At 44.6% G+C, this 144,179-nt stretch overlaps 3 protein-coding genes across 8 annotated transcripts in view; 1 reads left to right on the forward strand and 2 right to left on the reverse strand.

Moving 5' to 3' along the window:
* The window catches only part of phax (phosphorylated adaptor for RNA export), an 11,435-nt gene extending 2,864 nt beyond the window's left edge, over positions 1-8,571 (forward strand). The window contains exons 2-3 of one of the 2 annotated variants that reach the window (XR_004328844.1): positions 2,441-3,938; positions 8,566-8,571. Coding sequence is in view for 1 of the 2 variants with exons in the window: in XM_032507701.1 (XP_032363592.1) it covers positions 2,448-3,683 (1,236 nt within the window). In the remaining variant the exon portion in view is untranslated. Of the gene's footprint in view, positions 1-2,440; positions 4,060-8,565 lie in introns of those variants that run through there. The other variant, XM_032507701.1, reaches the window with a different exon arrangement.
* A 43,005-nt stretch (positions 8,572-51,576) lies between these two features.
* On the reverse strand, positions 51,577-115,075 carry kcnc2 (potassium voltage-gated channel, Shaw-related subfamily, member 2). 5 transcript variants are annotated; one of them, XR_004328843.1, is made up of 5 exons: positions 114,091-115,073; positions 57,894-58,821; positions 57,117-57,287; positions 52,996-54,012; positions 51,577-52,087 (listed from the first exon to the last, which is right to left on the reverse strand). XR_004328843.1 is itself a non-coding variant. In XM_032507698.1 (5 exons), exons 1-4 carry the CDS (start codon positions 114,643-114,645, stop codon positions 53,039-53,041), a joined length of 1,716 nt encoding a protein of 571 aa, XP_032363589.1. In that variant the 5' UTR covers positions 114,646-115,075; the 3' UTR covers positions 51,577-52,087; positions 52,996-53,038. The 5 variants fall into 5 exon arrangements, 4 of the variants coding, with proteins under 4 accessions (XP_032363589.1, XP_032363590.1, XP_032363588.1 ...); XM_032507698.1 differs by having other exon boundaries at positions 52,996-53,100; positions 114,091-115,075; XM_032507699.1 differs by lacking the exon at positions 52,996-54,012 and having other exon boundaries at positions 114,091-115,075.
* Positions 115,076-126,381: 11,306 nt separating this feature from the next.
* Positions 126,382-144,081, reverse strand: ccdc107 (coiled-coil domain containing 107). The gene is made up of 8 exons (XM_032507700.1): positions 143,992-144,081; positions 143,915-143,945; positions 138,530-138,747; positions 137,868-137,937; positions 137,657-137,747; positions 132,751-132,860; positions 127,569-128,126; positions 126,382-127,535 (listed from the first exon to the last, which is right to left on the reverse strand). Exons 1-7 carry the CDS (start codon positions 144,079-144,081, stop codon positions 127,750-127,752), a joined length of 987 nt encoding a protein of 328 aa, XP_032363591.1. The 3' UTR covers positions 126,382-127,535; positions 127,569-127,749.
* Between the last annotated feature and the right edge of the window lie 98 nt (positions 144,082-144,179).

Consider the following 144,179-nt stretch of genomic DNA (forward strand, 5'->3'; position numbering starts at 1 on the left):
CAGTCAGTAGCAGCCAGTCAGTAGCAGCCAGTCAGTAGCAGCAGTCAGTAACCAGTCAGTAGCAGCAGTCAGTAACCAGTCAGTAGCAGCCAGTCAGTAGCAGCAGTCAGTAGCAGCCGGTCAGTAGCAGCCAGTCAGTAACCAGTCAGTAGCAGCCGGTCAGTAGCACCCAGTCAGTAGCAGCCAGTCAGTAGCAGCCAGTCAGTCAGCCAGTCAGTAGCAGCAATCAGTAGCAGCCGGTCAGTAGCAGCCGGTCAGTAGCAAGTAGCAGCCGGTCAGTAACCAGTCAGTAGCAGCCGGTCAGTAGCAGCCGGTCAGTAGCAGCAGTCAGTAGCAGCCGGTCAGTAGCAGCAGTCAGTAGCAGCCAGTCAGTAGCAGCCGGTCAGTAACCAGTCAGTAGCAGCAGTCAGTAGCAGCAGTCAGTAGCAGCAGTCAGTAACCAGTCAGTAGCAGCAGTCAGTAGCAGCAGTCAGTATGCAGCAGTCAGTAACCAGTCAGTAGCAGCAGTCAGTAGCAGCCAGTCAGTAGCAGCAGTCAGTAGCAGCAGTCAGTAACCAGTCAGTAGCAGCCGGTCAGTAACCAGTCAGTAGCAGCAGTCAGTAGCAGCAGTCAGTAGCAGCAGTCAGTAACCAGTCAGTAGCAGCAGTCAGTAGCAGCCAGTCAGTAGCAGCAGTCAGTAGCAGCAGTCAGTAACCAGTCAGTAGCAGCCGGTCAGTAGCAGCCAGTCAGTAACCAGTCAGTAGCAGCCAGTCAGTAACCAGTCAGTAGCAGCCAGTCAGTAGCAGCCAGTCAGTAGCAGCCGGTCAGTAGCAGCAGTCAGTAACCAGTCAGTAGAAGCCAGTCAGTAACCAGTCAGTAGCAGCAGTCAGTAGCAGCCAGTCAGTAACCAGTCAGTAGCAGCCGGTCAGTAGCAGCCGGTCAGTAACCAGTCAGTAGCAGCAGTCAGTAGCAGCCAGTCAGTAACCAGTCAGTAGCAGCCAGTCAGTAACCAGTCAGTAGCAGCAGTCAGTAGCAGCCAGTCAGTAACCAGTCAGTAGCATCCAGTCAGTAGCAGCAGTCAGTAGCAGCAGTCAGTAACCAGTCAGTAGCAGCAGTCAGTAGCAGCCAGTCAGTAACCAGTCAGTAACCAGTCAGTAGCAGCCGGTCAGTAACCAGTCAGTAGCAGCAGTCAGTAGCAGCCAGTCAGTAACCAGTCAGTAGCAGCAGTCAGTAGCAGCAGTCAGTAACCAGTCAGTAGCAGCAGTCAGTAGCACCAGTCAGTAACCAGTCAGTAGCAGCCAGTCAGTAGCAGCAGTCAGTAACCAGTCAGTAGCAGCAGTCAGTAGCAGCAGTCAGTAGCAGCCGGTCAGTAGCAGCAGTCAGTAACCAGTCAGTAGCAGCCAGTCAGTAACCAGTCAGTAGCAGCAGTCAGTAGCAGCCAGTCAGTAACCAGTCAGTAGCAGCCAGTCAGTAGCAGCCAGTCAGTAGCAGCCGGTCAGTAGCAGCAGTCAGTAACCAGTCAGTAGCAGCAGTCAGTAGCAGCCAGTCGGTAACCAGTCAGTAGCAGCAGTCAGTAGCAGCCAGTCAGTAACCAGTCAGTAGCAGCCGGTCAGTAACCAGTCAGTAGCAGCAGTCAGTAGCAGCCAGTCAGTAACCAGTCAGTAGCAGCAGTCAGTAGCAGCCAGTCAGTAACCAGTCAGTAGCAGCAGTCAGTAGCAGCCAGTCAGTAACCAGTCAGTAGCAGCAGTCAGTAGCAGCCAGTCAGTAGCAGCAGTCAGTAGCAGCAGTCAGTAACCAGTCAGTAGCAGCAGTCAGTAACCAGTCCGTAGCAGCCAGTCAGTAGCAGCAGTCAGTAGCAGCCGGTCAGTAGCAGCAGTCAGTAACCAGTCAGTAGCAGCCAGTCAGTAACCAGTCAGTAGCAGCAGTCAGTAGCAGCAGTCAGTAGCAGCAGTCAGTAGCACCAGTCAGTAGCAGCCAGTCAGTAGCAGCCGGTCAGTAGCAGCCAGTCAGTAGCAGCCAGTCAGTAGCAGCCAGTCAGTAGCAGCCGGTCAGTAAGCAGTCAGTAGCAGCAGTCAGTAGCAGCCAGTCAGTAACCAGTCAGTAGCAGCCAGTCAGTAACCAGTCAGTAGCAGCCGGTCAGTAGCAGCAGTCAGTAACCAGTTAGTAGCAGCCAGTCAGTAACCAGTCAGTAGCAGCAGTCAGTAGCAGCCAGTCAGTAATCAGTCAGTAGCAGCCAGTCAGTAGCAGCAGTCAGTAACCAGTCAGTAGCAGCAGTCAGTAGCAGCCAGCCAGTAGCAGCCAGTCAGTAACCAGTCAGTAGCAGCAGTCAGTAGCAGCCAGTCAGTAACCAGTCAGTAGCAGCAGTCAGTAGCAGCCAGTCAGTAACCAGTCAGTAGCAGCCGGTCAGTAGCAGCCAGTCAGTAACAGCCAGTCAGTAGCCAGTTTCTTCTGTGTCTTCCAGACGAGACATGGCGCATGGCGGAGACCTGATGGACGGGGACCTGGAAGATGGAGAGATCTCCGGCTCCAACTCGGAGTCTGAGATGGGAACCGCCACCCCCGCAGCACCTGCTCGACCCCGGGTCCCCCCAGCGTTCAGCCAGTCCTTCCGCAGCAGACCCGCCCCCCAGCAGTCTTCCGCCGGCTACCGGAGCCCCGGGAGGACGGTGGAGTCCAGCGACAGCGACCCGGACTCGTCGGACGAGGAGGCGGCGGTTTGGCGCAAGAAACGCCAGAAAGTCTGCGACGCTCCCCGACCGCCCGCCCGCGCCGCCCGGGCGGAGCCGCCTCGCGTGCCCGCCTCCGGCGTGATGGGGGGCCGCAAGGTGAACAACATCTGGGGCTCTGTGGTCCAGGAGCAGTGCCAGGACGCCGTAGCCGCGGAGCTGGGCGTCTTCGGCATGGACGGGGAGGTCAGCATGTCCAGCAGAAATGTGGAGACCTACAACTTTGTCCTGGCGCGTAAGATGATGGAGAAGGAGAGGGAGGAGGCCAATCAGGCGAAGAACGAGGGAGAAGTGAGCATGCTGGACGCCCAGCTGGAGGACTACATGAACGAGCGGAGGTCCCAGGAGGGGGCCGGAGGGGACGCCAAGAGGAAGAGGCCCGCTAAGGACAGACTGGGCCCCAGGGCGGAGATGGACATCAAGGGCCGCTTTGAGATCACAGAGGACGACCCCGAGGACAAGGTGACGGATGAGATAGCGTTCAGGCTGCAGGAGCCCAAGAAAGACCTGATAGAGCGCGTGGTCGCGGTCATCGGCAAGAAGAAGGCCATAGAACTGCTCGGAGAGACCGCCACGCTGGAGGAGAGCGGCGGCGTGTACACGGTGGACGGCAGCAGGAGACGGACGCCGGGCGGCGTGTACCTCAACCTGCTGAAGAACACGCCCAGCATCAGCAAGGCCCAGGTCAGGAAGATCTTCTTCGAGGAGCAACAGAAGGACTTCAAGACCAAGAAGGCCGCCCAGAAGAGGAGGCGCCACGCGGTGGCCAAGAAGATGAAGCAGGCCATCGGCACGCTGGACCTGCAGGAGCACGACGACGTCTCCAGGGAGACCTTCGCCAGCGACACCAACGAGGCCTTGGAGTCCCTGGAGGAGCCCGCGGAGGAGGAGGAGGAAGAGGAGGGTCAGGAGGAACCGGCTGTGGGCATCGAGGAGACCCCTGTGGTGTACAACTCCGCAGACCTGGAGGTCTTCTGAGCTCTGGGGAGGTCTGAACCAGGACGTTCAGGATTCAAATTAGACACAACACTGAAAGCACTGTCCAAGTTCTGTCTCCAGAGGACAGTGAACGTCCTTCTTGTGTTTCATCTCTAAAAGGAGAGCTTCTGTTAACAGGAATGTTGGGTTTTGATTGGTTCAGCATGTATGTAGATTTCAACATGTTTGCCTTTTATATCAAATTCTTAATTGTCAAAAACTCACCTGAGTTGTTGAAGCGTATCAGAAATAACAGTAACTGTTGTTGACTTTGTTTGGTATCATTCCCCCTAGGATGTAATGAGGTGTTAATTAAATTAACTTGTGACTGGACTATAAATAAAGGTGATTCGGATAAAATCACTTAAAACTGTAATTGGATTGCTTACTGCGTTGTTTTTTAAATTTTGCTCACTATAAGAAAAATATGATCTAAGGCTAATTTTCAGCATTGTGATAGAGATTCAGTCCCTGATTACAGAAAACCCAGTTTTTTTTTTTTTTTTTTTTTACATAAGAGCTAGAAAAACTTCAATGCAGTAGTTGGGCCAGCTGTTGTAGTGCGGACGTTTGTCCACTAGATGTCACTATTTCCCACTGATGTTCATAAAGTTGTAATCCTATAACAGGATACGGACAGTACAGGTTTTACACAATACACAAAGTGGACTGTAATATGGAAAAATACACAGACTCAGGATTTAAGCCGATAACAAAATAAAGGGTCTATGGATGGCACTAGAATGAGACTGGGTATCCGTGCAAAACAGGATCCACCATGGCAGCAGGCGGCGTACTGGTGCGGCGAAGACACCATGTCTCGGCTGTCTCTACGAAGGCTGTGGACTGGGTTTGGCGGAGGAACTGGGACACCAAGTGGGACTGGGAAATGGATGCCGGAACGAGAAGTTGCCTTTAGTTTAATGACAAGTTTAAATTGGCCGTGAGTACCAACCCGACCCAGTTCTACCTAGGTCCCCGGTATTGGGGTAGAGGAGAAACTAAAGGCCTACTGGAGCGGTTTAGGGATTTAGGTGAATCAGCCCTTTAACACTTAACATAAGTCATTCTTATTTTTGAAGGCAGAATGATGGAGATGCGTTTATTAACTGGAGTAACTACTGGAGTTTTTAGGTATGACTCCAGACACTTATCAGTGGTTGTTGTGTTCAAAAGGGGGGCGGAGAACGGCAGATCTGCAGATAAGTGTTGCTCATCGTCTCCATCTTCTCTGGTTTTCCATTTCCCAGACTCCATGCGTAGGGGGCTAGCAGAGGGCTGGGAACCGTAGACCACAAGGCTGAGGTGTTCTGTGATCCAGCAAGGACTCAAATACGGGATTAATGGGACCAGGTGTTTGGTCCTTGAGGGCCTTCTAAAAACACTACAGGGGTCCCGTAAACCACATAAGAGCATTTCATTGGATTTCAATTATTGGAAGGGTAGCAATTAAAAAAAAAAAACCACAAGGTATTATTTTAACCCTCGTGTTGTCTTCCCGTCAAATTTGAAAATCGACACTTGCTTTTTATTGATTTTTTTGGTAACTTTTTCTTGTGTTTTTGTCCCTTTTATCAACTCTTTTTTTCAGTGTTTGTCAATTTTTTGTGTTTGTTTTTTGTTTGTTACTTTTGGGATGTATGGTCAATAAACCTCATTTATAGGAAATTATCCCTAATGTTTGAGTTAGAAAAGCAGCAATTAGGAATTATTGAGACTAAAATTAAAGGAATGGATGTTGATGATAATCACAGACTGGAATATGTCAACTTTTACTCAACACTATTTCAACAACACTTCACTTTGTTTTACAATGCTATAAAATAATAAGACCCAAAATTAAAAAAGAAAAACTTGGCAAAGAGCGGTGGAATCATTCATGTTATTTTGGGGAATTAAAAAGAACACTGGTATAGGACAACATGAGGACAACATGAGGGCAACATGAGGACAACATGAGGACAACATGAGGACAACATGAAGACAACATGAAGACAACATGAGGACAACATGAGGACAACATGAGGACAACATGAAGACAACATGAGAACGACATGAGGACAACATGAAGACAACATGAGGACAACATGAGGACAACATGAGGGCAACATGAGGACAACATGAGGACAACATGAGGACAACATGGGGACAACATGAAGACAACATGAGGACAACATGAGGACACACATGAGGACAACATGAGGGACAACATGAGAACGACATGAGGACAACATGAAGACAACACATGAGGACACATGAGGCAACATGAAGACAACATGAGGGCAACATGAGGACCACATGAGGGCAACATGAGGACAACATGGGGACAACATGAGGACAACATGGGACAACATGAGGACACATGAGGACCAACATGAGGACAACATGAGGCAACATGAGGACAACATGAAGAAAACATGAGGAAAACATGAAGACAACATGAGGAAAACATGAGGCAACATGAAGACAACATGAGGACACATGAGACAACATGAGGACAACATGACAACCTGAGGACAACATGAGACAACATGAGGGCAACATGAAGACACATGAGGAAACATGATGGCAACATGAAGACAACATGAGGACAACATGAGGACAACATGAGGACAACGGGACACACATGAGGAGACATGGGACAACATGAAGACATGAGGACAACATGAAGACAACATGAAGACAACATGAGAACAACATGAGACACATGAAGACATGAGGCAGCATGAGAACAACATGAGGACAACATGAAGACATGAGGACAACATGAAGACAACATCAGGACAACATGAGGACAACATGGGACAACATGAAGACAACATAGAACAATGAGAACACATGAAGACAACATGAGGACAACATGAGACATGAGGACAACATGAGGACAACATGAGGACAACATGAGGACAACATGGGACACATGAGGACAACATGGGACAACATGAGGACAACATGAGGGCAACATGAAGACAACATGAAGACAACATGAGGACAACATGAGGACAACATGAGGACAACATGAGGGCAACATGAGACAACAGAGGGCACATGAAGACAACATGAGAAAACATGAGGGCAACATGAGGACACATGAGGACAACATGGGACAACATGAGGACAACATGAGGACAACATGAGGACACATGAGGGCACATGAAGACAACATGAGGCAACATGAGGACAACATGGGGACAACATGAGGACAACATGGGGACAACATGAGGACAACATGAGGACAACATGAGGGCAACATGAAGACAACATGAGGGCAACATGAAGACAACATGAGGAAACATGAGGGCAACATGAAGACACATGAGGACAACATGAGGACAACATGGGAACAACGAGGATGACATGGGACAACATGAAGACATGAGGACAACATGAAACACAATGAGGGCAACATGAGGACACATGAGGGCAACATGAGGAACAACATGGGACAACATGACACCATGGGACAACATGAGGACAACTGAGACAACATGAGGGCAACATGAAGACAACATGAGGACAACATAGGGCAACATGAGGACAACATGAGGGCAACATGAGGACAACATGGGGACAACATGGGGACAACATGAAGACAACATGAGGACAACATGAGGGCAACGGAAGACACATGAGGGCAACATGAAGACAAATGAGGAAAACATGAGGGCAACATGAAGACAACATGAGGACAACATGAGGACACATGAGGACAACATGGGGACAACATGATGATGACATGGGGGACCACATGAAGACATGAGGACAACATGAAAAACATGAAGACAACATGAGACAACATGGACAACTGAAGACATGAGGACAACATGAAGACAACATCAGGACAACATGAGGACAACATGGGGACAACATGAAGACAACATGAGAACAACATGAGAACACATGAAGACAACATGAGGACAACATGAAGACATGAGGACAACATAAGACAACATGAGGACAACATGAGGACAACATGGGGACAACATGGGACAACATGGGGACAACATGAGGCAACATGAGGGCAACATGAGGGCAACATGAAGACAACATGAGGGCAACATGAAGCCAACATGAGGAAACATGAGGGCAACATGAGGCAACATGAGGGCAACATGAGGACAACATGGACAACATGAGGACAACATGGGACAACATGAGGACAACATGAGGACAACATGAGGCAACATGAAGACAACATGAGGACAACATGAGGACAACATGGGAACAACATGAGATGACATGGGGACAACATGAGACATGAGGACACATGAAGACAACCATGAGGGCAACATGGGACAACATGAGGGCAACATGAGACAACATGGGGACAACATGAGGACAACATGGGACAACATGAGGCCAACTGAGGACAACATGAGGGCAACATGAAACAACATGAGGACAACATGAGGGCAACATGAGGACAACATGAGGACAACATGAGGACAACATGAGGACAACATGAGGGTTAAACTGCATGAATGTATTATTATTTTTTGGCCACTTTTGGGGCAGACAAACAACTTAATGTATCGCCTTCCGAGTAGTTGCAGCTCACCTGTCAGCAGACAGGGACACACGTGTCCTCACCCAGAAGACACAGAGCAACAGCAGCATGTCTCTGGAGTCATGTTCAGTCGTCACCTAGTCTGGCGTTTAGGACCTCCCCCCACAGCGCTGCCGAGGGAGGTCTGGCACCAGGAGCACCCACTCCTGGAAAGGAGAAGAAAACATGTCTTTAAACCAGTCACAATGGTCCAACGTGTCCTTTCCTTTATTAGGTGCTGGACACATGGCGTCCAACGGGCCTATCAGAACTTTTTGTTGTTATGAACCCTAAAGAACGAGGTGTAACGTGCTAAAACGGTCCGTAGAGATCCAGGTGATGGTGTCAGGTACCCTTCACATTAACACACCTCCATGTGTAGTCATGCTCCAGTATTTGCTTTTCAGATCATATGTCTTTATTTGAGCTAAACAGACCTCCGTGACAAATGTCCCCCACTAATGCTGCTACGTCTGAATCAAAGTTAGAGTAGAGGGGGACACAGTCCGAGCCTTTGGTGGGGGGGTCTGTCAGCTGCAGCGCCTCCACATGGCTGCCACATGAAAGGCCCGGTGGTCTGGCAGCAACACGTCTAATAATCTCAGCATTTAGGGCTGTTTTCACGTTTGCCGGTGGACATGTCTTGGTGGGTGGACATGTCTTGGTGGACATGTCTTCGCCGATGAGCTAGGCGAGCTGATTAAGGTTCGGAGATCAGGACTTCAAACTAGACCTGTATTGTTTGCTTTAATGATTATTTGGACCATCAAAGCAGGATTATCAGAGAAATACGAGGATTTTGACTTATGTTCTGCCTGGTCTCGTTCATGTGGAATTGCTGCATGCAGTCTCCGGTATCAGGACCTCTGTCTCTGTCACCTGGCAACAACACTGTTGCCAGGATACAACACGCCGTTTCTTATTTCCGTTGGATCAAACGGGACCCGGGTTGAAAGACGTGCGTCTTTGGACAGGAAGGGGGGGGGGGGGGGGTGCAGCATGATTCAGCATTCAGAGAGGTTGTCAACGAATGTAATGGCCGTGTGTGATGTGTGTGTGTGTGTGTGTGTGTGTTTGCAGAGGACATCATTTTGACAGGCGCCGCATCTCTTTGAGCTCTTTTGAGATGCGCTCACAACCGTCGAGCTGTGTCGCGGACGAACGGCTCGCCGCAAATGAGAAAAATCAGAGGACGCTCTTCAAAGACTTCCTGCTTCCTCTGACGATCACACACACACACACACACAGACAGACGTGAAACGCAGTCTAAGTTTATCGGTGCTCCTGCTGACCCGTCAGCGCTAATTTTGGAGACGCGAGAACGTCCCCGCCACAGTCAGACAACAGCTCGTCCTTTTCAACGTGCCTGTTCTTCTCGCAGGGACATGTCTTCTCTGGGCAGTGGCAACGGGGCCGGGGGAACAGCAGCAGAGGTGCGTTAGATGACATCATCAGGACGACTGAGAAGAGGCGGTGACTCATCACTATCACGGAGACCGAGGTGACCTCGTTGGGAGGAGGAGAGACGATGGATCACCTTCCCAAAGCGTGTCAGCTCTGGGGACGATGTCACGCTGGTCCACGAGACTCTTTCTTCTTATAGCGGAACATTTTGCACACGGCTTATGCACAGCTAGTCTCGCATTGCCAGACCCCCCTCCACAGCGCTGCGGAGGAGGGTCTGGTTAGTCCACACACAGAGATCTGAGGACCAGGTAACCATAGTCCTCAGATTGGACAGATAGTCTAGCTAGCTGTCTGGATTTACCCTGCAGAGATCTGAGGACCAGGTAACCATAGTCCTCAGATTGGCAGATAGTCTAGCTAGCTGTCTGGATTTACCCTGCAGAGATCTGAGGACCAGGTAACCATAGTCCCTCAGATTGGACAGATAGTCTAGCTAGCTGTCTGGATTTACCCTGCAGAGACCTGAGGACCAGGTAACCATAGTCCTCAGATGGACAGATAGTCTAGCTAGCTGTCTGGATTTACCCTGCAGAGACCTGAGGACCAGGTAAACCAGAGTCCTCAGTTGGACAGATAGTCTAGCTAGCTGTCTGGATTTACCCTGCAGAGACCTGAGGACCAGGTAACCATAGTCCTCAGATTGGACAGATAGTCTAGCTAGCTGTCTGGATTTACCTGCAGAGACCTGAGGACCAGGTAACCATAGTCCTCAGATTGACAGATAGTCTAGCTAGCTGTCGGATTTACCCTGCAGAGATCTGAGGACCAGGTAACCATAGTCCTCAGATTGGACAGATAGTCTAGCTAGCTGTCTGGATTTACCCTGCAGAAGATCTGAGGACCAGGTAACCATAGTCCTCAGATTGGACAGATATCTAGCTAGCTGTCTGGATTTACCCTGCAGAGACCTGAGGACCAGGTAACCATAGTCCTCAGATTGGACAGATAGTCTAGCTATCTGTCTGGATTTACCCTGCAGAGACCTGAGGACCAGGTAACCAGAGTCCTCAGGTTGGACAGATAGTCTAGCTAGCTGTCTGGATTTACCCTGCGAGACCTGAGGACCAGGTAACCATAGTCCTCAGATTGGACAGATAGTCTAGCTAGCTGTCTGGATTTACCCTGCAGAGACCTGAGGACCAGGAACCATAGTCCTCAGATTGGACAGATAGTCTAGCTAGCTGTCTGGATTACCCTGCAGAGATCTGAGGACCAGGTAACCATAGTCCTCAGATTGGACAGATAGTCTAGCTAGCTGTCTGGATTTACCCTGCAAGAGACCTGAGGACCAGGTAACCATAGTCCTCAGATTGGACAGAGTCTAGCTAGCTGTCTGGATTTACCCTGCAGAGACCTGAGGACCAGGTAACCATAGTCCTCAGATTGGACAGATAGTCTAGCTAGCTGTCTGGATTTACCCTGCAGAGACCTGAGGACCAGGTAACCAGAGTCCTCAGGTTGGACAGATAGTCTAGCTAGCTGTCTGGATTTACCCTGCAGAGATCTGAGGACCAGGTAACCATAGTCCTCAGATTGGACAGATAGTCTAGCTAGCTGTCTGGATTTACCCTGCAGAGACCTGAGGACCAGGTAACCATAGTCCTCAGATTGGACAGATAGTCTAGCTAGCTGTCTGGATTTACCCTGCAGAGATCTGAGGACCAGGTAACCATAGTCCTCAGATTGGACAGATAGTCTAGCTAGCTGTCTGGATTTACCCTGCAGAGACCTGAGGACCAGGTAACCATAGTCCTCAGATTGGACAGATAGTCTAGCTAGCTGTCTGGATTTACCCTGCAGAGATATAATAATAATAATAATGTCATTTCATTTCTGACAATATTACACAAGCTGAAATCATAATAGATCCTTCAAAAAGTGTTGTGTAATAATAATAATAAACTGCAGTATTCAGAGGAAGTTGGAGATGTATATATATATATATATATATATATATATATATATATATATATATATATATAGTCTATGGTTACAAGCCACAACACAACAGCTGTTTTCAACAAAAAGCTCTGATAAACCCGTCGTTCACTGCCACACAGACGAAGGCAGTGACATGTTTGGCAGTTTAGGAGGAAGATCTTGTCCTCAGGACTCGGTGGAGACCAAAACCGAGCTAAAATAGAGTCAATGTGGGATTCATTGCCCCCCTAGTGGCTAGAATAACAAAAAATATACTGGATTTTCTTGTATATGTTGCTGCTCTCATTGTTTCTTACCAGTCTGCTGGATATAACCGAAGATAATTCTACACATGTTCTGGACAGAGTCGATATTGAAATCCAAATGTGACAAATATAGACTTTGCGTGCGTGTCTTTTAGTTGTATTTGGTACAGTTGGGATAGCGATGGGAATGAAACGGCTTGTGTAGCTACAGCTGAAGCCAAATCTTCATCTCTACATTTATGGATAAGAAGAAGAAGAAGATAATAGATTTGATGTCCACTGCATCTGCATCGTCCCTTTAGAAGGGAAGAGTCAGCGGAAGAATAAAGCACCGAGCCTTCGTCTGAACGCAGCTCCGATGCCACCGGTCCCCCATCAAACAGCACCTGGATGGACTCTAAGTGGCGTCTCTTAAAGCCCTCCCGTGGTGTTCCTCAGGGCTTGACGTGGGTGGCCTTTAAGACATTTTTTCCCCACGTGTGGCGCAAAGTGCAGCAAATCCATCTCATAAAACAACGATGTTGAGTCGGATTGTTACTGTCGTAGGCTGATCACAAGCAAGCCTGGGTCCTAGCTCAGTTTCATGTCAAAGACCTCCCAAACGGACTGAAATTAGACCACACCACCCCCCATTTGACAAGATTTAGGTTCAGGCTCCTCCATCTGAGAGGAGTTTTGATTTTACATAGTTATCACAGAAAGTGTATGAATCCAAATACCAAAATAGTCCTATATTCGGTCATTGGGTTACTTATGGATGGTATTCTAGTGAAAATAAGTGTTCTCAAGGACCCCCTGGGGTTCCCAGGTCCCCCTTTGGGAACCACTGTCCTAACTCCTTACTGGTTCTGTATTTGATGTTATCAGCTCTTCTTCAGTACTAAATCACTGATCTCTACAGGTAGCAGAACTATTGTTGGTGGACCTGGTCAATGCTAAGGTATTTACCGATGGTTCCACAAATGGGCCCTTTAAGGGACCCCCCCCCCCACCGCCCCATCCTTGGACTGCTTTCTTGGGTCTGAATGGAGGTTTATTGGAAGTTTAAAAAAGAACTTCTTAACTAACAGAAAACACACAGTGACTAAGTAATATTATATCAATGTAATATTATATAGTATACAGTCAGACCCATTAATGCGATAAATCACGCATGCTAGCCAATGTTTTGTTTCAGCTAGCATTAGCATTAGCTAGTTTACCTTTGTTTGAATAACTGTGTAATGTCAGTTGTAGATATGAAGGTGTGGGGGGGGGTTTGAGGGGGGAAGGAGAGCGTGACTTCTGGGTCCACATTTGAGTTTTTGGGTTGATAAAGTACCTTTCTAACAGTATCCACTATGTTTAAGTGTTTAGAAATCATATGAGCACATTTGTACGGTCTCCCAGCTGACCTGTCCCTTTGCAGGTCCCTCTCTGCTAAATGTTTGGGCTTGGACCGGGGGGGGGGGCGGTGTCCTCCAACTGGATGGCGAGCTCATTAATCTGCTGGGTGACTTCTCCACCCTCCGTCATTCCTCCATGGCCCTCACATGATGGTGCCTCTATGATCTCAGCGGTGTGTGATGATGGCTCGGACTCCCGGACTACGGGGGCTTCTGGGTCCCACCGTGGCCCTGGGATGCTCCAGGCTCTGCACACGTCTCACATTTGTCTCCCACGTCAGGGAGAATCTGGGTCGCTGATAAAGCCCCACTATGAGACGGCATGGAGAAGAAAAGTTCTGGCTGGAGTTGACGTGACCTATAAAATGCTGTCTGCTTTTTCAGTATATTTCTGGTTTCTATGGTGGAAAAATGTATGTTTGGAGTTAACCCCCCCAGCCAATGAGAAGATGGATATTCTTTCTGTTTTCTGTGGCCTCGCCTGGTTCCAGACATCTGAATCTTTGGTCTTGTTCAGGCTAGGTATAATATCTCAAAAGTATATAGGCTAGACAGAGGACGACGGGGGGAAAAGATGATGGTTCAGCGTGTCCGAGGGCTGCCATTGGCCAGCAGCTTGTCGGAACACTGAGATTTCCAGTTGTACATGAACATCCCATTACACTCACTGAACGTGCAGCTTGAGCGCGCGTTCGTCGTGATTCAATGACAACGAATTGGAACGCATCAGAACTTCTTTCTTCTTCTTCTGGTTATAGGCGGACCCCCGACCAAGGGTGTATTATACGTAGAAATATGCAAATATGAGTCCTCTTTATGACAGATGGAGTTAGGAGATGGCTTCATAGCCACATCCCAAACAGTGGGCGGCAGAGTGATCGGTTCTCAGTCCACAGTGGGAGTCTCCCATGAGCCCTCGGGATTGGGTTTGATCTCGTAGACTACTAACCTTTTGTAGTCGGTAACTCTACCATTTCAGTTGAAGGCTCATTTCCCTTTGAGTGGGACAGTTTATCGCTGATCCAGGGAACAGTACTTCATCATGGTCTTCATCAGCGTATGAAGTCTGCGTTCACCGATGAAGGCCATGAGATGAAATGTGAACCACAGACTTGCATTTTGTTCAACTCTTCTTTTGAATTGCATTTGACTGAATAGCTATGATTACAGCTCTGGGAAACTCATGTCATTACTTCTTAATCTAATCTTAACAAAGTTATTATGTAACCTAGATTGAACATTTTACGTAGTTTTTTTGGGGGGTTTTGGTAAAGCCAGTTGTCCAAAACCTTTAGTTCTGCCATTGGAACATCTAACTCATATGAATGATATCAATAATTCCTGGTAGTAAATGACGATAAGGTTTAGGAAAATACATCCAACTAAGCTCAAAAACAATTCCTCTTTCACTTTAACGCAGTAGAAATGAGTTGGAATGCAGAAGTAAATATATGTATTTTCCTAAACCTTAACGTCAGACAACAAGACCAATATTGGAAGATTCTGGAAAACCCCAGATTACATCCCCAATCCCCCATTTTGAGAAACTGCTCCATATTAATCCCAGCGAGTGCACCGTGCATCCACGTGTCCAACGCCATCAAGGAACCATTTTTCATATGAATCGCTCCTAATTCTTCTGTTTAACATCAATTGGCCCATTGAATCCGAGCCAGCGGGCTGACACCGGCGGGAGATTAATAAGCTCCAGGTCGGGAGTGGAGAGGTCCCCCCCCCCCCCCCCGCTCCGGTGCAGCTGCAGGTCGGCCCAAAGATGGACGCCACAGCTCTCAAACTACACCGCCCAGGTCAGAATGCATTTGCAGAAAGTCTCTTAAACGCGTTTTTAAAGGCTGAGTAGTGAGTAGCTGACATCATGTAGAGCAGTCCAGTGTAATGTGACACAGAGTAGAACCATCCCATAATTAGTAGTGTGCTCATCACATAACCCGCCCATTTACTGGGATGACATTTGCATATGTCCATAATGGACCCGTCCCGACGCACGTGAAGTGAAACGTTGAATAAAATGCATCTACATGACTAGTTTGTTATGAAGCGGAAGCCTCTTTTTGGCTCACGTTCAAACCGTGTCTATCTAAAATCTGCATTTATGAATGGGTGTCTTTATGGTCGCGTGGGTGCTTTTAATATCTTATTACCGACGTTTATGCTGCACGCTCCACGTGTTCCCAGCACTCATGTTTAGAGCAACATATCTATAATGCATCCTGAAGCAAACAAAGTCTGGAAGCCTTTTGCTTATAAGGAGCCATGTGCCAAACATTCATCTAATCCACACTTTATAATAACCATCATTAATAGATGGTCAATTTAGTTAATTCATCTTTAGCACATTGTCATTTGACCCCTTGTGTTGTCTTCCCGTCATCAATGGTCACTTTTGTTTTCCAACATCATCGTGGCTTTTTCCGACATTTGTGTCACTTTTTTCAATGTTGTCGGCGCATTTGTTTTGGGGGCGTTTATGGTGTGTTTTTTTTTCCAACGTTTTTTGATATTTTTTTAATGTTAATTTTTTTTTGTGACAAAGAAACAAGAAAATGAACTGAAAACGGGTCGATTTCACCCAAGGACAACACGAGGGTTAACTGTTGGCAAACACTTAAATTCTAATTAATAGTGTTTACTAATTATTAATGGTGCTGGTAATTAACAGTTGATTGTTGCACGTGTTATATCCCTCATATACCATATTAGGCACGGAGTAGTGATTACAACGGGTTTGTTAACCTTTAAGAAACCATTTTTAAACCATCGATAATCATGATTTAGATAGATGGTTAATACTCATACCCTGTCTCTAAGGGAGACCCAGCCCCCCTCCTGAGGAAACCCATGTCGGCCGCTTGTACCCTGGATCCGGTTCCTTGGGTCCTGACCCAGCCTTCAGGACCACAGGGGAGGGTCGGAACCAGAACTGACCGGTAGGATCGAGGGCTTTCTGGCCCAGTTCTCTTTTTGGTTCCAAATCTTTGGGTTTTCGCAGCGGCCCCCCGTGCTTCCGGGCCCTTGTTGTGTCGCAGCGAGCAGCGCTCTAAAGTGTGGCTTCATTTTATTTTGAAAAACTGTCTTATCACCATTACTTCAAAATAAAACAAGCATGGGACACGTTTTAACTGCACCTCTCAAACGAGAACCGACAGGAGCCGGAAAGGAAGAACTGGGATCAGAACTGTCAAAATCTACATGAGGACCAACGCTAGTTGCGTGGTGCATGTCAACCGTGACCCCCCCCCCCCCCCCCCCCCACCGATGATGTGAGACGAAAAAGACCCACGTGGAGATGAGAGTGACGGGGTGGCGCTGCAGCAACGTGATGGACGAGCCCCCATTGAACCTGCTTCGGTAACGTAGCTCCCGTAGACGTGAAAAAGCAGAATGGAAAATCCAAAGTGACTGGGATTTGTAAAGTAACACACTACTGGCTTTTTATAGAAAAGGGACCGCCTTCGGTCGGCATGGTAACTGCCAGCTGTAATTGCCCCCCCCCCATTTCTGTTGGTGTGAACCGAGGCATTTGTCCCTTCGCTGTCTTGCGCGTGCGGTTCTGGATAATCGAGGTGTTGACAGAGAGGGGAACGAATTTTGACTTGGGCTACACAAGAGGCTCATCAACACACACACACACACACACGCGCACACACACACACACACACACACACACACAGCTTGTCGGATGGCATCAGCTTCATCTTCCTGTATAGTCGTTTTTAGTCACACAACCTCAGTGTCCCACAGACCCAGATCTGATATTTTCTAACCAGCACGGGCACCATAAAGCAGCCTTTTTTGTCAAAAATTCATTAAAAGTCATAAAAAGTCACAGTATGTCAAAATATTCATAAAAGTCATGGTTTAGCATGACAAAAAAATCATGAAAGTCATGGTTTAGCATGACAAAAAAATCATGAAAGTCATGGTTTAGCATGACAAAAAAATCATGAAAGTCATGGTTTAGCATGACGAAAAAATCATGAAAGTCATGGTTTAGCACGACAAAAAAATCATGAAAGTCATGGTTTAGCACGACAAAAAAATCATGAAAGTCATGGTTTAGCATGACAAAAAAATCATGAAAGTCATGGTTTAGCATGACAAAAAAATCATGAAAGTCATGGTTTAGCACGACAAAAAAATCATGAAAGTCATAGTTTAGCATGACGAAAAAAATCATGAAAGTCATAGTTTAGCATGACAAAAAATAAGTCATAGTATAATATGTCGTTACTCTGGGCCACATCTGGGAAATCCTCACGGTGAAGCGAGTGACCCACACAGATTTTTTTAAAAGTCTTTCCACCTGAGACAGCTGTTGTACTTCTGGCTCCATGGAGGACAACGGGACACAGAGAACGGGACGCAAGACAAAGTGGGATTCGATCGGTAACCAAAGTGGAGTGTGATGGAGACGAGAGGGAGGGAGGGAGGGAGAAGCAGATGCGGTGTCTTCTGTTGTTGCCACGCCGCTGTCAGGGTGCATCGGTACCAGACGTGGATTGCAACAGGGAGTGGTTACGAATACAAAGTGTCAACGGAGCATTTTGTCACACTTCATTTCCATTGCATGTGATTTAAAGAGCCCATATTATGACCCAAAAAAAAATCCAGAATGCTTTGACAAATATTTGATTATTGCACTAGTCCACATAGCGATTTCTAAAAATGTGATTGATTGTGCAGCCCTAGTCCCTACCAACACTTAAAGTGACCTGACACATCTTAAAAACCTATAAAAACCTATAGAATACAATGCCATGCCATTCTGACAAGAATCCCACCAGACATGACGTTTCCTGCTATGGATCATCGACCTCAAACAGCACTCCACAAGTCGAAGTTCACGCTGTATCACATGGAAATGAACTGCTCAAAAAGCATAAAACACCGTGCATAACATGTGACAAGCAACCCCGGCAAACAAGATTCCACACAGGGTGTCATCGTGGATAAAAGAGACGGTCGTGTGTAATGTAAATGTGATGCTTGCCAGCCAACGTTGTGCCAGATGGCTTCCTCCTGAAGCATAGCTTAGCCATATGCCAATCCCCAGTAATGACTCCCATCAGGTTAGCGGGGGGGGGGGGTTAGACGCCCACCCGGCGGCGTCAACCACTACACTCCCTGCATCACAATACAGATCTAAGACCCACTGGGGGGACGGATACCACACTATACCTATACCACAATATCTGGATGATTGACCTAGGGCTGCTCAATAATGGGAAAATTCAGAATCCATTTTAAAATCCAATTATTTGACAAGATAACGTTAACTTTTGCGAAATGTCCCTTAAAAGTTTCCCATTTGAACTTTTTTTTGAATTCCCCCTTTCGGAACAAAAACAGATAATGTGCAAAATAACGGTTTTCTTTTTCGATTTATTGCACAGCCCTATTACGACATGGATTATGCTATTTGTAAAACTGAAATAATAATTGAAATGCAAGATTTCTAGAAATGAGAATAAAGTATAAAAATACATGCAGGTTGTCAGACGAGGTTAGTAATATGTCTTCCTATAAGATATATATTTTCTTGATTCCAATTCTTTGAGGGGGCAGGGTGAAAACAAATCCTGAGTCTTGACTTTGCCCTTTAATCTGACTGATCGGATGAGGTCAAACGTCTGAGTGTCTCATTCGTCAGTCCTAGCAGGAGACAAGGACAGACATTTGGTCCTCGTGTCCTCTACCAAATCTGCCAGAAGCTGATTGGCTTCCAAACAGGTTGCATGGGACAATGAATGGGAGGATGAGGGGAAGGATGAGGGGAAGGATGAGGGGAAGGATGAGTGGAAGGATGAGTGGAAGGATGAGGGGAAGGATGAGGGGAAGGATGAGGGGAAGGATGAGTGGAAGGATGACTGGGAGGATGAGGGGAAGGATGAGTGGAAGGATGAGGGGAAGGATGAGGGGAAGGATGAGTGGAAGGATGAGTGGAAGGATGAGTGGAAGGATGAGTGGGAGGATGAGGGGAAGGATGAGTGGAAGGATGAGGGGAAGGATGAGGGGAAGGATGAGTGGAAGGATGAGTGGAAGGATGAGGGGAAGGATGAGTGGAAGGATGAGTGGGAGGATGAGGGGAAGGATGAGTGGAAGGATGAGGGGAAGGATGAGTGGAAGGATGACAGGGAGGATGACTGGGAGGATGAGGGGAAGGATGAGTGGAAGGATGACTGGGAGGATGAGGGGAAGGATGAGTGGAAGGATGAGGGGAAGGATGAGGGGAAGGATGAGTGGAAGGATGAGTGGAAGGATGAGGGGAAGGATGAGTGGAAGGATGAGTGGGAGGATGAGGGGGAGGATGAGGGGAAGGATGAGGGGAAGGATGAGGGGGAGGATGAGGGGAAGGATGAGTGGGAGGATGAGTGGAAGGATGAGTGGGAGGATGAGGAGAAGGATGAGTGGAAAGATGAGTGGGAGGATGAGTGGGAGGATGAGGGGGAGGATAACTGGGAGGATGAGGGGAAGGATGACTGGGAGGATGAGGGGAAGGATGAGGGGAAGGATGAGGGGAAGGATGAGTGGAAGGATGAGTGGAAGGATGACAGGGAGGATGAGGGGAAGGATGAGTGGAAGGATGAGTGGAAGGATGAGTGGAAGGATGACTGGGAGGATGAGGGGAAGGATGACTGGAAGGATGAGTGGAAGGATGACTGGGAGGATGAGGGGAAGGATGAGTGGAAGGATGACTGGGAGGATGAGGGGAAGGATGAGTGGGAGGATGAGGGGAAGGATGAGGGGAAGGATGAGTGGAAGGATGAGTGGAAGGATGAGGGGAAGGATGAGGGGAAGGATGAGTGGAAGGATGAGGGGAAGGATGAGTGGAAGGATGAGTGGAAGGATGAGTGGGAGGATAAGGGGAAGGATGACTGGGAGGATGAGGGGGAGGATAACTGGGAGGATGAGGGGAAGGATGACTGGGAGGATGAGGGGAAGGATGACTGGGAGGATGAGGGGAAGGATGAGGGGAAGGATGAGTGGAAGGATGAGGGGAAGGATGAGTGGAAGGATGACTGGGAGGATGAGGGGGAGGATAACTGGGAGGATGAGGGGAAGGATGACTGGGAGGATGAGGGGAAGGATGACTGGGAGGATGAGGGGAAGGATGAGTGGAAGGATGAGTGGAAGGATGAGGGGAAGGATGAGTGGAAGGATGACGGGAGGATGAGGGGGAGGATAACTGGGAGGATGAGGGGAAGGATGACTGGGAGGATGAGGGGAAGGATGAGGGGAAGGATGAGTGGAAGGATGAGTGGAAGGATGAGGGGAAGGATGAGGGGAAGGATGACTGGGAGGATGAGGGGAAGGATGAGGGGAAGGATGAGGGGAAGGATGAGTGGAAGGATGAGTGGAAGGATGAGGGGAAGGATGAGGGGAAGGATGACTGGGAGGATGAGGGGAAGGATGAGGGGAAGGATGACAGGGAGGATGAGGGGAAGGATGACGGGGAGGATGAGGGGAAGGATGACTGGGAGGATGAGGGGAAGGATGACTGGGAGGATGAGGGGAAGGATGAGGGGAAGGATGAGGGGAAGGATGAGTGGGAGGATGAGGGGAAGGATGACTGGGAGGATGAGGGGAAGGATGAGTGGAAGGATGAGTGGAAGGATGAGGGGAAGGATGAGGGGAAGGATGACTGGGAGGATGAGGGGAAGGATGAGGGGAAGGATGAGGGGAAGGATGACTGGGAGGATGAGGGGAAGGATGAGGGGAAGGATGACAGGGAGGATGAGGGGAAGGATGACTGGGAGGATGAGGGGAAGGATGACTGGGAGGATGAGGGGAAGGATGAGTGGGAGGATGAGGGGAAGGATGAGTGGAAGGATGAGTGGAGGATGAGGAGAAGGATGAGTGGAAAGATGAGTGGGAGGATGAGTGGGAGGATGAGGGGGAGGATAACTGGGAGGATGAGGGGAAGGATGAGGGGAAGGATGAGGGGAAGGATGACTGGGAGGATGAGGGGAAGGATGAGGGGAAGGATGAGGGGAAGGATGAGTGGAAGGATGAGTGGAAGGATGACAGGGAGGATGAGGGGAAGGATGAGTGGAAGGATGAGTGGAAGGATGAGTGGAAGGATGACTGGGAGGATGAGGGGAAGGATGACTGGAAGGATGAGTGGAAGGATGACTGGGAGGATGAGGGGAAGGATGAGTGGAAGGATGACTGGGAGGATGAGGGGAAGGATGACTGGGAGGATGAGGGGAAGGATGAGGGGAGGATGAGTGGAAGGATGAGTGGAAGGATGAGGGGAAGGATGAGGGGAAGGATGAGTGGAAGGATGAGGGGAAGGATGAGTGGAAGGATGAGTGGAAGGATGAGTGGGAGGATAAGGGGAAGGATGACTGGGAGGATGAGGGGGAGGATAACTGGGAGGATGAGGGGAAGGATGACTGGGAGGATGAGGGGAAGGATGACTGGGAGGATGAGGGGAAGGATGAGGGGAAGGATGAGTGGAAGGATGAGGGGAAGGATGAGTGGAAGGATGACTGGGAGGATGAGGGGGAGGATAACTGGGAGGATGAGGGGAAGGATGACTGGGAGGATGAGGGGAAGGATGACTGGGAGGATGAGGGGAAGGATGAGTGGAAGGATGAGTGGAAGGATGAGGGGAAGGATGAGTGGAAGGATGACTGGGAGGATGAGGGGGAGGATAACTGGGAGGATGAGGGGAAGGATGACTGGGAGGATGAGGGGAAGGATGAGGGGAAGGATGAGTGGAAGGATGAGTGGAAGGATGAGGGGAAGGATGAGGGGAAGGATGACTGGGAGGATGAGGGGAAGGATGAGGGGAAGGATGAGGGGAAGGATGAGTGGAAGGATGAGTGGAAGGATGAGGGGAAGGATGAGGGGAAGGATGACTGGGAGGATGAGGGGAAGGATGAGGGGAAGGATGACAGGGAGGATGAGGGGAAGGATGACGGGGAGGATGAGGGGAAGGATGACTGGGAGGATGAGGGGAAGGATGACTGGGAGGATGAGGGGAAGGATGAGGGGAAGGATGAGGGGAAGGATGACTGGGAGGATGAGGGGAAGGATGACTGGGAGGATGAGGGGAAGGATGAGTGGAAGGATGAGTGGAAGGATGAGGGGAAGGATGAGGGGAAGGATGATGGGAGGATGAGGGGAAGGATGAGGGGAAGGATGAGGGAAGGATGACTGGGAGGATGAGGGGAAGGATGAGGGGAAGGATGACAGGGAGGATGAGGGGAAGGATGACTGGGAGGATGAGGGGAAGGATGACTGGGAGGATGAGGGGAAGGATGACTGGGAGGATGAGGGGAAGGATGAGGGGAAGGATGAGTGGGAGGATGACTGGGAGGATGAGTGGAAGGATGAGTGGAAGGATGACTGGGAGGATGAGGGGGAGGATGACTGGGAGGATGAGGGGAAGGATGAGGGGAAGGATGAGTGGAAGGATGAGTGGAAGGATGAGTGGAAGGATGACTGGGAGGATGAGGGGAAGGATGACTGGGAGGATGAGGGGAAGGATGAGGGGAAGGATGAGTGGAAGGATGAGGGGAAGGACTTCCATTCAGCAGCTCAGCGGAGATGAAGAGACATTTTCTATGGCTGAAGATCTGCTGAACGCTCCAAGGACACATCATTGTGCTGTGAGAGAAAATCGCAGCACCTTCAACTAAAGGCTAACAACTCAAATTCAATAAGTCACGTCGCCATGGAGCCAAAGAGAATCACTTCTTTTCTTTTTTTTATATTCAAGATGTACAATAGCTCGACTTGTCCTTGTGCCAGATTAGCAGTTTGAGTAGAAAAGAACTCCGAACTCTTGCGTGTTGTTTTGTGATGAGACTGTTGACTGAATGTATAACCTCAAGAATAAACTAATTTCTGCTGAGTCATTTAATGTACTGCATGTTGTGTGTTATTTATTACCATAATATTACTGAAGGATGACGATAGACTAGTTAGTTGTAGGAGTGTGTACTGCATCTCCATGATATCCATCCATCCATCCATCTTCGACCGCTTATCCGGTATCGGGTCTCGGGGGCAGCAGCTCCAGCAGGGGACCCCAAACTTCCCTTTCCCGAGCCACATCAACCAGCTCCGACTGGGGGATCCCGAGGCGTTCCCAGGCCAGGTTGGAGATATAATCTCTCCACCTAGTCCTAGGTCTTCCCCGGGGCCTCCTCCCAGCTGGACGTGCCTGGAACACCTCCCTAGGGGGCGCCCAGGAGGCATCCTTACCAGATGCCCGAACCACCTCAACTGGCTCATTTCGACGCGAAGGAGCAGCGGCTCTACTCCGAGCTCCTCTCGGATGATCGGCTTCTCACCCGATCTCTAAGGGAGACGCCAGCCACCCTCCTGAGGAAACCCATTTCGGCCGCTTGTACCCTGGATCTCGTTCTCCATGATATCATACATTTAAATGCATGGTCCTTGATTGGATTAAATACAATTCAGACATGTTTATAATGATCCGATACACTGGGATTTAAAGCTGTTTTTATGCACCTGTGGTTAGGATTTGACACTTCATCTACTTAATAAGTGTGCTACAAAATAAATCAATTACTTCCTCAATTTGTATTTTAAATTCTGCATCAATGGAAATTGTCAACTGCATCAACAGTTAACACGGGCTGTAATACACTAGATAACACGCAAGTTTAACCACAGAGTCATTTGTGTTTCTTTGGGTTAATTAGGTGAAACGCGCCGGTGTAGATGACCAACAATGCATCTTTCCGTCATCAACTTCGGCCGAAACTACAGCCATTGTTGCTTTGTGCATGTTTTAAACTCCCAGACACGTCAGGAAACCAAACATCATGGTGTCTAGGTTCATAACCTCATCCAGAGTCCTTCTCCAGGAACTGGGTCTGGATAAACGCCGCTTCCAGTGCTACTTGACGCCCAGTTTGATGACCCGTTGTTTGATGACCCGTTGTTTGATGACCCGTTGTTTGATGACCGTTTGATGACCCGTTGTTTGATGACCTGTTGTTTGATGACCCGTTGTTTGATGACCCGTTGTTTGATGACCCGTTGTTTGATGACCCGTTGTTTGATGACCGTTGTTTGATGACCGTTGTTTGATGACGTGTTGTTTGATGACCTGTTGTTTGATGACCCGTTGTTTGATGACCCGTTGTTTGATGACCCGTTGTTTGATGACCCGTTGTTTGATGACCCGTTGTTTGATGACCCGTTGATGACCCGTTGTTTGATGACCCGTTGTTTGATGACCTGTTGTTTGATGACCTGTTGTTTGATGACCTGTTGTTTGATGACCCGTTGTTTGATGACCCGTTGTTTGATGACCGTTGTTTGATGACCTGTTGTTTGATGACCTGTTGTTTGATGACCCGTTGTTTGATGACCTGTTGTTTGATGACCGTTGTTTGATGACCTGTTGTTGATGACCTGTTGTTTGATGACCTGTTGTTGATGACCCGTTGTTTGATGACCCGTTGTTGATGACCCGTTGTTTGATGACCCGTTGTTTGATGACCCGTTGTTTGATGACCCGTTGTTTGATGACCTGTTGTTTGATGACCTGTTGTTTGATGACCTGTTGTTTGATGACCCGTTGTTTGATGACCCGTTGTTTGATGACCCGTTGTTTGATGACCCGTTGTTTGATGACCCGTTGTTTGATGACCTGTTGTTTGATGACCTGTTGTTTGATGACCTGTTGTTTGATGACCCGTTGTTTGATGACCTGTTGTTTGATGACCCGTTGTTTGATGACCCGTTGTTTGATGACCCGTTGTTTGATGACCTGTTGTTTGATGACCTGTTGTTTGATGACCTGTTGTTGATGACCTGTTGTTTGATGACCCGTTGTTGATGACCCGTTGTTTGATGACCCGTTATTTGATGACCCGTTGTTTGATGACCTGTGTTTGATGACCTGTTGGCTCGGATCCGTGCCAGGATTTCTCAGATGGAAACCAACTTCAGGCGTTCCACTCAACTGCATCTCTCTGGTGTTGCTTTGTGCATGTTTTAAACTCCCAGATACGTCAGGAAACCAAACATCATGGTGTCTGGGTTCATAACCTCATCCAGAGTCCTTCTCCAGGAACTGGGTCTGGATAAACGCGCTTCCAGTGCTACTTGACGCCCAGTTTGATGACCCGTTGTTGATGACCTGTTGTTTGATGACCTGTTGTTTGATGACTGTTGTTTGATGACCCGTTGTTTGATGACCCGTTGTTTGATGACCCGTTGTTTGATGACCCGTTGTTTGATGACCTGTTGGCTCGGATCCGTGCCAGGATTTCTCAGATGGAAACCAACTTCAGGCGTTCCACTCAACTGCATCTCTCTGGTGTTGCTTTGTGCATGTTTTAAACTCCCAGACACGTCAGGAAACCAAACATCATGGTGTCTGGGTTCATAACCTCATCCAGAGTCCTTCTCCAGGAACTGGGTCTGGATAAACGCCGCTTCCAGTGCTACTTGACGCCCAGTTTGATGACCCGTTGTTTGATGACCCGTTGTTTGATGACCGTTGTTTGATGACCCGTTGTTTGATGACCCGTTGTTTGATGACCCGTTGTTTGATGACCGTTTGATGACCCGTTGTTTGATGACCCGTTGTTTGATGACCTGTTGTTTGATGACCTGTTGTTTGATGACCCGTTGTTTGATGACCTGTGTTTGATGACCCGTTGTTTGATGACGTGTTGTTTGATGACCCGTTGTTTGATGACCCGTTGTTTGATGACCTGTTGTTTGATGACCCGTTGTTTGATGACCCGTTGTTTGATGACCCGTTGTTTGATGACCCGTGTTTGATGACCCGTTGTTTGATGACCGTTGTTTGATGACCTGTTGTTTGATGACCTGTTGTTTGATGACCTGTTGTTTGATGACCCGTTGTTTGATGACCTGTTGTTGATGACCCGTTGTTTGATGACCTGTTGTTGATGACCCGTTGTTTGATGACCTGTTGTTTGATGACCCGTTGTTTGATGACCCGTTGTTTGATGACCTGTTGTTTGATGAACTGTTGTTTGATGACCCGTTGTTTGATGACCTGTTGTTTGATGACCCGTTGTTTGATGACCCGTTGTTTGATGACCTGTTGTTTGATGACCTGTTGGCTCGGATCCGTGCCAGGATTTCTCAGATGGAAACCAACTTCAGGCGTTCCACTCAACTGCATCTCTCTGGTGTTGCTTTGTGCATGTTTTAAACTCCCAGATACGTCAGGAAACCAAACATCATGGTGTCTGGGTTCATAACCTCATCCAGAGTCCTTCTCCAGGAACTGGGTCTGGATAAACGCCGCTTCCAGTGCTACTTGACGCCCAGTTTGATGACCCGTTGTTTGATGACCTGTTGTTTGATGACCTGTTGTTTGATGACCTGTTGTTTGATGACCCGTTGTTTGATGACCCGTTGTTTGATGACCCGTTGTTTGATGACCCGTTGTTTGATGACCTGTTGGCTCGGATCCGTGCCAGGATTTCTCAGATGGAAACCAACTTCAGGCGTTCCACTCAACTGCATCTCTCTGGTGTTGCTTTGTGCATGTTTTAAACTCCCAGACACGTCAGGAAACCAAACATCATGGTGTCTGGGTTCATAACCTCATCCAGAGTCCTTCTCCAGGAACTGGGTCTGGATAAACGCCGCTTCCAGTGCTACTTGACGCCCAGTTTGATGACCCGTTGTTTGATGACCTGTTGTTTGATGACCTGTTGTTTGATGACCTGTTGTTTGATGACCCGTTGTTTGATGACCCGTTGTTTGATGACCCGTTGTTTGATGACCTGTTGTTTGATGACCTGTTGGCTCGGATCCGTGCCAGGATTTCTCAGATGGAAACCAACTTCAGGCGTTCCACTCAACTGCATCTCTCTGGTGTTGCTTTGTGCATGTTTTAAACTCCCAGACACGTCAGGAAACCAAACATCATGGTGTCTGGGTTCATAACCTCATCCAGAGTCCTTCTCCAGGAACTGGGTCTGGATAAACGCCGCTTTCAGTGCTACTTGACGCCCAGTTTGATGACCCGTTGTTTGATGACCCGTTGTTTGATGACCCGTTGTTTGATGACCCGTTGTTTGATGACCTGTTGGCTCGGATCCGTGCCAGGATTTCTCAGATGGAAACCAACTACAGGCGTTCCACTCAACTGCATCTCTCTGGTGAGGGGCAGTTTCAGGATGATAGGTGTATCACACGTCGGATCAATTAATCTGGTTTCCTACAGCGTGCAATACACAGTGCAATACACAGATCAAAGGGATGTCGACTTTTTGTAAAAAGTCTGAACTCATGCTTTGTCAGGTCTGTCCGCAACGCGACAAGCAAACAACTTTTAAAATGCTAATTTGTTTAACTGAATTCGGATCGATGAGGACTATGCTGTGCACAAGAGTGAGAACCCGGATCGGTTTTTGTGACACAAAGAGGCGTGAATTTCTTGCTCAAATTGAAAATTGACAACTTTTTGCGTCGACTTTGTATGTAGTCAAGCCATGCGAAACATTCACGTTGCGTTAGTTGTGAACACAGGATAAGAAGAATGACTGACTGGCTGTTTTTACCCCACTTACTGGATCAGTGGCATTATGAATCTGGTAGTTTCAATAACGCAGACTGGAGCAGCGCATGGCTTCAGTCAGCCGGAGCGGTCAGGCCAGAGCCTGTTAGCAGCTAACGTTAGCATTGTGTTGAGTGCAGTACTCGAGTAACGGAAGGAAATATGTCTACAAAACCCCCCATTTTCCAGCAGTCGTTTGGCTTCAGAACGTACGATTCTCACTGTGAACGTGTGTTTGCATGGGAGGACGAGGGGAAGGACTTCCATTCAGCAGCTCAGCGGAGATGAAGAGACATTTTCTATGGCTGAAGTTGCGCTGAACGCTCCAAGGACACATCATTGTGCTGTGAGAGAAAATCGCAGCACCTTCAACTAAAGGCTAACAACTCAAATTCAATAAGTCACGTCGCCATGGATGAATGTACAGTAGCTTCTTTTTGATTACATCGTTTTTGCAAGTAAGTTTTGCTTTTCACGTATTGTCAGTTGGAGTAGAAAAGAACTCAGAGACCTTACATTTGTTGTTTTGTGATGAGCTTAACTTCTGTAAGAGTACGGGAATAAAAAGGAATCCAAATATGTGATGTGTTATCTCTAGAAACTAGACATGCTGATTTGCAGGTGAAAGGCCCGGGACTTACATAAAGTTATCAAACTCATCATACTAATAGGAAAAATGTACATTTTATAAGGTTTGGTTTAGAGAGAACATAAAGCCACAACTGCATATAATGAAAATTGGAAAGATCAGAGTGGGCACAACTGTGTGTCTGTGTGAGTTCAAAATATTCAGGAGTGATAATGAAAGAACAGGAGTGTGTATTAAAAGTCATGACCTGAAAGTTCAAGACAAAACTTGAAGAACTTGAACTCTTTGATTTCCTAATGACATGCAAAGCATTGGTTTCACTCCCTCTCTGTATAAGTGCATCATGTTTGTAAAGCTTTGGCTTGGTTAACACATTCCAAACTCTCATCTGTTCTTATGAATACATGCAGGGCGGATCTGAACCAGCCTCCACCATGACGCCTGACAAAATGCACATTTTCAGAGTCTCGTTTTTCATTTGCTCTGAAAAGCTGGAGAAATCTTTGCAGCATTCAGAGTAAAACTCTCTCAGCATTTGGCAGCTTCTTTGCATTTTTCCAGAATCCTTCAGCGCCGAGTCATCATTGCGTAATGGTGACTCGGCGCTGAAGGATTTTAGAGAGAGAGAGAGAGAGAGAGAGAGAGGGGTTGGTTTCTCTGCTTTTCAGATGCCACCATTTTAGCACTGCAGTTCACCTCTGTGCCTGTTGCCAAGCAACTCCTGACACTTCGGGGATCCGGACCTAAGCCAGGAGCCGCTGTGGTGGTTTCCCGTTGTTTTTGCCCTTAGGTTTATGTCGTCCACACGAAGAGGCCCACGATCAGTCTCTGGAAATCCATAACTCCGATTTGGGTGTATTTTCCAGAAACAGACAAGATCAAAATAAACTGGGGCGGCTTGAACATGAACTGAGGAGATGATGCATAAAATAATCTCTCATGCTATGATATTGAAAATCAAATCTTCAGAAAAAAGGTTGAAAATCAGAAACTGTACCCCTTAAGCGTTTTGGGTGTTTGCAGGTAAAAACGGAGATGGGACGACAGGATGACCTGAATCTTTCTGGAGTGTGCTCTATCTGTGAAGTGTCTTGAGATAACTCTTGTTATGAATTGATACTATAAATAAAATTGAATTGAATTGGATTAAATTGAGGACGGCTACGCCCGTCATTGTAAGTGCTTCGATAAGTTAAAGTCCAATAACACTTTATCGACGTGTGTCCCAGGCCAGGACAGGAAACGAACGTGTAAAGATCAACAAGCCCCTGACGGTGACACACAAGTTCATATTGGATTCATTCAAGACATTGTTATTTTTTTGTCTTAGCGCCATCAGCCGTTTTCATATTACACCCACACTTGCAGCATTCTGGGCCTTTTTCGATAAGGTTACTGGGAAATCTCAGCTCAGCTATTATTCTCCCCAAAACAAGTTTCCTTTTCATTTTTTAAAGAACTATACAAAAAAAAAAAAAACAACAACTTTTTTTGCAACTTTCACTGACTTTAACTTCATTGTAAAAAAGACCTTGCGACATTTATTGCAATTTCTTACAAAAAGGCATTTTAGGCCGCAACAATCTTTTAAAAAAAGGCCGCAAAATCCCGGTGACTGGGGACTTTCATGGGTTGTGGTGCGCATTGACCAGCTTTTTGTGTTGTTGTTAGTCAGTCATCTCATCTCATATGCTTGCCTCTATAATCCCATCCAGTCCTGCTCATGGATCACGTGCTGCAGTAGGGGGGCCCGCCTTGATAGTCCCGCTTAAGGGTCCGAAGTTACGACACTACCCTACTACTATGTTATAAACTCAAAGTTGAAATGTTTCCACATCACGTGAACGGTCTCAGATCTTCCGTACTGTACCTTCTGGGTTGTGGGTGGTCTCTAGCTATCGACACACAGTTCCTGCTTCCCTTTTTAAGTTCTCCAGCTCTGAACTCTAGTTATTCGGCCTTTCTCAGAGACTGTTCAACTACAGATAAAAAGGACAACATAAAGAACACACTGAGATCCTGCAGATTGACAATATGGGTTTGCAGTAAATGAACACCGATGTTTTTGATTAGGAAAATACGCCTGGGAATTTCCTTGCTGAGAGTTAGATTGACACCGAGTATAAAACATCAGGTACTCTAGTGATTCTAGACTAGAGGATGGATACCCGACCCGAGCCCGACGGGACCCGACGGTACCCAACGGGTCGGGCCGGGTTCGGACAGTTTTTTAGAAAGGATGCTCGGGTTCGGGTCGGGCTCGGTCACATCAGCGCGATAAGGTGTTGAACATTTAGAATTTAAAACAGCTTATTATGGAGGTAACGGCGCTTGTTGCCCCGTGGGCATTGATGCGCTCATCTGTTGACATTTCCGAATGCCTTCCTACAATTGCTTAATAAAAGCGGCTTTCCACACAAACAAACGTACATGTGTCATTAGTATGAGAAACAAATGCGATTTTAACTGTGTCGGGCTCGGGTCGGGCTCGGACATAAATATCATAATGCCTGTCGGACGCGGGCCGCACTCTATTCTAGACCCTTGTGTTGTCTTCCCGTCAACCATGGAAAAAAAAGGTTTTCTTCAACACTATTATCGCTTTTTCCCGACATTTTTGACACTTTTCCCAATGTTGTGGGTGCTTTTTTTTTAAAATGTTTTTTCCAAAGTTAGTTGATATTTCTAACGTTGACATTTTCAGCGCTTATTTCGAAGGCCCCATTTTTTTGTGATGAAAAAAAAACTGAAAACGGGTCAAATTCGACCCGAGGACAACATGAGGGTTAACTATTCCTTTAAGTCTCAGGTATCAGAGTTTCTCCACAGCCTTTGAACGCACCACGCGGGCAAATTATCGTGTGCTTTCAGATGAATTGCCGCAATGATGCCAACGAAAAATGAAGAGTCTTAAAGTGTCTACTTCCTTTAATATTCAAACATAACACAACTCCTTTGCAACCTTTTAGGTCCCACCAGTCCCTCCACCTCCACTTTACATATCAATTATATGATGTTGAAGTCATGTTAATTGGGTAAAAGAGTCTCCAAAACCCTTTTGAATTGATCGACTATGCGAGGAGTATCAGTGTGGAGGGTAGGATGCTCCAAAGGAACAGCTGTTCCTCTATGGTGCCCATCATCCCGTTTCATATCCTTTTGCTGCTATACAGTGATTAGAGTGCAATAACCAACATGCATAATGCATAAACCGCCATGTTTAATATTTGGTCTTTTCCTGTGTTCCCTGCCAGATGTGTGAAGCCAACTGAAATACTAAAATATGACCATTGTATAAATACTCCGATCCTATGAGTATCAAAAAATCATTTTAGTCCAATATTAGCCTATACACATTGTCATTTGTTTATTTATTATGTGTAATATGTTCACGTTGCTCTTTTTTGGTAGTTCTGGCCCATTTTTTTTTTTAATTTTGATAACTGTTTGGATTCACAATTAAAGGTGGAAAATAGAAGTTTTGTGTTTAACCCTTGTCTGGTATTCGGGTCAAATTGACCCATTTCAAATTTTCACAAGAAGAAAAATGGTCCAAGTTACATTTTCTCTACCTGAAAATCAACGGCCTTCCCTTATTTTCTATGATAAACCTGTATTCCTGACTCGATTCAGAGAAATTATTCTGTGTATGATATGTACATGTTAATACGAGGGTTAATGGATTTGTGTTGATGGTGAAATGTTTTTTTAAAACATCTGGTATCAGAAAAAAACGTATCGTTGAGGAACTGGGATTGAAACTGAGGTATTGAAATTGGCCTTTACGATCAGCCCTATCTGAGAAATAAAGCACTCACTGGAGTTTCCCTTCCCTTGGCATCTTCGAAGCCGCCATTTTGGAGCTGGGAGCTTTCCAGCAGGATGTGATGTGCATGCTGGACGTATTTAGACAGTTGCTCTCCCACCTCGGTGATCCCACGCACACCCAGACGGCCCTGCAGCCTCCAGCAGGACAGCAAACGGGGCAAAGATGTTGGCTCCATGGATCTAACATCAGGGCCTTCATCACTGTTTCACTATATATATTTAATAAAGTTTAAGTTAACTGCGCATCCTTCTTCCTCATGGTAGTAACTCTTAACTCTCAACTGACAATTAACACCCCACAACTAACTCTCTTTAACAGGACTAAACACCAGAGCACACAGCTATCTTACAACTAGGATGTTCTGAAAGGGAAACACTATTAAAGTTGTTTGCGTGTGTTGTCATTCAATTTAAGTTGATTTTGTTACTGTGCACAATAAAAACGTTTCGATTCTGTACCCGTTCTATGCGTTCTCCTTCAAGTAACGTTATTGTTGAATGTTGTGGAGCCAAGCAAACCCTTTAGTAATCCGTTTGAGTAAACCATTAACTTATATAAAGACCCAGTCAAGCAAAAGAATCTTAAGAAATAGCGTCATACATATTTTTGGTCATGCCGCCCAGCACTACAACAGGGTTCCATGTGTCCAATTTACCCCTGTGTGTCTACTCGTTCTTATGTGAAGGGCAGAACATAAAGACATTGTTGTTAAGGACAACATCAGGCCTGTGCATGTGTCCTAATTGAAACCAAGCTTTGGAGGTAGCTTAATTACCTTTGGTTTTCTCTCATTTGAGGCTAACGCGGGTGTTCGAGGGTGGCGACCCTGTCTGACTGTTCTCCGAAGTAAGCCAGAACATGGGGGTCGTGCTCAACGAATGGCAGCGGCCGATAACAGGGCAGGTGATATTTCCTCTGTTTAGAGGACCTCGGGGGTCCCCAGCGCCCGACTACACGTGGATTAATAAACTGATAAGCCTAACGAATCCTGAATATCGGAGCAAATGAATAGGTTCTAATGGAAGTAATTACCTTGCCTGATCTGTCCCGATTCAGACGATGGAACAAGGGATAAACGCCACACACACTCTAAAACACACACATGTAGATTATGCGCTGACCGACTGGTTGGTCAATATGTATTAAACCTGTTTGAGCAGGGCCGGAAATCAACCCGACCACCTGCCAAATGGGGGGGGGGATTCGCAATTGGCGGGTACCACTGTCAATCGACCTGCCACACTGACCGCTAGCCAATGAGAATTTAGTGATTCACACAAAGTACTTTATCAAACTGTATAAATGTCCCAAGAAGTGAGTGTGACGGGTCACTGTTAACTTCAGGCCTTGTATTTGAGACCCCCCTTTCTGGAAAATTAATTCAATGTGTCATTAACAACAAAAGCCTAGCCTATTAGTGTGTGTGTGTGTGTGTGTGTGTGAGATTGCATTAGGTGGACTCTTCCGTCATTTGACAGTCAGAGTGGTAAAAATGTCATTGGCTATTACTGACCAACATTTTACAACATTTACAACCATTTCATTTCCATTCATTCATTTCAATTTTGTAATCATTGATATACAGAACAAGCTTATATGAAGCATTTAAAAGGGCAAGAAGAGCAAAGACTTGGTATTCAGATTTATCCCTTATTAATTAAGAAAGTCAGTCCATGACGGATAATATAGGGTTAACGCGTGTGTTGGTGTGTAGGCAGTCCCTGTACAATTCAACACGGAGCTCATTGTCCTTCACTGGCTTTCTGTCTAACTGTAATTGAAACACATGGACTTAGCTCAGCTGAGGACTGAGGACACAAGGACTCAAGGGACCATGCCTTTACCCTCACTGGTCTGGTGTGGTGTGGTGTGGGTGGGTGGGTGACAGCTAAACACCTCTGACATGATCAGAGGCTGGTTGGTGTAAACGGCTGGAAAGGCTCTTTAGTCCCTGAAGGGACTCAAACCTGCAGCTTCAGACATGGAAACTTTGAACATTGTCCACTCAGGTTCAATGCCCCCCAGCCTCCACAGGGATGCACGAAAAGCTCCGCCGGAGGCGCGAGTTGAAAGTCCGTCGGACAGGGGCCTCCACCAGGCGTTCCCAGTTTACCCGCACCACCAGTTTGGGCTTACCAGGTCTGTCCAGTCTTCCCCCATCCCCTGACCCAACTCACCACCAGATGGTGATCAGTTGACAGCTCTGCCCCTCTGCGGCCTCAGATCAGAAGAAACCATTATATAATCAATCATTGGCCTTTGGCCTAGGGTGCTCTGGTACCACGTACACTTATGAGCACCCTATGCTTGAACGTGGTGTGTGTTATAGAGCCCCATACAGGACTCCATTCAAGGTCTCCAAGAAGACCGAATCGTCCAAACTCTTGTTTGGATCGGTAACAGCCTTAAAAATCTGTTATCGGTCGGGTTCTAGTCTAGAACTACTCTATCTGTAAAGAGTCCTGAGATAACGTTTTAATCCTGTTTTGTGTTCTGAAACCACGTTCAGAACCCATGACGTTTAGCGAAATCGGCTGATGACATTTTACAAATCAAGTCAATTAAGTTAGCCAGAAACTTCTTCTCGCTTCTGGGTAACATTACGCAAAGCAGAGAAGCACGTTATACAACATCTTATATTCTGGAAATCTAAGATAAATGTACATTGAAAAAAAAAACTAGAAGTGCAAATTATTACAGAACACATCCTAAGAAAGACCCGTACGAGTATAGGCGTCATGCTCACTCTTTCAAATTATTAACTACATTTTTTGATTTTGTGACCTGTTTAAGACGGATGCTAGATCGGTCAACATCAAAGGACATGCCGAGGGAGAGAGAGAGAGAGGGAGAGAGAGAGGGAGAGAGAGAGAGAGGGAGAGAGAGCATCAATGGCCATGCAAACTGCCTCACAGATTGATTACACTTTGGTGACAACACTTGAAACCTGAAATACTCTATTCAACAAGCAGTTTGTTGCATTTCAGCCGAAATCTAAAGGCAGAACTGAGCACGCTTAAACATCTGTTTCTTTCTTGAAAAGAACATTGTTAATGTAAATTAACACATTTTCTTCAAATCATGCAGCCCTTGTGTGAAAGACCACATCCCCTTGCCCAGCCCTAACTGCAGCGTAGCGAGATGTTTTTGGCGTTTCCAGATTAATAAAGATGAGATTCAGACGACAACCGTAACATCCTGTTCCACATGCCATGATCTATGACCCCTGTAAACGCTGTCATTGAGAAGGACACGTGCTGACTGATAGTCTTTATAGTGCGGGGAGGAAACCCTTGTGGAAACAGGTGCTGATTATCGGGAGTAACTGGTTTATGGTATTTGGAAACAGATGTAGACGCAACCATATTGTCCACACCGGGAGCGTCATTAGAAACCCCGAGGACAAACAACTTGCGAGCTACATCTAATCGGTGTTTGGCCACGGAGTTAACGTCGAGTGAAAATGGAGACGGTGAAGGTAGAGATTGTGCTTTTGGAGTTTAAGTTTAAATGTGCTGAAGGAATATTGTAATAGCTTCTATCCAGTAGTACACATGTTATGGGATGAATGAATGTCCACACGTGTACTACTGGATAGAAGCTATTACAATATTCCTTCAGCACATTTAATCTTAAACTCCAAAAGCACAATCTCTACCTTCACCGTCTCCATTTTCACTCGACGTTAACTCCGTGGCCAAACACCGATTAGATGTAGCTCGCAAGTTGTTTGTTGAAGTTTGGGTTGCATAGCAACGAGCAGTGATGTAAGGTTCTCGGGGTTTCTAATGACGCTCCCGGTTCTGCTCGGCGTTTGAGCAGGAAAACGAAACCTCCCAATCAGAACACAGGCTTATGGGTAAATGAGACCCTGACTCTAAGTGACGTCTAGGAGGTTCTTTTTCATTACCAGGAAGCAGAAAGACTAATCCCCCCCCCCCCCCCTCCTCTAATACGCACTAACAAGCAGTGAAAGCAGAGGAGTGGTTGCTGTGTCTAAATCCCATAAGATAAGAAGCCAGCCGTGCGTCCCTTTGCCGTGCTATGCTCCCCACTAGCAACAAAAGACAGCTTTAAGACGGCTAAATTGCTCCGAGATTGCTTCTTCGCTCCTCTGTTCTTTTCCCCAAATGGGGTGGAAGTGGTCTACCTGGCAGCTGTGGTCCCTCTTCCCACTGGCGTCTCTCTCTCTCTCCTTCCTGTTTGCTCAGACAGAAGCTGACAGGGGATCAAACTCGTAGGTTTGCGTTTGCTCATGTCCTCCTCTGTCCCTGCATTTAGGGTTCTGATGGACCGTGGCTGGGGGGGGGGGATTGGGGGGACCGGGGGATTAATAAAACTAGGGGCTGAAAGGTCTTTCAAGGTCTTCGCTTCCTGTGCATTGTATTTCTCGTTGTTTCCCCCCCATCTTCATGCATGTCCACACACACACACACACACACACACACACACACACACACACACACACACACACACACACACACACACACACACACCACACAGGCTTTCTCTGAGCCAAAGTTGCCCGTCTAAAAGCAATTATGTCTCCTTACAGTGGAAATGGGAGAGCAGGGTTTCCTGGCGCCTAAAGATCAATAACCCCCCTTCCCCCTCCCCCTCCCCGACATACACACACACATACAGTACACACACAAACACACACACATCCAGCTGAGTTATTCCCATGTCTGGCTACTTCACCGTCTGTTGATGAACATGTAGAAGCTCCTCGGTGGGGGAAGAATGATGACTGCTTATTCTTTGCTGGTTTTTTTTATCATTGTCTCCTTCCATTTGCAATACTTATTTATTGATTTAATTTGTGACTCCTGTGTTTCCGTTGTGATGCCTTCAGGGGCTGAAGGCAGCCATGTGTTCTTCATGTGGATTGAAGCAGAGGACCACAGGGACCCAGGGTTTGTTACGTAGCGCTGGAACGGTACAAAATCGTCTTTAAAATGCAGCACTATTGTAAAGTTCCCCTTTCATATTTATTCTCTTTATTAAAAACAGTAGGTTGTTTTTAATTTAAATATCTGGAAGAGCTTAGTAGAACTGTCAAATCCTATTGTGGTTGCTGTCTGTGGGATGATATGAATGTAATAGGCTTATGATATCGTCTGATATCGATCCCAGGCCCCTGAATTTAATCAAATTTTGGTGTTATCAGTAAATATTGTATTGTTGTCCAAAGAATTGATATAATCTAGTCAAGCATGACTCATCAGTTTTAAAAATTAACTTTAGTGTAAACACATCATTAGCTACTACATCTACTACTCTACTTCTAATGGATCTATGGAGCCCATCCCCCCCTAAAAGCCTGATTAGTGATTCCACAGTATATATATAGTATTAAAAGGGTCCAATATGTAATGTGTTGAATGTAATAAAACCAAAAATGACCCCAATGCATGATCAGATATTAAGGAAACATGGTAAGTTGAAAGACTATCGTTTCTGTCATCGATGGACTATGTTAAACACTAGCTGTCAGTACCACATATTGCACCTTTAAGGTTAACTTGCCACCAGATGTGGCATTTGGGCTCTCGTGGTCCTGTATTTTATCGGCTGAACCATGTGACATCTGACAAACTCACCAGATTTAATTGACAAAGCCCGTCGTGGCCACACTCCGTTGGTATCTCTCTGGATCGTCTTTTGGTTAGATTTCTTTAAACGTGTAAATAGCCCTCTCTGCTTTAATTAGTGCTGTTCTTTAACCAACCACTATCAGATGCATGAGGACGCATCTCTGATATCGCTGCTGGCAATAACCCAGCTGATAAAAACATTGGAAAAAAGTGACAAGAACATGGGAAAAAAGTGACAAAAATATGGAAAAAAAGTGACAAAAATATGGGAAAAAGTGACAAAAATATGGGGAAAAAGTGACAAAAATATGGGGAAAAAGTGACAAAAACATGGAAAAAAAAGTGACAAAAATATGGGAAAAAAAGTGACAAAAAATTGAAAAAAAATGACAAAAACATGGAAAAAAAGTGACAAAAATATGGGAAAAAAATGACAAACATGAAAAAAAGTGACAAAAATATGGAAAAAAAGTGACAAAAAATTGAAAAAAAGTGACAAAAACATGGAAGAAAAGTGACAAAAACATGGGAAAAAAAGTGACAAAAACATGGAAAAAAATGTGACAAAAAATTGAAAAAAAGTGACAAGAACATGGAAAAAAGTGACAAAAAATTGAAAAAAAGTGACAAGAACATGGGAAAAAAGTGACAAAAACATGGAAAAAAGTGACAAAAATATGGGAAAAAATGTGACAAAAAATTGAAAAAAAATGACAAAAACATGGAAAAAAGTGACAAAACATGGAAAAAAGTGACAAAAACATGGAAAAAAAGTGACAAAATATGGGAAAAAAGTGACAAAACATGGGAAAAAAGTGACAAAAACATGGAAAAAAGTGACAAAACATGGAAAAAAAGTGACAAAACATGGAAAAAAAGTGACAAAAACATGGAAGAAAAGTGACAAAAGCATGGAAAAAAGTGACAAAAATATGGGAAAAAAAGTGACAAAATATGGGAAAAAAAGTGACAAAAACATGGGAAAAAAGTGACAAAAACATGGAAAAAAGTGACAAAAACATGGGAAGAAAAGTGACAAAAGCATGGAAGAAAAGTGACAAAAACATGGAAAAAAAGTGACAAAAATATGGGGAAAAAGTGACAAAAATTGAAAAAAAGTGACAAGAACATGGAAAAAAGTGACAAAACATGGGAAAAAAGTGACAAAAACATGGAAAAAAAAGTGACAAAACATGGAAAAAAAGTGACAAAAATGGGGAAAAATGTGACAAAAACATGGAAAAAAAGTGACAAAAACATGAAAAAAGCGACAAAACATGGAAAAAACGTGACAAAAACATGGGAAAAAGTGACAAAAATATGGGAAAAAAGTGACAAAAACATGGAAGAAAAGCGACAAAAACATGGAAAAAAGTGACAAAAACATGGAAAAAAGTGACAAAAATATGGGAAAAATGTGACAAAAAATTGAAAAAAATGACAAAAAAGGAAAAAAAGTGACAAAACATGGAAAAAGTGACAAAAACATGGAAAAAAGTGACAAAAACATGAAAAAAAAGTGACAAAATATGGAAAAAAAGTGACAAAAACATGGAAAAAAGTGACAAAAACATGGAAAAAAGTGACAAAAACATGGAAAAAAGTGACAAAAACATGGAAAAAAAGTGACAAAAACATGGAAAAAAGTGACAAAAACATGGAAAAAAGTGACAAAAACATGGAAAAAAGTGACAAAAACATGGAAAAAAGTGACAAAAACATGGGAAAAAAGTGACAAAAACATGGAAAAAAGTGACAAAAACATGGAAAAAAAGTGACAAAAAATTGAAAAAAGTGACAAGAACATGGAAAAAAGTGACAAAAATATGGGAAAAAATGTGACAAAAAATTGAAAAAAATGACAAAAACATGGAAAAAAAGTGACAAAAACATGGAAAAAAGTGACAAAAACATGGAAAAAAAGTGACAAAAATATGGGAAAAAAAGTGACAAAAACATGGGAAAAAAGTGACAAAAACATGGAAAAAAGTGACAAAACATGGAAAAAAAGTGACAAAACATGGAAGAAAAGTGACAAAAGCATGGAAAAAAAGTGACAAAAATATGGGAAAAAAAGTGACAAAAACATGGGAAAAAAGTGACAAAAACATGGAAAAAAGTGACAAAAACATGGGAAGAAAAGTGACAAAAGCATGGAAGAAAAGTGACAAAACATGGAAAAAAAGTGACAAAAATATGGGGAAAAAGTGACAAAAAATTGAAAAAAAGTGACAAGAACATGGGAAAAAAGTGACAAAAACATGGGAAAAAAGTGACAAAAACATGGAAAAAAAGTGACAAAAATATGGGGAAAAAATGTGACAAAAACATGGAAAAAAAGTGACAAAAACATGAAAAAAAGCGACAAAAATATGGGGAAAAAAGTGACAAAAACATGGAAAAAAAGTGACAAAAATATGGGGAAAAATGTGACAAAATGGGAAAAAGTGACAAAATATGGGAAAAAAGTGACAAAAACATGGAAGAAAAGCAACAAAAACATGGAAAAAAGTGACAAAAACATGGAAAAAAGTGACAAAAATATGGAAAAAATGTGACAAAAAATTGAAAAAATGACAAAAACATGGAAAAAAAGTGACAAAAACATGGAAAAAAGTGACAAAAACATGGAAAAAAGTGACAAAAATATGGAAAAAAGTGACAAAAACATGGAAAAAGTGACAAAAACATGGAAAAAAGTGACAAAAACATGGAAAAAGTGACAAAAACATGGAAAAAAAGTGACAAAAACATGGAAAAAAGTGACAAAAACATGGAAAAAAGTGACAAAAACATGGAAAAAAGTGACAAAAACATGGGAAAAAGTGACAAAAACATGGAAAAAAGTGACAAAAACATGGAAAAAGTGACAAAAACATCGAAAAAAGTGACAAAAACATGGAAAAAAGTGACAAAAACATGGAAAAAGTGACAAAAATATGGGAAAAAATGTGACAAAAAATTGAAAAAAATGACAAAAACATGGAAAAAAAGTGACAAAAACATGGAAAAAAGTGACAAAAACATGGAAAAAAAGTGACAAAAATATGGGAAAAAAGTGACAAAAACATGGAAAAAAGTGACAAAAACATGGAAAAAAAGTGACAAAAACATGGAAGAAAAAGTGACAAAAGCATGGAAGAAAAGTGACAAAAACATGGAAGAAAAGTGACAAAAACATGGGAAAAAGTGACAAAAAATTGAAAAAAAGTGACAAGAACATGGGAAAAAAGTGACAAAAACATGGAAAAAAAGTGACAAAAACATGGGAAAAAAGTGACAAAAACATGGAAAAAAAGTGACAAAAGCATGGAAAAAAGTGACAAAACATGGAAGAAAAGCGACAAAAACATGGAAAAAAGTGACAACAACATAGAAAAAGTGACAAAAATATGGAAAAAAGTGACAAAACATGAAAAAATAGTGACAAAAACATGGAAAAAAAGTGACAAAAACATGGAAAAAAAGTGACAAAAGCATGGAAGAAAAGCGACAAAAACATGGAAAAAAGTGACAAAAACATGGAAAAAAGTGACAAAAATATGGGAAAAATGTGACAAAAAATTGAAAAAAATGACAAAAACATGGAAAAAAAGTGACAAAAACATGGAAAAAGTGACAAAAACATGGAAAAAAGTGACAAAAACATGGAAAAAAGTGACAAAAACATGGAAAAAAAGTGACAAAAACATGGGAAAAAAGTGACAAAAACATGAAAAAAGTGACAAAAACATGGAAAAAAAGTGACAAAAAATTGAAAAAAGTGACAAGAACATGGAAAAAAGTGACAAAAATATGGGAAAAAATGTGACAAAAATTGAAAAAAATGACAAAAACATGGAAAAAAAGTGACAAAAACATGGGAAAAAGTGACAAAAACATGGAAAAAAGTGACAAAAATATGGGAAAAAAAGTGACAAAAACATGGAAAAAAAGTGACAAAAACATGGAAAAAAGTGACAAAAGCATGGAAAAAAGTGACAAAAACATGAAGAAAAGCGACAAAACATGGAAAAAAGTGACAACAACATAGAAAAAAGTGACAAAAATATGGAAAAAAGTGACAAAACATGAAAAAATAGTGACAAAAACATGGAAAAAAAGTGACAAAAACATGGAAAAAAAGTGACAAAAGCATGGAAAAAGTGATTACAGCATAAATGATAGTCACAGTTATTTGATTTCACTACTGAGGTCACAGTTATTTACCATGATTTTACCATGACTCTAGGTCTTAAATCCTTTAACATTTAAATAAGCAGAGCACTGCTTTCAGCTCCATGTTGTTCTGAGTCTTATTTGAATATTAATTTGTTGGGTAGGTATGTGACTTGACTGAGGACAACAAAGAGTAATAAACAGAACAAAGAAGAGTGTGTGTCGGACAAACAAAGATTTTAAGTATTATTGGTAGTATTTAGGGGAAAGAGGCCTGGTTAGAGGGAGCTTCAGAACTTGAATCAGTGTAGGGATACAACACACAGCCCCAACTAATTAAAAATGAAACAAGATTGTATGAAAAATTAAAGAACTACAAGGTGTGCGGTGGGGCAGAGTGAACCACTGTGAAGTGGCTCGGCCGTTTGTTCGCAGTTAGGAGGTGTCATCACACTTTAAAACCCCCCCCCCTCTGGGACAGTGGTTCTAGATTAGGTCCTTTTTAGGACAATGTCACTCTGTCCATTGGTGATTTGGTCACTGAGTGCAAGGTCGCCTTCCTTCATCTCCGAAGAATCTCAAAGATCAGATCAGTCTTGTACCTTGATGAAGCCGAGACCCTTATTCAGGCCTTTGTTACATCTAGACTGGACTATTGTAACGTCCTGGTCTCGGGGCGGCCTAAGGAAAGTCTGCGAGGTCTACAGATGGACCGGAATCCTGCAGCACGTGGTCTCATCGGATCGCCTAAATCCAGACACATAACTCCTGTGTTGGTCTCCCTTCACTGGCTCCGGGTCCAGGTCTGAGCAGACCTTAAGGTCTTTCTGTTAACATACGAACTAGTGGGGCCTTGCACCAGTATATCTGTCTAATCTGGTAAAGTGTATCCTTTCTGTAAAGCACTTGGATGGAAAGCGCTCTATAAATAAATGTATTATTATTATTATTATTATTATTATTCTTATTCTCTCTGCCCTGGTGACTGACTGACAGGCTGCAGATAGTGGTCCAACTGTTTCTCTCTGCCCTGGTGACTGACTGACAGGCTGGAGGTTGTAAGGCACATTTCAGCAACAAGGCAAAGTGCTTTGCATAAAACATTAAAGAGCATTTAAAAATAGAATAAGACACACATACGAAAATAGAAGTTCCAGTGCGAGAAATAAACTGCTTGACAGGTTGATACTTGATTGATGATCGTAGGGATGGGAATGGGAGGGGTTTCATGTTGTGCGGGGCGTAAAATCTTCTAAATAAAGAACAAAATGTTCTACGTAGACAGGTCTAAGTTGGTGCCTAGACTCCCTGAATCTAACACATTCATGAACAGGTTCAGTTATTAGAGACTGGCCGATAATTCTCCTTCAAATCAATTTTTTCAGTATTCAGGCATGGAAGGAAAATGCCTCAATTCTACGTATTTACTATTACTATCCGTAGCTCTGCCACTCTGCAGGGCATACCTGATTTAGACTCTGGCAGCCATTTTGCTCTCTGATAATGAAGGACGGGTCATTGCAGTGCTTGCCTTCTCGTTTGTTTGGAGTGTCGTGGATTATAAATGCTTTTCTGTTAATTACACTTCAATCAGTGACTGCAGGGAGGTATGGGAGAATGGACACCATCGGGTTCTTTTAGTGTTTTCTCAGTAATTTGGCGCCTGAACGCACCAGAGCACAAATAAACAGCAAGAAGCAGAGTCTCGAGGTGTTACATGTTTTAGTGTAAACCCGTTAAAAGGATGTCTGGCTACATGAGGACATTACTTAAGCTGCAGCGCGACAGTGTTCCCAAACGCAGCGGTGAGGGGCTGAGGTTTGATAGGGTAAGTAAAGGTAACGCTGCTTTTTGAACCCCTTTTAAATTGATTTCCAGTTCCAGTAAGGTAACAGAAACCACCATATGAAGGGAAGTCTTTACAACACAACAGGGTAAATTATTAGGAATCTCAGTAACAGTGGGATCATTTAATATGGTCAGGAAATCAAAAAAGATGAGGAATGTTGGGGCGACAAAGCAAATACTCAGCAGAAAAACTAAAACGTTTCCATTGAGAGAACATAATGGGCTTGTCGGGAGAACCAGGACCTTGGACCAGGAGAGGTAATCCCTGGGTCCTGACGGGGGCAGACGCCTTTACAAATGCTCTAGACTGCCGCTGAATGCTGAAGAACGCAGACCAGAACCGACAAACCTTGGCCAGTGCCTGGTCTACAGGCCCGGTGCGACCGCGTTCAGCTTCTGGCTTTACCGTACGTCTACGGCGCCGGCGTTTCACCTGGAACTCCCAAACCTCAGGAGAGTCTGTTTCGGTCTGCGTTGTCTTTTCCAGCCGACGTTAGCTCTGATAGCTGACATTAGCTACCTTTAGCGGACCTCTATAACGTCAGTGACCTGTAACCGGCCCGGTTCTATGTGACAGTCCGACGGCCCGTGGCTCCTGATGCGACGGTGTGCACAGGCATACCCCAGCCCGACTGGCTCGTTAGCACCCTGCAGGGAGCACCCAGCCTGTGATCTCTCCCCGTGTAACGACCCAGAGGCAGCTGAGCTTCACAAGAAGCTTCAGCAGATCAATGGAAATGTCTGACGTGAAACATTTAAGACCCCCCTCTACCCCTGCTTATCATCACAGCTTCATGGATCAGCAGGTTTAGGGTCTACTCAGTAAGCTGTTAACCCTCATGTTGCCCTCATATATTCCTCATGTTGTCTTCATGTTGTCCTCATGTTGTCCTCATGTTGTCTTCATGTTGTCCTCATGTTGTCCTCATGTTGTCCTCATGTTGTCTTCATGTTGTCCTCATGTTGTCCTCATGTTGTCTTCATGTTGTCCTCATGTTGTCCTCATGTTGTCTTCATGTTGTCCTCATGTTGTCTTCATGTTGTCCTCATGTTGCCCTCATGTATTCCTCATGTTGTCTTCATGTTGTCCTCATGTTGTCCTCATGTTGTCTTCATGTTGTCCTCATGTTGTCTTCATGTTGTCCTCATGTTGTCTTCATGTTGCCCTCATATATTCCTCATGTTGCCCTTGTGTTGCCCTCATGTTGTCTTCATGTTGTCCTCATGTTGTCCTCATGTTGTCTTCATGTTGTCCCCATGTTGTCCCCATGTTGTCTTCATGTTGTCTTCATGTTGTCTTCATGTTGTCCCCATGTTGTCCCCCTGTGTCCCTCATGTTGCCTTCATGTTGTCCTCATGTTGCCTTCATGTTGTCCTCATGTTGTCCTCATGTTGTCCCCATGTTGCCCTCATGTTGCCCTCATGTTGCCCTCATGTGGTCCTCATGTTGTCCCCATGTTGCCTTCATGTTGTCCTCATGTTGCCTTCATGTTTCCCTCATGTTGTCCTCATGTTGTCCCCATGTTGCCCTCATGTTGCCCTCATGTGGTCCTCATGTGGCCCACTATTTTTGCAGGGGAACTCGAACATTTTGTCAGATTTTTGCAGGAAAATTCTGACATTTTGTCGGATTTATGACTATTTTTGCAGGGGAACTGTGATATTTTGTCAGATTTCTGATTATTTTCAGGGGAAAACTGACATTTTGTCAGATTTCTGACTTTAAAGTCAGACCTTAAATACATCTTTTTCCCTTCGCTCTAATCCTCTATCTTAGGCAGCTGGTAACCAGGGGGCATTAATATTAATAAACACGTTCATAGAAAGAGTGATGTGGTGGTTAAATGATGGAAATAAAAAGATCAAATGTTTTTTATGCCCAACAGAAAAATATTTTTAATTCCTGCTAATGTTGTTGACTAAATCCTTGGGCTGTTTGCTTTAAGCCTGTCATAGTGGACGATGGCTGACCTCTGACCCCCCCCCCCCCCGTGTGGGCTGCTACGAAAGAAAAGTTATTTTTGTTTTGCAGACAAATCTATATCTGGATGCAAACTTATTTTTGTCAACAGTGGACATGGATTCCCATGTCATCATCTAACCTGCTGATGAAAACTAATCTAAAACACTCTTTTACATTATATGTAGCTTCATTTAGATTTTTTTCACAAGTTGCCAGGGATCGTTGTAATCTTACGGACCTTCAGAAACCAGTAAAAAACCATCTTTAATGTAGCTGAAGAGAACATTCCCACAGCAGTGCATCCATCCCTCTTTACCGCCGCTAAATAAAGGATGAGACCTCAACATCAGTATCCCACATACTTCCACAGCACCTAGTCCTGGAGTGGTGGACTCACTTCAAGCTGCAGTCCAGAGTGAGATCCTCATCTCATCTCCGCTGTATTTCTCGTATTACTATCTTTCTGTTGTCTCCCAGACCCGACGTTGGTATTTACCGGCCTCGTGTGTCCCGGCACTTACTCCCCGCGGCCCCCGGGGTCGTCAACGAGGGGCTCCATGGCAGAGTGTGAGTCATTGAAAGCGGTTTGGAGTGCGCACCTGGAACGGAGCCTGTAAACGGAGCCCCCACTCTGCAGGCTGAGTCACTCGGCCCTCGTCATCCTCGCCGGTCTCGTTCCACGGCTCGGATCGGGATTTAAAGGGGACGCTGCGGTATGACAGCTTCAGATCTACTGCTATATACAATCCCTGTTGCTGTTTCTGGTCTTTATTAAAAGGGCGGTTCATCCCTATATTAAAAATACATATTTTCCCTCTTACTTGTAGTGCTCCTTATCACTATAAATTGTTTTAGAGGAGATATCAACCGTGGATGAGTCTGCCTTCTCTCTAATTTAATCAAACTGTACATGTACTTTTCAATACTCCAGGTAACATTTTGTATTTAGTTGCAGAAAGCGTGTGTTTATGGTTATCAGCAAATAACGTGTTCCTTTAAGGAGCTAGACCAGTGACAGTAACCTGTGGTATTAAAATCAAATTTGGCCCCGAAACAACAACTATCGGCACTGAAAAATTGTTACGCTTTTCTCCTTTAACACAATACTTCCTGTTCCTTATATCCTATATTCATGGCCCCTGGTGATTGAATCTTACAGTACGTTGTGTCTTAATTCCATACCACATGGTAATTGTACACACTATATACCTATCATTACAGGATATGGTTTATGACGTTCATACAGAAGAAAACATGCAACAAAAAAGCCCCAGATGGGACTCGAACCCCTGGCCATTGAGTGAGGACTGAACCTTAGAAGGAGGTGGTATATGGGGACACACACACTCAACCAGGTGGGCTACTAGTGTACCCCCTGACATACTCATTTCATATAATATACGTTGTTTTGTCAGTATAAGGTGTTTTTATTGAATGCCGTTACAAAATAAATTAATGTCCGATGGATCATACACAATTCTTTTTGTTTTTGTCGCTTTATAAGTGACACACACATGATAAAAAGAGTGTGACTCAGCTAAGGTTGGTCTGGGTGGAGGGGGGTCTCACTGAGCTGAACCACTGTAAACCAGATTCTGATGCAGTATCCATGCCAGGGATCTGGTCTTTGGGGTTTTCAGCAGCTGGCAGGGTCTCTCCCCTACCCAGGCAGTGATGAGAAGGGCAGGTGGGTGGAGGAGGAGGGGGGGGGGGGGGGGCTCTGGCTGTTTACATTTCTCTGGCACGTCTGTGGCTGTTTCCATGGCGACGGGAGTAAAGATAGGCGGGATGTGTCAGGATCCGGCGTGCCGAGCGGTGCTGATTGCTGGACTTGACTTGAGGAATGAAGCGGGTCCACAGGAAGTGGCTCCACATGATCCCAGCTTGTTCTCAGGCCTTTACTCTCTCTCTCTCTGGGAGACCAGGTCCACAGCTGGACTACTTTAATTAAATAGACTATTTTCCCTTTTTTTAAAGAACAGAGGGAGTGTTTAGAATCGTAGCAGGACTCAGTCCTTGCCTCAGTGGCTGCAGGTTCAATCCTGACCTGCCACCCTTTGCTGCCCCCTTCTCTCTCCCCTTCCATGTCTAAAGCTCTCCTATCACATAAAGGTCTAAAATGGCCAATCTTAAAGACAGCCCTGTTCATGTCTCATTACTGAAGATGACTAATCCAGATGTTGTCCAGATAAAGACGGGTTCCCTTCTTCCAGTGGGTTCAACAAACAGCCAGTTCCCTATAATGTCCCGGATTATATGGCATGGCAGTTATGGGGAACACAAAGACAGTATTTATCTGGAAAATGACTGAGGAACACTCGTCTGTATTCAGTGCTAGCGTAACCTTTTTCCCCTTTTACTGAGTCCAACACAACTCAGCGGGAAAGGAGAGCTTTCAATTCAACTTATATAATGACGTTTCCAAGGGTAAGGACACTATGAAGAAGGACTTCAAGTAGATGTATCAGGGTCAAAGCACCAAACAGGAGGTTTTACACTAGAACATGTACGTGGGTATTTCTGAGAACAGGCAAATCCCGTCCACACAAGTTTAAAAAACTCCAAGCCGAACCAAGAGGCGGCGATGTGACCTTAAAGCCATGTTGGCTCAAAGGAAAACTATCACCTAAAGGCTTCCTGACTGTCGCTCTCAATCAAGGTTTCCAAAAGATCCTTTTTTTAGAGACATCCAACAGTTGGCATGTGGACAAAAGGCCAAAACGCATAGAAAAAGCTTCAGTTAAAAAGATACCTGGGTATGATACTTAGAGACCGTCTTCACACCTAAAAGTCCGGACCAGGGTCCGAACCAACGTTGGTGCTTAATGACATTGTATATGGACATCTGATCCAGTTCTTTCTGGTTCCACATCGTGGGTTTGTCTGACGTTGGCGCGTTGTTATCTTGCCATGTTTTGGCGGATAGTCTTTTCCATATTAATGAAAATGAAAGTGCAAATCCTGATTGCGTCTTATTATTGCTCTACCGTTCGTTCATGTCGTCTCTTATTCATCCGCTCAGTGTTTTTATTAAACGTCGGCCTTTTTGAGAGTGTTCTGACTTATTTCTAATTGACTTTTAATGTGTTCGTCTGACCAAATTGAAATTAAATATCTAATCTTCTCCTCTCCCCAGGTACTCCCATGACATCTTTCTTTCTTTTTTACTGCCATCTGGGCTTGCCAGTGGTTCAAAACCCCTTAAAACTATGATGAAACCATAGAAATAGAGTGAGTAGAACAGACAGGTCATTGGGCTATATCAAAAGACAATTTGATAAAGATGGTTTTTAGCATTTTTAGATGGTAATATCCTTTCTACTTTCATTCTACTTCTATGGATACAACTCGAGATTAGAATTTGAGTTTGGGAATAGTTGGGTGACAGAAACATACGTACTATCTTATGCATATGGTATTAGTAAAACAGAAGTGATAAAAGCTTAAAAGAATCCAGGTGACCCTTATTTTGGAAAGTCAGGAAGAAAGCAAAGACAGAAACCATCAGTTAAAAGATAAACAGTTTATGTGAATCTCTCACACAGCATTTACCTTTACTCTATACACATTGTTTGAACGTGATATACAGTATCTCATTTTTTTTTGTTTTTTTACAGTTAATGACATAATGGTTCTTTCAGCATGCACTTTAGCAAAAGGCTCCACGAATACAGACTTCAAACTAGAATTCTCCTCACAGTAAAACATAGGAAACGTGAACTGGGATCCAAAGCCTGACGGTGTGAGGACACGGTGGAAAAGCACAGCATCGGACTACCAGGACTACCACGGGGACGGTAAGACACAAAAATACATCTTCTGGATTCAAAAAAATAAACACTTCTTTTTTCCCCAGGTTACGTCATCCCAAAAATACACAAGGAACAGTACCCCTTTGTCAACAAAGAGTAAAGCAGCGTGTGTTCGACACGAGGAGGATTGTGGGTACAGGGGGACACTTGACGGCTAGCTAACAACTGTGCAGGTCGCAACTGACATGACACAAGAGTTGTGTGTCCTTTCTGTCAGCTTCTCGTTTTGACGGGCTGCTGAAATCACAGTGTGGGTCGGCGCTTCTCGTTTTCTCGGGTGCTTATTGCAGCTCCGATCTGATTGGCTGGGGTACGTGGGATTGCTACCGTGCAGACGTAGCCGTTCTAGAAGTCCCGAACTTCTGCTACACGTTCGCTCGGCCCCGCACAACGGGGAAAAGTTCGGAAGAGTCAAGTCACGCAGTCGGTTTAGTTCAGCCACCAGGAGGAATGAGGAACAATTTGGTTTGTGCAGCACAAACTCAGGGTCGTTGCATGTTCAATGCTCGGCATGGGGGGGGGGGGGGACTTCTACAACAGCGACTGCATCACAGGGGAACTCCGTCTCATTCATGTTTGTGCTAAAACTAACTGGAAGAGGGACGCGTCAAGTCCACTCATTGGTCTCCCCTGACCTGGCCTTTCATACTGCAGATCTTACCCTGGCGTTTTAGGATAAACACACACACACACGCACACACAAGTGTGTCTCACTATCTTTGTGGGGACCAGTCATTGACATAATGCATTCCCTAGCCCCTTACCCTAACCTTAACCATCAAACCTAAATGCCTAACCTTAACCCTTACCCTCACCCTAACCATAACCTAACCCTAACCTTAACCCTCACCCCCACCCCCACCTTAACCATAACCTAACTCTAACCCTAACCTTAACCCTCACCCTAACCAGAACCTAACCCTAACCTTAACCCTCACCCCCACCCCCACCTTAACCATAACCTAACTCTAACCCTAACCTTAACCCTCACCAGAACCTAACTCTAACCCTAACCTTAACCCTCACCCTAACCATAACCTAACTCTAACCCTAACCTTAACCCTCACCCTAACCATAACCTAACTCTAACCCTAACCTTAACCCTCACCCTAACCATAACCTAACTCTAACCCTAACCTTAACCCTCACCCTAACCATAACCTAACTCTAACCCTAACCTTAACCCTCACCCTAACCATAACCTAACTCTAACCCTAACCTTAACTCTCACCCTAACCGGAACCTAACTCTAACCCTAACCTTAACCCTCACCAGAACCTAACTCTAACCCTAACCTTAACCCTCACCCTAACCATAACCTAACTCTAACCCTAACCTTAACCCTCACCCTAACCAGAACCTAACTCTAACCCTAACCTTAACCCTCACCCTAACCATAACCTAACTCTAACCCTAACCTTAACCCTCACCCTAACCATAACCTAACTCTAACCCTAACCTTAACCCTCACCCTAACCATAACCTAACTCTAACCCTAACCTTAACCCTCACCCTAACCATAACCTAACTCTAACCCTAACCTTAACCCTCACCCTAACCATAACCTAACTCTAACCCTAACCTTAACCCTCACCCTCACCCTAACCATAACCTAACTCTAACCCTTACCCTAACCTTAACCCTTACCCTAACCTAACTCCAACCCTGATCCTAAAACCAAGTCTTATTCCTCAAACAGCCCTTTAACGTTGTGGGGACCAGCATTTTGTCCCCACAAAGCTGTCAGGACCCCATAAGTATACTGTATTCCCAGTTTTTGGTCCCCACAAATGTTAAACCTAATACACACACACACACACACACACACACTAACACACAGCAGCCTGCTGAAAATCACCAAGGGAAACAAAGAGCAGAGATGACCATAATGTCACACTTATTCAACTTAGCACGTTTGCCTGTCTATACTGAATATACTGGATGTAGAGGTTCATATATGAACACAAAGTGCCTCAAACTGATACATCTTAATACACTTATTGCGAGGAGGGATACCACAGCAAGAAAAGTGATCGACGTCGAGTGTCACGGTGCAACGTAGCAACCAACCGCCTCGTTACCTGGCTCGCCACCGTGAGACAGATGTGTGGACGGAACCGCTTGGCCCAGATGTGCTGCGTTATTGTCTTTTTTTACAGGAGCTTTATCTATACAGTCGACAGTCTCTTTTAAGGACGTGTCCAGTTTGCTTTTTTTACTTCCACAATTCCACAACAGGACAAAGAGAAAAAGAACTCAGGAAAAGGTGAATGCTTATCAAAGTCCTCCCAGGTTTCCCTTTTGTTCCTTGAGTTCCTTCCTGGTGCACGGAGCCAGCGGCTGGACGGGGGTCTGTCGGTGGTTTCTGCGTGCCCTCTTGTACACATTGTCCTGCAGGAGTGGCCTCGTGGCTCCGAACGGGCTCCTCCCACCGCAATGGGTCCCGTCATTCAAACAGGAAAAGAATCATCTAAATGAAACATAAACACATCTCTAAATACCACAAATGCATAATCTGGCTTTGTCTGAACTTGCCAAAATGTGTCAAAATATGCACAAAAAAAATGAGAACATGGTACAAATCTCTGGTGCTCTTTCAGCTTATACTGAGCATTATCAAAGCTCTATTGGATATTGCAGTGGTCTAGATGGGGGTGATTTAATAATTCGGTGTGCAGACAAAGCTAAATGTTTGAAAAGAGCTCTTCTTTTCTAATTGTTTGACTTTTTGCCAAGCGACGTGTGAGCCAGTTGCTAAGCAACCATCTGCTACTGGTACAGACATACTGTGGGGATGGGTGAGGCACATGGCTGCACGCTGATGTCTGCTGTCCCACACCTGTTGCTGCACAGAAGCAAGAGAAAAGGAAATATAGGGAATGACTAACTGACGGTTTTAATATGAGATTTGATATGAGAACTGGGAAGTGTGTCTGGTCCAGGGACCCGAGAGCGGGTACCAGGGAACCGAGAGCGGGTACTAGCCCGTAGTGATGGCTGACAACGTGAAACTGTGCAGTTAAAAGAGCAGAAATGGAAAAAAAGGGCTGTTGCAACAAACAAAATCTGCTCAAATGGGCAAATTTCCAACCAAATCGGGTGGTACGTGATGCAAAATGCAGTTTTCTCCTCAACAATGGTGTCATTTGTTTCCACTAATTATACATATGTTTCAATATTATGTGTTGACTGATTAAAATGCTACAAGCAGCACACTTCATTGTCCCATTAACATCACAAGTGTCTCCCCTTAGGATTATTAAATAACCCCCGGTTTTAGTACACATCCACATAAACACACACATCTTAATGGATGACAGAAAGGGGGTGAGGGTCCCGCACCGCGGTCGGACCCTCACACCCGGTGGGAAAGGTTACCTTTCCGCCAGGGTGGCGGCGTCTCCCCCCCCCCCCCGAGCCATTAAGATAGCACGCTGCTCTCTGCTTGTGTGAAACCAGTAAAGACAACCTCTCTGCAGTCATCTGTGAGCAGACAATCAGAGACACAACGGCTTTGGTGGCGCCGCGTCAAAGAAGAGGAAAAACACGAAGGAGCTGGAGAGAAAGTTACTCGGAAACAGAAGCAGACAAAAAACAACATGCGGAGAGAGCTAACCCCCCCGCTGGCGTTCATATATATCTATATATATATAGATATATAGATATATATATCCTCATTGTCTGCCTGGGCCCTTGTCCCCGTGCCATACTGCTTGCAGACGATGGTTACAGGATGATCCATGCAAACACATGAGCACGCCCAGCAGCAGGTGAAGAGAGACAGACTGAACTCCCCCCAACACACGAAATAAAAGTAGCAAACCACAGACGAAGTCACAGTCGTATGAGGTTAAAATGAAGAGACATCTCGCTCGCTTTCTTTTTTGGAAGCACGTCTTTTTCAAGGTATCTAAATATAGCAACATCTAATATCCCTGATTATTCATGTGTCCTCTTAATAAAGTGTGCGGCTGCTACTTCTGGAGCCAGCGGTCCGAGTTCTTTTATTGCAAGTCTCAAAGAACGACGATATCGAGCCCCCAAAGTGACTCCAGGGTGTTAGCTTAGCACATCTAGCTCCAAGGACCAGGGGGAACGTTGCTCAGGATGCCCGAGCCTCGGACATTGGTCTTAGCTACAAAGGTGAGTACTCCTCCACCGGTCACAATATCTAGAACAGAGTTCAGATTCTACACCAGAAGGAAGTGGGTTGGTTTTTGGGATGCTTTAGGCCAGAGTGGCCCGGGGGCCGGACGTCTCACAGGATGGAGGGGATGGGGGAGCGGGAGCGGCGCAGCGGGCAGGGCGATCCGTAGGGCGAGGTCGCGGGGGACAACCTCAGGGCGTTACCAGCCATGCCCGCTATGTTGTTCAAGCTCCGGGATTTCTCATAGCCTTCAGATGAGGGGGCGACAGAGAGGTGGTGGTGGTGGTGGTGGTGGTGGTGCAGGAACGGAACATGAACACACACAGGCAGGCAGGCAGGCAGGCAGGCAGGCAGGCGGCAGGCAGGCAGGCGGGCAACAGTCCGAGTCCGGGCCAGCCGAGTCGACCGAGACAAAACAGAAGACAGGAGTGAGACAGAGCAACAGTAGCACTGTGTGGAGAGTGCATGCACAGCACACTTCTGGACAATGACTACGTGGGATTGCAGTCTTAGAAAAAGCCAATGTTTTGAGCTGAAGCTGCTCTACAAGGAGGAATGACCTAACTGTCGGCTGGAGACCAAGAACCAGCTCTAAAGCTGCACGACAGGATGAAGATATCTAAGTGGGATTCTTTTGACTGATATCGCGATGGCAACAGGATTCACGATATTGACGGGAATGATCACGTTTGCATCATTATTCTCATTTGCACTGAGTAACGTTAAATCTTTAAAAAATGAAAATGATTCCATGGTTGTGATTTTGTTTTGTTGTAGTCTGTAGGACAGGATGCGTAGGACGTCTCTGCAGCACCACACTACTTCATTAACAATTGTTTGACACATATTTTAGCCTTTAATGAATATTGCGCCCCACTGCGATTTGTATAGTGCACTAATCCATATTGTGATGTCAGTGACTATATACACTGTTCCTTCCACTAGCCCACTGAAGGAAGTCCGAATCTTGGACACAGCTAAAAGGGAAATGGTCTAATTTCACAAGAACAACGGGCTAATTTCCTTTTTGCTGTCAAAGTAGGCGTCTTCATTTGATCTTTTGACTCAACTAACCGGCTTATTATTACAATTTCATGGGATTGGACCAATATCTGTCTGCCATTTTGTTTCGCTGGACATTGAAGGCTAGCTATGTGAGCTAGTTAGCGTTAGTTAGCGTGCTCAGGTTCCAACACAACGAATGTCAGGATGATGAAAAAAAAAAACCATCTGATGAAATCCCTTTCATTTCTATTTTGACCGATTCTCTGCCCAAAACGTGATTGGACTGGAGGTTGAATTTAGGAATAATGTGTGGTCTGTGTACCACTGTGTGCGACCACCATCTTTATCTATTCAATTTACACACATGGATAAAAAAGCAGTAGAAATTCAGGCTTTTAATCTGGCTAGTTGTCATTGCTACAGTGCTAATGTTACTGGGAGTGTAAAGTGAGGGTGTAGCCCTGCACAAAATATCATTCATTGTCATTGGTACACGTACCACGTGGGTGGGAATCAGGGCCCTGGAGGATCTGGACTACATTCTCAAGGATTTATCTCAATAACCCACTTGGAAACCATCAACAAGTTGTTTTAAATTTTGCCCTTCGATGTATGATCTCGTTAGAATGAAACCAAATCTTCAGTTTGGAGAGCGGCCCTCTCACGGTGTGATGGCGTTGACCTGCCTGCTGCAGAGTGAGTAGAGTATGGGGCTGTGGAGCACTAACACTGAGAGCAGGATGTCTAGACCCTCCTGGAGAGGAAGTCTCCTTCTGACAGAAGGCAATTAGCCATGGTTTACTGCTTCCACATTACAGTGCACATTAACACAGCATTAATGCCTCCAGATGCTTCCGATAAAACGGAGCGAGCGATCTAACAAACATGCTTCAGGCCTTACGTGGTGTTGAAATATTATTCTAGTGCGGACAAATAGAGGCTGAAAGCAAAGGTACGTCTTAGAAATATTGCTGATTGATTCACCCTGCAGAGATCTGAGGAGCAGTTAACCCTAGTCCTCAGAAATCCACCCGAGTTTCGGTAGGTTGCGGACATCCGGACGAAAATTAGGGACCTCCGGCAGAACTTCAGGCAGCGAACCTGACCTCGTCCCGTGATTTCTCTCAACCAAAACACTTCATCCAGTTTCAGTGTCTATTTAAGCTCAACGGTTACTGACCTTGGCCAGAAAAGTTTTTATGTCGGCCAATCAGCAATAACCAGAATCAATCTATCTTTGCATTGTTTGCAAGAATTTGTGAGCCTGCTAATCACGAGATATGAAGTGGTGTTTTTGTTTTTTTACGGATCTGTTGAATAATTGGCTTGAGTCATCAATATTCTCTGACTCCAGCTTCTTAAATGGGAATGTGTTCTAGTTTCTTCACTCCTCTGTGTGTCATTAAACTGAATATCTTTGAGTTATGGACAAACCAAGACATTTAGCGATGCCATCTTTGACTTTGGGAAACACTGATCTACATTTTTTACCATTTCCTGATATTTTAGAGACCAAACAGCTCCATTAATCCAGAAGATAATAGACTAGATAACGAAAAATAATTGTTAGTTATAGCCCTAGTTAATTCCATTAAAGATAGAATATATGCAACAGGTCTGAAATCAGTAGGCTATGTTATTTGATCTGAATGTATGTATGAATCTGTTGCATTAACAGCAAATCTGTTCCAGAGTTACAAATTTACAAAAGTATAAATTGATGGGATTATCTTCCTGTGATTGTGATCTGAAACATCTGCTGGTGTATCATCACCTTAGGGGCAGATGGTACACAGGCCGATTTCCTCAGGAGCTGCAGATGGGCAACGGACCTGTCAGTAGTGAAATAAGTGAGACACCGGGTCAGAGATGTGTTCAAGTGTTTCCAGGCAACAAGGAGACATGCAGAAGTTGAGAAGAAAGCAGCAGCTCTGAGTCAGCTGCACGGACCCCCAGGGATGTTGATGTCCCGGTCACTAAGGATACGGATCAGCTGATGAGGATTTGGCCTATGTTTGAGCTCTGACATCTATATTTTTGGTAGTAAAACATATCTGAAATATGAACTGCTCTGACTGTTAATTTGAAAGTATTCCACACATAGTGAAAATGAAAACAATCCCTCGGAGATGAAACCTAACTGAGACCTATACCTGATGACTAATGCATGAAAAATGAATCAGTAGTAATGCACAATAGCAAGCATGGGTTTCAGAATGATTCCCTAAGACAAGACAATATTGAGTGGGTATTACAAAAACTCTACAGACATCCATACTTTAAAAGGTTCATTTAAAGTCCAGTGAAAGAAATCCTACTGAAAGGCTTGAGATCCACATGCCGTTACCTGTTGTCCGCATCACTCCGTCTGCAGGGCAGGTGTAGTCGCTGGCAGCGAGCAGGAAGCACGTGCCGCCGCTGCGGCCGTCCTGTTCCCGGGTGCTGGACCTCCGCATGGGGACCCTGTCCTCTGGAGACATGGTCAGGTCACTGCCCCCGCTGCAGTCTGCTGACAGAACTGGGGGAGAGGAGACAGGCCAGGTCGGAAATCTATCGGAAATATGTCGAAATCCTGAGCTCATGAGAGCAATTTAAAAAAAGCCCTAATCAATCATTTACAGATTTACAGAAATGGTGATGGGTGTAAACCGAGCCCTGGGTATCCTGCTCTGCCTTTGAGAAAATGAAAGCTCAGATGGGCCGAGCTGGAATCTTGCTCCTTATGAGGTCATAAGGAGCAAGGTTACCTCCCCTTTCTCTGAGAACCCCCCCCCCCATGAGAGAGAGACATCATGGCTTTCAAATGAGCAAAGCGGCAGTTGGTCTCTCTGTGATTCCTGACTGTAGAAAGCGCTGCTATAATCCATCATTAGCTACTGCTAACTATCAGTAGCTAGTAGCTGCGTCCTAACGCCAGGGAATACAGACTATGTTAATTTATACCCGATTGCGGGTGGCATTACTGCTGAAACATGTCCCGTGGGTAGTATTTGTTTCAGATGAAATGTAGAAATGGAGAATGGAGGTAGAAAGTGCCATTACTGCCCAGTGCTAAGTGTAGTAGCTGCGTGCTAACGACAGGGAAACCTCTAGTCTTGGCTCCCATGTGGCCATATGGTCTTACCTGAGCGGTTGCGTTCTAGCACCCTACTTCCTTTGACATGGCACAGGTCACCTTGAGTGCTGTTGCAGGTGGTGTTGACGTCGACTTTGCAGTAGATGGGGGACCCCCCCAGCACCGCCTGGGGGATGTGCTTCTTCCTCTTCTTGGGCAGCTTCTGCTTGGCCATGGCGAGGGAGTAGTACATCCCGAAGTTATTGACGATGACGGGAACGGGCATGGCTATCGTCAACACGCCTGCCAAGGCGCACAACGCGCCCACGACCATGCCCGACCAGGTCTTTGGATACATGTCGCCATAGCCCAGCGTTGTCATGGTTACCACGGCCCACCAGAAGCCAATGGGGATGTTCTTGAAATCGGTGTGGAGGCTACCGGTGGGGTCGTTGGGCATGGCGCCGATTCGTTCGGCGTAGTAGATCATGGTGGCGAAAATTAACACTCCCAACGCCAGGAAGATGATGAGCAGCAGGAATTCATTAGTGCTGGCCCGTAACGTGTGGCCCAGCACCCTCAGTCCCACAAAATGACGCGTTAGCTTGAAGATACGCAGGATCCGGACAAAGCGCACCACCCTGAGGAAACCCAACACATCCTTGGCAGCCTTCGAAGAAAGGCCACTCAGCCCTACCTCCAAGTAGAAAGGCAGGATGGCCACGAAGTCAATGATGTTGAGAACGCTCTTGATGAACTCCAGCTTCACCGGGCAGAAGGTCACACGCACCAGGAACTCAATGGTGAACCAGAAGACGCACACGCCCTCCACGTAGGTGAGCGCGGGGTCAGTTTCGATCTCGTACTGCGGGCCCGAGTCGGGCACGCTACTGTTCAGACCGGTCTTGTTGATGATGGTGTTGAAGGCCTCGTGAGTCTCCAGGCAGAAGGTGGTGATGGAGACCAGGATGAAGAACAGCGAGGCAAAGGCTATAAACTACGGGAGAGGAAAAGAGAGAAACAGAGGTTAGATAGAATAACAGACTGTACTGTCCCTGAGGAGAACCTGGTCTCGGGCCTAGTCCTACAATCGCTGCTACAACGTGATCCCTTACAATGAACGGATGTGTACTTGTGACTCCTCGTCACAGGTTGTGTAGTCTTTTTTCCTTGTTTCTATTTAGAGTTTCACATTAAAAAGCAAAGTTGTGCATCAAACGCGGACATGTGTGCATTTATGTGTGGAAATACAAAAAAAAACAAGATTAAACTCAATTTAAATCCAGGGAATCAGAAACGGAAAATCAGGGTAAACACAGTTAGAAGCTAGAGAATTAAAGTGAGATTTATCTTAAAAGCATGGACCCAATCAGCCTGTCTAACGGCCTCTGGCGGGCTGTTGCAGGGCCGAGGAGCCGCTGCAAAAAAAGGTCTTACACAACTCTAAGCCGGCCTTCTGTGATTGGTCATCTGCTCCAAGCATTGTTGCATACATAACTTCATGCTAACGGCAGCCGTGTTTCATCTTGGCCGCCATTGTCGTTGAATTCTCCCCAATTCCGGGTCACAATGCTCCTCAAACATTTTCTGTTTATGTAGTATTTGCTTTGAAAGCCTTAATTTGTGGTTTTTGATCAGTCTATTGTTAGCATACTGCTAAGTATTAAGCAGCTGCACACTAACACGACACAGCTGTAATCTTGGCCAATGCTGGTCATTTCTGTCCAAATTCCGGTCCCTTTACTGGTTGTGTAATATTTGGTTTAGAAGCCTTTATTGGGGATTTGTTCACAGAACAAAGTCCAGCTATGTATTCCGTTGCAGTAGCTCCAGCTTCAACCATAGACTGTATATTCATGGGCAGCGCATGTGTGATGTCACCCATTGGTTCGTGGAGGTGTGCTGTCCGTTGTCGAGTTTGCCGTTATGGGCGCAGCCGTCCTGGTTGGGGACGCCCTTACACCCTTTCACTGGCAATCACGCCACAACCACGCCCTAAACCCCCCCCCCGCTGCTTTATTGCCCCAAATCATAATTAGAATAACCAAAAAATGAACATCATTCTGTGTTGCAGAAGACTTAAAACGAGGCCATAAACTCTTTATGGAAAGGTTTACTGAGGTAAAAAAAACCATCTCCTCGCTATCTGCTAGCTGCCTGTCCCCTGATCACACTGTAAAAAACATCTCCTCGCTATCTGCTAGCTGCCTGTCCCCTGATCACACTGTAAAAAACATCTCCTCGCTATCTGCTAGCTGCCTGTCCCCTGATCACACTGTAAAAAACATCTCCTCACTATCTGCTAGCTGCCTGTCCCCTGATCACACTGTAAAAAACATCTCCTCACTATCTGCTAGCTGCCTGTCCCCTGATCACACTGTAAAAAACATCTCCTCGCTATCTGCTAGCTGCCTGTCCCCTGATCACACTGTAAAAAACATCTCCTCGCTATCTGCTAGCTGCCTGTCCCCTGATCACACTGTAAAAAACATCTCCTCGCTATCTGCTAGCTGCCTGTCCCCTGATCACACTGTAAAAAACATCTCCTCGCTATCTGCTAGCTGCCTGTCCCCTGATCACACTGTAAAAAACATCTCCTCGCTATCTGCTAGCTGCCTGTCCCCTGATCACACTGTAAAAAACATCTCCTCGCTATCTGCTAGCTGCCTGTCCCCTGATCACACTGTAAAAAACATCTCCTCGCTATCTGCTAGCTGCCTGTCCCCTGATCACACTGTAAAAAACATCTCCTCGCTATCTGCTAGCTGCCTGTCCCCTGATCACACTGTAAAAAACATCTCCTCACTATCTGCTAGCTGCCTGTCCCCTGATCACACTGTAAAAAACATCTCACCTTTAAAGCATGTGAACACGTTCTAGTACAACCACAAAATGCAAGTAGAATTGTGAAAATGCTTTATAACAGTTAACAGAGCTTCATAGGAAAGCATGGTCTCACTTGTCCCCATTGTGTCCGAGTCACAAACAGACTGGTTCTTGTTTTGGTCTTCTTCTGCAAAGTGTCACGGAACCACCTGTCAAGATGCCGAGCTCACAGCCATCCTCCCAGCCCTGGAAGAAGCTCCGTCTGAATGTGCAAAACAGCCACCCGGCTTTCTCCGTTCCTCTGCTCCTTCTCCGCTCTCCTCCCACTGGTGAGCTCTGCCCACTGAGCCCTGGACAAGTCCTTTCACACCCGGCCTTGTTTGTGGATTGCATGACTCACACACTCTCAAAATATCATCGCCACTATTTGGGTCACCCTGCTCTCTCTCTCTCTCTCTCTCATCCTATGAGTGCATTTGTTCGCCCTGCTCGTTCACTGGCACCTTTTTTAAAGCCGCAGCATACTGCTAATTATCGTTGAGCTTCCTCAGCCTCACTCACTTTCTATATTTAATCAAATACACAGTAGATGATAACGCTGAATAGGTTTTTCTATCTCTTTGCATCACTATAAGCCATATTCCAATTTCCATGTCCCCAGACATCTCTGCTTTTAGCAACGTTTTGTCTCACTTTACACATCTTTAATATTCACTGACAGTGTAACTTTCTGTATGTTCTAACCCTTTTCCCTCAGCCTTATAATGTCTGCAGTACTACGTTGTACTAAGCACCGTACAGTAGTGCTGTACAACTACTCCCAGGCACCTGCTGCTGCTCAATTCCCCCCATCTCACCCATGTCTGTGTCTCTATCTCTGTCTGCCTCCTAGCACGACTTTGGCTGAAACAAGCAGCAGGACTACCTATAGTGTTTTTTGTATGATACACATTAAAAATGCAAAGGTGCTACTCTACCATGTGATTGCAGGCACATGCTTCTCAACATGCTGATTTCCAGCACACACACATGAGCCCCCCCTCCACACACACACGCACACACACACACACACCAGGCTAAATACGTCCTGTACGTCTGTAAAGCGCTCTTTGAAGGCAGCGCAGGGCGGATGCAGCCCAGACGGTCCATCTCTGAACAAGGCAGATCTAATTTAGTCCGAGGACTCGCCCCATCTTCCAGGACCCATCTTCTGCGTGTAGCTTTGGGAGCTTCTCGTTCACTGGGCCAGCTGATAACGGCCGACGAGGCCAGACCCGTGGACATCACCAAGAGCCCCGTGTGTGTGTTTCTATCGAACATGTTTGGAACGGTGTATAAAATCCTCTTGTCCAGACTCAAACATTGAAAACAATAAAAGACATGGTTGTAATAAACTCATTTGGAATCACACTAACTTCATAGATCACATTCAGTCCATGATTACAAATTACATCCAGTACATTTCATAAATAAATTCTAAACAAGCTTTCTAATTGTACGGGACACCTTTTGGCAAACGACACGTGGGTCGTTCTGATCCGGTACTATGTGCCGTCATTTACCGCCCGCCCAAATACAATAAGGATTTTATTTCTGACTTCTCTGAATTCATGGCCGATATTTTGACCAATTCTGAACGTGTTCTTATCGTTGGTGGTTTTAATATACGTGTGTGCCGTCCTGGTAAACCGTTGGTAACTGAGTTTTTATCACTGATTGATGCTTTTAATCTGACACAGTCCCTACGTACAATTACACATGAAAAAGGGCCCACTTCAGATCTAGTTCTGTCTTACGGTTTGCCTGTGTTAACCCTAGAGACACATGACGCTGTATTTTCTGATCATATGCCTGTGACATTTGAGACTGTTTTTGCCCGTGCTGTGATCAAAACTCCGGTGCCTGCACGAAGCTATCGGATTATTAACCCCTCCACTGCCACGCAATTCTCCATGGCTTTTGACCAGCTCTGTCCTCCTAATATGTCTGATGACCAGGAGCTCAGTACCTGGTTCCAGTCTTCCTGTAAAGCTGTCCTGGACTCGGTGGCGCCATTAAAGGTTAGGCAAACCAGAACTAAACCTGAACTGTGGCTTAATGCCGGGACTCGAGCTGTCAGACAGGAATGTCGCAGAGCTGAGCGTAAGTGGAAATCAGATAAATTGCAAGTGTCCTTTCAGATTTTTAAAGATTGCTGGCGAAACTACCAGAATGCTGTTAAAGAGGCAAGGAAAGAGTATTTCTCTAATATTTTTTCATCTCACGCCCAGAATCCACGAATGCTTTTTAGTACTATTGACTCTCTTTTTAACGCTCCACAAACTGCTGGTTTGGAATCCTCCATTGCACTCTGTAACAATTTTATGCAATTTTTTATTGATAAGGTCGCCTCTGCGAGGGCGCTCAACTGTTATCCTGGTTTAGATCCCTCTGTTTGTGCTGCTTGCCCTGTTGTTTTTAATCAATTTGAGCCTGTGACGCTATCACACCTGAAGGATGTGGTTACTCATATTAAGCCTTCTGGCTCTCCCTGTGATGTTCTTCCACCAAGGCTGTTTAAAGAAGTTTTTCCCACTATTTGGTACTGGGTACTTGCTATTGTAAATGGTAGCCTGTCATCCGGTGTGGTTCCTGCAGACTTTAAGCATGCTGTAGTGACACCCCTGATAAAGAAACCTGGTTTAGATCCTACTGTGTTGAATAATTTTAGGCCAATATCCGAGCTCCCATTTGTATCTAAAATCTTGGAGAAAATTGTGTATCTACGACTAAAGTCTTTTCTTGATGAGCAGGGTTTATCAGAGGTTTTTCAATCTGGATTTAAAACCCTACACAGCACGGAGTCAGCACTGTTGAAGGTCTGCAATGACATCCTCTTGGCATGCGATTCCGGTAATAATGTAATCTTGGTCCTGTTGGACCTTACCGCTGCCTTTGATACTGTAGACCACAGCATTTTAATCTCAAGGTTACAGCACCAAGTAGGCCTCTGAGTTTGAATCCCATGCTGCTCCGCTGTCATGTGGTGTTCCCCAGGGTTCAATTTTAGGTCCCTTGCTTTTTTCATTGTATCTGCTTCCTTTTGGGTCTATTCTTAGAAAACATGGTATTTCTTTCCATTGTTATGCAGACGACTGCCAGATTTATGTACCCTTAAAACGACATGACACCTGTTCTATTACACCTCTTTTAGCATGTCTGGAGGATATTAAAGCATGGATGGCCTTAAACTTTTTAAATTTTAATGAAAAGAAAACAGAGGTGATAATGTTTGGACCTGGTGGCTCATATGAGACCCCCCCTACTGAGCTGGGCCCTCTAGCCTCATATCTTAAACCAACAGTATTAAATCTTGGTTTTAGATTGGACAGTGATTTTAAACTGGACAGCCAAATCAATGCCACAGTCAAATGAAGTGTTTTTCATCTGAGGAAGCTGGTAAAGGTGAAACCTTTCCTTTCCAGGCAGCAGTTAGAAACCGTAATCCATGCCTTCATTTCTTTACGGCTGGATTACTGTAATTCCCTTTATTTTGGACTCAGTAAATCCCTACTCGCACGTCTGCAGCTAGTCCAGAACGCTGCTGCACGGGTTCTGACTGGAACCCGGAAGAGAGAACACATCACTCCCGTCCTGGCTTCACTTCACTGGCTGCCTGTGCATTTTAGAGTCCATTTTAAAATCCTCTTGATTACTTTTAAAGCTTTAAACGGTCTTGCCCCGTCTTATTTAACTCAGCTACTCAACCGCTACACTCCCTCCCGGTCACTCCGGTCGGCTGACCAGTTGCTCCTGGTCGTCCCCGGACCGGTTGCTCCTGGTCGTCCCCGGACCGGTTGCTCCTGGTCGTCCCCGGATCCAAGCGGAGGCTCAGAGGGGACAGGGCCTTTTCTGTTTGTGCTCCTAAATTATGGAACGCCCTACCTTTGACCATTCGTCAGGCTTCCTCAATACCGATTTTTAAAACTCTTCTTAAAACTCATTTCTACACTTTGGCTTTCAACCCAAACTGAGACTTGATCTTATCTGGTTTTATCTAGTGTTATTGGGTAGATCTTCACCCCCAGTTTATTATTTTTATGATATTGTGATTGTTATTTTTATCTGTGTTTGCTGCCTTCGTGTACAGCACTTTGTTCAGCTATTGCTGATGTGAAAGCGCTTTATAAATAAAGTGATGATGATGATGATGATGATGTACCCGACTTCACGACTTCTTCTGGAAGCTCGTTCCGTGCGTTTACTGCAAAAAGTGTGGAGGCATTTTTCCTATTTTCAGACGAGCTTGTTCTGGTGTAAAGCCTCAAAGAATTATTTCTTAAATCATACTGTTCCAAAAATGACAGACAGACCTATCAGTTGCGTCGTATATTCCCTGGACGACCCTATAAACCTCAATCATGTCTCCTCTGTATCTTCTGCATACAAAGAGTTGCTAAAACTTCATTTTCTCAATCTCTCTTCATATGATTCATTGCTGGGATTAATTGAGTCAATCTCCTCTTGACCTTTTAATTCTTTTCCACATATTTTTAAATCTATATGGACACCAGACTGAGGTGGCAAATTCAAGATGCAAGATTGTGAGAAGAGGTTTGTTCAGAACACTGTAATGAACATTTCAGTCTCCATTGGCCACCAGTCATTATAAGTTGTGATAAATAAGTGGGACTGAAACATAAAGGATCCTTGTGTACAAGAAGCCATTTGTATTAGTTCCTTCTTCTTCAGGACTAACAACTGGTAAGATGATTTGCAGTAAATGTTAAACCTTCCATGCGTTTGCCAGGTTCGGTTTCAGCATGACGTTATTGAGCAGAATGATTTCATATCAGCGCTGCATCACATTAAGCAGCTCTTATCAGTTACTGGACACCCACAGGAAGAGCTGGACGTCTTCTCCAGGATAGAATCAATCCTAAGCGTGTTTCCTCACACACGATGTAATCCCGTCTCTGCCGCCTTAGACGTGGCTAGTGTGGAAAAACCCCCGGCAGGGTGATGCATGACGGCCTTTAAAAGCTCGGCTCTGTGCACCATTTAAAACTCGGAGATTTATCGGGACTTAACAGCTTCAGCCAGCAGCATGATCCCCACCCTCAACACTGATGGGAGGGGGTTGCTGTCACAGTCCCGAAGCAGGGAGGACTTCCTCATAACAAGATGCCTGTGCCACTCCCTGGATCTCTGCCTGTCGGCGGCCAATAGAAGAGACCAAACAGCTTCGAACGAGGACGCTGGAGAGACACTGGAGCTATGCAGCCTCGTGTCGTGAACAGTAAGGGATGCGTCGGCATGGGCGTCACATTACTACGCTAATGGAAAGGAAAAACCTGGTGGACGAAGAGCCCTGTCAACGATTGGTGATAAATCAATCATGAACTCTGCTTTGTTGGTCCATGCTCTACTGTTTAGAGCCTGCAGCGATCCATAAATTAAGATGGAACGAACTAATAATCAAACAGAGTTCAGCCTAGAGTAGGTGTAGCACTGACTGACTTTTTGTCTACTTTTCCCTCTTTTTAAACCTCTCCGGTTATCCCAGACGCCGCTCTAAAGAACCCCTTTACAGTGGGATCCGGTCCGTGTCACCTGCTGAGCTGAGGAAGACTATCACGATTCTCCACATTCATATTTTGATTTGACTTTTGATTTTAAAGCCAGGATTCAGTTCAAATTTCAATGGACAGCAATGCCACAATAGGATATGCTAGATGGTTGAAGGGTACTGTACAACAACAGTTTCTCAGAATTTACGAGGTGCAATTGAATGCACCATTAGTTTAACTAGTCCCGTCGTGCTTTTTTTCATGTTTCCAAAACTAATCCTGACGCATCTTGTTTTCAATTTAGTTCCAGGACGACGGTGTAGACAGGAGATGCATCTACTGTCCCCCCTTCACAACATCGGGCTGGAACGGGTCTCACAGCTCCTCCTCACGTGGGTTGTTGGATGTTTTCACACTTAGGTTTTGATATCAGATCGCTGATCTGCTCAAAAGGCGCGAAGTGGCCCGTTTTAAATGGGTTGGCAAATCTGTCAATTCACCCAAAGCTGATTTCTCACTTAACCCCTAATGGGGTCTACCCATGCAGACAGCTTTGATAAGGACTCAGGACTATGATCTCCTCTCTGAATGGGAAGACAACTCCACTATCACCAAGAAGAAAGCTAACCATGGATTAATGTGTGTCAAAAGGTTGCAATGTTACAGCTCTACAAAACGCAACGCACCATTTCCACACGACTCTTGGCCTCCTGGACACCGTGGCCTTCCCCACTTCCCAGTTTGTACATCCCCGATTCCTCTCGTCTTAGCCCCGCCCACAGGACAACGGAGCAGAGGAATGGAGGAAGACCCCCGAGGGGAGAGGAGTCGAGGCCACAGCCAACACGAGACATCTTTACTGATTAGAGATGCTGCTTGTAAACGTTTCCATGCCCCTGCAGGTAAGGTTGTCGGATATTTAAGCAGCAAAGCGAACTGTACTTATAAACTGGATAGCGTGAACAGAACTAGACCTTTAGATTCTGAAATAATCATAATGAAGTTCAAATGCGGTTTCTCGAGCGTCTCTCAGACGATCTTACAAAGGAAGCTGTCAGTCCGAGTACTATCATTATCAATCAGAGTGTTTATTTGTAAGATCTGACCAGTCCGATCCGTTCCTTCAGATTAACCACAAAGCCGCAGATATATCCTGTTTTCTCTCTCTCTCTCTTTGCCAAAATTAATCTTAAAAACCCTGATAGCTCCAGCACTCAGAAAGCTGAAAACAGAACAACCCTCACAGACCCCCCCCCCCCCCCCCCCCACACCACACACACACAAACCACCAGGTAACCCACAGCTTAGATCAGGCTCCGTTTCTCTGTTTCGGACACCGCCCTGCTGGCTCGGCCAATCAGAATGCTCGCTGCCCCCACTTCCCACTTCCTTGGGAATGCCACCATCTGTTTGACACTATGGAGTGGAGGCTGTGTGCCCTGATCCTGGCCTGAGCCCCCCCCATCGACCGCCGCCCTGCTTTGGTCCTCGGTAAGCCGCTGTGACATCATCACACTAAGGAGATCCCGGAGGTGCTAACGCAGTCCAAAGAGGAGCTAAAACACACACCCACACTCTCACACACACACTCTCACACACACACACACACACACACACACACACACACACACACACACACGTCTACATGTAATTAATCCTGTGGGGGTTTTGGGGGATGAGCTTGTATGTGGTGTGTCTTCTGTTTCTGCCTGATTACCCCGTTATGATTTCACGACTTTAAGACCACATGAACGCTGCCATCGCTGTTCACAACGCTAACCCAGCATCTAGGACCAAAACTACATATTTACAACCTTTTACAATTAAACCCAATAGCTGCACACTGGGTGGAATGTCATAAAGACTTTGGACAACACACACACACAACTGCAGATCTATTAGAACGTGAGAGATTTATGGTAAGCAGTAATGGTTTCCCAAAGCTTACAACGGCATTATTGCCCCACAGAAAAGAGGTTTCAACCTAAAGTTCTTAATTATAGTTTCAGACGGATATATTAACCAAATAATTAAAGCTGCGTTTATCAATATTTCTATGTGTCATATGAAAGATATGGTTTTAGTGATGAACCCCGTAGAGAATTCTCACCAGACTGAAGCTGTCTAGAGCTATAGGGAGCGTGTTAGCAGTGTTTAAATTATTAAATAAAAAATGTAATAAGACGCCCCAAAATTAATGAAAGTAGAGATGTGTACTTGGCAAAGAGCGTTGGGTGGAATCAATCATGTTATTTTGGCTAACTAAAAAGGACATTGATATAGGACAATATGAGGACAACATGAGGACAACGTGAGGACAACATGAGGGCAACATGAAGACAACATGAGGACAACATGAGGACAACATGAGGACAACATGAAGACAACATGAGGACAACATGAGGACAACATGAGGGCAACATGAGGACCACATGAGGGCAACATGAAGACAACATGAAGACAACATGAAGACAACATGAAGACAACATGAGGGCAACATGAAGACAACATGAGGACCACATGAGGACCACATGAGGACAACATGAGGACCACATGAGGACAACATGAGGGCAACATGAGGACAACATGAGGACAACATGAAGACAACATGAGGACCACATGAGGACCACATGAGGACCACATGAGGGCAACATAAGGGCAACATGAGGACAACAGGAGGGCAACATGAGAACAACATGAAGACAACATGAGGACCACATGAGGACCACATGAGGACCACATGAGGGCAACATAAGGGCAACATGAGGACAACATGAAGACAACATGAGGACCACATGAGGACAACATGAAGACAACATGAGGACCACATGAGGACCACATGAGGACAACATGAGGACCACATGAGGACAACATGAGGGCAACATGAGGACAACATGAGGACAACATGAAGACAACATGAGGACCACATGAGGACCACATGAGGACCACATGAGGGCAACATAAGAGCAACATGAGGACAACAGGAGGGCAACATGAGAACAACATGAAGACAACATGAGGACCACATGAGGACCACATGAGGACCACATGAGGGCAACATAAGGGCAACATGAGGACAACATGAGGACCACATGAGGACCACATGAGGACAACAGGAGGGCAACAGGAGGGCAACAGGAGGGCAACAGGAGGGCAACATGAGGGCAAACATGAGGACAACATGAAGACAACATGAAGACGACATGGGGACGACATGAGGACAACATGAGGACCACATGAGGACAACATGAGGGCAACATGAGGGCAACATGAGGACCAAATGAGAACAACATGAGGACAACATGAGGACAACATGAGGGCAACATGAGGGCAACATAAGGACCATATGAGGACAACATGAGGGCAACATGAGAACAACATGAGGACAACATGAGAACAACATGAGGACCACATGAGGACCACATGAGGGCAACATAAGGGCAACATGAGGACAACAGGAGGGCAACAGGAGGGCAAACATGAGGGCAAACATGAGGGCAAAGATGAAGACGACATGAAGACGACATGGGGACGACATGAGGACAACATGAGGGCAACATGAGGGCAACATGAGGGCAAACATGAGGGCAAACATGAGGACAACATGAGGGCAACATGAGGAAAACATGAGGACAACATGAGGGCAACATGAGGAAAACATGAGGACAACATGAAGGTTAAGGCTGTCTGAATAGAGTAGTCCCGATCTTATACTCATAACACGTCCTTGTCAGTTAGCATCAAACATATGGAAACTCCATTAAGATAAGTTGTGTAATGTTGGTAAAAGGTGACAGTGACGCCTTATTTTACAATACATGACTTCGACATGAGTGGACATGTGTGCAGAGATAAGGCTGTCCTCTCTGTGTCTCGGTCTCCCACAGACACAGAGCTCGGCTCAAAGACCCCCGGCAGGAGATAGCTCTCCGTCTGCTGCGCTGTCTGTCACTCAGCAGTGTTGGGTCTCTTCAAAGCGCCCCCCCTCCATCCTCCTTTCCTCTACACCACCACCAACCCGTGTTACTGACAACACACCAGGGAGCGACACTGATCACCGGCTTCATGACAGCAGCAGCCCTCTCTCTCTCTCTCTCTCTCTCTCTCCCTCTCTTCATGCTGCCTAGTAACCAATGAACCAGGGATTGTAAACAAAAGCCAGATAGACTCCACAGCTGATTGTTGATGAGTGTTGGCAGCCTGTGTCCCAGCATCAATAGTAAATCTTATACCCATCTACAGTCTCTGGATCTCTCCAGACTATATATACTAATCTGAGCCTCTTGAATGGTGATTTTGGTGGTTTTCAACCTGGACCCGATTTTCCTTTGCATTGGTAGTTAGGTGAAATTGGTCCTGTATGGGGCAATAGCTCAATAAACGGCAACTATTAACGCTATAGCGCGAATGTGCAACATCAATTTGCATCCGCCAAAAGTGCCGTTTTTGCCTCTGACAGGCTTCATGACCGGCTGACAGATTACTCTGAGATTATTATTAGAAAAGGATCCCTACGGCGATACATCGATTTGTTAAAGAGTTAAGACGCTTGTATGAATAGCCAGAAATAGCCTCAAAATCACCATCATCAAACTCACCAGACTCCATTTACATTGACACTATTTTTAGTGTGTGTAGAGCCGGCATAATGCCACATGTAAATGGGCGGAATTAGAGTTTATTTTAACCAAACCATATGGGGCGTTAAGTACTAGTACCACACTGTAAAAGTACCCTCTTAAAAGAAAAGGTTCTGCATTAAAAATGTTACTTATCACTTCAGATTGACTTGTAGGCCGTTATATTGTTGGGTGGTTTAATCTATGATAAAGCGTCATATTTTATAAACCACATGTTGGGACTAAAGCCGTCAGATGACTGCAGTGGAGTGAAAGTACAACATTTCTCTCCGAAATGTAGCGGAGTAGAAGTGCAAAGTGGCACGAGAAGAAAAGACTCAACTAAGGAAACATTATGTCTGGACGTCCGCCACTTCCAGCGCAACTTGACATGCAGATCGTGGCGTTTTTTAATTGCAATAAATGGATGAAAAGTATGGCGAAATAACATCATGATGCAAAGAAAAACTTTTAAAACGCCTGTTTTCCGGATGGAGTTTGGATCGATATCTGCGTTTTTCCTCTACATCTTCCTCAGATCCAGACCCTTAGCCGTCTACCCAGATCTGCTTAGACATGCTGTAGGATAACCGAGCCAGTGGAGGGGAGCGATGCATGCTGGGAAGCAGACATGACGTCCGTCTTTGTGAGTTCGGTCCCACGGAGTTCCCCATTCTAAAATTAAACCGTGGTTAAATCAACATTAAGCAGTGTAGTTAGCAGAACGGCTCATTTAAAGACCATCGCTGCACATGCATAATTAAACAGCCAAGTAATTGGTTTCCATCTCAGCCGTATTCTATAGAGACAAAGTGGAATTATACTTTTTCATTATTAACTAAAGCAGGGTAGAAAGTAAAGCGGGTTCCTGGGGGACAGTGATGCGTCCCAGGGACTCTCAGAGACAGGGAAGAATGGGAGGCTAGGAATGAAACGATCAATTCCCCAACCAAAGCATGGTTTTGTCGAACACAGGGCGGCACTTTTTCCTTGACATGACAACGGCACCTCTCACTTATTTATTCTTTTGACAGCTCAGGATGTTGAATCGCAATGGGGGAGAAAAATGGGAGGCGGGGGGGGGGGGGGGGGTAAATGATTGGGATCCTTGTCAGGGATCAGGCTTTCCTCTCTTTCCCTGACTCCTTTTCCATGAACGTGATGAAAGAATGAGTTCTTTGTTGTTTCGAGGAGGACAAAACAAGCGCGGGGTTTGCTGTCACTCACTCAACTAAAAAGGACGGGTTTCAATGCTTCAGTCCTAGAATCAACAGACGGAGGAGGGGGGGCGTCGCCGAAAACCGATCCCCGACTCCTAACCACAGCAGCGTTTCCACATGACAGGAGGATCTGATGTTCCCCTCCTTCTCTCCGTCACTGTCTCCCGGCTCACACACATGCTTCCCCCCCCCCCCCCCCCGTCGTAGTTGTACAGCTCGGTGTGACAAGACAGACCGCTCACTCGGGGGTCCTGGTCTGAGAATAGCCTATCAAACATTTGCAGGTGTTCTAATTTGTTTTATGCGTTGTAACTACTCAGTAAAGCGGGCACTGAAAGGGGAACGGGGGGCTGTTTACCAGTGTAGTTGCATAAATAGTAGTTTATATCCATGTCTCTCTTTTTGGACGGATGTCTGTCCCCGTCCTCTTTCTCTGTGTTGGCGTTCTAACCTCTGGTGGATTTCTGAGGACTAGAGTTACCTGGTTCTCAGGTCTCTGCAGGGTAAATCCAGACAGCTAGCTAGACTATCTGTCCAATCTGAGGACTATGGTTACCTGGTCCTCAGGTCTCTGCAGGCTAAATCCAGACAGCTAGCTAGACTATCTGTCCAATCTGAGGACTATGGTTACCTGGTCCTCAGATCTCTGCAGGGTAAATCCAGACAGCTAGCTAGACTATCTGTCCAATCTGAGGACTGTGGTTACCTGGTCCTCAGGTCTCTGCAGGGTAAATCCAGACAGCTAGCTAGACTATCTGTCCAATCTGAGGACTATGGTTACCTGGTCCTCAGGTCTCTGCAGGGTAAATCCAGACAGCTAGCTAGACTATCTGTCCAATCTGAACTATGGTTACCTGGTCCTCAGGTCTCTGCAGCATGTGAGAGCTCTCGTTACATCACTCAAAATACAACCAAAGCTGTATTCAACATCTCCAGTCAGCCAAAAATACTCCTGCTTGAAGATCCCAGGGAGACTGATGCTAAATATAACCAGCGCGCCTTTCATCTCTTCATCTGCCCGTCAATATCTCGGCACTCTGCCTGTTCTCAGACGTGCCGTTGACTCATGAAAGCTGATGTTTATGTGAGCACGTCGACAGATTATCAGCATAAATATTAGCAATGACTTGTCAGATTCAGGGCTCCGTGTATTTGTAGGAAGGGTTTTTTTTTTTTTCAGAGGCCTATTTTTGGAATAACGCTCTACTCACAGCTTGTGGAAACTCATTTGAGAAATCTAATTACCAGGAATGTAGACTATAATTTCTGTTGGACTGTACCAACATTTGAAACATTGACAGACACACAGCTTTTATCCCTTCTTTTTTCTAAAACGTCACAGTTGAATTGTAGCATCCATCCCATATTCCCAATAAAAAGGCACTTTCCTTTGATTCCGGCTCCCAAATCCCCAGAGACTACACGTGACATTAATCACACATCTGAGAGTCCGACATGATAGTCTGAGACATAGGAGGATCCAAAAGACCCAGATGGAAGACGAGTAGCCTGGTTGGACTCAGCAGCGTTGATATGTCAGTGGTCCGAGACGTGTTCGAGTCCGCGTGGCACAAAGAACCCAAGGCCCCCGCTGTCTCTCAGGCCGAGGAAGCCCAGTCTGACATCAGGATCAGGATCAGGGGCTGGGGTGGACAAGGGTGGACCCGCGAGCGGTTTCTGTGCGTAAAGCAGAATGCTTCAGTTGTTTCATATTTGTCTAATGCGTGTTAATCTAGGATGATTAAACACCTGGTGTTAAACACATCCGGTGTTTTAGTCTTAGTTATGGTTACGCCTGGCGTTAATGAAACCCGCTTCATATACGAAGGTGAGACCGGTCGCTGCTTGCTGTTATGATGTCATTCATATTTACATCCCTGTTTCGCCAGGGCTTGGGCTTTTACGTTCTCACTTGCTTGTCGCCATTTGTCGCAAATGTACGTTAGTCGTCTGCATTCAATCAGAGCGAGAATGCGACACTACAGTCTACAGTCATTTCGAAATGAACAGACATGATTGTTCACCGCTTTAATAGAAGCAAAGATATGAAAATGACTGAAGCCAAATTGGGCTGAGGTAAATATTTCCACCGGAGAAGGTTTGGTCCTCATCCTTTATTTTCTGGTCAAGACCAGTAATTAGCGTCCAACGGAAACTCAGGCGTCCACACTACTCCGGCCTTGTAGAACCCCTACGACGGAGACATTTGGAGAAGCCGGTGCCCCGTTTCACTTTGAAAACTCCAAATATTGCAGAAACGGAGAGATTTTTGGAAACACCCCCCATTTGCTCCCTGATGGGGTATCACCAGTCCCGACAAATCCTTCGCCGCTTCGTCATGCCCAATATCACGTGACCCTTTTCCAGAGGAAAACGAACAGCCTGTTTAATTCAACATGGGTAACAAATGAACGCCGAAATGCGCAGGAGGAAAGCTATTACTTAAGCAATTTGGGACAATTCCTGTGTGACTGATTTATGATATGTGTTTTCTGGCATTATGGTACAGATGTTTGTCAGAGATTAGTTATGAAACAGCGCTAAGTAGTGTGGCTTTAGCCTTAGGTTAAGGCCTACCCAGAAGGCTTGACTTGGACTTAATATATATGACTTAGACCAAGACAACTCCAATGAGGGCAGTCACAGATGGAAACATGCAAAAACCCTGGTAATATTGTCCCAAACTAGAACGTGTGCTGGGTTTTTACACGAGGAAAGAGCTCACTTCGTAGTAGAGCTTTGTAAAACACAGATTGGAGCGCCGCTTCCTCCTGTCGTGCATTTGTAGATGAGTGGAGAGGAACATATGATTCGTGTGTGTACCTGTGAGTGTGAGCGTGTCCACGTGTGTATGTGTGTGTGTGTGTTGCCTCCATTCTAGTGTAAAATCGATGTCGGTATCTGGGCTTTTTTCCTGTTGTGATTAAAAGCCTCGTTGGCAGGCGTTTGCTCAGCCCTCCCAAGATGTCCTGAATACATGAATACATTATTGTCATTTAAAGAAACCAACATGCAATTATACGGAGAGTAGGAATAAAAGGAGAAGCAAGCCTAGTCAAACTGTGATACATACCCCCCTCCATGTGGGACCGGGTCCACACATGCGGACTCTGAACTGATCACCATCTCTTGCTGCTATAAGCAACGTGTGTCTTCTCCAATAAACGAGTCATCGATCGCTTTGCTATTATTTGGGTTCTGACGAGCTTCCCGTTCCAGATAGCACGGGCTGCAGCAAAGTGGGACACACACACACACACACACACACACACATATCTGGTGGCAGGGTCCAGAACAGTGGTCTGGGCCAAAGGTTCTTCTCCCTCGACGTGACACGGGCAGTGCCAGACTATTGAAATTCAAACCTAATGGGAGCTGCAGATAAAAATAATGCCGGTGCACCAAGCTCACCTCCAGGCTCTGATGAATAAACCATCATTGGGTTTGACGTCTTGCACAATGGTTCCAGGTCTAAGCTGATGGCTCTGGAATAGGGGGGCAGTTTTCAGTCTGGATTCATGAATGGACAGTGAAATAAAGAATCTAAAAGATCTAATGTGAAAACAAAAGGCTCAAGTCATTAACCCTTGATGATAGGAGAAGTGTGATGAATTGAAACGAAACATGTTGAATGGTGGATGTCTTGTTCTGCTTCCCAGATCGGATCAGCATTATTCAACATCTTCAGGGCCGCTGCTCCCAGTGAGACACGAGGTGGGGAAAGCCACAGTTGCTATGACGATGAGGAACGGGTAAGCGGCGGCCGAGGAGCGCTGTGACAAAAGACGAGGCCAGATCCGACGACGGCCGCGCCGACGGGCCCCGAGCTGAATGCTGATGTGTTTTGACGTGTACGTAACACGGCGTCTTCAAACCAACATTCAGGCGGAGACTCGTACCGGAGACTCTTTACTCTCGTTATGTCGGCCAGCACTCAGGGCCCCATTATCCCTACTGACAGCAGCAAGCATTAAACATTCACACACACTCAATACGCCGTGACATTACAGCCTTCGCCAACATAAAACCTGGCAGTCCGCTGGCGCTGCCTTTACTGCTCAGTGTCATCGACACTTTATGTGTCTTTTAACTCCACTGACTTTAATTGGCTGTAACCAACAGTTCAACAACATAATAGGTCACGCAGTCCGCTGGGCTTTATTCTGGCCCCTCCCGTGTGCTGGGTCCCCACTCAAATCAATGGGAAGGGGGGTGTTTCACTTGGTTATTAATGCCGGTAATCATAAACAAGCATGTAGAGCCAGCTAGGGTTTATTTACAAGATTTATTCTGTGGAGGTCGGACAAAAGCATTCATTTAATGTCAGTTTAAAGTCAGTTTTTCTCATCATTTTTCAGCTTGTGTCATAATCAATTTAAATAACTTTAAAGATGTTAGCCCTGAACACACTGTAAAAACATCTCCTCACTATCTGCTAGCTGCCTGTCCCCTGAACACACTGTAAAAAACATCTCCCCACTATCTGCTAGCTGCCTGTCCCTGAACACACTGTAAAAACATCTCACTATCTGCTAGCTGCCTGTCCCCTGAACACACTGTAAAAACATCTCCACACTATCTGCTAGCTGCCTGTCCCCTGAACACACTGTAAAAAACATCTCCTCACTATCTGCTAGCTGCCTGTCCCCTGAACACACTGTAAAAACATCTCCTCACTATCTGCTAGCTGCCTGTCCCTGAACACACTGTAAAAAACATCTCCCCACTATCTGCTAGCTGCCTGTCCCCTGAACACACTGTAAAAACATCTCACTATCTGCTAGCTGCCTGTCCCCTGAACACAATGTAAAAACATCTCCACACTATCTGCTAGCTGCCTGTCCCAGAACACACTGTAAAAACATCTTCTCACTATCTGCTAGCTGCCTGTCCCCTGAACACACTGTAAAAACATCTCCTCACTATTTGCTAGCTGCCTGTCCCCTGAACACACTGTAAAAACATCTACTCACTATCTGCTAGCTGCCTGTCCCCTGAACACACTGTAAAAAAACATCTCCTCACTATCTGCTAGCTGCCTGTCCCCAGAACACACTGTAAAAAACATCTCCTCACTATCTGTTAGCTGCCTGTCCACTGAACACAATGTAAAAAACATCTCCACACTATCTGCTAGCTGCCTGTCCCCTGAACACACTGTAAAAACATCTCACTATCTGCTAGCTGCCTGTCCCTGAACACACTGTAAAAACATCTCTTCACTATCTGCTAGCTGCCTGTCCCCTGAACACACTGTAAAAACATCTCCTCACTATCTGTTAGCTGCCTGTCCCCTGAACACACTGTAAAAACATCTCACTATCTGCTAGCTGCCTGTCCCCTGAACACACTGTAAAACATCTCACTATCTGCTAGCTGCCTGTCCCCTGAACACACTGTAAAAACATCTCACTATCTGCTAGCTGCCTGTCCCCTGAACACACTGTAAAAACCATCTCCACACTATCTGCTAGCTGCCTGTCCCCTGAACACACTGTAAAAAACATCTCCCCACTATCTGCTAGCTGCCTGTCCCCTGAACACACTGTAAAAACATCTCCTCACTATTTGCTAGCTGCCTGTCCCCTGAACACACTGTAAAAAACATCTACTCACTATCTGCTAGCTGCCTGTCCCCTGAATACACTGTAAAAAACATCTCCTCACTATCTGCTAGCTGCCTGTCCACTGAACACAATGTAAAAAACATCTCCACACTATCTGCTAGCTGCCTGTCCCCTGAACACACTGTAAAAACATCTCACTATCTGCTAGCTGCCTGTCCCCTGAACACACTGTAAAACATCTCTTCACTATCTGCTAGCTGCCTGTCCCCTGAACACACTGTAAAACATCTCCTCACTATCTGTTAGCTGCCTGTCCCCTGAACACACTGTAAAAACATCTCACTATCTGCTAGCTGCCTGTCCCCTGAACACACTGTAAAAACCATCTCCACACTATCTGCTAGCTGCCTGTCCCCTGAACACACTGTAAAAAACATCTCCTCACTATCTGCTAGCTGCCTGTCCCCTGAACACACTGTAAAAAACATCTCCTCACTATCTGCTAGCTGCCTGTCCCCTGAACACACTGTAAAAAACATCTCCCCACTATCTGCTAGCTGCCTGTCCCCTGAACACACTGTAAAAACATCTCACTATCTGCTAGCTGCCTGTCCCCTGAACACAATGTAAAAAACATCTCCACACTATCTGCTAGCTGCCTGTCCCCAGAACACACTGTAAAAACATCTTCTCACTATCTGCTAGCTGCCTGTCCCCTGAACACACTGTAAAAACATCTCCTCACTATTTGCTAGCTGCCTGTCCCCTGAACACACTGTAAAAAACATCTACTCACTATCTGCTAGCTGCCTGTCCCCTGAACACACTGTAAAAAACATCTCCTCACTATCTGCTAGCTGCCTGTCCCCAGAACACACTGTAAAAAACATCTCCTCACTATCTGTTAGCTGCCTGTCCACTGAACACAATGTAAAAACATCTCCACACTATCTGCTAGCTGCCTGTCCCCTGAACACACTGTAAAAACATCTCACTATCTGCTAGCTGCCTGTCCCCTGAACACACTGTAAAAACATCTCTTCACTATCTGCTAGCTGCCTGTCCCCTGAACACACTGTAAAAACATCTCCTCACTATCTGTTAGCTGCCTGTCCCCTGAACACACTGTAAAAACATCTCACTATCTGCTAGCTGCCTGTCCCCTGAACACACTGTAAAAACATCTCACTATCTGCTAGCTGCCTGTCCCCTGAACACACTGTAAAAACATCTCACTATCTGCTAGCTGCCTGTCCCCTGAACACACTGTAAAAACCATCTCCACACTATCTGCTAGCTGCCTGTCCCCTGAACACACTGTAAAAAACATCTCCCACTATCTGCTAGCTGCCTGTCCCCTGAACACACTGTAAAAACATCTCCTCACTATTTGCTAGCTGCCTGTCCCCTGAACACACTGTAAAAAACATCTACTCACTATCTGCTAGCTGCCTGTCCCCTGAACACACTGTAAAAAACATCTCCTCACTATCTGCTAGCTGCCTGTCCACTGAACACAATGTAAAAAACATCTCCACACTATCTGCTAGCTGCCTGTCCCCTGAACACACTGTAAAAACATCTCACTATCTGCTAGCTGCCTGTCCCCTGAACACACTGTAAAAACATCTCTTCACTATCTGCTAGCTGCCTGTCCCCTGAACACACTGTAAAAACATCTCCTCACTATCTGTTAGCTGCCTGTCCCCTGAACACACTGTAAAAACATCTCACTATCTGCCTGTCCCCAGAACACACTGTAAAAACATCTCACTATCTGCTAGCTGCCTGTCCCCTGAACACACTGTAAAAAACATCTCACTATCTGCTAGCTGCCTGTCCCCTGAACACACTGTAAAAACATCTCACTATCTGCTAGCTGCCTGTCCCCTGAACACACTGTAAAAACATCTCACTATCTGCTAGCTGCCTGTCCCCTGAACACAATGTAAAAAACATCTCCCCACTATCTGCTAGCTGCCTGTCCCCTGAACACAATGTAAAAAACATCTCCCCACTATCTGCTAGCTGCCTGTCCCCAGAACACACTGTAAAACATCTTCTCACTATCTGCTAGCTGCCTGTCCCCTGAACACACTGTAAAAACATCTCCTCACTATCTGCTAGCTGCCTGTCCCCTGAACACACTGTAAAAACATCTCCTCACTATCTGCTAGCTGCCTGTCCCCTGAACACACTGTAAAAACATCTTCTCACTATCTGCTAGCTGCCTGTCCCCTGAACACAATGTAAAAAACATCTCCACACTATCTGCTAGCTGCCTGTCCCCTGAACACACTGTAAAAACATCTCTTCACTATCTGCTAGCTGCCTGTCCCCTGAACACACTGTAAAACATCTCCTCACTATCTGCTAGCTGCCTGTCCCCAGAACACACTGTAAACACACCTCACTATCTGCTAGCTGCCTGTCCCCTGAACACACTGTAAAAACATCTCCTCACTATCTGTTAGCTGCCTGTCCCCAGAACACACTGTAAAAACATCTCCTCACTATCTGCTAGCTGCCTGTCCCCCTGAACACACTGTAAAAACATCTCTTCACTATCTGCTAGCTGCCTGTCCCCTGAACACACCTCCTCACTATCTATCACTATCCTTTGTCAGATGTGTCCTTTACCAATCACTCGGATCAAACCCCTCCAAGCAGGACTTCTGTTCATTCAGGACCTGGATCTGTCCCTAGGGAGGCCCCTGCTGAAGTCTGATTGCAGAGCAGAGCTGGCTCCTGTGTAACCCTCTCTCCCCCCCTCAGGCAACTTCAAATTGCAGGTCCCACTCTGCTATTATGCTCACACAAGATGGACGCCCACGGCCAAACTGTGAGTGAGCAGCATGCCATATAGAGTAGTCCGGCCAGTGATATAATCCCTCGTGGGATTCACTGTTGACCCCCTAAAGGTCACGGAGAATGTACTACACGCCAGCTACAGAGTGGCATGCTTCAACATTGATGCCTGGGTGAAAATAATGGTTTAACCAACATTTGTTGTTTGATATGTGTAACTCTTTCAGTCACACTCATGACATGATCAAATCTGACGACTATTCATAAGCCAAAATAACAGAAATCACTAACTAATAAAAACACCACACTGGAACCAGCCCTGAGCCTCTCCCATAAATATCACAATGTCAGTTTTTTCCAATATCATCCAGGCCTACTTCCAATCAGAAACTTTCTTCCCATAAGTGATATTTGACTGGGGTCTGCATTTTGAAACGTCCCTTTCTGTGTTTTGTCCCAAGACAGAAATCACAAGGAAGCAATTTGCTCTACAAATGAAGTATCCCAATTCTTTATACCACATAAAGTACTTCAGCACATGCACCGATGTGATACTAATCACGGGCCGATACTGACCCAAATAGCTGGATCAGGTGACACTGGACCCGATCTATTTAATTCATGTTTATAATTTTTTTTCCCCACTCTTGGCCACTTAAATGCGTCCAAAGAAAAGACGACACACAGAAGAGACGACAAACAACGCAGTGTAGCTTCCCGGCAGGTAGCGTGCAGCTAAAGACACAGCGTAACATTAGCTTACTGGTAGCATGCAGCTAAAGACACAGGGTAACATTAGCTTACTGGTAGCATGCAGCTAAAGACACAGCGTAACATTAGCTTACTGGTAGCATGCAGCTAAAGACACAGCGTAACATTAGCTTACTGGTAGCATGCAGCTAAAGACACAGGGTAACATTAGCTTACTGGTAGCATGCAGCTAAAGACACAGGGTAACATTAGCTTACTGGTAGCATGCAGCTAAAGACACAGGGTAACATTAACTTACTGGTAGCATGCAGCTAAAGACACAGCGTAACATTAGCTTACTGGTAGCATGCAGCTAAAGACACAGCGTAACATTAGCTTACTGGTAGTATGCAGCTAAAGACACAGGGTAACATTAGCTTACTGGTAGCATGCAGCTAAAGACACAGGGTAACATTAGCTTACTGGTAGCATGCAGCTAAAGACACAGCGTAACATTAGCTTACTGGTAGCAGGCAGCTAAAGACACAGCGTAACATTAGCTTACTGGTAGCCTGCAGCTAAAGACACAGCGTAACATTAGCTTACTGGTAGCATGCAGCTAAAGACACAGGGTAACATTAGCTTACTGGTAGCATGCAGCTAAAGACACAGCGTAACATTAGCTTACTGGTAGCATGCAGCTAAAGACACAGGGTAACATTAGCTTACTGGTAGCATGCAGCTAAAGACACAGCGTAACATTAGCTTACTGGTAGCAGGCAGCTAAAGACACAGCGTAACATTAGCTTACTGGTAGCCTGCAGCTAAAGACACAGCGTAACATTAGCTTACTGGTAGCATGCAGCTAAAGACACAGGGTAACATTAGCTTACTGGTAGCATGCAGCTAAAGACACAGCGTAACATTAGCTTACTGGTAGCATGCAGCTAAAGACACAGGGTAACATTAGCTTACTGGTAGCATGCAGCTAAAGACACAGCGTAACATTAGCTTACTGGTAGTATGCAGCTAAAGACATAGCGTAACATTAGCTTACTGGTAGCATGCAGCTAAAGACACAGCGTAACATTAGCTTACTGGTAGCATGCAGCTAAAGACACAGGGTAACATTAGCTTACTGGTAGCATGCAGCTAAAGACACAGCGTAACATTAGCTTACTGGTAGTATGCAGCTAAAGACACAGCGTAACAATAACTTACTGGTAGCATGCAGCTAAAGACACAGCGTAACATTAACTTACTGGTAGCATGCAGCTAAGACACAGCGTAACATTAACTTACTGGTAGCATGCAGCTAAAGACACAGCGTAACATTAGCTTACTGGTAGCATGCAGCTAAAGACACAGGTAACATTAGCTTACTGGTAGCATGCAGCTAAAGACACAGGGTAACATTAACTTACTGGTAGCCTGATACACAGAGGCCGACAAAAAAGCTAAGAAAGCAAATGAAGGACAAGGCAGTGGATTTTCTTTTTGAAATCAGGCCCGTGCTGGTCTGGGATCTGGGCCTTGTGACTGATGAGTGTCCTGCAGCTAAATGTGAAATGCTACCTTTTCAGTCTGACGCACCTTGTGTCCTGTGTCACAGGGAAATATCGCATTCAGTTTGTGTCCACCCAGGGGAGCTATGTGTATAATAATTGGCCAGGAGATGAATTGTGTGTCTGCTGTGGCGTCTAAAGGTCTTGTGCTGATGTTAATTATTATAAGGGCGGACAGAAGTTGTTTTCCACTGGTATTTACCTGATCACCGTCTTGTGTCCAGGCTGTCAATCCCTGGATTTTGGTGACATAGAAAATCCCACCGACTGTGTGGTCCCCATAACAACTACATACAGTGTCCATTTAAGTGCAACTACATCTCTGAATATGAAGGACTTTCAGCCAGCGATCATCTGAATATATTACTGCTGATGTATATGTGGTGGAAAAACAGTGACAACGCTATTCTGGTGAGATGATCTCCAAGTGACTGGGCTGCTAATCTGGAAGACTGTTGGATGTCTGATGCAACCCCCCCCGGGAGGCTTTCGCTGCCGTTTATTCTTCCCAAACGGATCAAAGCCGTATGTCTGTTGCCACTACCGTAAATCTATTTGTGGCTTGCCTGCTGAATTATTCATATCAGATGTGTATTCTGGTCCTGACTGATCGTTGAGGTAACAGCGTCGTGTTGCAGCCCTCACTGGCTTTTGTCCAAATTCACTATATCGTCAAATATCACCACTTGATGTATGTTGAAACAAGGATGTGTACACAGAAAAACCCTGCTTCTCCCACATGAACTTGAATGCGTGCACCTGACGCACACTTCAGACCAGGGACTTCCAACAACTAATAAGGCTTACAAACGCTCATTTACATGTGAGCCATCATCTCTGTGTCAGAGATGGTTTTCTTTTGATCCTGAATGGTGAAGCGCTTTGTAAAGTCAGCTTCAACACTAGGACTATGAATGAGTCACAATCAGAAGAGCTTTATTGCCAATTATGTTTTTTTTACACATACTAGGGATTGGTTTTGTCTTTAAAATAGGTTAAACAGAACAAACCTCCACCTGTCATTTAATAATGATGATGATGATAATTGAGATGTTCTTAGCCCCAACTAAATTTGGAATAACACTATGTTGTCATTACAGTCGTTGGCATACATATGTTTCTGGCAGTGTGCCAAAAAGCTCTCTTAAATCCAATATACGAGAAGTACAATAATTATATTTTTGCCTGAAAGCTGATTAGATACAAGCCCTCAGGGAGAAGGAGACAGAATGAGAGAGAAAACGGGACAGCGAGGGCAGGAAGGAATAACTAGTGATGCTCAAAGGAAGGCATGAAGAATGTAACGGAAAAACAAGATAACAGAAATGATGAAGGGGGGGGGTGATGATATAAATGTGGTCGGTCGCTGTGGCTCATGAGCTACGATCCGGACCATCCATCGTCCAACCGTTCCTCGTTAAATAATCCAGAGAAGATGGAAAGGCTCTCATCAGCCACATCCATTTAGCTGAATTGCACTCTATTGTGGAAAAAAAAATGTGCTTAATGATTCATGAAGCAGCTCCCGTTCCTATCACACCACCCTTCAGAGAGACTCAGAGCCATGCAGAACGTGGAGCGGAGACACAGGAGGAGCTGTAGAAACCCCCGGAGCAGGACCGAGCCTGTCATGGTGGCACACAGGTGGACACCAGGTCATGGACTTCCATCGTGTCTGACCTTCTCTGGTGCACTGTCACAGCAGACCCAGCAGTGGCCACCATGGCTGTGCTCTAAAGGGCAGAGGTCAGGAGGGCAGCATGGTGGCAGCAGCTCTACCGAGGGCTTTACATGAAAAGCTTCCTTCTGATTAAGGATCACTACCAATTATGAGTAGCACATTAAGGTCAGATTCAAGCTTGATTTATACTTCTGTGTAAACTCTTTGCCTATGCCTACAGCGTGGCCTGACGTGCACCTCTTGAGAAACGTAACCACGTACGTTGCTTGGCAGCTCTGCATCTGCTGGTTTCCCTTCTCCATAAACAACATGAAACCAGGAGAGGGTTAACGTGTCCTGCTGCAGATGTCCCACCGTGGTCAGAAAACACAGGGGAGACACTCGGTTTCTCTCACTAGGACTCTAGAGTCAGTACTATTACGAAAGCTCTGAATGGAGCCTCCACACAACCAAGCAGAGGGACAGACAACACTTTTTGAATTCATTTACTTTATGGGTTGTTGGGCAAATTAAACGCGGATACAGGTGATCTGCCAGCGACTGGATTGGTCCGATAATCGCTCTATCCCTACCTCTGATAAGTGGGCAGGATTTGACAACAGCCTGAGAGATTTGGTTGCTTGGTGGACATGTGGACACGGGAAAAAAAACATTAAAAAATCCCAGCTTGGACCACCCAAGCTGTAACCTCCGGGCCTGGAAATTAAAGCCACTTAGAGTAAAATGGCTACCTTGAGATTGATAAGTGGGCACCACGGCGCGGTACATAGTGTACTCGGGTTGGCCGGCAGACCCCTTGCTCCCCCCAGCTGGTCCAAATGCTGCATGGCCACGTAGGGTCGGAATTAAATTCACGTGTGTGAATACTTTAAGAACGGGAACATACAAGTTCCCATGATATTCTACAAGTGCTCACATCAAGACTAGAAGTTCTAATATATTTACCTTCATACTTCTGGCTCCAAAAAGAAGGCAACACCGGTTCCCCCAGTTTAGGCAAACAAACTGTTTTCATCTTTGACTCTTCATCTGACAATATTAATCTCACATAGTAAGGTTTGGAATCATGATGATCTGGAAAAAAGGGGGAGCAAATCTGCATCGGTTTCACTGATGGACAGGGCTTCTCACCAAATTAGCATGTTCGCTCAGCCTCAACGTGCTGCCGGCGACCTGCACCGCACAAACTGACATTTGGGAGCAGCCAGCGAGCGTACCATGCAGACAGTCTGGCACGCACAACATCACAACTCCCTGTAGGCAGGCACACACACACTCTCACACACACACACACACACAGAGGCAGTGAGCCGTTTCAGCTTAAACACTGAAGAGCAGCCCCCAGCAGATGGATATCAACGCTAAGCATTATGGGTGAACCTATCTGGCGTTTGAGATGGAGATAGGGCCAATTACCCTGCAGGGAGCGAGAGGAGCATCGCACAGGAAGCTGGTGAGAACAACAGCGATTAGAGCTGAGACTCCTACACTACCAACAAATACACTGTGCAACACTCTGATACAAGTATTCATTCCCTGAGGACTTTGAACCAACACGTCCTCATCCCTAAAGGACAGAGTAGGACGACACGCAGCCTGTTCTATTGGGAAAGATAAGTACTTAAGTTCAGGCGACATAACGGTGGGGCTAGGGTTAGAAAAGCTAATGGACGGGCTTAAAATGAGTCACAAAGTCAACAAAGACAGATGGAAGTGTCTAGCAGCTAGCACAGTGTCCTGTTGCCAGACTGATCCGATGAAATGGCGTGTTTATGACACGCCAATTCCTATGGCGTTATTGGTGTGTTATAAAGACGTGCACTCGTTTTTTAGCGTGTATATCAACACAGTTTGGCCTCCGTTGACCAACATTACCATGCGATTGCGTGTTAGTTTACGTCGTAGCGAGAAATCTCCATATTGAATCACAACGCTACTAGAACTGCAAAAAATGAAAATCGCAATGCAAATCGAATGGGTACCCATGTATTGTAAAAGAGTCAAATCGGGACTAAAGCACATGGAGGTATCCAACCTGTTGAAGTCCAAACGCTACGTGGGAGACCTTTTCCATTTGGCCTGTGTAGAGTTCAGGGTGAGGGAAGTGTGTTGCTAAGAAACACTGGAGCAGAACAGCTACAGCCTTTGCGTACACATGCTGTACTCCAGCGTGAGTTAGCCAGCGTCGGTGTGTAGGGATCTACAACAACAACAACAACGAAGGGAGGTGGCGGTGATCTAAGTGGCTAGGCAGGATGGATAGTAACATCTTTTTTCCCCCTAAGGTGACGGAGATGTGATGGCTGTGTGGAGAGAGAGGGCTGCCCTGCAGAGTGATGGTGCGTTAACATGAAATGAACTGCCAGAGGGAGAGAAACGGTATGGCGTTCTGGGATAAGAGATCAAGCAGAGACGATGGTTGAGTGTGTGTGTGTGTGTGTGTGTGTGTGTGTGTGTGTGTATTGTTGTGAATGGGGAGCAGTTTATCTGCATGTACAGTATGCCTGCTGCGTTTGTGTGTCAGTCAGCGGAGGACAAGTAGTGACAGAAAAGTGGAAGTTAGGAAAAGAAAAAGTGAAAGAGGTTCAGAAAGAGGAAGGCAGAAGGAGCAGGTGTATTCTCACATTCCTCTAGCTGCCTTTGACCCGCTCTCCTCCCAGAGTGTCTGGGTATCAGCTTCTCCAATGAAAGCACACACTCCCCCCGGTCCCACTACCCAGCTTCTATATGAGGCCCGGGACCTGCTGAGAAAGCCATTGACATCCATCCCTCCCTCGAGTCTCCAACGGGTTTGGGATTTCCAAATTCTCCGCTGCCTCAAGGTCGCCGCCATCAATGGCCAGAGACAGAGACGGAGGAGACACAGAGGTGTGTGTGTGTGTGTGTATTGAGGATACACAAGACTCCTGTTTCTCCTTTAGATCCCTCCAGATTAGGATAAGGCCTTCGACTCCAGAGGAAATAAGGTTAGAAAAGAGAAATGGAAGGGTCCAGCCATGCTAGCACCTCTGTGAGGCTCTATAACTAAAGATAGCACATTACAAAACGGTCCACACTTCCTACTGTCCCTCCTTACCGCACTCGTTTTGGTAGTACGAGCAGGAAGTACCAAATGTACTGTGTTCCAAGAAAACGGTCATAATACAAAACAATCTTAATGTAATGTCCACTTGCTCATCATAGTCATCAGACTTCGTCGCTTAGCCAGACTCACAGGGCCTACACACTGCCGTCTCTCAAGAAAAAAGGCATTTATTAAAGATTGAGTTCTGGATTTTTTTTTTTTAATCAATATCACATCAATGCATTTCAATTGGAGATTTGATTACTTTAACACAGCCCTAAGTACCAGTATGTGGTAGCAGTACAACACACTATGACTGCTAATGGTAGTAGTTATAGTCATAATAACAAGTGGTGGTGCTTGCAGTAGGTGCAATATTTGCAGTAGTGATAGTAGAAGTACTAGTTTCTGTACTAGCAGTGGTAACAGTACCAAATGAATAGTGCTTGGTAGTATTTGTAGCAGTAGAGGAGTGATGCGAGAGGTCTCTTTGACTCTATATGAGTCCATAACATGACGAATGACCACTGACCAATGGGCTTCTTCATGTGGAAATCGCAATAAAACGTCATCTCCTGACTCTAAATGACTAAAACATATGTTTCAACATCAATCCCTTCAATCATTAGATTCTGAATGTTTTTGAAGTTTCCCATCTGTGGCTTTAAGAGCAACTGCATCTTCAAGAAGTAGTTAAGCATTTTGGAAATATGTTTATTTGCTTTTTGGCCAAGAATGAAATGAAAAGATGCTACACTGGTTGATGCTAGAATGGATGATCTGGAGGGCAAGGGCACGACTCCTCTCTGATTGGCCAGTGCTCATTGCCTTTACTGGCTGGTAAGGTTTAAGCAAGAGGGGTGAGACGGGTTAAGGTTAAGGGGAGAATGTCAGGGTGAGCCAAATCAGAGACAAAGTCGGGCCTTCGCCCATCTCTCTGGACTATCCGTTCTAGCATCAACTCTTTCGCATCTGTCGGCTAAATATGGAGCTACAGCCAGGAGACTTAGAGCTTAGCTTAGCATAACGACTAGGAGCCTGCCTCTGTCCAAAAGTAAGAAAATCCACCTACCCGTACCTCTAAAACACACTAACATTATACCTTCATTTAGTATTTTGTTTAATTCGTACAACAACAACAAAAACCACAAAGACATGAGCTTATGGCGGAGGATATTTATGCCTGTGTTTGGCGGACGATGCCCGAGGGCCATGTGTGACAGGAAACGATGAAGGAGACCCTGGAAGAGATGGAAAGCCTGGCTCCCCAATCTGGCCTGCAAAATAGTGGGCCCCCTGGTTCTAGTAGATAGGCTTGAGATGGCGTGGCACTCGCTCACTTCGGCCGGACGATGAATGACCAGCGTCTGACCCCTCGTGGCAGCCATTTTATACCTAAACTCAATTTATCAACGTGCTGAAAATACCCACATTCAAACAATGCCATTCGTCCAGGGGTGTGAAGGTGGGAAAAGAGTGAAACCACGCGATCAAGACTAAATGAGTTCTGAATATCCATCCAGAACTCAAACAGCGTGTAGCAGGAAAACAAAGCCAAACTACTTCCAGAAGGACCCCGAACCACCTGCCTACTACTGACCTATTAAGAAGAAGACATTGTACTTGTACTTGTACTATATGTACCTGACAGAGAACGTGGCAGGTTCAGAATGTAATTACAAAATATCACAATAAAAATTTGGAGTACTCAGACAGCGTCATGGACTAACGGCAGGGTGCCCACTACCCACATGGCCCCTTATCAGAGCTGGTCAGCACATACTGTATCTATGTTCATCAACCATCAGAACCAGAGAGAGAGCGAGAGCGAGCAAGAGAGACGTCTCGGTCAGTATGATCGCCAACCAGCAGAGGTGTTCCTTTCCAAACAGGTTCAGTGGCTTGACAGTAACGGTGAAGCAGGGGATTTGATTCGCGGGGTTTTTGGATGAGACCCAGGATGAGTCCGATGAAAACTGATGAATCCGCCCGGTTCAACTCTGAGATTTTCTCGCATTGCACCCCGCTGTGAAGGAATAATCTCAACGATTACTTTATTTTCTGCCTCTATTTAGAATTGTTGAATATAGGCTACAGCTTACAGCAATGGAAAACTTTAAAACTATGTAGTGTTGGCAAATGGCTTTTATCGGGTTTCCTCTAAGCAAAAATAATAGACACTGAAAAGCTTAGGGCCTTTTGTTCGTCAACCTTTTTCCAAAGTGGCGATGTTCCTTTCAGCTATACTTTATAGAAGTGGGAGGAACTGTCTGAAGTGCCTTTAATCTTCCGAGCAAAGAAATTCAGATGTATCATTACACAGATCACCATCATTAGCACTGATTCACTGATTAACGGTCATCAAGTGGCTAGTTTTCTGGAAGTCAAGGACCTTTTTCCCATTGAGACAATGCAGAAGAGTCCAGCTAACAGAGAGCAGGAAGATATGGAGGAGAAGTGGGATTTGATCCCTGGACACAAATTGAAACTGTAGTCCACTTTGGCCCAGAGAGGCACCACCATTACCCCCCTAAAGATTGATGTTCTCAGGCTAGTCCACATCTAAGAATATCCTGCCGATAGAAAAACTGTATGACTGTAGGCCAAAGTCCCGGAGCGTGGAGAGAAGGCTGGGAGACTTGGCCAGGCTTGAGCTGGTCCCCAGGTGGGTGGTTTTCATCACAGAGTTCTTCCTGCCCCCGCTCCCCCCCCCTGCTTCATCTACAGGTGAGACTGGCTGCTCTGCTGCTCCCGGCGGTACCTGAGGTGGGAATACATGTCCACTGGAGAGCTCCGACAACGTGGCCACAGCAGGCTATTGGAGGGCAACTCTGCACACAGCCATGAATGAGACTCGTGGAACTAAAAGAGATGGGACACATTTCCACAGCCAGAGAGGTGCTTTCTCAGCCATATTCTGAGCAGAACCTTAATTCCCCATCATCCTGAAAGTCCGGACCAATCACTTTGCTGCAGAGCTACTAATGTCTTGCTTAACATGATTTATTTACATCTCGCTTCAACTTTCAATGTTCATACATCCATAGTCCAAAGACCATGCTGCGGGATTTGTCGTTTTAAGCGCGCCGATTTTCATGCCGCACTAAAATAGATTGAAACATATTTCAGTTACAGTAGAGTGTCAATAAGGACAGGTGTGTTCAGGGCGTGTCCAAATTCACTTTTGCTAGTTCGACGGTGGAAAAAAGGGTTTTACTTGGTGGCAATCAACCAATCAGAGGTCATCTCCCATTCCCTTTGAAAGACAGGTGCCTTTGGACGTTAGGGCTGATGGCGGATTTGCACCACAACGTCTTGATTTGTAATCTTTTGCGTGTGTGTGTGTGCTGCTGTGCTTCCCGGTGTGTGTAACAAGCAAAGTGTGCACGCGCCGTGCACGAGCCTAGGCACCTTTTAGTGATGCGCGGTTAAAATCACTGCGTTACTGACTTTAGACCAGGTTTTTGCTGGTCAATGGTGCATTTTTTATTTAAATGACGTGGGCCCGTGACAGTTTATTAAGAAATGCGTCGGTCTTAAAATAGAACAGACGCCTGTCCCGAATTAAAACCAATCCCACTGACGAGTAATCACCTTAGGCCTGTGGCTTTCTCTTCCTCTTTCTCATGATGAAGAGAGGTTGAAGCGTCCCTGGAAACTGTACCCAGGTAAAAATAGACACCACCTTCTTTTTGTTCTTCCTCGGCTCCAGGCCTGTATTTGGCTCCACAGAAAGGTGCCGCCACACAATCACTGGAATCGTTTGGGTCCGTTGCCCTGAAAGCACTTGAACATTAGACTTTAGAACAGTAGACTCTCCACTTTAACGGGTATTGATCAGTCTTTCGTTCAAACAGTTTCCACTCGTCACGTTATGTGTGTTTGAACTTTAGAGGACTCTGGTTTGCTTTTGTCAGCCATCAGAAGGTCAGGGGTGGTAAAAACGGGTTAAGAAACCTGGAAATTCGGTCTAAAAACTAAAGGTTTCAAAGTGGTATGTTCAATAATTGAAAAAACTGATATCTTAGGGTAGAACACAAGGGTACGTGCATGTTAACAGATTGTAATTAATCCAAATCCCTATTCTTTTATAGAAAGGGAATGAAGAAGGTGTAAAAATGACCATATTTTGCATCCAATTTCCAGGAGTGGAGTTTAAATAGCAGGTAAATTTAGAAGTACAAATCCGTTTAGCACCAAACAACATGACATAAATCCCAGTTATTGAAAATCTATATCTTTGGAGCACAACTCAGTTACATGTATCTCCAAACTTGGGGAAAGTAAAAGAAAACACTGGTTCACATTTCCTGCAGGATCTGAAACTTAATCTCTGCTTGCTGTCAAGGCCGGCTAATTGTACGGATATCGATTCCTGCTCCCCCCCGTATCTGATAACAAAACCGCACCGATTTAGATCGGGTGCGTCACTCAGGCTTGTTACCAAACATCTTTTAGATATTTCACGACTGGGGGTCATGGGGGTCGTTGGAAATGTCGGAGCCGGGACCGTCGTAGCAGTACATGGCTGCGTGACTGTGGTTGTGGGAAAATCAGGGGAAGAGGGACTCCAAGGCTCTGTGGCAGGATAGCTCGTCAGATTTGTGCCCTCCCCCGTAATCACCTCTATTTGGAGGGGGTAAAAGACGGGCCCATAAAACACGACCTTTTCTGTGGCTGTAATCCCTCTCCTGGGGGGGGGGCAGGCGCCTTCCATTCCCAACATGACAGTTTTACAAGCCCCCTCCTGACCCCATCGCCTGTGTTCAGGGACACTAAACATGCATAACGACAGACTAGCAGAGCCGGGGGGACGTGAAGGATGAAGGGCGAGGAGAGGACGTCCTGGCACATTGGCAGTATCTGGAAGATCAAGAAGGACAGAGAGAACAAGATGCTGATAAGCTTTAGCTCCGAACTAATCGATAAATAAACCAGGCAGTGAGCATTTGGGCTGAGCAGATGTTGAAAGAACCTGCACCAACACCAAAACATACTTTATATGGTCATTTAGGGCTTTTTCCTGCATCATCTTGGAAAACTAAGCCCTAAATGTATCCAAAAGAGGAGATCTATCACATCTCGTGAGCTTTGTTGAACTAGTACCCGTTGTTATGTTACCCTCATCTGCCCGAGTATTACTGCTCCTAACAAGAGGCATGTTTGGAGACAAAGGAGGAGACAGAGTAAGACTCAACGGTACAAATACTGGATGTTTCTTGAAGACCAGAGAGCTTGGATGCTTAGATGGCCATTGTTTGAGAAATCAGACTTAAATTCCCAGGTTGGAGCATCAGCTGAATTCTTGAATAACCACAACACGAGGTGTAAAAGTGGCTTAAATAAGCAAATGAGCGTATTGACTTGACTTCTGATGCGTCTACTTCATGTGTCAGTCAAACTCCGGTATGGGTAGACCCCGACAGGGGTGACACCTCCTCCTGGTTCTGACCTGGTGTGTGGAACACGGGACTTCAAGAGGTAATATTAATATTTTTAGATGTGTTGTCATTTTCATGCCTAAGAGTTAAGTGTTACCAGCAGAACTTTGTTCCTAACGAGGTGGAAACACCTCCAAGACAGAATTATGACTATTAATGGGCCAGTATGAGTCATGCTGTGAGAGTTTGTAAGGCACGGCTGATGACTCACCCCACTCACTGGTAGGGGAACTCAGATAGATTTCGCCTTTCAACAGAATAACGTGGTGCAGTGTTTGGGAACCTTCAAATGCAAATCCGTTGTTGGACTCACAATGGACGGGTAGAGATTTTACTTCTTAGAAACTTAGTGGGCTACATTACCCGCAGGGTAGTCTTGCATTGCCAGACCTACCTCCACAGACCAGGAGTATGGTCTGGCTACACGGCTGATCTAGTGTGTGTGTGTGTGTGTGATATATATGCATGCCTATCTGCTGCAGCAACGTTAGCATGATCACGTGATCGGGGAGAGCCAGAGCGGCACAGATGGTGTCAAGGCAGGGATCCTCCAGTGTCACGCCCCCCCCCCCCCCGCCGTCTGCACTCACAGACAGGGAGCAAAGATCAAAAGCGGGAGCAGAGACGCGTCGCATAACGAGACAATGACCGGACCGACACACATTCCCCTTCTCAGTGGTGGAGAATCAGCCGTAGCAGGTAGAGATCCCATCCTCTCATTTCAAACTGGTCCTTGTGTTGCAAACCTAAAGAGATAATTAAGGCTTATGCAACAAGGCAGATCCTGGTTACCTTCAAGATCTGGTTCACCTGTTGTTATACAGCCTATTGCATAACAATACAACCATAAATACAGAAGAAAAGAAAGAAAAACAAGGCCAAGACAGACAAAGCGACAAGAACATTGGAGAAACATGACAAGCATGTATGAATAAATAACATAGTTGAGTGCCGATCTATAGAGTTTTTCAGTCTGATTGCTGGAGGCATAAAAGACTCGCTGGACCTTCTAGTCCTAATCTTCCTTTGCAGGAGTCTGCCACTTGACCTGTTGCTAAACAGCATGCGTTCCTTCCCAAATGCAATTCATCTTATACCACGGAGGCCTTAATGAAAAAGAATTACAGATCTATTTGAAGGAATTCTGGATTTCATCCTTCATGATTTTGCTTGGTCCAGTACGGAGTTAGAACGTGACAGGTTCGGAATAATATTCCAAGTGTTTCATTGTTAAAGAGTAAGACCCTTTGAGTTATATATAGAGGAGACTTTCATGGGACTAGATCAGTTGAAAGAGTTTCTGTTGTGTTTTGTGTGGGGTCACGTTGCAGGACGCCTGTCCTATGAAGAGAGAAGAGGACGTTGACAGCAGGAGGAAGGAGACAGGTCTCAGATCTTCCTGTGGGCAGTGTGAGCAGCTGCTGGGAGCTGTGAATGGTAGAGGATGAAGATAAGCTTCTTCTCCTCTCACTCACATTAAGATTTCTCTGGTTTTGGAGAGCCACTTACACATACACACTACAATAAGTCTGTGTCAAATAGATGTGTGTGTGTGTGATAAAGAGCCCCTCTCCACAACTGCCCTATCCTCCTCCAGCACGCTGCTTAAGTGACTTCTAATGGGAAGAGAGTCCTGGTTGGAGGCAGAGCTTGGCACAGAGTGAATAGCATAATTGCCCGTGTCTGAGGAGGGCGGGAACACGAGGGGGCTACAGAGGAGAGGGTTATATTTACATGCCGAGCTGTGAGCGCGAGCAGACACACCACGGCATTTTAATGTGACACCGCAGCCGGTAAACCTGCCGAGCTCACGCACCGCCTGATTGGTTTTACTCCACTAAACGCTTGGTGCATAAACAGTGGAATGACACCGCAATGCATGTAATGTCATAAGAATAAGAATACAAGAGAACACATGGAGTCTCATATCACTAATTTAGGCCATTCATTCCATACCTTTTGAACAATGAAAGTGGTTAACCAACGTTCCGGGTTTTTTAAAGTTTACCGTGTAAAATCGCTTATGATATACAAGAGGAACAAACTAAGGTTGGAAAGTATTCGCTACCACAAGCTTAGGCGTGATCCTCTCAAAGTCTCAAAATTAGACCCAGTTCAGCATCTGGGTGAATGGGATATCCGAGGTCATTTACAAGTCAAGACACAGTGACTTAGCCCTTTTTCCATTTACATCTGCTCCCTTCCATCTTTGTAGTGCTCCTTCCTTCTCGTCCTCTCTTTTCTCCTTCTCAGTGCTCATGGAGTGAGTAGGAGGCTGTAGGTATTTTCAAGGGTGGTACTTGGAAACTAAACCCACTCTCGAGTCAACGTTGTTCATGACATATGTTTCAAATAAAAGGACATGGCTGTGGCTGGTGGGTCCCCACGGTAACAAGAGAGACTTTGGTCCGAGAGAAAATAGATTTCTGCATCAACGATAAACCTTAGTGCCAATACTTCTCAAACAGACATTTAATTAACGGTAAAAAGGTTAATTATGGTATTAATCCCGTTTACGCTCGCATTGCTGAATGTTCAAAACACTGTCGACTAGAGTTAATGCTACTCATATTTTACTATGAGACTTCATGTGATTGTCAAATTATTATGACTGAGTTCACATTGTTGGGGCAGATAAAAAAAAAAAAAAGAAAGCTTAGTAACTTCCATTTAAGAAGACAATAAATTGGGGCGTCCTCTAGCCCCACGTTGGCTGAGTCCTGCTGCGGCCCCGGTTCCAATCCGACCCTTTGCTGCGTCTCTCCAGCAGGCAGAGTCTAATGACAATGACAATATCCAGGTGCAACACAGAAAGTGTAGGATCCAGGGTTTATGGAGCTGGATCCACACTAACGCCTATGTACTGATCGGATTCTTTTGGGAAATCGGTCTCTTGCAAGTCCCCTTACACTAAAGCTAAATTGGTGGAGTAGCCCTTTAAGTGATTCAGCAGATTTTCCACCAAGTATAAAATGCGATGATGTGGTTGTCAATGATCTCACTGATGGTCTTTGTTGTTCTTTCCAACGTCTCATAATTCAATTATGTTAAGACGCAACCGTGCGTGTAATTAAACACTTTGATTCAACAGGTTGCTGCGGAGTCAGCCACTAGACTCTTCCAACGCTGCGTTGTTACAAAGAGTCGTTTGGATTTAGCCCTCCCTTACTTTCGTTGGAATTGAGCTTTCACTTTCCACGGCTGTGTTAGGTGGAACGCCAGTCAAGCTGCACTGAGCTGGACGGTGGAGCCTGGTGGACTGAACAGCCGTTTAACCGGGACAAGTGCTGGCTTAAAACACTCGTTCCCTTCTGACAGCGAGCAGTAGTGGTAATTTAGGATGTATCGCATGCTGGGAGGCGTTAGCAGCTGGCAAACAGTGGCACGCGTCTGCTTAGATGAAGACTCGCACACGGGGGAGGGTCTCCTCCCCGAGCCCAGCAGGGCCCGAGAGAGACCCAGTCGTCCTTGGATAACAGAAGGCTGAAGTCGAGCTCTTAAAATGGCTCCTCGGCCTGCGGGAGCAGATGCTTGGTTACCCTCCACGCCGAGCAGATCTGGTTCCCACAGAATGTAGGTTAACTGTCCCAGAGAGGCATTCAGGGAACAGGAGGGAGAGCTCAGAGAGGAAATGTGTGTGATGTGAAATGATGGTGATGGTTTGCAGTCACATTATCACCTCATTTAGAGTCATTCATAACTGAACCTTCTAAAAGCCTCGATTCCTGAATCATAACTCTCGTTATACAGGAGTACAAGCAAAGTGTTGTGTAGGGACTGGTGGCTGGAGAAAGCAACATAAGGAAAGTTAGAAAAGTAGAAAAAGAATTTGTTAAGTTTTGACTTTGGTCTTTGAGATCCATGGCTGTGTCGACCATCGCTGATTTAAGAGGCAGTTCTTGGATGCTTCTTGGTATTTTCTGCCGTACCCCTAGCTGCTGCTCTGTTGCTCTGGTCTCCCCCCCAGTCCCCCCATTTAGGTCTGGCGGGTTGGCATTAAAAGGAATGTCACTACAGACAGTCCCGCACTCCAGCTATGACATTGCATAATGCTTAAAAGAAGTATAAGACTATGCATATACTATAAACAATCCCTTAGCCTCGATAGCTCCTGCTGCATCTTGGGATCGTCATCATTTTTAAATCAGAAAAAATGAACAAATCTCGTTTTCCCAGAAGTTCGACGATGGTTTTCTGGTCTCACGTTCTTGCCATATTGTTCTACGGGTGGATTTCAAATTCGGATCTTCTCCTTCACTTCTGCTTTTACACACTGTCGAAGGTCCTTGAGCCAATCAGTCCTGCCTGCTGTTCTTTTAATGTCGTTGTAATTCTGTCACTCTGTCTCTCAAACCTCCTATTGCACCGCTGGACCAACACTTCTCTCTGCTGCACACCTCAGTAAATATTCCTATACACTTCCAACGGATCTCTCCGTATTAAAATGCAGTGTTTCGTTACATTATTGAGGAAAAACCTCTGTAATAGCATTTAAACAATCACTTCTTCACGGAAACTTGATTTCCAAGATGTCAAATCTTCAAATTCTGTACCAGAATCACCGCGTAAAACAATAAATTAGCAAACACTGGTGTCTAGTCTATGGCCGAACACTGTGTTGGTTGAAAAGTGATTCATCGATTTTAAAACTTAGAGTCAGGGGGGAGCAATCATGAAAGGACCTGAGCAGCTTAGATCTCCCAGTGGCACATGGTTAGACGCCACTAGGTTAGAGGAAGGCATTTGTGCCGTAAAGGACTTTTACACTATCATCAGCAATCACATCTGGAGTCATTTATAGAAAATACCTGGGGTAATGTCGTCATCCCACCTAGAGTCCTACAACACTGAAGGTTTTCGAGTCAATGACTAAATGGTTTGTGTGGGAGTGAATCAGCATTGTACTTTGACATGTGCAAAAGTCCCCGTCTCCTCTACAGCCTATCACTCTAGTGTTGAACAATATTTACACTAAGACTAAGGTAGCCTTAAAGGAGCAGTTTCGATGAGTTATTCAGTCTACGGGTTTCTCCCATTCATGTTTTGAAATGAATGGGTGATCCCACCAGCTGATATCAAGGATGATATGAGTCATATCCGCACATAAACAGATGTGAGAGATAATAAGGAACAGTATCACTATTTGGACAGTTCAATGTTTCTACTGATCTAATAAGAGACAAGATGTTCGAGTGGTCTAGCCGACATGTTGCCGATTTTTCCCCACACACACTAGATTTCAGTTACTCATTTAAATAAATTCTTCTTAGAGCCACATTTTCATCACTTTTGCTTGACGGCTTGGTCCTGTTACACTGGTTCTGGGGGCGAAGCGGGCCACCTTAATCAGTTTAACCAGTCAGTTTCAGTCCCAGGTTTGTGCAGCAGTGGTTCCTAAACTGCAGACGTGGACTCATGGGGTGGGAATGCTCTGACATTAGAGATTTGCTCGGGCAGAAGCATTACTTTGATCAGTCTTTGGATTGGCAAAGGTCCAGAAAGCAGGGAAGTATAAAGAGCGTCAGCACAGAATACCACCACTCCCGGGTCATGTACCGCCCTCACATATAATAGCTTTTTTATGTTTAACTGGTGAAATGTGCACAAAGCAATCATTTGACCTGTCTAGCACCTGACATAACACACCTGACGAAACATAACATCGGTCGATGGGCTGCTGTAAAAACACTCCATGTTAGGAATTTACAGTAGTTACAGGAGTCTGAATCCAGCAGGGAATTACTAATAGCATTGGTTCTGCCAGGTCGTAATCACTGAACCATAGAAGAAGACTTTGAGAGACAAAAGCATTGCTGCGCTACACTCCGTGGGAGTGAGAGAGGACCATGTCACGCGTGTATTCAAAATAAAATCTGAAGTATATGTTAATGTGTTCGGCACAAACTGTCCTTGTCTGCAGACCCTGATCCTTCTCTACCGATGTACTTAAACTTACGTCTTATATAAGAACTTTAGGCCAGAAGGAGATATCCAACATTTGGAAAACGGTGACACCCACCTCAATTGTTGCAGGTGTAAAACAAAATAGCCAAAATACACTTTCTAGATTGAGACATGTTAGGGTTGAGATTATATATATCTCATTAGCTAGAAAGTTGGAACTAAGGAGAACAAATTTCCTCAAGCCAGAGTTGATTGACTTGTTAATTGACTGAGTGAGTGATTAACTGATTGATCGAATTTGCCGTTATAACCTTATAGCAATTGTGTTGGTGAACGTTTGCCTTATTTCACATCCAGCAGTCACAGTGTAACATTAACATTTATTTGAATGTGTTCTTCCGGCCACACAGCGAATGTAAATCCAATATTCGCAGCTCTGTTTTGGTCTCCACCACTGTGTTCACCACCTAGTGCCTGTAGTGCTGAGACTGAAGCAAAAGGTTTTAAAAATTAGTTATGCGGCCCACAACCTTTTGACCTGAAAGTTGAAATCATCCTTCACAAAAAAAAAATTGACCAATTTGACGCTTTGTTAAAAAAAAAAAAAAAATTGATACATTTAAAAATGGTGTATTTCCACTGCAGGCGGGCAGTTGTCATTCACGTGAATAACACAAACAAGGCTTAACAAATATTAGTTAAAAACATGCGTTGTTCAATTAAGAGACAACATCCTGGGACTTTTATGGAATCAGGTTTAGGTCACAACTCCCCATACACGGATATTACTATATTATTACTATATCCAAACAAGTGTTTTTCTGTCTTTATTAATGATGTTGCGCAACATAACAGTGTCAATAAAGGAATATAAAAGTGTCTCTCATCCATTGTGTTGTTGGGATATGTGCTATGCTTTTGAAATCTCTCTCTCTCTCTCTCTCTCTCTCTCCAGAGCTAGCCTTAGCTAACATGGCTATTGCATAACGGAAATTTAGAGCCAACTAAGCAAATTCCGTTATAATACTATTTCTTTATATTCATTTTGCCATTTGCAACTCATTAGTAGAACGCGATTACAGCAAATTACAAAAAGTTAAATCCTACACCACGTACTGTATATGATATAAAATGTTTCTGTTTCTGGATTGGTCGGACTGGCCGGCCATATTAGCTAAGGCTCACGTTAGCTGTAACGCAAGGATTTACGGATCATACCTTTACAACTCTAGATGGTTGAATTGGTGCGCAACGAGTAATATCTGCGTGCGTGAAATGATGTGATTTGTTCACGATTACGTCTCTTATCACGCTCTAGAAATGACGTAATCCTGATGTTTCTGTTGTAGACCGCAGTCTGTATCAGGCTGGTGGATTTCACCAGGTTATATTCACAGTATTTACAATGATATTACAACAATAACAGTTCTGTAGAAAAGAGGCTGGTCCTTAAGGTACCTTGGAACAAGTCAATGATGAAAACAGATTTGAGTGAGAACAAATAATTGCAGAGAAGACAGTACGTCTTACTGGAGGATTTGATGGATATCGTGGTATTTTAGAGTCGGACAAATTCCACATTCAGAGGTAAATGCATTGAATTGTTGATACATATAATGGCACTGCTGTCAAAAGACAAAGCTAGAGACAGGGCTGAAGTGTTGTTACAGGTAACGTCCAATGAGCCCAGTGACGTGATACAGTCCCTGGGTGCCTTTGAGTTTCCATTAGGCAGCAGCAGGGCTCTGCGAGTCCATCTAACGGCTAGACCCGGTTCCAGGGACTTCTCTCAGCAGCAGATGAATCCACATTTGGTATTTCTGGCTGCAGGATGGTGTGTGTGTGTGTGTGGGATTGAGTCTAAAACTACAGTGTGTGTTCGTGGTAATAAAGGAACATGTCAGCCGGTGCAACAGTGTGTGAATACATTCACTGTCGGTCTCTTTTCATGGAATTTCTTGACAGTAAGAAAAATGTAAAACACCACCAGACTTTCAGTAGTTCACGGTTAGCAGTGTGACATCATTGATATGCGAGTTCAGCAAATATGAAAAACATTCAAATCCAAACAGAACTCTTATGGAGTTTGGCTCAGATCAGGAAAGAACCCAAATGTGTCCCTTGTAGCTTGCATCCTAATGTAAGAACCCTCTTTTATGCTTTTATCTTAGATAACCACATATGTTTGCATGTAAAACTATTTGCACTTTTTCCGGTTGTGAAGCATTTTCAGTGCGAAATACGGTTCACATGGCAGCCATGACACTCCCCTCTCTTTCTTGGTGTGTTGATCTGGCAGCACATCCTCTAATTGAGCCCTGCCTGCTCAGATGTGGCTGCGACCGTGGCTCCTCTTCAAAGCTTCAGTCTTTGAACCGGTGTTCAGTGAACCAAATGATCAGCGGGCAGTGAGCTGAAAGCCAGGGGTTGATCCAAGCAGGGTACCCAGGCGCGCAATTAGCATCACGCAAAGACGGCAGAAGAAGAAAAACAGTAGCGTCCAGTTTCTATTCACGCCTCGCTTTGCAGGGACAGCCAAATCGACACGGTTTACAGCTTCAATCACAACAGCTGCCAAAGAAGGTCAGCCGGCAACTAGTCCCCGTTAGTGAGAGAGGACTAGTCTTTCTGTGCACATCACGGTCCGGTTGTCTCCTTTTTCAGTTTGCAGCCCCCCCCCCCCCCCCCCCCTCGTCACCCCAGAGCCTGCCATGCTGGACATGTGACCGTTGGCAGATAAATAAGATGGCGTTGAGGATACAGGGGGCCTGACCTATGCCTGTGAAGTCTGGAAGGCTCTGTGGGTGCGTTCCTGCCTAAAGGGAGATATCTTAGCAATGGGAAAGAGTTCCTCAATACCCATTATGTGGTAAAGGGAGAACAAATGTCTGAAGACTGTGCAGCTTATTAGATTGCGTCAGCCTTCAGTTGCTAAGTGACGGGATTTCAAACCCTAGACAGAGGTGGTAGACGGACAGGAACGGGCTTTTTAATCTAAGTGCATAGCACTGCTTCAGCATGGTGCTCACTTTAGGCTTTAACGTAGCATTTCTGTTTCATTTAACCAATTATTCATCAATGAGCTTAATGGAATGGATGTTTTTTATTGTGTGTACACCCCCCTATGTTAAATAGATTTTTTATTTTTTAAAGGCCAGTTATTACATGGATCAGGATACTCTGCATCCTGATAAAGTCCCCCCCCCCCCCCCCCCATCATCATCATCATCACATACCCTTCACCATACATAGAGATTAGCATGGTGTTATTTCTGTTAGCTTGTCGCTAACAGCTGGTTTGATGTGCACTGAGAGATGATCTTATGGAAAGTTCCCCATGCATATCTCTATGAAAATTGGTGTCCTTAAAGGGTTAAATTGTTATTCCTCTTTTAAATCAACGTTAGCATGGGTGTGGAAACTTTCTCGAGCCACTGTATTCCATTGTAATTCCGGTTTTAGCTATAAATTGACCAAGAATTGAAACGACAGCTCTTTGTATGGCCGAGTGAATTTCTCTATTCTAGTATGAAGTTTTGGTATGAGTTGTTATTAATAAGAGGCCCAGACCCAGATGAAGCTTTACGGATACAAACCGCTCTGCGTTCATCTGTGCATTGGGTTTCACAGGTCGATACGACGCCGATATACGAATACAAAATCACTCATTTATTTGTGCATTGTGTTTCCTGAGTTGCAAATACATTTTTTTTTTTCCCTCATTAGGAGCGTGAGAAAACTTAATCCCTGTTGCTAGCTCCAATGTAGTCAATACTCAATTCCTGATTATATCCTCTCTCACACACACACACACACACAAATCTAACACTGCTCCCACAATCCTCTGCCCATGTGCTCTCACAGGTGGACTTGCAGACTCGAGGTTCATTTATCGGCACTCCACGACACGGGGTCGCACAACCAAATGCAACAAGACAAGAAGAAGAGCTCCAACTTGATTTGCGCTCCCTTAAATCTTGTCGTTAATATGCTTTCCAGTAACAAATACGCTTAAACACAAGAACTTTTAGCAGCTTGAATTGAATTCTGAAAGGTCCTTTCAGTAAGTCCATTGTCCTCGGGAGGAGCTCAATCTTTCAGAGTAAATTGATGAACATTAATTATTAAGCATTAAGCCAAAACCAAAGGCCCGTCTGTTGTAGCTCACAGAGCTCGGGGCACCATCACCTTAAGCATGCGTACCACGACGTCCATAAATCCAAGCAACTTAACGCTCGTCCAACTCATCCCTAAGTGCACTTCTGACTCTGGAGCCATGTGTCTGCTATCTAATCCAGTGTGTGGCAGGGTGTCTTCCTGCTGAGATGGACATCCCAGAACAGTTCCAGTCTACACAGCACTCCTCGCAGTCTTCAGTCAGGCTGGCATCCATTTAAAAAACTCGTCCAATTTGGCCAACATCGAGTCGTATGCATTTTGTGAAAACCACCCACCACGTCTTCCATTTTGAGAACTCTCTTCGCACACATTTCCACTACAAACGCACAACATTTTAACCCTTATGATCTGATTCCTAAGCCTTGTGCTGGTTTTTGTTTTTTTTACTTCAGGCGTGCACCTGTGGAAAGTCTGCCTGGATACTGTAGGAAGAAGGGGGGTGAGAGCAAGTTAACGTATGCACGATTCACGTCAGATGCTCTGCAGAATGAACACCTGTAGAAACCTTAAAGAGAGACAAAAAGGCACACTGGCGTCATGGAAAGTCACACATGCACTCATGCTTCAAAATGCTCCATTCCTTGTCAAATGCATATCATGCCGACTGGTCGTGTCACTAATTTGCCAAAGTGACCTTTGTGAGAGCAGAGAGACGAGCTTTTTACTCTGCCTTTCACTAGCTCTTCTATCAAGGACAAGAATATCTCCATAGCAATGGCTACCCACAATCCATTACTTTTACCCTTACAAGGTGTCCGTACGTCATCTCTCCTGCCTCTCTCCTTTTTATGTGCTTAAACCAAAGAGAAAAAAAAACAGGGATTTGTATGTACATAAAACAGTATATATAGCCAAAAGACGTAGGACAGACGTCACAGGCAAAGATTTAGAGAGATTAGGATTTAAAGCAACTGTTATAAAGATGCAAAGAGGCCACACATAGTCGAGGAATCATACGCACTCAGCTTAAAGGCCTCTGAGGAACAAAATCATCCTAATCTGGCTCTTTAATCTACTGCGGGATAATTTACAAGTCTCTTTGGGAGAGAGAGAGAGAGAGAGTGAGCCTGTTCTCTATTCCGCTGGTGTATGCGTGTGTGTGTGTGTGCGCGTGCGTGTGTGTGTGTGTGTGTGTGTTTCCCACACAGACTAACCTGTTAGACTAAACCTAACCTGCCCAGGTCGGGATCCAACCCGCAGCTCTTTGCTACATGTCGTTCTCTCTCCACTTTCCCATCCATTCCAGAGGAAATTCCCGGTTTATTCCAACTTATTTTTGGAGTGCGCTGCAATCCCAGAATGGCGACATCAAAAGGGGGACAGGGAGAGACAGGGATCAGACTTTGGAGACAGGCTAACCAGCTAACTAAGTCTTTGGAGGTAGAATGTGAGATGTGTGTTAGACAATCTCAATTAAAGACAACTGTCGCCACCTGTTGCTGATTGGCTGGAACCGGGCCGTGTGGCTCGTGTTTCAGTATATCCAGTTGTTCCTTTAATCCTTTAATAGTTCTCTCCGCGGACATTTGGATTTTTCAGCTACAGTCATTTCCAAGAGCACCCATATTCAATTCAATGTTCTTTATTTGGCGCCAAATCACAACAACAGTGATCTCATTGCGCTTTTTATAAAAGAGCAGGTCTAGACCGTACTTTGCGTTATTTGCAGAAACCCAACAATTCCCACAAAGACATATATATATATATATATATATAGACGTAGTCCCACATTCCCATATAGGGAATTCAAAACTTCCCCTTCCCCATAAATGTACGGGTGATGTCACAGATGTTTCATAGAAATGTGTCTTCATAAAAATGTGTCTACAGTCAGCTGTACGCCTGAGAAACTAACCAACGAGACCAAGGAGCGCTGCCAGGGCTGAAGACCTCCCAGACACCACATGGCATCACCGACGGGTGATGAAAGCAAACGGCGGTGCACGAGCACCACAGGGACGGGGCGCTTAGCAACAAATACACCACCAAATGTTTAAAAAAAAAAAAAAAAAAAGACATCTCACATTACACCTTCAACAGAACCAAAAAGGTGTTAATGTGAAAGTCTTTCTCTCACTAAGCTCCACACTACTCCTGCACACACTGAGCTGTTATGGTCGACCCCGGCAGCCCGGCCCGATGATTGGCAGGGCGGATTAACGTGACTGGCAGCGGCTCCAAACATGCCCGGCAGCGAGCCGTCACCGCCCCCGCCCGGGCAGCCGTTTGCCCTTCTCTCCCGCCCGGCGTCGGCTCTGCTGCTGTTGACGCGTCAGACTCTATTTACTCAGCGAGGGCCTGGCCGTCTGTTTGCGGCGGATCGGCTGCGTCTCCTGGCCTCCTACAACGTCACACTCCGCATCCTATGATTCGACAGGGCTCTGTACACCTGTAGCTCCAGTTAGACAGAAACAAAGAGATTACGTTGCCATGGCTCACCTCTGACAGCAGTGAGAAAGCAGTTAAAGAGGCATGCACACATGGATGGGTTGCGTTAGCGATGCTCCGACGCCCCCTCGTTGCGTCAGCGCCTCAAAACTAACAAGCTGGCACGCGAGGGGTTACCGAGCACTAAGGGGTCACGGTCGAGCGGGTTTCTGAAATCAATCTGTCTCGCAGACCGGACGGATCTGAATGGAAACAGGCCGTGGTGATGAGCAATGACGTTGCCATGACAACAGGCAGGCAGAGCGTGCAGCCTGGCTTTGGTATCTTCAGGCGTGCGGCAGGCGGCACCCAGACAGTTTGGGGTTTCTAACCTCTTAAGTGGAAGAAGGCAAGCTGCGGTCTCATATGGGTTCATGGGAGGATGAGGGGGGGGGGGGGTGCGGATGTGAGGGCGATAACTACAAAGTCAGGCATCAGTTGAACCTCTTCTTCAGAGTGCAAACATGGGAAATGAAAAAGGTGGTGTTACTTTGGTTTTTTTTGTTACCATCCGAATCCAGAAATGGCCAACTACAGAGATATGAGAGGGACAAACACACAGATTAAAGCATGTCAGAAAAAACACAATCAGAAACACACAGGAAAATCAACCAGACGCTCTCAGTGTTTCCATCTCACACCGACAGACAGCCGCTGGTAAAAACACACACCGCGTGCAGATTAAAAAGGCAGCATCGAGTGTGAAGAGAGAGAACAAGATGGCTACAACAATAGAAAGAGCGTGGGGAGCTCAGAGAAACCCGCCTGCTGACTGCTGGCACAGGACCACTGCTGAACCACTTGGTTAACGGGCCAGACCAGACTCAGGGACTGGCACAGGACCACTGCTGAACCACTTGGTTAACGGGACAGATCAGACTCAGGGACTGGCACAGGACCACTGCTGAACCACTTGGTTAAAGGGACAGATCAGACTCAGGGACTGGCACAGGACCACTGCTGAACCACTTGGTTAACGGGACAGACCAGACTCAGGGACTGGCACAGGACCACTGCTGAACCACTTGGTTAACGGGCCAGACCAGACTCAGGGACTGGCACAGGACCACTGATGAACCACTTGGTTAACGGGACAGACCAGACTCAGGGACTGGCACAGGACCACTGATGAACCACTTGGTTAAAGGGACAGATCAGACTCAGGGACTGGCACAGGACCACTGCTGAACCACTTGGTTAACGGGACAGATCAGACTCAGGGACTGGCACAGGACCACTGCTGAACCACTTGGTTAAAGGGACAGATCAGACTCAGGGACTGGCACAGGACCACTGCTGAACCACTTGGTTAAAGGGACAGATCAGACTCAGGGACTGGCACAGGACCACTGCTGAACCACTTGGTTAACGGGACAGACCCATCTCTGTCCCCGTGGTCAGAGCCTGACCCAGAGACAGCACGGACAACACGTTAAAAAGAATGTTGAAACTAAAGTAATGGATGCAGATGTTTTCGTTTTGTTTACGATTCAGGAAAAACTTAAACTTTATGAATACCTCTGTTAAAGGTATGTCTTTTTGTACTACGTGGCATTGTTGTTACATTTATTTGACCAAAAGTGAACTGAACCGCTACGTTTCAGGGGCTTCCATCTCGTTTACCAGCATGTTTTGAGGCTTGTTTCCTGTTACACTTACGCCCCAGGGGACATTTAGATTAAACTGCAGCTATTTCTTTGCCAGCTGTAGTTGGTTTTTGAATAGAAACGGCTTTTTTTTAAGCCATATTGCCCAGCCCTGCTGTCACGGAGGATAACTCCACATTACTCCCTATTAACGCCTTGTCAGCGTCACCTCTTGGTCTTGAGTCTTTGTCTGTGTATTAAAAGGTTTTCTAAAAGCATGCAGGCCTTTAATAACAGAGAGAACAATGCATCAGGGAGGAGCAGCACCTCCCTGGTGGTGGTCGCGACACCAGCTGCAGTCTTCTCCTGAACAGAGGTGGCGCTACGGAGCAAAGGCTACAGACTTTGCTCCGGACTAAAAGAAGAAGAAGAAAAAGGTAAACAACGGCAGAACTGGCAGCAGCATTGATGTCGATGCTTGGATTTGATTGGATGACCTACTCCGTCGTGTCGAGCCTTTCATTCACCATAGAAGAACTCATCTTAACCCTCATGTTGTCCTCATGTTGTCCTATTTCAATGTTCTTTTTAATTCCCCAAAATAACGTGATTGATTCCACACAACGCTCTTTGCCAAGTACACATCTCTACTTTCATTCATTTTGGGTCTTAATCAATTTTATAGCATTGTAAAAAAGTGTTTTTGAAATAGTGTTGAGTAAAAGTTGACATATTCCAGTCTGTGATTATCATCAACATCCATTCCTTTAATTTTAGTCCCAATAATTCCTAATTTCTGCTTTTCTAACTCAAACATTAGGTATAATTTCCTATAAATGAGGTTTATTGACCATAAATTCCAAAAATAACTGTAAAACTAAAGTCAATAAGTTAGTGTTACATAGTGTTAAAGGCCAAAAACAGTGACAAACATTGGAAAAAAAGCGTCAAAAGTGTTGAAAAAAAAAGGAACAAAAATGTAAGAAAAAGTTAAAAACATAGATGGAAAGCCTCAATAAAAGTGTTTATTTTCAATTTTGACGGGAAGACAACACAAGGGTTAAGCCAGCGAGTTCAAGGGAGACCTGCAGTCACTCTGAGAGTCCGGTTGAATCCGGTTCCCCTCGAGCTCCTTCAGGTTCCCGTTTCCACTCTGTAGCGAGATCTACGTCGTTTGGACGTCACATCGGCGCACGCACGCTTGGGTGTAAAAGGCCTTTACCTGGCGGCAGGTGGAGCGTCACCACCACCAGGGGGACGTGGTTCATATGCAGGAAACGGACGTCTGAAGGCCCTTCTAGAAACAGACGTTTGAAGGCCCTTCTAGAAACAGACGTTTGACGGTCCTTCTAGAAACAGACGTTTGAAGGCCCTTCTAGAAACAGACGTTTGAAGGCCCTTCTAGAAACAGAGTTTGAAGGCCCTTCTAGAAACAGAGTTTGACGGTCCTTCTAGAAACAGACGTTTGACGGTCCTTCTAGAAACAGACGTTTGAAGGCCCTTCTAGAAACAGACGTTTGAAGGCCCTTCTAGAAACAGACGTTTGAAGGCCCTTCTAGAAACAGACGTTTGACGGTCCTTCTAGAAACAGACGTTTGAAGGCCCTTCTAGAAACAGACGTTGAAGGCCCTTCTAGAAACAGACGTTTGAAGGCCCTTCTAGAACAGACGTTTGAAGGCCCTTCTAGAAACAGACGTTTGAAGGCCCTTCTAGAAACAGACGTTTGACGGCCCTTCTAGAAACAGACGTTTGAAGGCCCTTCTAGAAACAGACGTTTGAAGGCCCTTCTAGAAACAGACGTTTGAAGGCCCTTCTAGAAACAGACGTTTGAAGGCCCTTCTAGAAACAGACGTTTGAAGGCCCTTCTAGAAACAGACGTTTGAAGGCCCTTCTAGAAACAGACGTTTGAAGCCCTTCTAGAAACAGACGTTTGAAGGCCCTTCTAGAAACAGACGTTTGAAGGCCCTTCTAGAAACAGACGTTTGAAGGCCCATCTAGAAACAGACGTTTGAAGGCCTTCTAGAAACAGACGTTTGAAGGCCCTTCTAGAAACAGACGTTTGAAGGCCCTTCTAGAAACAGACGTTGAAGGCCCTTCTAGAAACAGACGTTTGAAGGCCCTTCTAGAAACAGACGTCTGAAGGCCCTTCTAGAAACAGACGTTTGAAGGCCCTTCTAGAAACAGACGTTTGAAGGCCCTTCTAGAAACAGACGTTTGAAGGCCCTTCTAGAAACAGACGTTTGAAGGCCCTTCTAGAAACAGACGTTTGAAGGCCCTTCTAGAAACAGACGTTTGAAGGCCCTTCTAGAAACAGACGTTTGAAGGCCCATCTAGAAACAGGTGCTTCTCTGTGGTGCTGGTGGCAGGAAACGTGGCGTGACCTGGTTTCTGCGTGTGCCCAATGCGCGCGCGTTGGTACGGGGAGACATGACAGATGTACGTGTGTTGTAAACAAGCACTCGGCTCCATCAACTCCCTTTCTGCCAGTGAAGCGTCACTGGGACTAACTCAATATTTACTCTATAGCGTAATAGCCAAAAACCGTTTCCAATAAATTACCAATGCAATGTGGTGGACGAGGACAAGGAACTACAGATCGACACAATGTTGTGGTCTACTCCAGTTTCCCTTTAAATGAACTATATTTCAAGCTGCAACCCCACATTTAGCTTTGTACATAATATCTAGTGGAAATATGACGCTGTATAATTAGAAAATACATTCAAATGGTTAGGGTAACACATCCTGTGTCAGTATTACTGACCTCATTCTTACTGAAAGTTTACTGACGGATGGCGAGAGGAAGACAAGTGATACGGGGTAAAGTCAATGCACACACACACACATGCACACACACACACACACACACACACACACGATGGAGGAAACCATTACATACTGATTGAATCAACAGGCCAAACCGATGATGCCAGTCTCAGTTTATAAGAGTTTCAATTAAACAATTTGGACAAAAACACCCAATCTGGATTTTATCTTTAACAACGGGAATAGTTCAAAAGGTCAGTCACTTTTCCCCGAAATTTATACTACATCAAAGATGTATTAGACTAAATAAAACAGTGTTTGATGGAGCGCCATCTTCTCTCCAACACTCACATTTTGTGTGCGATTGTGGGTAATTCTTTGCATAGTCCCGTCAAAACTGAAAATCAACACTCGTCACTTTGACGTTTTCAACACTACGTGACACTAACTTATTAACTTTAGTTTTACAGTTCTTTTGGGAATTTATGGTCAATAAACCTCATTTATAGGAAATCCTACTTGATGTTTGAGTTAGAAAAGCAGAAAGTAGAATATGTCAACTTTTACTCAAATATTTCCAAAACACTTTATTTTCCAAAACCCTTTAAAATGGAAAAAGACGCCCCGAAATTAATGAAAGTAGAGATTTGTCCTTGGCTAAGAGCGTTGTGTGGAATCAATCACGTTGTTTTGGGTAGTTAGAAAGAACACTGACATAGGACAACATGAGGACAACATGAGGACAACATGAGGGCAACATGAGGGCAACATGAGGACAACATGAGGACAACATGAGGACAACATGATGACAACATGAGGGCAACATTAGAACAACATGTGGAGAACATGAGAACATGAGGGCAACATGAGGGCAACATGATGACAACATGAGGACAACATGATGACAACATGAGGACAACATGATGACAACATGAGGGCAACATTAGAACAACATGTGGAGAACATGAGGGCAACGTGAGGGCAACATGAGGGCAACATGAGGGCAAATGAGGACAACATGATGACAACATGATGACAACATGATGACAACATGAAGACAACATGAAGACAACATGAAGACAACATGAGGGCAACATGAGGGCAACATGAGGAGAACATGAGGAGAACATGGGGAGAACATGAGGGCAACATGAGGGCAACATGAGGACAACATGAGGCAACATGAGGGCAACATGAGGACAACATGAGGACAACATGAGGGCAACATGAGGGCAACATGAGGGCAACATGAGGGCAACATGAGGGCAACATGAGGACAACATGAGGACAACATGAGGGCAACATGAGGGCAACATGAGGACAACATGAGGGCAACATGAAGACAACATGAGGACAACATGAGGACAACATGAGGACAACATGAGGGCAACATGAGGCAACATGAGGGCAACATGAGGGCAACATGAGGGCAACATGAGGACAACATGAGGACAACATGAGGACAACATGAGGGCAACATGAGGGCAACATGAGGGCAACATGAGGACAACATGAGGGCAACATGAAGACAACATGAGGACAACATGAGGACAACATGAGGACAACATGAGGGCAACATGAAGACAACATGAGGACAACATGAGGGCAACATGAGGACAACATGAGGGCAACATGAAGACAACATGAGGACAACATGAGGACAACATGAGGGCAACATGAGGACAACATGAGGGCAACATGAAGACAACATGAGGACAACATGAGGACAACATGAGGACAACATGAGGACAACATGAGGACAACATGAGGGTCAAAGTGTGCTACTTTCAGAAGAAGTTCATCAGTCTTGCTTTAGTTGAGTTGTAGTTTCCTAAGACGGTCTAAAGGAATGGCTCGACATCATGGGAACTACTTTCATTTGCTTTTTTGCCGACTCACACGAGAGGATCGACACTACTCTCACTACAACAGTAGATATAAGGCTACAGTCAGAAGCTGATTAGCTTAGCTTAGCTTAGCACAAACAGTGGAAGCAGCTTCTGCTCTGTCCAGAGGTAACGTCGTCGCTCTAGCAGCACCTCTAAAGCTCACTTATTAACACTTTGGATCACATTTGTTGAATCCTTACAAAAGTGTAATAATGACATGTTGTGTTGTGCTGTGCTATATTCCTGAGGTTGCCAGGCAACCAGTGGAGACTCCTTGTTTCCTCTGGTTTCCAAAACTCATCATTCAAAGCTGAACTACTTAAACGTGTTACATGATGGTGGCTTCAACAGTTGTATGTTTGCGTACGACGGCAGGCTCCCTGTGACCTCACCAAGACGCGTGTGTGGCTGTTCTGCATTCATTTCTATTCACACGAGATGACATCACACCCGGCAGTCATTCACTCCTGTAACACACCAGGCTGCCAAATAGTGAGCCATTGGCTGTCCGTTACCCAGAATTCACCAGCGAGCTTAGCAGAGCCCCTGTCCTTTACATATAGCGGGGTCTCAAATGACGAGAAAAGGGTCTTTCAAGACAACCCTTGCGGACGTTCAATAGGCTGATGGGAAATCCAGACACACTGGATTTGAAGTATTGACAAACATCTGACTTCTGACAGCTGGTGTATTTCTTTAAAATAAGTGAGAGTAACTCGAGTGAAACACACTTCACCACCAAGCGTGAGTGTAAAATAAAGCACCTGATGATCAAAAAGGAATGGCAACCGATGCCACGTGTGGCCTATGAGTTCATATCTCTCCTATTCCCAGCATGAGGCACTGCACTAATTTAGGAATAGATAGAAACGTCCCACGCATTTCTTCTTCTGTGTTCATCAGAAATCAAGCCTTTCTGAATGAGATCCCAACGGGTAACTAACACACTGTGGGTGTTGAACTCCCAAAAAAACAAAACCCTCGCAACAGGAACAACAGAGTGACACGGATACAGGACGCATGGCTGAAATAAACAGCTCCAGCAGATGTGGGCTATAGCCTCCAGCAGATGCGGGCTATAGCCTCCAGCAGATGTAGGCTATAGCCTCCAGCAGATGTAGGCTATAGCCTCCAGCAGATGTAGGCTGTAGCCTCCAGCAGATGTAGGCTGTAGCCTCCAGCAGATGTAGGCTATAGCCTCCAGCAGATGTAGGCTATAGCCTCCAGCAGATGTAGGCTATAGCCTCCAGCAGATGTAGGCTATAGCCTCCGACAGATGTAGGCTATAGCCTCCGACAGATGTAGGCTATAGCCTCCAGCAGATGCAGGCTATAGCCTCCAGCAGATGCGGGCTATAGCCTCCAGCAGATGCGGGCTATAGCCTCCAGCAGATGTGGGCTATAGCCTCCAGCAGATGCGGGCTATAGCCTCCAGCAGATGTAGGCTATAGCCTCCAGCAGATGTAGGCTATAGCCTCCAGCAGATGTAGGCTGTAGCCTCCAGCAGATGTAGGCTGTAGCCTCCAGCAGATGTAGGCTATAGCCTCCAGCAGATGTAGGCTATAGCCTCCAGCAGATGTAGGCTATAGCCTCCAGCAGATGTAGGCTATAGCCTCCGACAGATGTAGGCTATAGCCTCCGACAGATGTAGGCTATAGCCTCCAGCAGATGCAGGCTATAGCCTCCAGCAGATGCGGGCTATAGCCTCCAGCAGATGCGGGCTATAGCCTCCAGCAGATGTAGGCTATAGCCTCCGACAGATGTAGGCTATAGCCTCCGACAGATGTAGACTATAGCCTCCAGCAGATGCGGGCTATAGCCTCCAGCAGATGTAGGCTATAGCCTCCAGCAGATGTAGGCTATAGCCTCCGACAGATGTGGGCTATAGCCTCCGACAGATGTGGGCTATAGCCTCCGACAGATGTAGGCTATAGCCTCCGACAGATGTGGGCTAAAGCCTCCAGCAGATGTGGGCTAAAGCCTCTGTTTGGCACAGGCCTCCACAACTAACACACACTGCTGCTATGAAGATCCATCCATGAAAATCTCTTTAAAAAAAGTGATGACAGCACCTGTTCCCAAATCTGAAACAGTGCATCTATGTTGAAACAAATCTAAATAAGGACGGTTATTCAGTAGAATCACACGACATGAAAGGTTGAAAAGAAATGACTTTTTTAGATGAAGGCAAGTTACTATGCCAACTTACAAATTAGTTTCTTTACCCTTCATGAGAGATTTGGGGTTAAAACAACTGGTATATATATATATATATATATATATATATATATATATATATAGATAGATAGATAGATAGATAGATAGATAGATAGATAGATAGATAGATAGATAGATAGATAGATAGATAGATAGATAGATACTTTATAGTGATTTAGTGTGAAAGAAAAAAGGAGGGGAAAGAGGTGTACATTGGGGGTCATTGTGTGTGTGTTCGGAGAGCCCCAGACGCAGCGGTGCGCCCTTACCCTCGCTGCCCGTGAGGAGTAGGGGTCCTCGAATAGATTCCAGATCACGGGCTGCCACTTCCTCCACAGGCTGACATTACCGTCGGCGGCCACGTCCTCGATGCCGAGCCTCTTCCCCGTCTCCTCGTCGTCCTCCCCGGTGTCCACGTTGAGCTCGAACACGTCCAGCGCCTCCTCCGCGTCCCGGTGCTGCCGGTAAGTCATCCAGCAGCAGGGCTCCACGTCCGTCTCGTCGATGCCCCAGAAGGAGAGCTCTTCCTCGAACAGCGGTCCGCACACATCCGCCGGGCAGTGGAGCTTCCCGGTGCGGTAGTAGTTGAGCACGTAGGCGAAGACGCCCGGGTGGCGGTCGAAGAAGTACTCATTGGTCCGCGCGTTGTACTCGATGAAGCCGGGGACTTGTTGCAGCTGATCCAGCACGGAGTCTAAGTCCGAGTCGGAGGCGAGCAGGGCCAGTCGCGTCCCCGGCAGGGTCTTTAGGGTGGTTTTGTAGGTCTCGTGCCTGGTGCCCCCGACGTTGAGGATTATCCTCTCGTTGTCGTCAAACTTGCCCATCGCTCTGTATCAGACATGACTTGATGGAAAGCGGGAAAAGTTGGCGCGTGCAGTCCGGAGGTAACGGCGAGCCCGACGCGCACACACCCACAGTCCTCTTCAAAACAACTCCGGCATCTCGGCCGTGGTGCGCAGCATCTCCGATATCCCTCATCCGACGCGTTTGTGGCTTTGCAGGGGGTCGGGGAGGGGGGCCATCGCTGGTTTAGGAAGATTTCGGGGAAACGGAGCTCGTCGACATGTATCCCACAATGCGTGCAGACAGTCGGCGCTCGGGGTTGCGTTGTGGCGAATGATCTCAGCCAGTGGCTCCAGCCCGACTGCGCGGCTGCCGTTACGCGTCTCCGGCGTGCCTGCCCTCTCCAAGACGCACCGCCGCTCGTCAGCGTCGGGCTCGTTACTCACGCGCATGTAACGCAACAGCACGGATTCATTTAAAAAGAGCAACGTGGTCTTCTCACTCGTCACTCCCCGGGAGAAGTCACTCATCGCGCGGATTTGGTGTTGTCTCTCTGCCTTGGAAAGGAGAAGTTAACCAGCCCCCATCTCGCTGCCTCGGCTCGAGAAAACTAACCAGAGGGAACATTTGCATGCTGAGGATCACATTATACTCTTAGAAACGGCTTTAGTTCCCTGCAACGACCCGGCAGGAAACTAACGTTGGGTGCTGAGAAATTATGAAAAGCAAAATGTTCATTTTAATCTATAATAATAATAATAATAATAAACAAAATGAACTTTTTAGAAATCAAAAACAGGGATTCCAAAAATAGCCTTTATGTGATTTCCGCCTTTTATCCCTTGTGTCAAGACATGTTTACAGCATTTGTCTGTTTTTATTCTTAAATTGGGTTTTCTGGTTCCTGGCTGCCATTGCAGCTGTAATTAGATTAATGTAGATTAATGTAGACTATTCCTAGGCTCATGGGATTTCATATGTGTTTCATATAGTATGCCTACATGTGTTGAAGAGGATATAACGGTTCCCCCTGAGCATCACAGAATGATGAAGCATCACTGCCTGGTGTTTTGAGCATTCAACATGTGTGTATAAATGTGCACATTTATGCTAAAACTGCAGTTTAATCCCTTGGGTTACAGCATGCTGATCGGCCTTAACCCTCGTGTTGTCCTCCTCGGGTCAAACTGACCCGTTTCAAAGTGTTTTATATCAGAAATATGGATTTCTTTCAACCAGATTGCCCAAAAATAACATGGATGATTCCATACAACATTCTTCAGGTAAAATCACTGATGACTTTCATTGAATTCTTTGGGTGTTTTTTTAATCTTATAGCATTTGAGTTCTTTTTTTATTTTTATTAAATGGTTTCCAAACAGTATGGGGACTAGACTTTGACACATACGCATCTGTGATCCACTCAACATCCTCTGATCTCAACTATTAGTCAAAATAATTCATAATTTCTGCCTTTTTAACTTAAAAACGTGTGTATAATTTGATATAAATAAGCTTTGTTGACCATGAATTCCAAGAATAAGTGTAAAACCTGCTCAGGTTTTTTTTTAAAAAGCACCAAAAGCTGGAAAAAGTGACAAAAACCATCAGAAACGCACAAAAATGTTAATTTTCAATATTGACCCGGACGTTCTTGGTTAACGTGAAGACAACACAAGGGTTAAACAGGTCCCTTTAAACAGCAGTGGTCAGTCGACAATAAATTATCCAGCGTTCATTTGGATAATTCATTTATGGGTCAATTTTAAAACAAAAAAAAAGCCACAAATCGACAGATCCCGGCTTCTCAAATGTGATCTGCCGGGTATCTCATTCTTTGATGATATTAAGCTAAATAGCTTTGGGTTTTTATGACTGTTGGCAAGGACAAACATCAGGAAACTGAAAAATAACATGAAAATAGCTGACAGAATCATTGTAAATTAATATAATCATGGGTTGCAGTCCTAGTGTAAAGCGGTTAGCATTAGAGGAGTAGGTTACCATTGAGAAAAACATAAAATAGTATTTTTAATATTTTTTGGTCTATCCAAAAACAACGTATACATAGAGATAGGGGGGGAGGAGGAAGCTGGTGTGCCTCGTGTCAAATGGTCTTTCCATGTACTGTAGGTCCCAGCAGAAGAGTCAAGTTATAAAGGCCATGCAGTACACTGCAGTACTGCATGGATACCATCTAATGATGATATCAGTCAGCTGGCCGGATGAGTCACTGGGGGTGAAGCAGGAATAAATAAAAGCAGCTGGTGCAATGCCCTCATTAATAACAATGCATGTAGACTAATAGTATCACTAATAATATAGAGGAGTGCAGTACTATCGTAGTAGCACTAGTAGTAGTAGAGGTGTACAGTACTATCGTAGTAGCAGTAGTACTAGCACTAGTAGTAGTAGAGGTGTACAGTACTATCGTAGTAGCACTAGTAGTAGTAGAGGTGTACAGTACTATTGTAGTAGCACTAGTAGTAGAGGTGTACAGTACTATCGTACTAGCACTAGTAGTAGTAGAGGTGTACAGTACTATCGTAGTAGCAGTAGTACTAGCACTAGTAGTAGTAGAGGTGTACAGTACTATCGTAGTAGCAGTGGTACTAGCACTAGTAATAGTAGAGGTGTAGAGTACTATCGTGGTAGCACTAGTAATAGTAGAGGTGTACAGTACTATCGTAGTAGCAGTAGTACTAGCACTAGTAATAGTAGAGGTGTACAGTACTATCGTAGTAGCAGTAGTAATAGTAGAGGTGTACAGTACTATCGTGGTAGCAGTAGTACTAGCACTAGTAATAGTAGAGGTGTACAGTACTATCGTGGTAGCACTAGTAATAGTAGAGGTGTACAGTACTATCGTGGTAGCAGTAGTACTAGCACTAGTAATAGTAGAGGTGTACAGTACTATCGTGGTAGCACTAGTAATAGTAGAGGTGTACAGTTCTATCATGGTAGCAGTGGTACTAGCACTAGTAATAGTAGAGGTGTACAGTACTATCGTAGTAGCAGTAGTACTAGTAATAGTAGAGGTGTACAGTACTATCGTGGTAGCACTAGTAGTAGTAGAGGTGTACAGTACTATCGTAGTAGCAGTAGTACTAGCACTAGTAATAGTAGAGGAGTGCAGTACTATCGTAGCAGAGGTTGTAGTACAAGCAGCCGCATTACTACAGGTATGCAGGGCCGGATTAACCTGCTAAGGGGCCCAAGGGCAAAACCTTGCTCTGGTCCTTTATTGATCCCCCCCCCCCCCCCCCCCCTTTCATATGTCACAGTGCCCACGGTATGACATCTTCATTATATACACTGCAGTGATGGTCAATTGGTGGCCCGCGGCCCCCAACCGGCCCGCCAAAGCTCTTAGTCCGGCCGGCAGAATTATGATGAATTCAGAAAATAGAGGAAAGGGAAAACGCATTTTGAGCATCCAACGTTCCACAGGGAGAGTGCAAACCCACCGCCCTGCATCTGCATCACTATTCACATTCGGATTAGTTTCGGTATAGCGAATCTGAGTCCCGCTGGAAAACAGGACCCAGGTAAACCAGACCAAATGCCATGCAGCTTCAAACCCAGTTCATTTGGATGCAAGCGTTGCATTTTGGAAGATAGCAGGGAGCATTACTGAAAGTTGGCCAAACGAATGCATAGCATGTTTACCGGTCCTTTCCTCGTTACAGCTGCCGTTTCCCCTGTCAACTTTTCACTCCAGGCTCCTTGACAGGGATATTTATAGCTGACAGCAGGCTTGTCTTCCACCAATCAGGACACTGCATGCTACAACAATGTCTCCGTTACCACAGATTTTAACCATCAATCCTCAGGGAACTGCTTCCTAATCTGAGATCATTTCAAGATTAAGTGGCTAGTTATCATCATGGATTTTCCATGTTGTCTTTTTAGGAGTCTGTTCACATGCAAAAAAAAAAAAAAGGATATAGCATTAATTTAGTACGAAAGTGAAAATATCAAACAAGAACAGGCGTATTCGGTATGAATACAGTTTATTTTATTTATTTGAAAGTATGGGCCCCAAAGCGTCCGCTTAGAAACATTCTGGACCTTGGAAAAATGTAGTTGATGCCCCAATGTTGTGACTTTTTCAAAAAGGACCCTGTGTATACCGACTTTATTATGTTTTGCTTATGGCCCTAGAAAGCAGCCAGTATCTCTATGCTGGAGTACTTTCCTACTCCTGGTCCGTATGCGTTGGATTATGGTAATTTGAGTAATCTTTGACAATATGCCCAATGACAATAGACATCTCGATCAAATGTGGTTAGAAAAAACAGCTCTTCCTGGGATTAAGGATTCATTTGAATACATCAAAAACAATTATGGTTAGTATGAGCTGAGCTATGCCGACACATTTCGGTCTAAATAGTAGCGTCTCTTCAGGATTGTACATCTGTGTTTTTGGCCTAAACTGGCAGAGGGAACGGTCAACAATGCCAGTTGGGATCAAGTGAATCCATTTGTCCAGCTGACGTGTTGCTAAAGCAGAGCTACATGCTGAAGATGAGCCCACATCATTTTTGTAGTTAGGGTTTATAAGACACCAGGTGAGTGGGACGGCCTGGGCAGGTCGGTCTCATCCAGACTCACAAAAAATGTCTAACAGAAAAAACTTAGGTGGTTTTCTGTGGCAAAAGTACATTTTCCAGTCATTCAACAATGTTCTGTCCTTCATTCAAATTGCAGTTACTTGAAGTGGATTTGACAGCCCTGCTAAGGAGTCCCTCACGAAATTAAAGCATGCTACAGTTCATGTTCGGTGAGGTTTCAGGACGGGGTCGGACCCCCAACAGAGGTCCATTAGGTCATACAGTACATCTACTGTGGTAACTTTACTCCTTTTATTCCACGAGCTGATGCTTCCCACTTCAATTTAAAGTGAACCAGCTGTTGAATTCTGAAACGAGGGTGTTGATGCCTTTTAGTGTTTTACTAACGAGGCCATTCATTACAGAAGATGAAGCACTAGGGACTATAGGGGGTCAAGACGGGCCTTGCCTATAAACAGCCATCCTTGCACTGACCGTCACAGGAAGCTGAACTCAGAGTCTCTTCCCCCTCCCCCTCCCCCTCCCTGTAATATCTTTACTAAAAATAGAGCAGCCAGATTGCTGATCTTTATCAGGAACTGGAGAGAGAAAAAGAAGAAGGAAAGCCAAGGTCCTCGGCCAGTCTATCTGCCCAAGTAGAGCCGTGGGCTCAGTCCCAGGGGGGGCTGAAGTCTAGACCAGCAGCCTTGCTGCAAGAACAGGGCATGATGGGATTATGTTCAATTGTGTCTAAGTAGAGGATTTTGAGAAAAAGAAAGCCAGTTCCAGTGTCTTACTGTCTATTAAATAGGCAAAATGCTCAATAAATGAACAACATAATCCAGGGAAGAGGACAGGAGCCTCTATTTTCATCAAAAGAAGCTGGAATTGATTAAAGAAATCAAAATAAGAAAAGGCATTTTAGTCCATAGCATAAAGGCAATGAGTAAATGATTGTATCCTAGTTTCTGAGACACGACCTGAAAGAGGATTTCTATTATTGAGAGTTTTCGGCCCTTTTCCAGTCTGAGCTTCCTGCACCGACTGTCTGCTGGGGTTATATCTGATGAAGCACTATACCTCCGCCCCTCTCCCAGAGGTCTGACAACGCAGTCCTGCCGACACGGAGGACATCCAGGGACCGAGAAGACAGATCACTGTCCCAGTCCCTCGATGAGAACTCCTTCTAATAATGACAAAAAGACAAAATGCTTAAAAGCTGAAATCCTGTTTCTACTCATGTGGTGGCCCCGTGAGGCGGGTGTCATCTTGAAGTCTTTTTAGGGGATACTGACTGAAGAAATAAAGAATGATCATGATTCCAGTTAGTCGCTTTCACATCACTACAACTGGGTTTAAAGGGGTAACGCCAGTGTTTTTAGGGTCAAGACATCCTTAGTCACTAGTACAGGGTGAGCTTCAAAAACCATCCAATGGTTTAGGTGTATGCTCTCTCTCTCAAACAGGAAGGACACAGACCAGCATGATGTCAGTTAAAATAACTCTAACCAGCCCGGTTCTACGTGAAAATATCCCACCAAGCTTTTCTCCAGATTACGTGGAAATCACACTCTCTTTGCCCTCTCCCCTAAAACCCCTCCACGCCAAAACAATGGCAGAAAGATGAAAATAAAAAAAGCATAAAATGCAAAAAAATCAGCTTTGAACGGAGTGCGTTTTCAAACATCGTCTTCTTCCCCGCCTTTTGCGAATGCTTTTCCCTGCTATGACGGAGAATAGGTGTCAGTCAGTGGAACAGTCATCATTTACAGGACTATTTATGTGCATACTCCGGATATTTAAAGCAAACGGCATTGGCCCACAGCGCAAAAAGTGGTCAAAAACTACATGAGAGCACCCAGAAGAACCCCCATGGCTGGGTCCACACATTCCTTACACGAGTCTCATGATAAAATGACAAAAAGAGAAGATTTTCTATGAAACCAGGCCAAAACAAGTCACACATATCTTCTCCAATTCACCCTGCTTCACTCCCCCAAATGTCCACAAGTCCGTCACATAAGCCATTACTGCAGTTACAAATGCAACTTCTTTCAACATTGATTATTAAAACACTGAATGTTTTGGTGTGATCAGGTCCGGTGTAGCCCCGAGCCGGGGGGGCGGAGGGAATACCGTTCTATTTTTTGCAGCCCCCACCATGCAGCAGTATTAAAACCCACGTCACGCTGTCGGAGCACAGGCCCTTGGACGGCGTTAGGCACAAGTCCCGGTGGAAGCAGCTGAGCTGATTAAACGTTGCTTTCCTAATTGAGACGGAGCCGAGCTAATTTGAGGATGAATCCCAGATCTTTTTCCTCAGCTGCATTAAGGAACGTCGTTAATAAACTCTGTACCGCCAATTATACATTATGATTAGATATGGGGTTCATTTATTTCACCAAGTTCCTCAAAATGTTCATATTTTGTTGGAACTGATAAGTGGAGATGCATTGCAAACCATTTTAATGGGTTTAAAAAAACAATCTATTTCATAAATAAAAAATAAATGAAATCGGAGTACGCATAACTTAAGTTATATGTTAGATCAATGTTTCCCAAACTTAGGGTCGGGACCCAAAATGGGTCGCAGACCCGGTTTATTGGGTCGCCAATTGTCAGAGAACAGAATAAATGATCAGCATGACCTCAGAATGGGGCACTTTCAAAAACCGAACCTAGACTAGATCAGCTGGTTGATATCTTCAACCAGACACACACATCTCATTAAATTTAAGTCAGCATTATTTTAAAAAATGTTGGTGTTGGTACTAAAGGATGATGGGAGGGGATAAGAACATGAGTTGAGAAAGGAGTGAGACACAGAAAGGAGAATAGAGACCTTTTCTGTTTTTGTTTACTTTTACAATGGAATAAAGTTACTTCATATAAATTTAAATTCATGGTTTTGTTCCGTAAATTTGGGTCCCGGGGAGACACCAGATTTCTCTTTTGGGTCTTGAGCTGAAAAGGTTTGGGAACCATTAGTTTAGACAGATACATTGATTTATCATTTAAACCAGTGATCTGGGACCGTACAGGGTCCTCATAGTTACTGCAGAGGGGCCTCCAAATTATTAACTTTAATATTTAGTTACTACTTCAAAATTTAAAATGTCGTAACATGAATCCAACATTTTTTAGCAAATATAAATCAGCTAGTTGTGAAAAACCATTGATAAGCTTCCTGGCCTACAGGTAAGAAGCCCTCCACAGACTCAGTCCATTAAGGATTCACTGGGCCACGTACCTCTAACATTAAAACATCATTTATAAATTAGTATTTTAATAGCTTAGTATTTCATGCACTAAAAAGGTATGAATTAAGACGTTAAGCTGCCCTACATATATGATGTGAAATATATAATTTTATACAGTATATGTAGCAGGGGGGTCTCTCTTTCAGTTAAGTGGTCCTTTGCTTAAAAAACCTTAAAGACCCCTAACAAACGATGTGTTTTTATCTTCTTACCTTAGCTGTACCTGTGGATCTGTGGCGCCATCTGCAGGACGCACAGGGAACAGCACCCCACCTCCAGCCTGGGTCCAGGGCAGACATCACACCTCCTGCAGGACGCCAACTGGGAACCTGCACCTGCAACTAAGAGACGTGACAGTATCCAGATGGAAAATGGTGACCGGACTCATTAGAATATTAAAAATAGAATCAGAGAACTAGATACTTGCCATTATGGATGTGTCATGTCATGTTTCACCCTGATGTGTTTTTACTTATTTCCCCTATTAGACCTCTTGTCAGGACTGAGCTTAATCCATGTCCCCCACTATCTCTGTTAAACATCTTTATCCCAGGCCTTATCTTTTCACAGCAGACCCTGACACACACATAGCAGGAAACTTACAGTTAATCATTATTCAAGGTCCCAGGCTGCTGAAGTGAGCCAGAACGCACCACAGACCTCCTCTTCAGCCCTCTCCGTGTCATTAAACACAACTGGAGAATGGAGAAATGGAATAATTGTATAGTTTATAAACTGCTGTGAAACAGACTATACAGTAAAAACTGTGGAGCGTTTTGTTTTTAGCATCTTTTAGTTCATTTTATCAGTTTTTGGTTCAACGTTACTCTCATAACATGGTTTTCAGCTAATACAGGTAACTTAACGTTAGCAAAAACGACTTCAAATGACTGTAAAGTTGCTCATTGTCTGCTAAATGCGTTAATTAGCAACACTAGCTACAGTGTAACGTTGCCACGCAACATCAAGTAAAAAGTTACTGGCTCTTTAATTAAGGTGAGAGCTTTGTTTTCGCGGTTTGCTACTATTTGGTCTGTGTTGCGTTTACTGACCTCACACCTTTTCAGCTCTGCTTGATGCTGCATTGACTTCATGCTGTGAAACAGTTGTGGTTTGACGACAGATTTGGTCGCGTGAGGGTTAGAAATACGTTTCATTGACAACATAACGTGATGTCCATCAGATGTGGGGTGTTTGGTTTTTAAGCACTTCCATATTATTGAGCGCCAACTTATTTTTCGGTTTTAATTACAACGTGGATGTATTAATTCCTAATGTTTATGAAAGTACTGGTTTCCATATACATAGAAAGTTATACTTTCTTTCCCACTCATTAGATTTGGGGGCTCCAGGTTGAAGAAGCTCAGATTTACTGACATTCATGAAGTGTCTGGTGTACAGATCAGGACTTAATTTCATAAATCCCCATTTATTGGTCGGAGATCAAAGAGGCTGCACACAAAACAATGAAGGGATTATATGTGACTACATAAAGATAACAAGAACAGAGAAATGACTTTCTTGAATTACTCCACTATATCTTTACATAGTAAATATGAGTTCGTAAATGTTCTGAACGTTGAGTGCAGCATCTTTAAACAACCGTCGTCTGTTAAAGAGTCCAGACAGCGTCATCTTCTTTTGTTTTATTTCCTCCTAAGCTAAGTTCTCGCCCCCCCACACACACACATGGATCACACACACAATTCAACCCAGAACTGTGACAATGCATGGAGAGGAAGGACGGATACAAAAACATTTACACAATAAATTAAGGCAAATATCAGTGGGTTACAAGACGTGGCAATAAACTCAATGTGTAAACCCAGGGGCAGAGTTCAGGAAAACAAAAACCTAAACATCCTGTGCATTGCTTCACAATAAAATGTCATACTTTCATCTCATATCACGATACAACTGCTATATTGCAGGGTCATTGCATGTTGGCATTTACCATTTTAGTGAGATTTTTAACCAAACATTCAGCAAATGTTATCAATATATCCATTTATCAATATTTGGGCAACTGGTATGCACTCCAAAGATTAATAAACATTACAGTTTACCCCACACGTGCACTCCTACTCTGTAACAGACACACAAATGATGCAAAAATGATCATACATACTGAGATTTCTTTTGAATTTGGAAAATTAGGACCTTCATTTTTCACCATAGTTGGATCTTTAGAGAGCCCTCACAGTGACCTCTCACATGAATTTTAAATCAAAACTTCAAAAAATTATTGAAATATAAGGCAAAGTGATAACAGATTCTGTTCTACGATGGCGGTGTCCGACAAACGTCCTACAAACATAAACACATCCAAAATAACGCAGGTTTTGAAAGTAATAAAACAGTGGAAACATGTAATGGGATCAACTGATTGTCATTTTCCTCGTGAATAAATAAATAAAAACTTAATGCAGTCACAATGTACTAGTCTCGCTCTGGCTAGTCCACATAGCATTCTGGGATAGGAGAAAAACATGCTCTGGTTTATTGGCATTTGTTTAAACCAATCACATTCATCATGGGCGGGGCTAAGCACAGAGAGAAGCTACGGTGCCGCTGCAACATAGGATGGGAAGGAAGTGGTTTTAGTCGTCAACAGAGACCTCTGATTGGACAGGTAGTCTAGCTAGCTGTCTGGATTTACCCTGCAGAGACCTGAGGACCAGGTAACCATAGTCCTCAGATTGGACAGATAGTCTAGCTAGCTGTCTGGATTTACCCTGCAGAGACCTGAGGACCAGGTAACCATAGTCCTCAGATTGGACAGATAGTCTAGCTAGCTGTCTGGATTTACCCTGCAGAGACCTGAGGACCAGGTAACCATAGTCCTCAGATTGGACAGATAGTCTAGCTAGCTGTCTGGATTTACCCTGCAGAGATCTGAGGACCAGGTAACCATAGTCCTCAGATTGGACAGATAGTCTAGCTAGCTGTCTGGATTTACCCTGCAGAGATCTGAGGACCAGGTAACCATAGTCCTCAGATTGGACAGATAGTCTAGCTAGCTGTCTGGATTTACCCTGCAGAGATCTGAGGACCAGGTAACCATAGTCCTCAGATTGGACAGATAGTCTAGCTAGCTGTCTGGATTTACCCTGCAGAGACCTGAGGACCAGGTAACCATAGTCCTCAGATTGGACAGATAGTCTAGCTAGCTGTCTGGATTTACCCTGCAGAGATCTGAGGACCAGGTAACCATAGTCCTCAGATTGGACAGATAGTCTAGCTAGCTGTCTGGATTTACCCTGCAGAGATCTGAGGACCAGGTAACCATAGTCCTCAGATTGGACAGATAGTCTAGCTAGCTGTCTGGATTTACCCTGCAGAGATCTGAGGACCAGGTAACCATAGTCCTCAGATTGGACAGATAGTCTAGCTAGCTGTCTGGATTTACCCTGCAGAGACCTGAGGACCAGGTAACCATAGTCCTCAGATTGGACAGATAGTCTAGCTAGCTGTCTGGATTTACCCTGCAGAGACCTGAGGACCAGGTAACCATAGTCCTCAGATTGGACAGATAGTCTAGCTAGCTGTCTGGATTTACCCTGCAGAGATCTGAGGACCAGGTAACCATAGTCCTCAGATTGGACAGCAGTTGTTATGTTTTGATGCATAAACAGCATTCCACAAGCCCAAGTTCCCACTTCTACGATATACTATATTATAATATTCTGCCGTTCAAGTAGACTCGTTGCATCCAGCATTAGTATCATCCCTTTATGATAAAAAAGCAACTTATTAATAACCTAGGAAAGTACTGTTTAAGGTGAAGACATCTATAGATTTTGTCATGAAATGAATTGTCTTTGCAGTTCCCTCACACCCAACAGGGGCACAGGGTGTCAGTACAGGATGTAATGAACAATGAAAGCTAATTTCCTGTAGACTAACAGACAGATAAGATGGGTAAAGACTGTTTTTCCTATTGCAGAAATTTCTACTTGTCATAGCAGGAAACACACACGTAGAACTAATGTTGACAATTGTTTTGTTCCACTGTAGTGTCCCAGTAAGTTATTAGTTCCATCTGTGTTTGACACGTAGTGCACCATGCAAAATGAAATGGTAAAAAGGCAAATAAGCAACAGGTGACACTGGCCACAACCATATTTCATGGAGATTATACACCTCAATGTTTGGCAATCAAACAGGTGCAGAGCTAAACCAATATACTAAATATGTAGGTCTATAGACATATTAATCTAAAATCAGGCAACGTTAAAAAGGTGATAATTGGATAAAATGACTGACAACAGGACAGTAAAGGACACATGGGCTCTATTTTCCAGCACACACTTTAACAAGTAGCACTATAAAATGATGAACTACGTCTCTGTCCGTCCTCCGTCAGCATGATTACGGAAAAGCTTCCGGCTCCATTTTAAAACCTTTGTTGGAGGGTGGAGCAGGGCCCATTAAAAGCGGATCTGAATCGCATGGCAGATAAACTAATTATTCTCAATAGCACCGCACGATTCGGCATCTGTGCTGCATTCATGTAGTGTTGAAATAATCGGAAAACACACATTTTAACACGTTTTATGCGTCTGGCATCCATCACAGCTACAAGTCAAGTGATGTCTGGACTGCACCAAGTTATTATGAAAATGGGTGACAAATTCAAAGGTAAAATATGAATGAATGGAGTATTGGGGATGTGTTATAGCTATTGAGATGGGGACGATCTCGTTTCCCCCAGTACGTCAACACTTGAAATGATCACGTCTAAGCTATAGAGGGAGACAATTTGGACATAGTGAGAAATTAGGGACCGTTAAGACAGCGTTCTGCTCCGCCCATCATCACAATACCCTTTTAAAGACTGCTGTTGATCCTCCAGTACTCAGAGAATCTACCACAGAGCATTAAGACCGCCCTGGAGACGCGGGGTGGGGCAACGGAGGACACTTAATGTCCACCACAAATGTGCAGTCCATTAGGCTTTAGACGGCATAATTAGCTTGCTTCCGCTGCAGGTTTGTAACGCGCCATATTTCCTGCTGGGTGAGTCATTCTTTTTACGGGCCACTGTGATTAGCACAGCTGTTAAAAATAAAAACAAAGATATGAGACGTGTAATGCAACTGATTGAGGACGAATAATCATCTAATCCACTTCCCCTATATGAGCAATAATAGCAGATACACTTGGGTTCTTGTGAGGAAAACAGAGCCCTACACATGAGCTTCCTACGGGAGGTTATAGATTCTGACGAGTACAATATATATCTTTTGGTGAGTATGTCGACAGCCGTTTCAGGTAATAAATAATAATAATCTGTCACGTTCCTGTACAGAGCAGCAGAGCCGCGGGGAGTTTAGTCTGGCCTGTTGCGTCGCCTGAGGCCGGGCGCGCGCTCTTCAGCGCCGACCTCCTCAATGTTTGTCTCATATGAGTCCTCTAGTGAAGGCATGAGCCGGGAGCCCTCCATCTCCAACCCTTCTTCTTCTTCTTCTTCACCGTCCTCCTCCACATTCCCTCCCCCGTCTGCTTCCTCTGGTACGAGCTGCTTCATCTCTTCACCTTCCGCCGCCGCTTCACCCTCAGCTTCCAGATGCTTCTGGTAGGCTGTTTCCGAGGCCTCTGCCGCGCCCGGAGACGCCCGCTCGTCCCCCAGGGACGCGTCCGCCGCCAGGGTGTCGTTGGCTTCCAGCGTCTCTATGAGGTCCTCGAGGTTCCGCTCGCAGGACGCCTCTGGAAGACAAGAGATAGGGTACAGGTCACTCTAACCATCCTCTAGAGCCTTTGTTTGGGTCCAAAAACATAAAAGATGAAGATGTCAGTAACCATTCAACATAACCATAACACCATAGACAATAAGCCATACGCCTATGTATAAATGACTTCATACAGGTCTCTCCCCAGCACAAAGACCAGGTACTTTCCCCATTTTCCATCCTATTAAAGTCATCGGTCTGGATATTGTAACTGGGAGATGACATTCTACTAATCTTGTGTTTTTGCCTCTTTTTATGGTTGATTCTCACATGCTGAAAGGAAAAGGGAAGCCTGAAATCTTTTCCGTACGGGACAAGATAAGGTACAAGGACTCTTCCTCTTCTTGGCAGTTGAGATAAACAGGATTTGTAACCTCGGGGTGTTTAGATTGTCTATTAGAAATGCTGAGTCATGTTTACAAAGGGGGCGTTCCTCACACTCTGGGATGTATCTACACCAGATCTTTCTTCTACCTCCTTGAAGACTTTCCACATTGGGCTAAACTTAGTTTCAGTTCTCAACTCTCTTATTTTGGTTTCCCTCTTAACCCTCTGGGCCCTGAGGCCATTTTTACAGTTTATTGTCCGTCTGGATTTATTTTATAACAACTTGTAAAACATCAACCCTGTTGTCTACAGTCAAGATATGAACATTTTTTTTAGGACAAACTGGATTTTGCTCTCATGACATTTAGTAGTAGCCAATAATAACATAATAATGTCATATGTATTGATATTACACCCACAGCAATGCTACACAAGCAAATATGTGTCTAAATAGTGCATCATTTGGCCTTCCATAGAGTATGTAGGCATTTTTGTCCCCTCTGGCCTTCCATACAAGAGGGGTGCTTTTATCTCCCATATATGGGCATGTACTTCCTGAAACAATAGACGGGACAGACAGGGCAGACGCGGAGGAGCGAGCCAGCGGCAGAAATGAGCCAAAACGCGATGAATTATGGACATAAAGTGGATCAATCTTGGATATAACAGTATGGATTTAAAGCCCAAAGAGGCTGAAGTTCCAGGCTGGATAGAAAACCCCCTGTAGAGGCTAGAAAGACCCGGAAAAGACCTCCGTAAACGTGAAAACGTCAGGATTTAAACGCAACCGAAAGTGAGTAAATCGCTTGTATGGTTCAAAAGTTATTAAACTATGAATCAGAGGTACTTTTTTACTCGTGGGCGAGTGTCTCGGGCTCAGAGGGTTAAAAACCCAAAACCCTATCACCAAACAAGTCTGGACCCAGCTTTTTTGTCCATCCTGTTTGGGACGGACCCATCTCTCAGTATACCAATAATCCTGGACCGGATGGAACCGGGGTCCCTGCAGTCCCAATAGGACCATAGGCCGTCCTCTGTCTTACACTTCTGTCTCCGGCTATTCTTTGAAACTGGGATTTTTCTGTATCTACAAACCGGCTTTTACTAGACAATTTATGCACAGTGTTGATTATCAACAGAATATGTCGTTCACTTCATAATAGCTCACATGATACATGTCTACATCACTAACCCTAATCATATTTTTGTCCCTTTTTCAGACTATTTTTTTAGTTTTCACTAACACTAACACCACCTTACTACCACTAGGTTTACTACCTTTTGGAATCCATGGTCAATAGCCCTCATTTATATAGAATTATACCTAATATTTGAGTTAAAAAGGCAGAAATTATGAATTGTTTTGACCAATATTTAAGATCAGAGGAATGAAAGTGATCAGTTGTATTTGCAAAGAGCGTTGGAAGGAATCCAATCCATGTTTTGTGTTAATTTGTTTAAAAAGAAACCCATATTTTACATATAGACGTTTTTTAAAGGGGTCAAATTTGACTCAAGGACACCAGGAGGGTTAAAAAAAAAAAGAAAAAAATGTATATATATATTGTCCAATATGAGACATAATCTGTGATAAAGCAAACGCTCTCATTTCACAGCCAAACGGATGTTTTCACAAACATCATTTTAGTTCCTGAGTGCAGAAATGAAGGATGCGGTCACAGAATCTTATGAATTAATAATTCATCAGCCTTCTTTCTGCCTAGTTTGACAGTTTCACAGATTGATCTGATTCATGTAGTACAGTCAGGACATAGTGAAATAACTAAGTTACCAACATCAATGAAAGTTAACACTTGCTTGGGGAAACCAGGATTGGGTCCTACAGGTCTGGATCAACGGAAGTACATTTCCAGGATAATTTGGGAATATGGGAAACAACAACAACAACATATCTGAGCTATCACGCTACACGCTGTCACTGGTGTGGTTTAGAGGAACATCTGGATGGTGCAACGAGGCAGGTCTGCTCGGTTCTTTCAGGGGATCCATTTAAAGATGAACAAATGTTTAGATCATTTCCTCTCTAACTGGGATGTTTCGGGATTTATTGGTGGGATTACCGATCCCAAACAACTTGGTTTTTTTCTCGGACCTTCCTCCACAGCGCTGTGGAGATAGAGCAGGCAACGGGAAACTAGTGTCCTGTGAAGTGCTAAACGGCGTTTTAATGTAGAAAACACCATCATTTTAATAAGTTATACTGGTTATGGATCCCCAGTGGGGGAAATTACAATTGAAATCCACACACATGCTCAGGAACTATTAATGCACTAATGGGGAGATGTCAGAGTGGGGGGGGCTACACTCTGTACTTTGGTCCGTAAAGGGACTTAAACCGGCGACCCTCCGGTTCCTAACCCAACTCCCTACGGACTGAGCAAGGCACGGTTAAGTTTAATGGAGGTTGCTTAATAGCAGGGGAAATGGCAAAATGGAAGAAACAGGAATTACTTAGGAAATGGCACATTTCCGTTAAAATGACCTCCAATCAGCAGCAACCTCCTGTTACAGTAATGATTACATCAGTGCAGTGGAACATCGTGGATACACGATACTACATTTATCAACAGGAACACATGGAGGAAATGTGGAGCCGGTTTTCAACAGAATCCACAGCCCGGGGGGGGGGGGGGGGGGGGGGGCTTCTTACTGAAACATGGTAGGAGAAGATAAGCCGGTTTCTTACCGGTGGTTTGGAGACTCAGCAGCAGTTGGTTGAAAAGCTGCAGACTCTGATAGGAAACCGCAAAAAAAGCACCGCAGCACCCACCATACAACAAACAAGCTTAGTTTCTAGTATGATGGGTGCTGCGGTGCTTTATTACGCTAGAAGTCGTATCTACAATAGTAGCGCCCATCTGATTTTCATCAGCTGATAGAAGCGTATCACAAACAGAATGGTATGCCTGGTATGTCTTATTAGTTATAAGAAATAGCAACACCTAAGATGATGTAGAACCCATCACGTACTGCAGTGTGTCCACCAGAGAGCCCGGACATGCTCATACTGCAGGTGGGAAATGTGCAGCATCGTCGGTTTTTCATATATAAGCTGCAAGATATATCTTTGTCTTATTGTTTTTTTTCATCCATTGTATCTGCTTCAAAAATCCCTTTTGCAAGTATCAATATCCCTCCTTTCTGTATCATATTGTCACATTATGTCGCCGTTCATCAATATTGAGGTAAAACGTATAGTAATATTATATTATTAATATCATCCAGAATGACAGATGAAGAGAACTTGCATGCAACCAGTCATCCGACTCTGCTACAAGGTTTGGTTCTGATATTTTTGCAAATTAGACTTCGACCACATTTGTAAATTTAAAACTAGATGCAAAACCCTTTTTTTTAAGAGAGAGATGTGTCTCAATGTGGCTGCTCAATTTGAATTTTGGTTTATCCCGGTAAAAACACACACAGCTGATGGCACACCAACACATGCACGGCTGTATCTTCACTGGTCTAGCCTGCCGGTTGCTAGCCTGGAAATCCAGACCCGAACCTGAAAGATTAAGGGTCTGGCGTTGAGTAATGAAAGGTTGGATGAATACTCCTTCTGCAGGTATCCAAATAAAAATGTATTTTCTCTCCTATATTCACAGAGAGTCCTGGGCATGTCCATTTTGGGACATGTCGATAGTTCTTCCTTTCATGAAAGCATGTTCACTGTTTGAGTAAAGCTGCATTTGATCTGAAGTCATTGAACTCGTCACGTATGAAGTCTTCTCCATCATTTACCATTATCACCCTATATAATTTATGTATATATATATATATATATATATATATATATATATATATATATATATATATATATATATCGTGTCACAATGTCATGTGGTGTTTTGGGTCTTTTGGAAAACTCCACCATCAGGTAACATGCATTACGCATGCATCCATTTTGACCAATGTAAGAATTTTAAAAAAGTATTTGGGGAGGGCAACTTTTCAGATACACTGTCTAATAAATTGGGGCATTTTCAAAATGTGGTTGAATGAATAGTAATGAGTGTATAAAGTTGCGTTATTTAATGTAAAATGAGCCCCTTGTGTCAATATGAGTAAATAAAATGTCTACTTTTTTACATATTTGTTTTAAAATCCACTCCTCAGTCACCGTTTTCTTTTCCTTCTGACACCGATTGGGACTAAAGGTTTGGGATGCCCGAGCTCCCTGGTCCCCCCAGATTACTGGCAGGTACCAGAGTCCTGATTCCTTATGGGTCAAAGAGGGTTAATCAGCCCACCGTTGGTGTTGAGGGGGGGGCAGTCCATTCCTCTCTTCTTCATCAGGTGCCGGATGGTCTGCAGCTGAGACATGATCTCGTTCTTCTGATCCTGGGCCACCGACTTCACACTGAAGACAAACCACAATCAAACACAAAGCTCTTAATGACCTCGCCCCCTCCACCCGCCGCACCCCCGACCACCTCACCCGCCGCACCCCCCCACGGCTCCGTCGATGCTAACGCACTCAAGGCCATCGGGGACTAGGCTCCGGGGCCTTCTCTGCACCTGTGGGCTTATGTAACCGTGTCTATGGACCTGGTCTGGTTGTTGTGTCTGTGTCTATGAAACTAAAGTGTTATAAAACAATAAATCTATTATTAGAATAAATGTGTGAGCTCATTTAATGACTATCATCCTAAGACACAGGAGCCCCTGGTCCGTGTTACACGCTGTTCAGACGAACATTTCATTTCATTTCTTTAATATGGGGGGTCATATAGAGCTCATTTCAACGATAGGTAACTGGAAGTCCTAAAACATCAAGACAAAGTCCAAAAGAAACACACTTCAATTAAGGATATTTACTATCAAAACCAGTAAAGGAATGTATACTGTGCTGCTGGTCAACGTGACTATATGTAACTTTGACTATGTGTAACTTTGACTATGTGTAACTTTGACTATATGTAACTTTGACTATGTGTAACTTTGACTATGTGTAACTTTGACTATGTGTAACTTTGACTATGTGTAACTTTGACTATGTGTAACTTTGACTATGTGTAACTTTGACTATGTGTAACTTTGACTATGTGTAACTTTGACTATGTGTAACTTTGACTATGTGTAACTTTGACTATGTGTAACTTTGACTATGTGTAACTTTGACTATGTGTAACTTTGACTATGTGTAACTTTGACTATGTGTAACTTTGACTATGTGTAACTTTGACTATGTGTAACTTTGACTATATGTAACTTTGACTATATGTAACTTTGACTATATGTAACTTTGACTATATGTAACTTTGACTATATGTAACTTTGACTATATGTAACTTTGACTATATGTAACTTTGACTATATGTAACTTTGACTATTATGTAACTTTGACTATTATGTAACTTTGACTATTATGTAACTTTGACTATTATGTAACTTTGACTATATGTAACTTTGACTATATGTAACTTTGACTATATGTAACTTTGACTATATGTAACTTTGACTATATGTAACTTTGACTATATGTAACTTTGACTATATGTAACTTTGACTATATGTAACTTTGACTATATGTAACTTTGACTATATGTAACTTTGACTATGTGTAACTTTGACTATGTGTAACTTTGACTATGTGTAACTTTGACTATGTGTAACTTTGACTATGTGTAACTTTGACTATGTGTAACTTTGACTATGTGTAACTTTGACTATGTGTAACTTTGACTATGTGTAACTTTGACTATGTGTAACTTTGACTATGTGTAACTTTGACTATTATGTAACTTTGACTATGTGTAACTTTGACTATATGTAACTTTGACATGTGTAACTTTGACATGTGTAACTTTGACTATATGTAACTTTGACTATGTGTAACTTTGACTATGTGTAACTTTGACTATATGTAACTTTGACTATGTGTAACTTTGACATGTGTAACTTTGACATGTGTAACTTTGACTATATGTAACTTTGACTATATGTAACTTTGACTATATGTAACTTTGACATGTGTAACTTTGACTATATGTAACTTTGACTATGTGTAACTTTGACTATGTGTAACTTTGACTATATGTAACTTTGACTATATGTAACTTTGACTATATGTAACTTTGACTATGTGTAACTTTGACTATGTGTAACTTTGACTATGTGTAACTTTGACTATGTGTAACTTTGACTATGTGTAACTTTGACTATATGTAACTTTGACTATATGTAACTTTGACTATATGTAACTTTGACTATGTGTAACTTTGACTATGTGTAACTTTGACTATTATGTAACTTTGACTATTATGTAACTTTGACTATTATGTAACTTTGACTATATGTACTTTGACTATATGTAACTTTGACTATATGTAACTTTGACTATATGTAACTTTGACTATATGTAACTTTGACTATATGTAACTTTGACTATATGTAACTTTGACTATGTGTAACTTTGACTATGTGTAACTTTGACTATGTGTAACTTGACTATGTGTAACTTTGACTATGTGTAACTTTGACTATTATGTAACTTTGACTATGTGTAACTTTGACTATATGTAACTTTGACTATATGTAACTTTGACTATATGTAACTTTGACTATGTGTAACTTTGACTATATGTAACTTTGACTATGTGTAACTTTGACTATGTGTAACTTTGACATGTGTAACTTTGACTATATGTAACTTTGACTATATGTAACTTTGACTATATGTAACTTTGACATGTGTAACTTTGACTATATGTAACTTTGACTATATGTAACTTTGACTATGTGTAACTTTGACTATGTGTAACTTTGACTATATGTAACTTTGACTATATGTAACTTTGACTATATGTAACTTTGACTATGTGTAACTTTGACTATGTGTAACTTTGACTATTATGTAACTTTGACTATTATGTAACTTTGACTATTATGTAACTTTGACTATATGTAACTTTGACTATGTGTAACTTTGACTATATGTAACTTTGACTATGTGTAACTTTGACTATATGTAACTTGACTATATGTAACTTTGACTATGTGTAACTTTGACTATATGTAACTTGACTATATGTAACTTTGACTATATGTAACTTTGACTATATGTAACTTTGACTACATGTAACTTTGACTATATGTAACTTTGACTATATGTAACTTTGACTATATGTAACTTTGACTATATGTAACTTTGACTATATGTAACTTGACTATGTGTAACTTTGACTATGTGTAACTTTGACTATGTGTAACTTTGACTATGTGTAACTTTGACTATTATGTAACTTTGACTATGTGTAACTTTGACTATATGTAACTTTGACATGTGTAACTTTGACTATATGTAACTTTGACTATATGTAACTTTGACTATATGTAACTTTGACTATATGTACTTTGACTATATGTAACTTTGACATGTGTAACTTTGACATGTGTACTTTGACTATATGTAACTTTGACTTATGTAACTTGACTATATGTAACTTGACTATATGTAACTTTGACTATATGTAACTTTGACTATATGTAACTTTGACATGTGTAACTTTGACTATATGTAACTTTGACTATATGTAACTTTGACTATATGTAACTTTGACATATGTAACTTTGACATATGTAACTTTGACTATATGTAACTTTGACTATAGTAACTTTGACTATATGTAACTTGACTATATGTAACTTTGACTATATGTAACTTTGACTATATGTAACTTTGACTATATGTAACTTTGACTATATGTAACTTTGACTATGTGTAACTTTGACTATGTGTAACTTGAATGTGTAACTTTGACTATGTGTAACTTTGACTATGTGTAACTTTGACTATGTGTAACTTTGACTATGTGTAACTTTGACTATGTGTAACTTGACTATGCGTAACTTTGACTATGCGTACTTTGACTATGCGTAACTTTGACTATGCGTAACTTTGACTATATGTACCTTTGACTATATGTAACTTTGACTATATGTAACTTTGACTATATTTAACTTTGACTATATGTAACTTTGACATGTGTAACTTTTCATCTGGTGACCATAAATGGAACAATAACAGCAAACGAGACTAACAGTAAAAAAGAACACTATTTAGATATGTTTTTTTATTAATGCCTCTGCTCTGGTCCTATTTCATTTTCAGCAGGAAGACGGCGCTACACTAACTCATTCTGATGGGTAACACTGGTAAAAGAAAGCAGGAGATGTCTTCATAGACGCCTAATTGTATTTTAATGTTATTTTAGGAGTTATCTGCTGTAGTTGGGCCTGATACCGGGCCATCACAGGCAAAGAGGAAATTAAATAAAGAAAACTAAAAGCTAGAGGGGAAAGGGAACGACATCGGAGTCACACGCGGTCGGGTTTTGAACAGATGGAGACAACTTCAGGATTGTAGATGATTAAAAAAATGTCCCTGAATTGTCCCTCAGGTACGTAGTGTGTCTATTTCATTCATAAAATGACTTTACAATGCTCGATGTGGTTGTAACCAGTAGCAGACATTAAATCACGCCCCCCTTTTATTTAGCGCAGACGTGTTTCTACTATTTTCGTTTGTTCTATATCCGTCTTTCTGTCCAATGCTCAATTTTTGTCTTTTAACCCTTGTATGGTATTAGGGTCAAATGGACCCATTTCAACTTTTTACAAGAAGATAAATGTACAAGTTACATTTTTATACCTGAAAATCAACGGCCTTTCCTTATTTTCTGTAATAAACATGTATTCCTGACTCAATTCAGAAATTTATTCTGGATATGACAACTTGTGTTTTTTCCAATATAACAATTATCACATAGTGGATTTTTAACATGAATTATAACCTTATGACAAAAAAACGAACCACAGTTCTAGAAGAGCCTGATTGCTTTCCCTAAATGTATACGCTATCTCAATTGTTTGAAATATTTGTCAATAGATTATGAAGTCAAATTTTATTTCAGAATTGTTTTTAAAACCCCATATAAGTCACGGGTCAGTTTGACCCAAATGACACGAGAAATTGAAGACAATACAAGGGTTAAGAGTGACATTTCATCTTTCTCAAACATTGCAAACGGTAGAAAATGTCACTTCTGCAGCCAGCCAGCCAGTGAGCTCCTTCACACTGCAGGCCTGCTAAAAGGAGACGGACAGGGACGTAAAGACGGGATCATGTTACTGAGCCCCCCCCCCCACCCTTACCAGTTAGTGAGCGGGTCCAGCTGGGTGAGGATGGAGTTGAGCATCCTCTCGGTCTGCACTAGTCGCTGCTCCAGCTCGTTCAACTGGTTCTCTGCACAGAAAACAAGCAGACAAGAGAGAAGAGACACCTTATCTCGGGGTTTGTTCACCACACTCTCAGGGAACCGAACACATGACCGAAGAAAACACACATATGCAAACACACACACACCTGCTTCCACGGACTTTTTGGCTCCTTTGGCACATTTGTCCTTCTGTGCCTGGTCATCTGCAGACTTGATCTGCGAGATGAAAAGAGAGACTTTTGACTTTGAGCTTTGAGTTTATTTGAACATTTAAAGTTTTTGAACATAAAAAAACAGCAAAAAAACAACAACAACATTAAAATAAAAGATTTATATACATACATGCATTCCTGCATACATATAAATAAAATGACAGATAAATAAGGTCATGTACTTATTAGCACAATCTTTCAAAATTGAAAGTTATTCAAAAAGGAACAAAAATGTTCCACGTTCAAAAGGAGTAGGAAGAAGTTGATAAACAACTTATCAAGTCCGACCCCCTTTCTCTACTTTTATCCTTTAGTAAATCTTATTCTTCAGTTATTTACACATCATAGACACAGATGCATACATACACAAACTCTTATAAACCCTCTTTTTTTGTTGTTCTTCCCTTTCTTCTACTTTCTATACCATCTATAGCAGATTACATAACACAGCCATACTAGACTTAGTATATAGACATGTTAGTATGTAGATACACTAGCATATGGACCCACCAGCATATAAACATACCAGTATATAGACGTATCGGTATAGAAGTATATTTATATATATATAAGAACAACAAGGTGTCTTTCCTTACCTTCAGGAACTTGTAGGCTGCAAACACCCCCACTCCGATGGCGTAGAGCGGCATCAGCGTGAACACGTAGCCCTTGTTGCTGCTGCTGCTCTTGAACTTGTCGCTCTTCATCTCCTGCTCCATCAGCTTCTTCATCTGCAGCATGTTCTCGGGGGTCTGGGGGGTCCCGGGGGCGTTGGCGATGGGCTGCCCCCTCACCGCGCCCGGGCCCAGACCAGCTGCTGGACAAAAGACAACCAGGGGACAAACAGGGGGACAGATGGTGAGGCTGCTGAGGAAGAAAGAGAGTGTGTGTGTGTGTGTGTGTGTGTGTTCATTAAACAGCATACGCATTTAAACCAGGCTTATTTCAGGAGATGTCTTTTCTAAACGGGGTTTAAATCCAATGGAAATGTCAGATTTAAAAGCACTTAGTTTAAGATATTAGCTTTTTTTTGGAAGGCCTTTCTTATTAGTTACCAATTTAAGAAACTCAAAGTGCATATTTCAATAAGATTGTTGGAGCCATTTCATTGGTTGAGCAGCGCGTGATGCTGGAGGTGTAAAAGTTATTTACCCCTTGTGTTGTCCTCGGGTCAAATTGACCCTTTTCAAAGTGGTCTTTGTCAGAAATGGTATTTCTTTCAACCAAATTGCCCAAAAATAACATGGATGATTCCATACAACATTACTTTCATTGAATTTTTTGGGTGTTTTGTTTAATCTTATAGCATTTAAATTATTTTGTTTAATGGTTTCCAAACAGTATCCGGACTAAACTCTGACATCTACCCATTTGAGATCCACTCAACATCCTCTGATCTTAACTATTAGTCAAAATAATTCACAAAAACGTCTGTATAATGTGATATAAATGAGGTTTGTTGACCATGAATTCCAAGAATAAGTGTAAACCGGTTACTAAACCAGCTAAGTTTTTAAAAAAGCTGAAAAAAGGGACAAATAAATCAGAAAAAGCGACAAAAACATCTGAAAATCCCCCCAAAAAACATTCATTTTCTATGACAACACAAGGGTTAAATGTGGCCTAATTGACCGTGGTTAAGTGTAGGATAAGGACTAACCCTTGTGTTGTCTTCCTGTCAGCCATGGTCACTTTTCTCAACATTATTATCGCTTTTTCTGACATTTTTGTCACTTTTTCAATGTCGTGGGTGCTTTTCTTTCTGTTTTTGATATTTTTAATCTTGACAATTTCTTATTTCGACGGCCCAGAAAACTAAAAACGGGTCAATTTGACCCGAGGATAACACGAGGGGTTAAAAGAAGAGCAGTTATTGTGTTTGATTTACTTTTGTTTACTGTAAATAAAACGGATCGTCATCTCCAATGTAAATTTAAAAACTCTTGGACAATTCTCATTACAAAGACACGCATTTACACGGATGCCGAGCGTTAAATTTCCGACCGAACACACAACAAACGTGCGCCACCGAGAATATTAAAAACACGCGATCGACTTTCAACATTTAGCTTTGTGAATATGGAGCTCGCCTAATAAAATAAACAGATTTATAACAATAGGACACAAGTTCCTGGGTCCACATTCAAAGTAGGTGATGACAACTTTAACTGTGACTGCATGAGTAGTTTTAGAAGTCTTTCCAGAACGTATTACACGGAATAAACAACCATAAAAAAGACGAGTTAAAGATTCTCGTTGGTGAGTTCTTATCAACAAGAGGGAGTTTTATGAGATGACATATCCAGAACGTTAGGCGTGCATCCACTGGTTTGCTGTCAGTGTTGTGAAATCAGTCCAAATCCAGATAGATTCCTCTCATCTTGATGCTGATTGACACCTTATGGACACGGGTTGGATCGGAGGGTTTCGCCGACGTGACGTTCTGGGCGTTAACCAGGACGGGCGGCCATTTTGGAGGTACTCGGTGAGTACGATGGAGTATTAAGGGCTAAGTCAGTGCTTCTCAAACAGTGAACACATGAAAACGAGACAACAAAGACAACGAGACAAAAGAAAGTCCCCCGAAAGCTAAGACGAGGAAATACGAATACGATACGAAATTAGCGCGTCACTTAAATACGTTACACCCCAATCACGCGGATAAGCCGCTAGAGTTTTTTCAGCGAAAATTTCAGGCATTGATGCACTTGAAATCTTTTCTGTTGCAGACTTAAAACACGATTTGATAAAGTTATTCTTTGTAAGTTTGACCATATGTCTTTCTTTCTTTCTTTTCTTTAATGTTAATACGGATAAAATGGACTTAAAAAGGACTTGGACCACGAGAAAAGGCACAATATTTCGTGAAATTACGCTTTTCGGTCTTCTTAGATCCGGGACGACCCGGTGATTTGTCGTTCAGTTGCGTATCTCGATATAGAGATTTTTTCCCAAAGACCCCCAGTTTGCTATCTACACTGTACACTATCTGAGTTATTTTCATAGTATTTTTTTTTTAATCACTTCTGGCGTTCCTACGCCTGGTTTTAAATAACTTTTGGAAACACATAATATTCCACGTGTTTTCCTCAGTCTGACCTATTGGTACGACCTAAAACACGACAATAATAACCAGTTTCCTTGACGATGTTCGGGATCTACTTCCGGTCTAATGACGCGTCGTGAAAACCCTCTATATCTCTCTATATCTCTGGGGCTGGGCAATATTTAGATATCATATTATATCGTGATATGAGACTAGATATCGTCGTAGCTTTGGAAGATCGTAGTATCGTGTCTTCTCAACTTACCAGACTGTTCTAGCTCTTCTATTATTTGCCTTTTCCCACATAGTAAGTGGTATAATAATAATAATAATAAATAATATAATAATATAATAATAATTAATGTCCTACTTCACTGTCCCACAAGGGGGAATTACAATTTACCCTATTATTACACACAGCCTGAACACACACACACGCTCAGTACCTACACACCACACCGGCTCAGTACCTACACACACACACACGCTCAGTACCTACACACACATGCTCAGTACCTACACACACACGCTCAGTACCTACACACACACGCTCAGTACCTACACCACACGCTCAGTACCTACACACACACACGCTCAGTACCTACACACACACACGCTCAGTACCTACACACACACGCTCAGTACCTACACACACACGCTCAGTACCTACACACACCCTCAGTACCTACACACACCACTCTCAGTACCTACCACACACACGCTCAGTACCTACACACACATGCTCTACACACCCATGCTCAGTACCTACACCACACATGCTCAGTACACACCACACGCTCAGTACCTACACCACACCGCTCAGTACCTACACCGCTCAGTACCTACACACACACGCTCATTACCTACACACACACATCATGCTCCGTACCTACACACACACATGCTCAGTACCTACACACACACATGCTCAGTACCTACACACACACGCTCACACCACCACACAACGCTCAGTACCTACACACACACGCTCAGTACCTACACACACACGCTCAGTACCTACACACACATGCTCAGTACCTACACACACATGCTCAGTACCTACACACACACCACACCGCTCAGTACCTACACACCACACGCTCAGTACCTACACACACACCGCTCAGTACCTACACACCACACACGCTCAGTACCTACAACACACACGCTCAGCACCTACAACACAGCCTCAGCACCTACCACACATGCTCACACACACACGCTCAGTACACCACAACACACGCCATACCTACACACACACGCTCCAGTACCTACACACACATGCTCTACACACACTGCTCTACACACACATGCTCAGTACCTACCCACACACATGCTCAGTACACCACACACACACATGCTCAGTACACACACACACACATGCTCAGTACACACACACACACATGCTCAGTACACCCACACACACATGCTCAGTAACACACACACACACACATGCTCAGTACACACACACACACACACAGCTCAGTACCACACACACACATGCTCAGTACACACACACACACATGCTCAGTACACACACACACACACATGCTCAGTACACACACACACACACATGCTCAGTACACCACACACACACATGCTCAGTACCTACACACACACGCTCAGTACCTACACACACCACGCTCAGTACCTACACACACTGCTCAGTACCTACACAACTACCACGCTCAGTACCTACACACACACGCTCAGTACCTACCACACACGCTCAGTTACCTCACACACACGTCAGTACCTACACACACAAACGCTCAGTACCTACACCCACACACGCTCAGTACCTACACACACACCCGCTCAGTACTACACACACACACACACACGCTCAGTACCTACACACAACACACACACACCGCTCATAACCACACACACCGCTCAGTACCTACACACACACACACCACCGCTCATACCTACACACACACACACACACACACCTCAGTACCTACACACACACACGCTCAGTACCTACACACACACACGCTCAGTACCTACACACACACGCTCAGTACCTACACACACATGCTCAGTACTACACACACACATGCTCAGTACCTACACACACATGCTCAGTACCTACACACACATGCTCAGTACCTAAACAACACATGCTCAGTACCTACACACACACGCTCAGTACCTACACACACACATGCTCAGTACCTACACACACACATGCTCAGTACCTACACACACACCACCACAGCGCTCATACCTACACACACACATGCTCAGTACCTACACCACACATGCTCAGTACCTACACACACACATGCTCATTACCTACCACACACACATGCTCAGTACCTACACACACCGCTCAGTACCTACACACACACACGCTCAGTACCTACACACATCAACACCATACTTGGTTCCCAACCCGCCTCCCTACTGCCCCCCCCCCCCCCCACATTACTGACAATTATCTCAAATTTAAGTGTGATATTTGTGCAAAGCACCGATTGTCAAACCCCAGAATATCGCCACATACGGTATCGAGGTGTTGGGTCGAGATTATCGTGATTCGGGTATTGGAACAGCGGGTATGGAGTCCACGACGCAGCGTTGCGTGCCGTGCCGTGCCATTCCCTCTCCCCGTTCATTTCGTCAGCTGTCCAGTCAATAAAGGCCTAAAAATCGTGATATCGTGATATTTCTCTCTCTGCGCATAGACACTTTACCGTGCTAAGGTTCATTAATTACACGTTACAGTACCCACGGTCACGTTAAGTTACTTTATCGGTGCACGAGCCCTTCCGTTTGGACCCTACAGTCTGCACGTAGTCTTCTGACGTGACCTTAGTTTTGGGAAACCTGGTCCGTGCCCGCCATAGCTCGTGCGCTCGAGGCTACATCACTACCGCAAGCCCTAAGGACCGAGGAGCCCCGCTGTGTCCTTCCGCCGAGGTCCTACCTTTCCGGGCGTAGCGCGGGTCAGACCTGGGCTCCCTCGCCCCGGTCCCGGACCCCGGTCCCGGTCCCGGTCCCGGTCCCGACGCCCAACATCCTGGGCAGCACCACGAAGGTGAAAAGCACCGCCGTGAACGCCATGGCGACCTGTTGTGATGTCGATAGAACCATCCTCGCGTGGACACACACGCACACACACACACACACACACACACACGGCACGAGACACCTGCCGAAAAGACGCAGCGCGAGCCGCAGGAAGAGGCGTC

The sequence above is a fragment of the Etheostoma spectabile genome, unplaced genomic scaffold (assembly GCF_008692095.1).
Source record: "Etheostoma spectabile isolate EspeVRDwgs_2016 unplaced genomic scaffold, UIUC_Espe_1.0 scaffold00003926, whole genome shotgun sequence".
In the NCBI taxonomy this organism is placed as follows: Eukaryota; Metazoa; Chordata; class Actinopteri; order Perciformes; family Percidae; genus Etheostoma; species Etheostoma spectabile.

Coding starts and splice junctions, on each gene's coding strand:
- kcnc2 (XM_032507696.1), bottom strand. CDS start 114,645: ATGGGCAAGTTTGACGACAACGAGAGGATAATCCTCAACGTCGGGGGC. Junction 58,822..114,090: donor ACTCCTCACGGGCAGCGAGG/GTAAGGGCGCAC, acceptor CCTCTCCCGTAG/TTTATAGCCTTTGCCTCGCT. Junction 57,288..57,893: donor GCTAGAACGCAACCGCTCAG/GTAAGACCATAT, acceptor CCTCTCCCCCAG/TTCTGTCAGCAGACTGCAGC.
- ccdc107 (XM_032507700.1), bottom strand. CDS start 144,081: ATGGTTCTATCGACATCACAACAGGTCGCCATGGCGTTCACGGCGGTG. Junction 138,748..143,914: donor CCCGCGCTACGCCCGGAAAG/GTAGGACCTCGG, acceptor TTTGTCCAGCAG/CTGGTCTGGGCCCGGGCGCG. Junction 132,861..137,656: donor CTGGACCCGCTCACTAACTG/GTAAGGGTGGGG, acceptor GTTTGTCTTCAG/TGTGAAGTCGGTGGCCCAGG.